We start from the raw sequence: 144,179 nt of genomic DNA, 5'->3' as shown, positions 1-144,179 counted from the left end.
GGAAAGGAAAACTAAGGAAATTATATAATTTTTTGAGGGGGGATTTCTTAAAGTTATCACTGATTCCAAGAGAACATTTTTTGTTAGATCATTCCTTCCCAAACTAGAATAGTTGTTCACATTACAATTACCTTCAAGAAAATTAGAATTTGATCATTTGGGGCAATAAAATTGATCCACGAATATATTTTGTATCAATATAAACATTGAGATATTTATTAGACAAAAGTAAACTATTTTCTAATTGTGACAAATCATTCTAGAACAACATTAACAACATTTATCCATCATTAATACTAAGGATAAGTACACTTATAAAGAAGCTAATCCTAAAGGAGCCCAGCCTCATAGATCCCAAACATTTCGAGTGTGGAGGTTCTCTTGCTCAAAATTCAAAGAAGAAATTTATGCTTAAGTTTCTGATTTCACCAAATGTCTCAACATGCATTTCTTCCAACATTTTATTTTCCTTCATCCTTGTCAAAGTATTTTACTTTACCATCTCAGTATGTCTTTCTACTCAACTGTACCTTTCTCCTTATTTTTATTAGAGTATCAAAATTCTCCTTGTTAGCATGTCTTCCACTGAAACCCCAACTCCCTAACTTTTGACGATTGGTTTGAGTCATGTAGTGTCTTCAATTCTCAAACTTTAACATTACCACCTATTTGTTCACTATTCACTCCAACTACCTCCCTACATGATCAAGTCATCAATAATTCTCAAATGGATGAGGCAACTTCCATAAGGTTTTCCACATGCACAAAGTATTATTTAATAATGAGGATGTGGTTACACATGTACACCCAATTGTGCAAACAAAGAAGACAAATTTTACTGCCATTAATGAGGTAGTTAGGCTTTCAACCAATAAGGGACCTGTCCCCATTGTTGCCTCCCAACCATATTTCTATACAAATAAGCATGTTCGAGGGGAAACAATGTTCAATAGGTGGGTAGTCCCTATCACATACCAACCTTGAGATGGGGGCTATTATTATAATTTTTATTACCTTTTTGGGTGTATTGATGATTTTTAGTCTTAACAAAAGAATAATTATAAAAATATTAAAAAATAACAACAAAAATCATTCTAAGTACTTGTGTTCAAACTCCTAGATTTGTTGATAATAAATCATGGATCTATTAGAGGTTGAAGGATTAAAATCCTAAAGATCCCATATGCCAAAGGATAAAAACCCTCTTGGTCAAAGTAATAATCTAACCTAAAGTTTGTATTGGACATTAATGGTGGTGGATATCAACAATATTGGTATTGCATGTACATCTTAGTTGTCATGGGTTCTAGCTTGTATTTGCAACTTGTGATTGCGACTATGTAGTCTTAATTTCTATTGAATTGATGTATACTATTTTTTTTATTGTTGTTGTTGTTGCTACAATAGCAACATTTATAATGTATTACAATGTCATCAATGGAAGAAAGACTTTGCAAGCTATTTTGCATCTTCACATGACCAATTTATATTTTGGGTAGTTTATGTTAACATATAAGATATGTTTTGTGATCTTTATTTGTGTTAGATTTGGCTAATTTATGGAAATTTGAAGATCTCCCTACTAGGTTATGTAAATGTGAAGCCATTTATTTGGTTGTTTTAGATTTAGATAAAATAGGTTTAGGGTTTGTATTGTATTTCAATCTATTATGGCTATTGTAGTATTGTCAATGTGTTTCAAACTAGTTTAATGTAATTTTAGTAGCATTAGGTTTGTGGCATTTGTTGTTTGCTCTGGGTTATGTGCATACCAATTCATACAATTATATCTAGTGATATACAACATGTTTTGTGATTAGTAATATTCCAGTTTCATGTATTTGTAAGCCAAATATATTTCAAACCCATTAACATAAAAAAGGGTTTTAGGATTTTACTTGTAATTTTGTTCATTTTATTTATAAATATAATACTTAAGCGTAATGTGAAGTTGTGAAAGAAAATATGGGATCTCATGAGTTGTGGGTTAAATATTTGACTCTATATTTTATTTCCCTAAAATAACCACTAGACTTATTATAGTGGTATTGGAGCCGGTTGATCAAATTAGTAACTACAAAGGGTTTTAAGGAATATGTTGCATTGACATTCGTTAGGAACATTATAAAAAATATAAGGTGGAGATGAAAAATTAAACAATTTTTAACCTTACAAATGTTTGCATAAGTGCGATTAAAACCCTTAACATTATTTAAGTCATGAGAGGCTTATCATGAATTTTAGTTAGATATTTAACTTATGTTGGATCTTGGTTTTTACAATTTTTACCTTATGTATCTCAATAACAATTACTACATTGACTAATCATTGTCTTAGTAATTTTGAATGATAGGTAAATTATAAAATTATATTTTTTGTAAAATCTTATATTGTTTATGTTTGTAACAAAATAAATTGCACTGCATAAATAAGCTAGGCTTAACAAAATATTTGAAATCAATTAGTGTGAATTAATTTGGGTTAATCAAATATGGGATATATAGTCACAATAAACACATAAACTAAATGTTATGGATAAGGTTACTTAGCTCCAAAACTAATGATGGAGGAATGTCATTGAAGTAGATATAATTAATTTGTCACAATTAGATAGTTAATTACCTTTTATCATCAATAAAATTTAATTATGTTTTTATCATCAATCTCAATTTTTGTGCTCTATCTTGAAAAAAATTACAAGATTCATTCTTGTGTTGTGAGTTTGAATTAGAGTGTCATAAACTTCATCTACCATGTATATTTGATTTGTGTTGTGTAGTATTGCTTTGATATAATAATCACTACAAATTGGTTTACCTTAATCTTCTAGATAGCTAGACTTGTCAAGGTGGTGTAAAAGGACACTATTTATAAGTTTCCAAACTGTAAAATGGAAACATTGTTTCCACCTCTCTCTCTCTTAGGGTTTTTACCCAAGGAAGGAGAGTTGGAAAATTTTTCACTTGGAGACTTTACATTGAAAAGAGGATGGGGAATTCACTAGATCTAGTCATGAATTAGATCAATACTAAATGCTAAGTGATTTTGGATTGATGGTAATTTCCTCTTTTATGAGTTGAAATGCTGAAATTCATAAAATGTTGAAAAATGAAGGTAAAATATCGAAAACAGTAAGCTACGGAAGCGATATTTTCACACGCACTTGGATGTGAGTAATGTAAGTTGACTCAGATCTGCTCCCCAAAACTACTAAAAAATTATCGGGACCATGGTGCATCACAACAGTCCTCCGAACTTTTTGCACACCAAAGGGAGATGATTCGTCACTGTGAATGAAACCTAATCTAAAGAGTATATCTCTATACATGTTTCCTGCATACAAAAAGAAAGGGAAATGTGTTGGGAATAGGGGTTTGCCTTAGGTCAAACCCCAATTTTGGAATTAACCATGAAATTGAGATAAATGTAATTGAAATGACTGAAAGGAAATGATCTCCTTTTGAGGGAGATGCTAAATTATAACTGAAAAATGAATTAAGTTACCTCCTTCTGAAGTTTTTCTTGCCTCCACATGGAATTAGGGTTTATGAAGTCTTCAACAAAATAGGATGAATAATGTCTCCTTCAATGCTTGAAACTTGACTTTAGTGATGCTCCTAAACTGAAAGAAGATTGATTGCTGCTCAATTGCTCTTGAATGCTTGAGTGCTTGATCTCATGTGTGCTTTCTTGATTATGGGTTTCATGTGATTGATAGATGTTCAAATGAGAAGGGAAAACCTCTTTATATACTTGCTTGTTGGTCAAATAGGCTATTTTTCGCGATATGAGCCGACGCAAAGAGGGAAATCCTGCTCAATTTTGAAATAGGACCAAGGGGTCAAATTGGGCCCAATATAGGGAGGACCATGGCGTGGCACCACCATAGTGCAGTGCCATGATCCTACCCTATTTTGGGGTAGGCACAAGGTGCTAGGTGAAGACCCAAATGCGGTTGAAATTGCAAAGGGTGCAATTTTAAGATGCTACATTTAGCCCCCACTTTAGTAGGAGTATGAGTCAATCTAACAGGATAAAAGGGACATTATGTGAGAGAGAGAGAGAGAGCCATGACTACAAAGTAGTAAGGTTCTCTTACTATGAGCCATGAAAAGAAAAATACAACAAATTACAAAGAAAAAGACAAAGTTCTCTAAGTAACTTAAGTATAAGAGAGAAATCCATTGAGCAGAGTGTATGCCCCCACCTTAAAGCGATTGCGCATGCCTTATCGGAAGCAATTGCTTTAAGGTAGGATACACCCTAAGAAGATAAGAACATTATCACAATGATTTAACCCCCGAGAAGGGACAAATCAAAGGATAACGATCACAACACATAAAACACGGGGTGGTTTCACATAAATCGGGGGTGAGTATGCATTTGTATGATAACCAATGTATATCATGTATATATATGCATAGAATTGTCCTCATTCCCTAAAGAAAGGAAATCACCTTCGAAGAAGGGCACATGTGTCTTTTGAGTCAACATAGGAGAGACCAAAAGAGATCTCAACGTTTTGCATCGTCCTCAAGTAGATAACACTAGGGACAACAAATAGAAGAAGGTCACAAACAAGCAAGATAGGAGAGGGAGAGAGAATATACGATGCTAATGAAGCTGATCAAGCACCTTATCTACCTCTCAATCTCACTCATCATTATTTCGGGAAGGTGGACAATATGCAAGAGAAGCCACATTAAGCACGGTAGATCGAGCTATCACAAGTTTGAAACAAGGACCATACTCTAATGATGGATCACTTTGTTTGTTACTAGGAGCTAAGATTAATGCTTGCAAGAATCTCTTAGATAAACCATTGTCAATATCAACATATTCATATTCATCATCTGAAATATTCGAATCAACATTCTCATCCATTTCTTCATCAAGATTAATAAAAATAGGAGCTTTAATAGGAATATAACTTAAACCATCAGTTGTCTTAATCATTTTGTGTCTTGGAGATTTAGGCTAAACATCTTGTTTAGGAGAAGGTTGATCAACCAGAATTATAGAAAGAGTTGGCGTCTTGGGAGAAGAAATGGTTTGGTAAGTAAGTTCACGAACTCTAGCACGATGTCTCTATTGAATCTCTCACACAATGATTTTATTTAGCTTTAGAGGAAGGTTGTGAAGGTGCAGGTTCAACTGGTGTAGGCTCTTTTTCTTCTTTTAAGGAAGGATGAATGGGCTGAGGTCTTTTAGGTTGAATAATAGGAGAAGTCAGGCACTTCTCTTTATAAGTTGTAGGAGGCAGAACAATACCATATAGAGGAGGAGTAGAAGGTGTAGGAAGGAGACCGGGTCCATCATGACGAGGAGGAATAGGTCCATCCTTATGAGGAATAATATGTTTATCCTTGGGAGAAGGAATAGATTTGGCTTTTAGAGGAAGAGAACTTCTATCCTTTGGAGGAATAATAGTCTCATGAGAAGGGATTGATTCCTCTTTGGGAAGAAGATTATTTATTTCCTTAGGAGGAAGTATAATCTTATCCTCAAGAAGAGGTAGATGAGTGGTCGAGGGAAGACTAAGTGTTGGATTTGTAGGTTTGCTCAAGGATAAAACTATCTCATTTTTTCAATTTTGATAAGATTTAAAAAGAGAATCACTTCTAGGTTGAAGAGGTTGGAATTGTTTGGACCAAAAATAATCAAGACAAACATGTCCATGTCTCATTGTAGGTTGATACATGCTATGATTAACAATTATGATTTTACCATCATGAGGAAATTTCACACACTTATGAATAGTAGAAGTGATCGCTTTCATGGAAGAGAGCCAAGGATGTCCCAACTTCACATGAAATTGACCAGATGTAGGAATGATATCAAAGACAACATTTAAGCATTTAGTGCTAACCTCAATAGGAAGTGTAATAGAACCAATAGTAGGACAAGAAAAACCATCAAATATTTTAACTATCACTGTAGAGGGGGAAAAATGAACCTCTTTGACAGGCACATAATAATCTCTCAAAGATTCACTAACTGACCTCTCCACTCAAGATGTAGTGTCTCTGTACATCCTTTGATAGCTTTTTGCATAAGGACGCGTGCACAAATTATGGACAAAAGCGCGACACGCTAGCGTCTTGTACGAACAGAATGTAGAGTTCACACAAAAGGGAACAATGTAATAGATATGCATTTTAGATTAACTTAAATACGTTAAATGTATATAAAAAAAGGTAAAAAATTATATAAATGGAATGAAAGCCATAAAGGAAAGGAAGAAGATAATCTCACAACCCGTCCATGATATGAAGCCTCTAGCCAAACAAATCTTCTCTAAAGCAATCTGCACACAAACTAGAAAGGAAAAATGTTTGGGGCTGCTTGGGGACTTGCCTTAGTCAAATCCCTGTTTTTGGTGTTTCCACCTCCACAAAAAACTAGATAGATAGATAGATAAATAAACTAAATGCAAGATGAGATAAATGATAAATGATAAATGATAAAAGATAAATGATAGAAGAGGGATGTGATAAATCCCAAGATGCCCAAAGACAAGATAAATAATTAGATATTACCAAAGAGGTTTGAGAAAGCCAAGAGAGTTGCAAAAGAATACTGTGAGAGCTTGAGAGTGTTGTAGCAAAATAGAGGCTATTGTAGCAAGCAAGAGAGATCCGGAGAAATATGTGAGAGCCCAAAGAATAAGAGAGATTGTGTCTAGAATCTAGAGAGCTTGAACAACTAAGAGAGCCAAGAACCAAGAGAAATTGCTTGGAGAAGCTAGAGAGCTTTAGTGGAGAGAAAAGATAGATTTAAAAGGAGAGAAGAGGAGGGAAAGAGAGGGTTGTGAGCCGTTTAGAAGATTCAGAGCTATTTCCACCGACATGTGTAGGTGACAAGTGAAGAGGCGCGCTCAGAACTGACATTTGAACATTGAGATTTTGTAGGACTAATGTGTGGCACGCAGACATCTACGTAGTGTGCTAGTGTTGAAATGAATCACACTCAACAATGACAGGAGACAAGGGAGACACGTGGCTAACAATAAACAAAAGTCGAAGGATAGCTACTAAAAGGTGTCTTGAGCATCCTGAGAGGGAAAAGGCTGATGCAAGAGATGAAGTGAGCCTACTCAAGTGCTAGGGGAATGGAGACCAAAGTGGTTACAAAAGATGTAGGTCAAATTACAAAGAGGTATGCAATTTTTGACACTACAATCACATCAGATTTATCATGTCACTTGATGTAATTGTAAAGTATAGAGAAATTATTTAGTGATAACATTAACTATACAAGTATGATCAATAAGAATCCCTCACGAGGGCATACCCTTGATTTTTGCAACAATATATAGAGGTCCATCTGATGCTTTAATAGCCTCACTAGGATCAAATGTAATGCACACATCCTTAGGTGATTCATTTTTATCAATGAGGTTCACAACATTATTAGATTCAATGCCAACATCATTAGGAGAATAAACGCATTGTTCAGTTTCAATCACATTAGCTGTTAGGGTTTCAAGCAGATCCGAAGCAAATATGAACTAACAATTATATGCAGATTTAAATACAAAAGATAAAGAAATAAAACAAGACATAGATAACACAAAGATTTAACGTGGTTCACCCAGAATGGGTTACGTCCACCATACACAGTCGTCCAATCTTTCTTATTATCCAACAAAAATAGTACATCAACCTTACAATGCCTTAAGCATCCCAACCACTTATAACATGTGTTTTTAGGGCAACAAACAAAGTCGACCATTTTAGGGTTTTATTACAATGTCGATTTTCATCAACGAAAAACGGCAAAATTTTTTTTTCTCGGGGGCTGCCGCCCCCGAACCCCTGCCCAAGACCCAGCCCGGCCCCAGACCCCGACGAGGATACATGCTGAGTGTACAATATTTTGCTGATCAGTCGCCACATTTCAACAATCTCCCAGTTGGAGATTGATACTACATGACACCACTGTACATGCAACATCTGCTAGATAAAACACTAGGACTTGACTAGTATAAATTCCACAATTATCAATCAAGAAGACCAACAGAAACTGATGAAGAAATCAGCTTCTCCAGTGGAACTGCCTTTGTGAACATATCGACAGGATTCTCACTTGTGTGAATCTTCTCAAGCCATAACTGACCCTCCTCCAAAACAGTCCAGATGAAGTGGTACCTGAGCTGAATGTGCTTTGTCCTTGAATGAAAAGCAGAGTTCTTTGCAAGATGAATGGCACTCTGGCTATCACTATACAATGGGCTATCCTCTTGTGTCTGACCCAATTCCTTCAGAAAACATTGCAACCAAATCATCTCCTTGCTAGCTTCTGTAGCAGCAGCATACTCAACTTCAGTGGTTGAAAGTGCAACAACCTTTTGCAACCTAGAAATCCAATTGATTGCAGTTCCCCCTATAGTAAAAACATACCCTGTAGTACTCCTCCGTGAATCAATATCACCCGCTAGATCAGAGTCAACAAATCCACTTAGAGCAGCATTAGATCCTTTGAAACATAATGCCTTCGTAGTAGTTCCTTTCAAATACCGAAGAATCCATTTCATAGCATTCCAATGTTCCATACCCGGATTACTCATAAACTTGCTCACAACTCCCACTACATGTGCAATATCTGGCCTTGTGCATACCATTGCATACATCAAACTGCCAACAACTGATGAATACAGGATGTTAGACATTTTATTAACCTCTTCCTGTGCCTTTGGGCACATCTCCTTAGTCAATTTGAAATGACTAGCCAAAGGTGTACTAACTGCTTTTGCATCCTGCATGTTAAATCTTTTAAACATGTTCTTTATATACTCACTTTGGGACAAATTCAAGGTTCTATTTTTCCTGTCCCGTGTAATCCTCATACTGAGAATTTGCTTAGCTGCACCCAAATCCTTCATAGCAAATGACCTAGCTAATTTCTGTTTAAGATCATTTATATGTTGCATGTTAGACCCAGCCACAAGCATGTCATCAACATAAAGCAACGGGATAATATAACTGCCATTATCAAATCTCTTAAAATATACACAATGATCAGAATGACATCTATGATAACCGTGTTCAGCCATGAAACTATCAAATTGTAAATACCATTGTCGGGGTGCTTGCTTTAGGCCATACAGACTTTTCTTCAACCTGCACACCAAGTTCTCCTTACCTTTGACCTCATATCCCTGTGGTTGCAACATGTAAATTTCCTCCTCCAAATCTCCATGGAGAAAAGTTGTTTTGACATCTAATTGTTCAAGATGTAAATCATCTGTAGCCACAAGACTAAGCACAGTTCTAATTGAAGTCATTTTTACAACTGGAGAAAATATTTCATCATAATCTATACCCTTTTTCTGTGCAAAACCTTTTACCACAAGTCTGGCCTTATATCTTTTCTGACCTCCTTCCTCCTCCTTCAGCTGATAAACCCATTTGTTAGGCAAGGCTCTTTTTTCTACAGGTAAAGGGACTAAGTCCCAAGTCTTATTTTTCATCAAGGAGTCCATCTCCTCTTTCATGCCTAGTTCCCACTATTGTTTGGCATCTACCTGCATTGCTTCTTCATATTCTTCTGGTTCACCAGAATCCGTTAATAAAATAGAATACAAAGAAGGAGAAAATCTTTCAGGGGGTCTACTTGTCCTCGTAGAATGTCTAACACTTGCAGGAGTTTGTGGGACAATCTGTTGTTGCTGAGCATCAGGTACCTGTGTCATTTCATTTTCAGGAATCTCATCCAACACCACATATTCTTGTTTGTCCTGTTCATGCTTCTTTTCCTACATCTATTCTTTATACATAACCTTCTCATTGAATATAACATCTCTACTTCTAATTATTTTCTTATTTTCAAAATCCCATAACCAATAGCCATATTCATCTATCCCATATCCAATGAAGGTACATTTTTGAGATTTAGCATCAAGCTTGGTTCTGTTTTCTTTATCAACATGGACAAAAGCTTCACAACCAAAAGTTTTTAGAAAAGAATAATTTACCTTTTTACCAGTCCATGCCTCCTCTGGAATACCACCATCCAAAGGGGTTGAAGGTCCTCTATTTATCAAATAGACAATAGTATGTACAACATCTGCCCAAAAATGTAAGGGCAATCTAGCATGCAATCTCATGCTCCTCGCACGTTCCATGATAGTCCTATTCATTCTCTCTGACACACCATTTTCCTATGGAGTTCCTGGAATTGTCTTCTGCTTTCGAATCCCATTTAAGGAGCAGTAATCTTCAAATGCTTTGCTGCAATACTCACCTCCATTATCCGATCTGAGACACTTCAACTTTTTTCCTGTCTCATTCTCAACGAAAGCTTTCCATTTCTTAAAAGTTTCAAAAACATCTGATTTTTGCTTTAGGAAATATACCCATGTTTTTCTAGTTGAGTCATCAATAAAAATAACATAATAACAAGAGCCACCAAGAGATGATACCTGAGTCGGTCCCCATACATCTGAATGTACAAGCTCTAACTTCTCACTCTTCTTCTCTTTCCCAACCTTGAGAAATCTGACTCTTTTCTGTTTACCATAAACACAGTTTTCACAGAACTCTAAATCAATCTTCTTTAGTCCTGGCAATAGATTTTTGGAGTGAAGGATTTTCATCCCTTTCTCACTCATGTGCCCAAGCCTATGGTGCCACATTATTGAATCTGTTCTTGCAACATTTATTGTTGTTGTCCCTGTAGTAACTTTATTTGTAGCAGCTAAGGTAGAGTAAGTGTTACCAGTACACAGATATAATGTGCCTACCTTCGCACCTTTAGCTACTATTAATGATCCTTTAGTGACCTTCCACATACTATTTGAGAAGGTAACTATGCAACCTTCACTACCTAGTTGCTCTACAGAAATTAAATTTCTTCTTAAATTAGGAACATGTCTTACCTCCTGCAAAAACCAGTCATTACCATTCTGCAACTTGATCTTTATCTTTCCTTTTCCAACAATTTGATAGGGCTCATCATCACCCAAATATACCTATCCAAAATCACCTTGAACATAATCTAGAAAATATTTTCTATGGGGTGTAGCATGAAATGAAGCCCCAAAATCTATTACCCAGGAATCATTAACATTATCCAAACATAAGATTAAAGCATCTTGTAAAGTATTACTTGCAATATTAGCTTCCTTACTGTCATTTTCATTTTTGTCTCCTTCTTTGTTTTTTCGAGACCAACAGTCTTTCTTTAGATGACTAGGCTTTCCGCAGTACCAGCAATCTTTCTTTCCTCTAGATTGAGAGCGTCCTTTCTTTGACTTCCCTCGTGACTTCTCATTCCCAGGGCCTTTTCCTCTTTCCTTTGATCTTCCTCTGTTCTCCACATTCAAAACACTACCTGATGATGTTGAAGTCTCACCTGTGCTTTTCCTTCGCATTTCCTCGCTTAGGATAACACCAACAATATCATCAAATACCAAAGTATTATTACCAGAGACAAAGTTACTTATAGCCATAACCAAGCTATTCCAGCTTTCTGGCAAAGAACATAAAATCAAGAGAGCCCTAACCTCTTCTGCAAAGGTAATTTTTACCGAAGACAATTGACTGGTAATTGTATTAAATTCATTTAAGTGCTCCGCTACAGATCCTCCCTCACTCATTTTTAAATTAAACAAACGCTTCATAAGAAATACCTTATTCGAAGCCGAGGGTTTCTCATACAACTTAGCCAATGTTGCCATCAAATCTACAGTCGTTTTTGCTTCTGTTATATTGAATGCTATAGACGACGCAAGGCACAATCGAATGGATCCCAGTGCCTTTCTATCTAAAATGTCCCACTCTTCATCTGATATTGTGGTTGGTTTCTTTGCCTTTCCTTCCAATGGCCGCCACAAATCATTTTGATACAGGTAATCCTCCATCTGCATTTTCCATAACTGATAATTTTGGCCGTTAAACTTTTCGACCTTGAATTTGGAATCCTCCATTGCTCCCACTTAAATCTGAAAGTCCTGCCAATTTACAGGAAAACCTCGCTCTGATACCAATTGTTAGGGTTTCAAGCAGATCCGAAGCAAATATGAACTAACAATTATATGCAGATTTAAATACAAAAGATAAAGAAATAAAACAGGACACAAATAACACAGAGATTTAACGTGGTTCACCCAGAATGGGTTACGTCCACCATACACAGTCATCCAATCTTTCTTATTATCCAACAAAAACAGTACATCAACCTTACAATGCCTTAAGCATCCCAACTGCTTATAACATGCATTTTTAGGGCAACAAACAAATTCGGCCTTTTTAGGGTTTTATTACAATGTCGATTTTCATCAACAAAAAACGGCAATTTTTTTTTTCTCGGGAGCTGCCGCCCTCGAACCCCCGCTTTTCTCAGGGGCTGCCGCCCCCGAACCCCTGCCTGGGGCCCAGCTCGGCCCCGGACCCCGGTGAGGATACATGCTGAGTGTACAGTACTTTGCTGATCAGTCGCCACATTTCAACATTAGCAAAATGAGAAGGTAAAGGATCAGTGGAGATTTGAAGATTTTGGTTAGGAGGAATGACAATTTTTTTCCTTTATCATTCACAATAGCCACAAAAATGGTATTATTATCAATCAAGTCATGTATCTTACTCCTTAAAGAATAACACTTTTTAGTATCATGACCAGGTTGATGATGATATTGGCAAAAGGTTTTGGAATCAAAGGAAGGTGACATAGGCTTAGTTGTATCAATTGGTTTAATAGGGGGAATTTTCAATACACCTTTGTAATAATTGAGACATAATACTATGCAAAGATTCATTAAGAGGAGTGAATTCTTTTCTAAAGTATTTGGATAAAGGAGGCACACCTGTTGTTGCAACTACTACATGATTATTATTGTTGTTGTCATTGAACTTGATGAATCCTTTATTTGGTTTGAATTTCACAAAAGGTTGTTGAGCACTTTCACTTTTATCACTCAGAGCCATTGAAGAGGATGATTGTTCCAATTGACTCATGGTAAGATGATAATTATGAAGTACTGCACACAACTGTGTAAAGGAAGTAAACTCAGAAAAGATAAATTTATCCCTAATATCTTTTTGCAAATTAGAAATAAAAATCTTTTGTATTTCTTGATTAGCACAAGAAAAGCAATTTGAGAATACAAATGTTTATATCTACCAATAAAATCAGTCACTTTTTCTTTAACACCTTGTTTACAATGCATCAAATCAGTCAAAGTAATTTTAGGACCAATATTATTGTGAAATTGTCGAATAAAAAGATTACTCAATTGTTGAAATGAAGTAATAGAATAAGGAGGAAAAGAAAAATAGCATTTTTTAAGCTTTATCCCTTAATGTTCGAGTAAACAATTTAGCCAAAAGTCTTTGATCATGAGAAAAGTCACTACACAAGGTTTAAAATATTTTCATATGAATCAAGGGATCACTTTTTCCATTATAAAGATCCAATTGAGGAACTTCCACATGTTTAGGAGGTACAACATGAACAATGTCACTAGATAATGGGATCACTACATCAAATGTGGGCACACTATACGTAGATTGGTTCTTGGTCCAAGCTTATTATTGTTGTAATGAAGACACTGTTTGGGGTAGACTATTGATGGTAGCTTCGGTAGAAGAGTTGAAATTGGATGTGTTAGATTGAGAAGGAGAGGTAATATTGTTGAATGAAGGAAGGGGTTGAGAACAAGGAGGGATATTGCTATATGAAGGTGGGGGTTGAGAATAAGGAGGTGGAACACTATTGTAGGTAGGAATGGGAGAGGATTGGGTAACAAATGGAAGACTTATAGTAGGAGGAATGGAAGAATTATGATTAGAGGAGTTTCCCCCATGACTAACATGTGTAGGTATGAAATTTTGGGTAAAAGTAGCCATGATATTGGATGTAAAGGTGAGAACACCAGCCATAGGAGTAGTCAAAGGAATGGATTGGTTGTTTTGACTAAGAGGTTGTGTATAACCAAGAACTTTGACACAACTCTTCATGGACATGATACTAGTGTCAACAATATGGGCAATACCACAAAAGACATCAACACCAAGTTTATCACTTTGAACCATTCTTTTTAATCCTTCAATCAATGGGAGAGCCTCACTTTCCAGGTATTTTTGACTCATCCATTGTTGAAGATCTTCAAATTGATTGTCAATCTTCGCCAATTGGTCAACGAAAACCCTAGTTAGTGATTCATCCAAATCATGAGAATTATGTAAAGAATGGGGATAAATAGGGTCATGTGAAGGATTGGAAGAACCACCAACATCCCCATGAAAGAAAGTTTCTAAATTAGGCTCCATATCCTCGTTAATTAAACCTTGGGAAGCCTTAATTCTACAAATTCTTCTCACGGGGATATTATAGGTTGGACTAATAGTAGTAAAACTCATGCACTAAGGGAGGGAAATTGGAAATTTGAAATTTGAATTTAACCTTGAAACTTGCAACAATAATTGAATAATGCAAAATTTTAGAAAAATACGATTACTCAATTAAATAAGAAAATTTATTGAAAAGATAGAAATAATTGTGAAAATCATGCAACCCACAAAATAGATTTGAATTTAAAATTAGGACCTTGTGAAAATAATCTCGTAATCTTAACAATTTATATTTAAAATTATGCACATGAGATTTAAATTTAAAATTAGGATCTTGTAAAAATAATCACTTAATTTTAAAATGTAATGTTGAAATTTGGAAATTAAAATAATTAATTTTAAATTTAAAAATTAGGGCTCTTTGAATTAACCACTTAATTTTAAAATTTAGATTTGAAATTGTCCACAAGAAATTAAATTTAAAATTAGGGTCTTGTAAAAAAAAACTCTTAATTTTCAAGTTTAAATTTAAAATTAGATCTAAGGTTGAAATTTTGAAACTTGAAATAATTAATGCAAAATTGGGAAATGCACAAGATTAATTTAAATTTAAAAATTAGGCTAATCTTAATCAATCACTTAATTTTAAAATTTAAATTTGAAATTAGATCCAAGATTGCAATTTTGAATTTGAAACAAATTTGGAATGTGAGATTAAAAAATTAGGCAACCCACAAGCTGAATTTTTTTTTAAATAAAAAATTAGGGTTTTGAAAATTAACCACTTAATTTTAAAATTTGACTTGCAAGTGAAAATTTGATTTTTAAAATTGAAAGATACTCAAATCTGAAATAATTTATCCAAATTCAACAAATCACAAGTTCAATTTTGAAATTAAAAATTAGGGTTTTAGTGAAATTAACCTCTAAATTTTCAAAATTTGCAAGGAAATCAAATTTGTAAATGAAAATTTGAATTGTAGATTGCATAAGTACTCAAATTTGAAAACAAAAATCAGAAGCAAGCATAGGACATGTCGGGTTCCCCAAAATGTAAAGTGGAAAACTTGTTTCCACTTCTCTCTCTCTTAGGGTTTTTACCCAAGGAAGGAGAATCAAAAAAATTTTCACGTAGAGACTTTACATTCAAAAGAGGATGGGTAATTCAATAGATCTAGTCATGAATCAAATCAAGACTAAATGCTAAGTGAATTTGGATTGATGGGAATTTCCTCTTTTGTGAGTTGAAATGCTGAAATTAGCTAAAATGTTGAAAAATGAAGGTAAAAGCTCGAAAATAGTAAGCTATGGATGCGGGATTTTTGCACACTCATGGATATAAGTAATGTAAGCTAAATCATATCTTCTCTCTGAAACTACTCAAAAATTCCCGGGACTGTGGTGCATCACAGCGGTCCTTCTAACTTTTCACACACTAAAGGGAGATGATTCGTCGTTAGGAATGAAGCTTAATCTAAAGTGTACAACTCCGTACCTATTTCTTGCACACAGAAAGAAAGGGAAATGTGTTGGTAATAGGGGTTTACCTTAGGTCGAGCCCCAGTTTTGGAATTAACCATGAAATTGAGATAAATGTAATTAAAATGACGGAGAGGAAATGATCTCCTTTTGAGGGAGATGTTAAATTATAATTGAAAATTGAATTATGATACCTCCATGTGAAGTTTGCTTGCCTCCACTTGGAATTAGGGTTTATGAAGTCTTCAACAAAATAGGATGAATAATGCCTCCTTCAATGCTTGAAACTTATCTTTACTGCTACTCCTAAGCTGTAAGAAGACTAATCGTTGCTCAATTGCTCTTGAATTATTGAATGCTTGATCTCATGTGTGCTTTCTTGATTGTGTCTTTCATGTGATTGATTGATGTTCAAATGAGAGGGGAAAACCTCTATATACTTGCCCATTGGTCAAATTGGCTAATTTTCTCGACATGAGCTGACACAGAGAGGGAAATCCCACTCAATTTTGAAATAGGACCAAGGGGTCAAATTGGGCCCAATCTAGCGAGGAGCATCGTGTGCCGCCATGGTCTTGCCCTATTTTGGGGCGAGCACAAGTTGCTAGGTGAGGTGCAATTTGAGTTTAGATGCCATTTGGGAATACGAACTTATACTCATGGTAAAGTAGAGAAATCAACTGAGAGTAAGACATAGAAGAAAGATGACACTAAGTTGAGAGAAGAAATCCGCCAAGCTTAGGATCCTATCAACTCACACAAGAAAATACAAGACACAAAAAACAAAAAAAAAATAAAAAAAATAAAAGGAAATAAAAAACTTGTAACCCCTATATTTCTAGTGGCTTTATTCTCGCTCCACTAAACTCTATAGTGCTATGAGTAGTATTGTGATGGTAAATTTGGTCAAATGATATGATTGTTTTGTAAATTCCAAACCTATAATTATGTGAATATGATTTCCATAGTTTTCTAAAGGCATCAATCCAACCTATATTTAGGACCTAATGTGGGACTATATAGGAACTAGGTTTTAGTAGAATAATTTTTGTAGGGTAGAAAATTCTAAATCTAACTAGAAACAAGGTATCTATAAGATAAACTAAAATTCTTGACTATCCTATGCTAGATGACACATCTCTAAGGATGGGTAGTTTGGTGAGATTTTTTTTAAGTCAAGAGGATGAGTTAAGTTGACTATGGTATCCATAAGCAAGGACTCTAATCATAATATAATCATTAGTAGATTGAGCTAAGAAAAATAGCTTGAATTAAATAACATGCATTTGAGATAGAACTCTTAGCTTAATATAGAACTCATGTATTCAAAGTTGGAGCATAAAAATCATCTTGATTAGTAACAATCAATGCTTAGTACATTTCACATGCATAACATGATGATGTAACATCATTAAAGATAATCATGTTGGTATGATCGAGTTGGACACTTTGCCTAAGAACATCTTGTGTGGTTCGAGATATTATTTACTTAATGACTAATATGCTTTGTCTATTAAATCTATAATGAACTGAAACTCTATTTATCAAATGCATACAAAAAGTTAGATAATTGATGTATTGGACACGTACAAGAGTGAGAGATCTTGCCTAATGAACGCATGCAAGAGAGATAATTTGTCTAGTGGTTACATACAAGAGTGAGACACTTAGTCTAGTGAACAAATGTAGGAGAAATGTTTTGTTTAATAAAAGCATGGAAGGGAGACACCTTGTTCATTACCTATATTAATTTTGGGTAGGTATGTTCTTTGATATGCTAATTGAGATCCTTAGATGATTAGGTTTAATTTTTGGGTGTATGCAAAATTTATATCTTAAGGATTGAATTATAGGCATGTCTAGTCTAGAGAGGTAAAAGTCTTGGAAATTCTAATACTATTTTGAGATGAAAGATTTAGTATAAATAAAATAAGTGATTAATATTTGTGATAAATAAGTGTAACAAAGGAATTGATATTTATGATTTTGTTGTTGCTCTGCTGACAGTTGGCTTGCCACTGTACCTGGGTCAGCCCCCTTGTTTTCGCTGCTTTTAATATAAAAAACAAAATAATAAATATAATTGTTAAAACTAGATATCAACTACTCTATACACTCATTTATACATTAAAATATATAACTATTTTCTATTTAGAAGAATTCTCTTACATTTAAAATAAATATATAAAAAATCATATCACTATAAAAAAATTCGTATAAATGATTGGCCTCTTAACATAATGGGATTTTTAATTCAATAATAAATAAGAAATTCCCATGATTAGAAATACATATAAATTATCACAATCAAATTTATGTTTTCATAAATCCCTAAGGTGAGTGGAATTTGAAGGATTCAAAAACCGGTCACATGTATTGAAAAGAAAAAAATAATATATTGGTTCAATGTCCATTATTGTGCCTAGTGGTAATGACCCCGCATTGACAACATCCCATATGAAGTGTTGTCTTTATGTTTGGAGGGAACAAAGTAGACAAAACTATGAGGTGTTATTCTTTGGTACAAGATAATAACATATCTTTTTTTTTATATAATTGTTTGGCACCCTCCCATATGTATCCTACAATAGAAAAAATCCATTTAACATTATTTTTAACCAAAGAAATAATAAATATTATATAAAATGTACGATGATTCAATTGATAGAAGGTTGTTGAATGTTATGTATGTAACTTCTAAGAGTTATTATAAAAGTGTAATTTAAGTAAGATTTATAATAAATAATTAAATAAATTAAAAATATATTTTTTTAATATATAATTTGATTTTTTCAAACGATTTCTATCAAATAGAAAAATGAAGTAGACCTCATACTATAATAATTGTGAGACAAGGAAGGTTTTTAAAATGTTATTGAATATTTTTTTAAATAAGATGAATTTTGAGATTTTAAAGTTTTATGCTTCACAATTATAAAGATAACTAAATATTTAATTAATAATCTTATATATTTGATATAATATAATTCTTATAAAAATGAGCGATTTCAAAATTATGCTTTTATACTACTAAGTTTTATAGTACAATTATTTATAAAGAGGAGAGGAATGTAGATAATAAAATCCAAATGCCTTGTACATATTGGATTGTACTAATCATAGTTAGAAGAATTGCCAAAGTACTTGCTTTTTTTTTTCAAAGTACTTGTGGATTAGAAGACCTAATTTTTTTAATGAGTTGCCATGGTCAAACTTGGCAAGTACTCTACAAAACTTAGGGAGTTTGTGCATACAATTTTTCAAACATAAAACAAGTAACCCAACACTAAAAAATGATAAAAAAATATGGCACAAACACTACAAACATGGTTTTCTAACATTTGTGTTTTCTTTACCCATAAAATTGAATAAATAGCTTTTTTTTATAATCTTTTTAAAATTATGAAAATAATTTGTGTCATGGAGATCTTTATGGTTTCAAAGGTCTTAATTTGAGCATGTCATTGGGCTTGGTGGGATGCACTTCATCTCTCAACCTCGTCCTATATTGTGACATGGAACATGTTACAAGTCTTGTAAATAGACCTCACAAGGAGCATGACCACCAAACTCTTACCAAATTCATTTGATATATTTATATTTTGATAAATTTATGTTTTTAGAAATGTGTACATTTTCAAGTTTTGAGTTATGTTGAGTACTTACAAAGTTTTATCCAAGTAAAAAAAATCAGCTTACAAAGTTTGAATTTGTGAACTAGCTATTAAATATAAAAGTGTCGTGAGACATAATATCTAGACATATTTCAACCAAAGTTTATGTAGAAAATGAATTTAGTGTATTATATAATATATTAAAAATCAAGGTTTCTTTATATATATATATATATATATATATATATATATATATATAGTTAGGCCCTTAGCTACATGCATTGACTTAATTCTTGGTAAATGCCACTACTTACTATAAGCTAAAATCTATGGACTTCACAATCACTATTGTAATTAAAAATTATATAAATATAGTTTTTAAAGTCACCTCTAAGACCCAAATTAAGTATAAGAGACTACCATATGCGAGCATTGTATAATGCCATGTAACTAGTATAAACATCTTAAATATGAGTATTAGAATGTGGAGCACTACGCAAGGTTATTTTTTGAAGTTGTATGTCATCAAAATCTAAGCGTTGTTGTATATTGATGTTTTATAATATAACATGGTGTGTAAGAAAAATAATTTTTTTATTTTAAGGTAAGACATATTTAATATTGCATTTTGTCATAAAGAGAATTGTTGGAAGCAAAGTTCTTCCTTCTTACATTAGTTGGTCTAATCATTGTGTTTTATTCTTGGATAGCAGTCAAAAGAAAATGAAAGAGCTATGTGAAGTTATTTAAAAGACTTGATTCTAGATATAGTTGCAAAGGTCATCTCCCACCTTTCAAATATTAGTTATATTTATCATAGGCATGTCTATGTAAGCACTTATAATTTAGAGAAAATAAAAATCTTCAATGGGGCACTTAGATACAAGGCATATCTCCCAGTACCAATGGTATTAATGCTTTTGTGGGTGAAGTAAAACACTTATTAAACTCCTAATGGGGTCGTCAATGGATAATCTCACCATGATGAGTATATGCATTTTTTATGCTGTTAAAACATACTTCAAATTGTAAAAATGTATTTTTATTATGTTCATATATTTTCTTAATATTTAGTGATGATATCGCTATTATTAGAGTAAAGTGGTTTGTAGGACTAACAAAGTATATTGTTAAATATAAATTACAAAATTTATCTTTAACTTGAATGGGCATTAATCATTCGAATGTAATTTGATTTTTTATTGCAATACTTTCTTCACTGTCTTTTCATTTGTCACAAATGTCTATTTATATTGTCAAACTGAAAATTTTCATTAGTGTAACAATATATCTTGTTAATTAAAAAGTGGATCGCTTTGCTAACGTTTTTCCAACCCAAGTGTGTTTGAATCCTTAGACCAATCCTGCTAAGGCTTTTGTGTTGGGTGGTTCGGTCCCCCCCTTCTCCCTTCTATGGGTGCTTCCATGGGTGTTGCCGTTTTTGCTGGTGTTGAAGCGAATGGGTAGGGTTCCCTTGCCCATGCCTTGCTTGTGGACGATGGTGCCCCTACCTCCACCATTGTTGTTGGTGATCTTGTTGTGCATGCTAAAGTATCTCCCAAACCTTCTTTTACTAGTCGATGCAACTTTTCTCTTGTGGCCAAATCTGCAGCACACCCTCCAAGGGGACCCAACCTCTTCCCAGTGCCAAGTCCTCCCTTGTGGTGGTTTGTGGGTAGGATGTTATGAATAATATTGGCTTCTACCAATGTTGTACCTTGGTGTACAAATTTGTTGGGATTTGGCCTTCTCTCCCAGACCTTCATCGTTGGGTAAGTAACTCCTGGAAGCCTTTGGTTGCGCATAGCATTGAGCTTTTTCCTTGTGTTAAGGGTTTTTTATTGTTTCCTTTTCTTCCTCTCATGACCGAGATTTGACCTTGGGCAAGTTGTGGGCTTGGGGGAACACTCTCTTTTTGTCAAGCCCTGGACAAATTCGTTCAATCCTCTTACTGAACCTCTTAATGTGCGTCCAGTTTGGGTTCACCTTCCTAATCTTCCCCTTCCTTTCTAGGAGAATTCTTGTTATGAGCCCATTAGTAATCCTATCAATTGTTTCTTGAAAGTTGATGATGTCACATCTTCTATGGGTCACTCCACCTTTTCTCGCATCCTAATTGATATTGATATCTCTTCACCTCTCCCTAGAGATGTGGTTCTGATGGTTGGGGACAAGGCTTGGACTCAACCGCTGGATTTTGATGGCCTCCCCTTTCACTACCAGAGATGCTTCTCAATGCTCATATACCTTCAAAGTGTTTGCTGCCATGACACAAGGATGCTGCTACTTGGTGGAAGGATGCTATCATTGACCTCTTGACGGTCAATGCTTTGGACTCTGACTCTATTGACTCCTCTCAAGATAATGATGTCCCCTCTCAGGATGATGCTACTGGTGAAGCTTTGATTGACCCTCTTGATACTTAGATTATGGCCTCCTATGTCCTTGAGACTCCTGATCCTGATCTGCAGATTTGTTCTCTGTCGGCTAACTCTGCTCATGATGATACTCTACTATAGCAACCTTATTATGTTTTGCAATCATTTCCTACTATTGTTGCTAACATGCTCTCTATGGATTCCTCCCCAGTCGACTCTTCTTTTTTTGGTCCTAATGATAGTATTTCTTGGACCATGGTTTGTCGCAGATGAAAGGGGAAATCTTCCCCCACCCCCCAAACCCATCTTGGCCATGGCTCAGATGTTCCCCCCCATTCTTGAGTTGGGTTTTGGGTTGTTGCTAGTTTGACAAGGTTTTTTGTTTGCCTGTTTGGACATGTTTTGTACCCATGTCTGTTGTCTTTTATTGCCCTTGGGTTGTTGTTTTAAGGGTAACACCCTTGCTTTGTTGCTTCTTTAATAAAAAATAATATATCTCATTCTCCATTATTTATTCATTCATTCTCTAATATCATGTTGGTATGTGCTTTTATTTAATTTATTAACTTATTATATATTTAGTATGTACCTAGGTTTGATTGACTTAGCCTTTTTTTTTGGAGTGAATCATATGGTTGAATTATTGACCTCTTTAATAGAAGGTACTATTTCCTCTTTTGGAGTCTTCCTGTTAGATGTATTTTCCACCACCTGCTTTCCTCTCATAATTATTAAAAATGTACTTGTTCACTTGCATTTAATGCATCTTGAACATTTTGATTAAAGGGACAACATTATTCTCCTATTATATTTTTTATCATTGCTAAGAAAAAGGTATTTATATGGCTAATAATATTATACTAGGTCTTGATTATTTTTTGTTTTTATAGAAAATTCAACATGTCAGCAGAGCCATAGTTTCTAGTTTAATTTTTTTCCTTATTTTTGAGAGCACTAGGTTCTATCTGTTTGTGAGATGATTTTTGGTGAATGGTGTATTATTTTAACCTCACCATTATGTCCAGAAGGATCAAAATAGTTGGATTGGGCTTTTTTTTCAATCAAAATAGATATCAAGAAGTGAACTAACTCTCATTTTGGGTGATTGATTTGCATTGTCTTTAGCAGATTGCATGATTTTCAAATGATTTTAGAATATTTTCATGCCTATTTTTGTGTCTAGAAGGGCCCAAAAACCTAAGCATGATCATCCAATTCTTGAAAATATACCACTCTAGCAAAGACCCCAAGAGAAAACTCTAGTCTAGTTGGTCAAGCAAGTTGAATGATTTGAGGTCGAACATTTGATTTTTTTTTACATTTGACAAGTTTACTTGTGTCTTGTATACAGTTGAGGTCACTTTTGCATTGTTGAGGACTATATATAAAATAATTGAGATTAATACCAAGGATGCATCATTTAGCACTGATCTACATACCTTACTTACCTCAACTAACACATACACTTAACTCCTCCATATGAGGAGTGCTACTCGAAGAGGTTTTTCATTGTTGTGCCTCCCACTAGCACAATTCACAATTCCAAACAAAATTAAAAATTTGTCAAATGGTTTTGTCAAGGTAAGATTTGGTGGTCAAGCTAAAACCACCCATGACTAAGTACTCTATTGATATCTTCTATATGTCTTGTCTATCCCCCTTTTTAAGTCCTTCGCATACAGGGTAAATTCAGGTTCATTACACACAATGATGCTCAAGTACCTATTTATTTTACATTTGACAATGCACCTTGGGGGTTTTCACACCAATTTGGAACCCTTCACATAGAACTTTAGTGCTTCACCACATGTCTTTCTGGTGACTAGAGTGCCACACTAACTAAGATTCCTCCACACACTAGCATGTGGACATGTTGACTAGGTGAGCTACATCACGTCTACATGTAATGATGATGTCATCAATTTTCTTTAAAAAAAATTCTTCATGATTGAAGTTTTGTGTTTTGCTAATAGACTTTGAAGGGCCATAAATTTACCATATGATGTCCAATTTTGGTGACTATATGTTTGTTATCTTGGTTTTTTTTCACCTACTCATTAATGAAATTGGTCTCTACATTTTATACATTATTTTTTTTTAAATATTTTTTCTTCAAATACTCCTTTGTACAATTCTCATTTTCATAGATTTTAAGGGCCATAACTTGTACATGTGGACTCCTTTTTAAGGTCCATTTTTAAAAAAATTGTATGTATTCCCACATACTTCTTTTTGGAACTATTTATTTTCTCTCATTCTATATTGATTACTGAACTATCTACAATTATTGTCACACTTTAAAATAAAATGTCAAACAATATGCATGTGTTGTTGAAAAACTTTAGAGGGTCATATCTTTACCATATGATGTCCAATTTCAATGAATATTTTTTAATCCTCACTCTTTTTCACCAACTCATTAATGAAGTTCATTTCTATATTCGATACATTATTTTCAAAAAAAATCTTAAAAGATTCCCTTGTGCAATTCTTATTTTAATAGCTTTTAAGACCCATAACTTGTGACTATTGTTTAGGCCCTATTTTTTTTTTGAGTGTGTGGTTTTCCATATACTTTTATTGGCACTATTTATTTTCTTTCATTCTATACTAAAATACTATTGAAATACTTACAATTATTTAACACAATTATATAAAGTGCCAAACATTTTACTTTACAAGGGTTTATTTTACCAAGTAATAATAGGGTCATATACTTGGGTGGCTACTTGATTTTTCTGTTCTCTAATTTATTTTTGTATCATGCATTCATGATCTATTTTTATTCTAACACCCTATAATCATTTTGAGTGGAAAATAGAAATGAACATGTTGTTGAGGGTTAAAGGATTGTATAAGATAACTTAGGATATTGAAATAGAAATAAAGAACGATGTTGAGGAGATTTTTTATTTATCTAAATGTATCTCTTGGTTTTTTATCTCACTTAGGAGCATTGAATATATTTAAGGAGTTGTGGAATACATTATCAACATTACTTATACAAGCATATGAAATTAAAGGGCCATCTCTTAGAGAATGAACTAACTAATCATAATCCTTATAATATTACAATCATATAGGACTTTTTTACATAATTAAACTCACTAGGAATATAGTTGAAGCAATGAAAAATTGAGAAAAAAACTATTTATTTAATATTAGTATGCTTTCTAAACTTCAACATGATATTTAGTGGTTGTTTCTACATTTTAGGCTATTAGGTTTTCTTTGTGCACCACATTTATGATGACTTGCTTTTATGTTTCCATGGTTGCACATATTGGAGAGGAGAATAAAACTATCCAAATTCATAATTTGAAGTCTTTAAAGTCTCATACCTTGGTTACAAACCAAGACACTAAAGACCAAAAGGATCATCACAACAAGGAGAATAAATAGAGCGATAAGCCCAAGATTGATAGAAATGCATAAAAATTAGAAAAAGAAATATTCTAATTTCAATGAAGAATATGTGACCTCTTCTAAATGTAACAATTAGGCAACCCAATGCTGAAATGATGGGGATTATATCTTGTAGAGCTAACAACCAAGGTTTAAACCTCACAAGATCACTCTGTATTGTGTCAACAATAGCGACTTATTTTTTCAATGTTAACACACCAAAAATAATTGGTGGGACCCCTTGGTGAAATCTTCGAGCCTCTTGCCTGTAGCGCCAACAACCAAGGTTCAAACCTCACATAGTCGCTCTCTACCATGTCAACAATGGAGAGTTGCTTACCTTGGTGTTAATACACCAAATGTTTTTAGGGGGAGACCCCTTGGTAAAATAGTGGGGCTTCTTGCCTATAGAGCCAACAAGCTAGGTTCAAACCTTATAGGGTGGCTCTCTACCATGTCAACAATGGAGGGTTCCTTATCCTGGTATTTAATAACCTACAATTCACCCAAAAAACATGTATTTTGAAATGGCTCCCACTCCTACAAAGGCTCTTTCTTTGTCAACTGATCCTACTCCATCTTGTTCCCACCTACATGCATTGAATCTATTTTTTGCTCACCCTTGTGAATGTCATCTTGGTATTAAAGAACTCAATTCACCCAAAAACATATATTTGAAATGGCTCCCACTCCTGCAAAGAAAAGACTCTTTCTTTGTCTTTCTCCCACCCACTATTGCCGGGAATAATCATTATGTTATGTTGTTATATTATGTTTATGTTGTTGTCGGTAATAATGAGTTACGGCGGTCAGTTAGTTAGCCGACGGGTAGGTAGTTGGAGTCGCGACGGTTGTGTCGCACCCCTTCGGGTATTATATATGGTGTACCTTTTCTTCGAAGTAGGATCATGTTAGTCGTGTCAGATGTAATGTTATAAGCACTTATTGTACATGGACTGTGGAATTAATATAGAGGCTGGTTATTTAATATATTTCCATTATGTTCTGTGCATTTACTTTCTGCATTTAACTGTTTACCCGAGAGGGCAAACATTTGGCGCCGTTGCCTAGACGTACTCGAGAATGGAAGACATGGATGGCGCATAGACACAATGGGCCTACCCGTTGGTGAAATAAACCCAGAGGCCGATGATGCCCGAACAAAACTTTACACAAGAGAAGACACGACAACGCGAGAATTTTCAATTTTGCTCCAGGTAGCCATTCAGACCTACGTCCGACGAGAGGCGGCGGAGGCATAAATCCCACCAAGTGCCGTGTGGATAGCACTGAAGGTTAGCCTGGCAGTAAACCGGTTGATGAACCACCTCCCTCAGTTTCTTGCACAGCCATCGCTGGCACAACAGGCCCGCCTGGAGGAGATTGCCCAAGAAGAGCGACGACAACAAATCCTGCAACGCTACGAAGAGAACAACCGACGGGAAATGGAACGAGATGGCACCAGGCCAGGAGGAAATTGAACCTTGTAATAATCCCGACACACTGCTGATATAAATTGTGGCCGAAAGGCAAAATAAAAATAAAAATAATAAAAGTTTTTTTGTGTACATGGCATGTGTTTGCTGTGTATGGAAGTGACTTATGCCCAATAGACTAAATAAGGACAAAAATAAAAAGATACAGAGTGACGAATGGGAAGTGGCACAAACCGCGTTGAATCTCAGACAACAGATAGAACGAAGGCGTAGGCTAAGGCAGCATGCTGAGGGACGACCGACCGAGGGGTTGCCCGAAGGGAACCCAGGAGGTGTCACGGAGGTTGTGGAGGCAGAGATAGACAGAGAGAACTACACTGTCTACACTGTTGTAGGGCTGCCAGAAGGAGTCACGGAGGGTGCCGAAGGAGAACTCTACAGTTCGCCAGAATACCACCGTAGGGTAAGAAGCCGCAAAGAGTTGGTGGAACAAACAAGGTGAAGTCTAAACCTGATCGACGCTACCAGAGACTTGCTAAAGAATTTGTCCATTTCAGAGGACAACCGGAGGGAGACAACGGAAGGTGACGATACGACCGAAGGTGCCGAGGGAGCACAAGGGTACTGTACGGGAGGCAATTTGTTTGGTTTGGTGTCAGCAACTCTTTCCGGAGGACCCATGAGTGGAGGTTCAGTTGCAGGAGGTGGAGGATTGCCAGGTACAAGCACACAAGGAATTAGAGGAGCGAGACCCAATGGTGGGATGGTGAGTAAACAAAAATTGCCAAAGTTCACAGGGGAGGACAAGGAAGACCCCTTACGGCACTGCCGTACATGTGAAACCATTTGGTCCGCCAACGGAGTAGCAGACCAGTATGACTGGGTACAGCAGTTCCCAGCCACGTTACGAGGAGTTGCCATAGATTGGTACTCTGATGTGGACAAGCAAAAAGTGGCCGCGTGGGCCAATCTACAGAAGGAATTCACGGGGGAGTTTCGGTTGCTCCGTGATGACAATGAAATTGTAACGGAGATATACAGTACCAAACAAGGTACCAGGGAGATAGTACGGGCATACAGTCGGAGGCTGAAAGAAGTCTTGGGTAAAATGAAAAGCCAACCCGCAGATGGATTGAAGAAACAATGGTAAGTTGAAGGGTTGAAATCCTCCCTACGGAGGAAGATGAAAATTGTACCCCCGACGTCATATGACGACGCTTATAATAGGGCGATGGACTTGGAGAGCGAACACAAAACATCAAAGAAGAAGAAAAGTAATAAATCCTCATCCGAGGATGATGACTCTTCATAGGAAAGCAGCAGCGATGACGAGGCTGACAAACGGGTGCAAGCGCTCCAGAAAGACATGGAGCGAATGAGAAAAGAATTCAAAATAATGAGAAGCACTGGTCAGAACGAAGGGGACATATGGTGCACTGAGTGCAAAGAGGAAGGGCACACAAAGGGTACTTGCCAAAAGAAGGCATTCTGCGAGATTTGCCAAGTGATGGGACACTCCACCAAGGAGTGCCCATACAACATGAAAACCTGAAGTACGCAAATGAACCAGGTGCTGTTCACGGAGCAAGCCACAACATCCGCACCAGCGGGTACCGGCCAACATACTAACACAACGGCATCATTTGGAGGATAACGGGACAACAGACGCGGCGGCGGAAGGAATAGCAACAATAACAATAACGGAAGCCGTATCCAGTATGACGCCAAGGGCCGGCCAATTATCCAATGTAGGGCCTGTAATCAGTGGGGGCACTTCGCCCGTGATTGCACGAAGGAAGCCACCCCTCAGCACCTCTGCCGTTGGTGTGGGCCAGGCGACCATGAGGACGCAAATTGCCTATAGGAAGGGGTTAATCTCCTCAACATTGAGAAGGCTGAGAAGACTGGTGAGAAAGAAGTACTGGCGATCACCCGCGCCCAGACGAAAAAAGCCACTTATCTCGACCCCCGTACGAAGAAGGAGAGATTACGGGAGGCAAAGGCCAATATTGAACGTGAGACAACGACTGAACGACGGGACAACGAGGTGGTGAGTACATCATTCTGTACGGAAGCGGAAAATAACATCATTGGGCAAATCTTGTAGATGGAGGTGCCGATAAAGGTAAAAGACCTTCTAGACTCTATGCCACAATTAAGGACTGCCATCCTCACCAATGTGCAAAGCACCGCATTATCGAGTACACCACAGGTAGGGGTTCCCGCCACCGCATTGTCAAGTGCACCACAGGTAGGGGTTATCGCCACCGCATTGTCAAGTGCACCACAGGTAGGGGTTCCTGCCACCACTTCGAAGAGTACACCACAAGTGGAGGTTTCCGTCAGCCCTTCAAATGACCCGATGTTACTAGCCGTGAGCAGTGGTAGACACCTAGCTATGGTAGAAATGGGTATCCGTGGGACCATTATGAAGGACACCATTGTGGATGGGGGATCTGGGGTGAATGTACTACCAGAAGAAACATGGAAGCGGCTGGGGAAGCCCACCCTGTGGCCACCCACATTCAACCTGGTGGGAGCGAACCAACACGACATTAAGCCACTCGGCCTGTTGATGGCTCAGCAAGTGACAATTGGTATGCAACCATTCTTGTTAGATTTCGTGGTTATTCCCTCGAAGAAGAAAGGCTATGATGTCATCCTGGGGAGAGCGTGGTTGATCAATGCGAGGGTAAACCACAACTGGAAGAAAAATACACTTTCCATGGAGAAGGGAGGGCAGAAATATACCATTGACCTACACACCCAAGATGTCGGCGAAGAGCTCGCCTCTTCCGACTCGGACTCAGAGGACTCTAATAAAGGGGAAGGGGGTCCCGATGAAAGCAAGGGCAAGAACGCGATGGAGCCGAACAGTGAAGGGGTGCTCGAATTGGAGGGATGTTCTGAAGATGAGGTATGCTCACTTAACGGGCTCTTCCACTGGCAAATGGAGGATTATGAAATGTTCCAAAGCTACAGGATCGAAGTAGAGGAACCAGAGCAACCAACAGAGGTGTACCTGCCGGAATACAAAGAATATTGGAAGGGAGACGCCCCAAACCCTAGTGATGTAGATAATCCGAAGAGTGTTGGCAACGATTGGAACCCTGTGTGGAAGGCCCCAGTCTTCAAAATCTTTATTATTCTTCTTCTTCTTATGTACGAGAAGGAGACTGTGGTCCCTATAGAATTTGTGGTTCCAGGTCTTCGGATGGCCATGGAAAATAAACTTGCCACCAATAGGTTCAAATTGAAACCCTACCACGAGAAGTGCGTAGGGGACTCGAGAGGCCGAAAGGACACCCGGGAGTCTGGAGGGGGAACCGAGAAGGATGAAGGGCAATCCCAGAGACAGGGGACCCGATTGTATGACAGGCGACCGTACGGTCAAAATATAAAAATGAAAAAACCATACGGTCATACGACAACAACCATACAGTCAATTTTTTTTTTTTAAAAAAAAAAAAAAAAGGAACGGACCACCGTACGACGGTGACCACCATGCGGTGGTAACACCGATGGTGACCACCGTGCGGTGGGCCACCCCGACGGCGACCACCGTGCGGTGGTAACATCGACGGTGACCACCGGCGGTGGTAACATTGTACGGTGGACACCGACGGTGGATGCCATCGTGCGGTGGTCAACCGCACACCCAACATAAATCCTCGCACAGCCGCACACAAAGCCGCACAACCGCTCTGTCGTCATGGTCCGCCGTACGGTGGAGGGGTGTAGGCCGCACGGGAAGGTGGCCGCACAATCGAAGGTGCCAATGCTGTTGTTGACCGTACAGGGAGGTTGTATGGCCGAGGTGCCATCGGGGACATTACAGTGCCAAAAAAAAAACAAAAAAAAACGACGAGGACCAGATTTAAAATGATTTGCTGGAGTTTAAAGCCAGGACACTAGAATTTCATAGTGGAAAAGAAGGGTTTTTGGCATCTAAATTATCACTGAAATGCTGTGCGCCATGGACTTTCGTATGGTTCTGAGGGTTGTAAATTGGTGTTGGCGGTGGGGGCACTGCCCCTCGACCTTGCCTTGTACTGTGAGAGGGAGCGCACCTAGGGCGCTGCCCCAGGACCCCGCGAGGGGCGCTGCCCCAGACCTTGCGAGGGGCACTGCCCCTCGACCCCGCTGGGGGCGTTGCCCCCAGACCCCCAGTTTATTTTGAGCTACAGAAGACCACGGGAAGTGTTGTGGTTTTCCGTATTGTGAGAAAGAAGCTTGCAGCTAAGCATTGGCGGGGAAGCCATAAGCCGTAGAGGGAGATGGATTTGGAGGTTGGGAACAAACAGAGTTTGAAGGAAGGCATTGCAGGTCCGCGCAGTTGTATGACACTAGGGAGTTATTCAGTTCAGTTTTTAGCCTTTGGGGAGTGTGATGGAGGATTTGAGGTGTCTCCTAGCATTTGTGCCAGTGGATTGTGGCCACCTCCAGGCATGACTGGTACGCTTTGAGGAACTCCTCGGAGTATGTCTCACCTGGACGTGAGGTTGCCTTGGTGGATGCACAGAGGGCTTGGGAGGAGCTGACCACCAGGTTGGAGGCAATAGTCGCATGAGACTTAGTTCAGCGTACCTAGGAGTTGGATGCCGAGAGAGCAGCACGGGTGGCTATCGAGGACAAATTGGCTAGGGAGATAGTATCAATTGAGTAGCAGTTGGTGGAAGCTGAGACTGAAAAATGTGTTTTGCAGACAAGTTTGGGTTAAGCACAGGAGGACTGTGATGGCAAAGGAAGCAATATTGGTGAAATCCACACTTGAGCATCGGATGGTAGCAGAAAAGGGTTTTCAGGCGAGGACGCAGCAAGTGTATAAGATCCAGGCCCGACTGGTGTCAGTAGTTCCTGCCGTTCATCTCTATTTTGTATTTAGTCGTCGGAGTCGACTTCTTTTCTTGGGGGGGATGATGTTGCCGGGAATAATCATTATGTTATGTTGTTATATTATGTTTATGTTGTCGTCGGTAATAATGAGTTACGGCGGTCAGTTAGTTAGCCGACGGGTAGGTAGTTGGATTCGCGACGGTTGTGTCGCACCCCTTCGGGTATTATATATGGTGTGCCTTTTCTTCGAAGTAGGATCATGTTAGTCGTGTCAGATGTAATGTTATAAGCACTTATTGTACATGGACTGTGGAATTAATATAGAGGCTGGTTATTTAATATATTTCCATTATGTTCTGTGCATTTACTTTCTGCATTTAACCGTTTACCCGAGAGGGCAAACACCCACATCCATTGGATGTGTCTTTGTTGCTCATCCTTATGAATGTCATATTAGTGCTTATGCCACTTGGTGTGGCTTTTGGAGGGAGAGCTCTTTTACCCTTTTAGGAGGTGTTGTGGTTTCTTCCTTCATTGTTGGCGATATGGGGAGTTGAAGATTAGCTATTTCTATAGGTCTTGATTCTCAAGTTTTTGCCATTCTTGTGTTTTTTTGTAAGGGTTCTCCAATGCTTAGAATTTATTGTTTCCCCTGGCTAGGAGCTGCCTATGGTTGGTGTTGGTGTTAACTCTACATTTGTCACCCCTACCCCTCCACTAGTTATTGGCTATTCTATGAGGACTCATAGCTTTGCTCAAGCAGTTAGGTCTTAGCCTTGTTCACCCTTTGTGAGTGTCTACCATCTCTTATGCTCTAAACCATCCATAATGATTTTTTATGGTGTGGATGTGGCTGGAAACAAGGATTTCTAGCAGTGTAGATCTTTGGTGTGCCATTGCTCCAATTTGTGGCCTTCTCTTCATGACTTGCACAACTCTAGGTTTTAAATTATTGGAGGCCCCTTGTGGCTGGTAAGATTGAGTTCTTCCCTTGTGCTAAAGGTTTTTTCATTGCTTCATTTGCCTCTTGCAAGGAGAGGAATTTGGTGTTGGGTCATTTATAGGCTTGGGGAGATCACTCCCTTTTGTTCAAACCTTGGACATCCTCCTTCAAACCCCTAATTGAACCACTTAATGTGTTCCTAGTGTAAGATAGACTTACTCATGTTTTCCTTCAAGTTTGGGAGGTTTCTTGTTATGAGGCCATTGGAAATTTTATCAGTCACTTCCTGAAGATGGATGGTTCTAGCTCCTTCATGGGACACTCTAGTTTTGGTTGCATTTTGGTAGATATTTACATATCCAAGCCTCTTCACAGGGATGTGGTTTTGATGGTTGGGATAGGTTGTAGACTTAACCACTTGATTACAAGGGCCTTCCTTTCCAATGTCACCATTACTTTTCATCAAGTCACTTAGCAATGAATTGTTCTCTCTTGTGCCACAAAGGTATTGCTACTTAGTGGAAGAATGCTAAAGGTAATCACTTGACTATCTAGTCTTTGATTTCTTCATTTTATGTATTCTCCTAGGATAAAGATAACTCCAAAGATAAAAATGAACATCTTTCTTTTGGGGCAATCTTATCGTTCCTTGTGAAATTGGATTTCCTCTTGCTCTGTGTGTGCAACCTGTTGTTCAGCTCTAACCTCGCGAGTTGGATTGTTTCCTTTCACCTCATTGTCCTTTTGCCCCCTCTTCATGTGTTGATAGAACCTTCATGGAGATTTCCTCTCTGGCTTCCCCTTGTAATGGGATTATGGATGATAGTATTGCTTGAACTATTTTTTATTGACAAAGGAAAGGTCTTTTTTCCTACTATTCCCAAACTCACACTAATGTTGTGGGTGGAAGTTCAACCCATTATTGAAGTGGATTGTTTCTAGTTATTCTCATGTGTTGTGAATGGTATGTTAATGGTTTGTGTAACTCTAACACTAAGGCTTTTGTTGTAAAGATTTCAACATTTTAGTTTGTTACTTAATCAAAAACAATTAGAAGAAAGGGAATACCAAATGTTCATATTTACACAATTTGTTAATGATGAACACAAGTGCATGAACATGTACACAAATAATCTAACAAACATTCTCTACAAGAACATTAGCCTCTCAAATTCCTTCTCTAATTTTGGATCCTTCTAAATCAAAGTCTAAGATTAAAGGCAAAGGTGATTATTATAGCTTTGAATCCTCCAAGGCGTGGATACATGACTCTGATGCTCAACACTACATTGCTTCATCTCAATGAGTTATCATCTTTGGAGTCTTGATGAATTCCATATATTTTGACAAATGATCTAATTCTTCAATTGTATGTATATGTGAGAAGGTGCATTTAGATGGATGAGGGAACATTCCATAATATTCTAGTTGTACCCTCCTTTTTAAATAATCTCTTATAAATGTATTAAATCACTCGCTAATATAAGTGAGTTGGTTTCTCTCGACATTAGTGGTGATACAAGAGTTTCCTAATGATACTATAGTGGTGGTTGGGAGGTTGATTACTAGTCTCAACTACATGCCCTCTCACATTTTCTTCTTGATAATACTTGACAACGCTTCTTACCTTATGTGAGAAGTTTGAGCACTTGAATTATAATTATCTATAATAGTTATGCTAGGAAGGTTTGCTATGGTTGTTTTTGAAAAAACACCCTAAAGAGTTTAGTTCAAAGGAAAAGCACAGAGATGTACAATTCTTGAGTTGGTTCATAGTGATCAATCTAGGCATTAAACATATGTCCCATTTAGTAGGCCAAACATGTCCTAACTTTTTATTGATGGATTTTGCAAGCACACATGGGTCTAATTCCTTTGACAAAAAGGTAGAGTGTTTGAGCAACTTTAGAACTTCAAAGAACATACTAAAAAATAATTGATGAAATCTATTAGAGTTATTTCCACTAATAATGGTGGTGGGTATGCCAAACATCATTTTAAGATGTTTTATAATACATAGGATATTGACTTGTGTCACATAGTTCTATACAATATGTTGGTGCTCAAAGTTGTAGGTTTCTAAATCCTTTTAGCAAGGTCATTCCTAAGTGATAAGGTGAGTAATATCTTCTTGAACTTTAGGCTCTACTAAGCCAAGGGGGAAATTACTTTAAGTGATATAATCAACAATAACTATGGAAAATTAAAATAAATCATGCAAAAAACATATCAATTGCAAATATTATTCCTATTTGTTTGTCACTAAGTGCATTATGTTGGTTTCACAACACAAGGATTTTGCACTTTCATAAAACAAATGAACAACAGTGTAAAGAATCTAAAGATGTTTCTTTGACAATCCTTGATGATATCACACACATCTAGACATGAAAGCAAAGATAAGGCCAATATAGTACAAAAAGAATTTTGGTTTTAGTTGTTCTAGATTTTCTGGTGAGATGGGAGTTTAAGCACAAAGTATATGGGTGCCTATGTCCAATAAGAAAAAATAATTTCAAGTTTTTATAAACCAAATGGAACATTGATCAAAACATGTTCTATAATTTCTTAATGAAGGTATCAACAAGGATTATACCTCTCAACTCCACAAGTGGATAGGATCTACATATCTAAACAAGCAGATAGATGAAGTTAAAGGAAATTATTGAACATACCTTTTTCATCCATAAAAAAATTCTATAATTCTTGTAATATTTTGATAAGGCATCTCGCAAAATATTTATAAGGAAAATTTTTATTGCCTTCCAATTTATAAACGAGACAAAACTTACACTCACATTAACATTTATATGACCAAGAAGATCAATAAATTCACCAAACTACATACAATATTTAAAAATATATTCAAAAGATGTCAAATATACACAAAAACATTTCTTTGGGATTATAATGTGGTATTATACCCTTTGTGAGAAATCCCAAATGTTACAATATAAAATTACCCTACACTCATTGTTAAAAGAAAACCTTCATAACTTGTAACCCTTTCTCTTTTGTTTGAACTCCAAAACATTTTTTCCATCCTGTTTATTTCATGTTTGCAAACCTACAAAGATATGTCTCTTAGTAGCATCAACCAATCTTGAGGAGAGAACCAAGGTCCTTTACGATTGCATTAATCACCCACATCTACTTGCATCATCTCCACAAGGCCATGCACTTTGAACTTTGTCTTTTACATCAACAACCAGCCTTTGTACACATATAATGTCTTTGAGAGGTCCAAAAGTACAAAAGAGGCATTTAAAATCCCCCCTCACTACATCCATGTAGGGACCATTAATGGTGTCATTCATTATGCAAGGAGGTAGGTTGTTGGGAGGAAATCTGACAATTCAATGTTTGATTAGAGGTCACACATATGGCATGCAAAACAAGTGGAATCACATGGAATCACATGGAATCAATAGAATTAGTGGCTTGGAGATCTCATGAAGTGAATTAACAAACTAGAGATGAACCCTTATATTTATGACCAATTGGACCTCTTCATCATCCACCATTGATAATACAAGAAAATTTGGGCCCTAGAGGTGGACAATTGTTTTTAGGTTGTAAAATTCTCTTGAGACTATTGGAGTCAAATCAAAGCATTTATAGCGTTTTGGGAAGATGTAGCAAGTGACGAAGGCAAAAAAGAGGAAATGCATAAATTTGGTGTAGGATAAGAAATTGTAATGGAAGATTTGAGATTCTATTGAAGGACTACAATTTAGGACTAAGCATGGGGATGCAAATCTTAACATCCATTGAAATTCCACAAATGGAAGAAAATGAGTGAGTTGAAGATGAAAAAAAACATGTAGGGATTAAGATGTAGAACCACAAGAGAATATCTTAAATCCAAACAAACTTTGTATGTGAAACGAACAAGAGAAACAAAGGCATTGGCTAATTCTACAATGATTATGGTATGGTACTAGATTTTAGAAAAGGTGTCTATATAGAATTTTCTAGCAATAGTAGGTAAGATGGAAACAACAAATGAGCACAAGTTGTAGGAAAATTAGAAGATTGATTGAGTGATTGATTTATTACATTAGGAGTGGATGTGTATATAAAGGAGAAATATCCTACTTTCCACCTAACCAACTTGCCACATAGACATAAGCACTTACCAAATAGGTGGTGATTAATTTACACCAACAACCCCCTTAAGTAGAGTTCACGGTGGGGTCCTATGTAGGGGGGTTTTTCTATAAAAAAATCAGTGGGTTCTATTGAGAGTTTTTAGGATTATTTTAAAGCGAATGGTCCCATGAATTTTGTAGTGTAGTTTAAGCTTAAAAGTTTGAGCTATAAAATTTATGGAAGATGGCGATCTCATGAATTTTATTATTAAGTAGATTCAATTCAACAAAGTACTAAATATAAGATAATAAATAAAATAATTGGTAAAAAATTAAAAACTTGAGATGATTAAAAAGTGGCAAAAAAGTCTAAGCTAGTTTGGCAATTTCTAACCCCCGATTTTTCCATATGCTCAAATCTACAATCCTAAAATGTAGGAGCTACTATTTTTTTAAAAAAGGTTCCAATTAATCATATAACAATTTTTTTTTTGGCTTCATGGGACCTCCTACTCCTAAAAAATAGATATTGAACCCCCCACAAGGGACCCCAACCTTAGGTGAGGAAAATAAGTAGGTCTCATCATCAAAACCTACTAAAGTTCCCAAGTACAATGCACTCGTAAATAAGAGGAAAAAACTCTAGGGAATAAACTCCATAAGTAAAATCAACAAACCATGTAGTAGCAACACATAACATCCAAACTACACAGGGAAACTCTTTCAGATAAAAATTCCACTAGAGAAAGAAAATGTGTGTTAATCTTCAATAAACAAGATATAATATCAACACACTTCACTTGACACTCTAGCAACATTCTAACAATATCTCTATACCTATATAAAATATGATCTTAAACTACTATCTCATTATTTCAATATACAGGCAAACAAGAGACAAAACCACAAATGAGTTGACCAAAATAATAGATACCAAAACCATGACATCATGCAAAACCCCATGCCCATCACAGAGAATATATTTCAAGGATAGTAAACACAATCATGACTTCATATGGCCATTAGTTGGGCTCCATCAATGTATCCTCAAACAACATATGTCATTGAAAAGACATATTTGACAAAATCCTCAATAACTCAAATCCTCATGTGTATTGGTCCATATGGAAAGCCAACTCATGTGAGTGTCATCTATTATAACAAGATTTTTCACTTAATCCTAATGCCTAGAATTGGAAATAGCATTTATTGTGTCTAAAGTCAAATGTAAATGTCAATGTAGTACTCTACCTCCCTCATTAATGCATATGAGACTACTTTTAAGATTTTAGGAGAATCTAAATTATAAACTATTTATTTAATTACACCCTAGGCATCCAAATACACCTCCAAAGAGTTTTAGAAGCACCAAGTATACATAGAATTTGCAATGTTAATGACACCTTAACCCTCACAAATTTTTATGTTAATTAAAATCTTTCCATGCAAGGTGTCACATCTCGTTTAATTAGTCTAGCTTAATCATTTGATTATTGTACTGATTATTTAAATGAAAAAATTAGGTAGACAATTTGATTATGTTAAGTATTGCTTTTTATTAAGAAAGAAGCAAGAACAAGGGTTTTGACCCTTAATACAACAGCCCGAAGGAAGAAAGAGAAAAAAAAATAGGGGGGCAAACCCCCAAAAATCACAGTTGGACAAGCCAAAGAAAACCTTGTCAAACCAAAAAAGCACTCAAAACCCCAATCAAGGAAGGGGAGAGATACCCCCTTTCGCCTACGACAAACCATAGTCTAAGCTATACTACCATTGGGAACATCAAAGGAGAGTCAAGTGGGAAGGACCCCATTCAAACACAAACAAAGGCGTTAGCAAAGTGTTGTTGTAGAACAACAACACGCTGCAGGAGAGGAACAACATGAGAAGCACATTTGGTAGGAGTGGAATGGAGCTACAAAATAGGAGCAACATGAATTAAATCCTTAGGGACAACAACAACAACATCATTGGCAGTGAGAGGCACAACTTCATTTTGGGGGGAGGACACATCCTCCTAAGAGGAGTCAACAAAGTCATAAGCATAGACAATCAAGTGATCAATAAAGGCATCCTTCCATGAATTAGTAGCACCATTGTGACATGGAAGGGAGCAATCTGACACTAAATGACCCCTAGCAAAGTGTTTTCAGGAGTGAAAGGGGAGACCCTCATAATCCAACGATTGAGTCGAAGGTCTATCCCCAACCATAAGAACCACATCCCCAAGGAGAGGCGAGGATATGTCAATATCAACTAAGATGTGGGCAAAGGTGTAGTGGCCCATGGAAGATGTGGCATCATCAACCTTCAAGAATCGACCAATAGATTTATCGATGGCCTCATAGCAAGAGTGCTCCCATAAATGAAGAGGAAGATTTGGAAGGAAAACCCAAACCAGATGCACATTAAGTGGTTCAATAAGGGGGTTAAAAGAAGTTGTCTAGGGCTTAACAGAGAGGGATTGAACTCCGTAAGCCCACAACTTGCCCAAAATCAGGTTACAATTAGACATTTAAGTGAAGAAAGCAATGAAAAATCCTTTACCACAAGGAAAAAGGTCAATACTATGAGCAACCAAAGGCTTCCATGAGTCACTCACCCAACAATGAAGGTCCCGTAGTGAAGGCCATAGCCCAGAGAATTTGCACACCCAAGCACAACATTGATAGAACCTAATGTTGTCAACACACCACCACAGGGGAGGACTTGGCACAGGGAAGAGGATGAAAACCCTTGGAGGGCTGGGCAACAGATCTAGCCACACGAGCAAAGCTACGCTTCCTAACAAAAGAAGGTCTAGGTAGGGCAATAGCACCCACAACAAGGTCACCATCAGCAGCACCATCACCAAACATAGGAGTAGCACCATTAGCCCCAGCTTCCACAACAACAACAAACTTAGGAAGGGAATCCATAGCCATGGCAGAAGCTCCAATGCCAGGACATCCATCCAGCGCAAAGAGTGTGGATGCAAGAGGAATGAAAACGTGAGCAGTGTTTGCACCCATACAGACTGCAAAACTTCCACCACTGACGACCATGACACACACAAGAGGGGGCATGCAAGAACCTTCGACAAAGGGAGCCAACACATTCAAACCAGTGAGGACGGGAGAAACATTGGAGAGAGTAGGACGAGCCATCAAAATGAAATATTATGTTTATTGTTGAAGAATGATAGTGTTGACAATTAACTATGCAAGTATGACTGAAATCATTTACATTATCTTACATTGAAAAGAGAGTATCATCAATGAATTGGTTCTAACTAGTGGAGGTAACTTGTTATGATGGAATCAACACACACATACACCTAGACTCACGTAATTAGATTGCGTGTGTGTGAATAAATTTAGGTATTTCATGTTTCAATATTTAAATAATTATATTTTTTTATGAATGATGCATAAATACGTGTATGTGAGGATAAAATATCTTTAAACAAATCTTGACTAATTAAGTAACCTAGAAAGCTTAGGTCAACATTAGTCATGAGCCTAACTTAGTACAAGGTTGTGCTTCTTGTTGATATATAGATACATTCTAACATTTCAATAAAAGAACTAAAACTAATAAAAGTTAACGTATTTTACATTTATTTAATATTATAATAAGATAATAGAATTAATACTAAATAAATAACAATATGTTATAATACTAAATATTATTATTGATAAGGTGCTAAAATTAATAATATTATGTTTTAACATTGTATGTTAGTGCTTTAATTTTGTTTAATTCAAATTATTTAAAAAGGAGTTAAAAGATCGCTTAAAAAAGAAAATAAAAATGCAAAGTAAACCCACATGCTTGGAAAATACTCCCACAATTTGCATGAGAAGTTAATGAGGAGCTGGTGAAATTTTATGGAATTTGGTTACACCTAACACTTGCTTTGGCTTAAAAGAAAAGTTTTGGAGGGCATTTTGGGGGAGATTAACAAAAAAATTTCCATATTTTTCTTTCATATCCTTGTGCTTGGTGTGTGGAGCTGAAGTGAGCATTGTATTAATAAGTGCTTCTTTAACTGAGTAAAGATAAGAAAGAGATGTTTTTTATTAAAGTAAAAGCAGGTTTTGAAGGGGGCCCCAAAACCCTTTACAAAAGGACCTTACAAGATAAAAGCATTAAGGAACCAGGAGGAACAAACATTAGGAAAACCAACAAAATAACTAGAAAAAACTAGCTAAAAGCCCCAAAAAACCAGCAAAAAACCAGCCAGACCCGACAAAAGGAACTAATTTATATTTTTTAGAGCATTAGCCAAGTTACTGCTAATCCTATACATGTCTTTGATATTATCCCTAAGATTGGGGATATCCTTAGCAGAAGCAGCAGCAACTTTCTTAACACTTGCTATAGTTCTCTTTGATGCTCCACCAGGGGTAGCTTCCCCACTTCCAATCTCGATTGCATCTTCCTCCATGTCGAGGTCCACCACTGGTTTGGGAGAGTTGGAGTTATCGAGGACCTTCGAAATATTCTCTAGGTTCTTTGTAACTGCAGACAGGATATTCGGGATAATACCCAACAGGTTTTTCATCGCCACTTTCCCTTCTTCCAGATGGTCAATCTGAGTTGCCATTTTTTTTAACATTTTCCTCCATTTCTTGCTTCCATTGCTTCTGATTCCTGTCATCTTCCTTCCTTTTCTCATCCATCTGTTTCCCATTTTTTTCCAAATTCTTCAAAAGTTCATATGTCCATCTGTCATAACCCAATCTAGCCTCAGTGAGTTTTTTAAGGTTATCTAGGAATAACCCTTCACCAACGCTTTCCTTATCCTCGCTTAAATTATCCTTAGCCATATCCTTCTCGGTTTCTTGTTCTACTCCCTCTTAGAATTCAAATCTTTTTCCTCATTATCCTTATCCTCCAAATCCACCATAGGTTGGTTGTCGTTGCCTAAGCTAGCACTGTGAATTGGGCTATCATTGTCGGACTCGTTATCACCTTCTTCATCCTCTGCACCCACATCCTCATCTTTCCAACTGTCCTCACCTTCTAATTTGTCTGTTTCCATTTCACTGACCTCTTTTCCAATTTCCTATGTTTCATTCTTTTCATCATAGGCTTTCATCCCAGTGGCACTCTTGCTTTTTTTTTTTCTAGAAGTAGCCTCCTCCTTGCTAGGTTCTCCTTCCTCCGGCTTTCTCTTGCATTTCCCTAGAGAAGCGGATAGCCTCTTGTTTTCCTGCATGGCAAGGATTTTACAGTGCTCATAAATGAGCAACAGGAGTCCACAATGGAGCATCGGATTCAAGGGAGTCTTGTTGTGTTTATTGAGTGACCTAGAAAGGGACCTGAAGAGATAGTAGGGTAGGGATACCCTTTTCTCATGCCTGAAGTGGTTTAATAACACAAAGTGATAAGTGTGGGCCCTGGAAAAGCGGCCCTCAACAGTTATGTATTCCATTAAGGCATTCAAAACCCAGCCCTAGATTTTCTTGATATTGGAGGCTTCATAATAACCCCCTTGTGGCTTTTCCGATTTTAGCCCTCTCCTTTTCCTTACGTGGGAACATATTTACCGCATTATTGGAAACTTTAAGATCTCTAAAAAAATTGAGCCCTGAGTGGGGCATACCTATCACAGTCGCGATGAGGCCCGCGTCCAATTTGAACCTAACACCATAGATTTTAAAGGACCCATTACTCCAATTTTCAAAAAATTTGGAGACTACGAGATTAACCCTACCTTTGTCGTAATCAACCAGCTTCTCCATGAAGCTCGTTAGGGATCCTTTTTCCAGCTTCGCCCAAAATTTTGACATTTCCTTCCATCTGGACGTATTGTCTGGTTCCTCCCTCCTTAAATCACCTCCCATATTCAATTTCAAACTTTCACCTCTATTCGTCTGCAAACTCAAAACTTTCTTCCCGTTGTCTCTTGAGATTTTGAAAAAGATGACCTACAAAGTGTGAGAAGTGATATTATATTTGATTGGGATTCTACCCCTTTTCCAAGTAATCATTACCTTTCTGTCAATGCATAAGTTACTCATATCAGCTATCATGATTATGCGATCCTTCTTTCCCCGTAAATCTATCCTTTTTGAGGAGCTCTTTAATACTCATATTAATGTCTTCCCCGTGCCAAATTGTTTGAGATTCGGAGTTAACGCCTAGGTTCACCAGACAATCCGCCACCATATTTTTCTCTCTAAAGGCATGATCTATTATTATTTCTTTAAAACTAGTAATGATTTCCCTAGCTTTCAAAATAATGTTTTCAATGGACCACGATGGCTCGGTTTCCCCCTTCAAACACTTAATAATATTAAGTGAGTCTCCCTCAAGCCGTAATTTATCATGATTTAGGTTCTTAGCAATAATTAGAGTATTCAGCACAGTTGAGGCTTCAGCGAAATGACTGGTTTGACTCCCCAAAGGACCAGCAACCGCCACTAGGCAACTTCCAGCAGAATTCCTGACAATGCCCCCATAACCAGCTATACCCATATTCCCCTTAGAAGCCCCATCAAAGTTGGTCTTTATCCATCCCTGAGGAGGAAAACACCAAGCAAAACCTTCTCTACCCTTCTCCTTACTAGATTTGGTGGTGGAAAGGTTCCACCTGTCATTGAAGTCTTCTTTAGCAACTAGTCCATCATCAATACCATTGATGCATTCAAAGATACTCCTGTAAATTTTATCCACCACTACTTCAGGGTTGGCACTTTTATCACTAAAAATCCCGTTGTTGCACTCTTTCCAGATATTCCAGATAACATTGGGGAAGGTAAGTTTCCAAAGTTCCACAATCTTTGGGTTGGAATTAGAGCAGTGTCGTTGCTGCCAAGATTCCCCAATAGTGTTCGGAAAAACCCAACTCAGCTTCCACCTACTTAAAATAATTTTTCAAAATTCCTGGCTGAAAGTACACTGATGGAGAATATGGCAAGCAGACTCTTCTTCCCTGCAACAAAGAGAACACCTATTAGGAAAAACAAATCCTCGCTTTTGAAGGTTGTCCATAGTTAATACCTTGTTTTGGATAAAGATCCATAAAAAGAAGACAGTCAATGATGCCGGCCGTGATTGGCATGTTCAATTGAATCCAGCGCTATGGGCATATCGAACTAGCATTCGGACCCCTACAGGTGCAACTCCTTATTCATTGGTCTATGGTGTTGAAGCTATCTTACCTATTGAGGTCGAGATACCATCCTTACGAGTTTCATTGCACAATCTCATCGATGATGAAGCATACAGAGTATCTCGTCTTCAGGACTTAGAGTTACTAGATGAGAAGCGACAAGCTGCATACAATCACCTCAAAGCCTATCAGCAATGCATGAGTAGAAGCTACAATCACCGAGTTAGATCTCGTACATTTGAGGTAGGTGATCTTGTTCTTCGAGAAAATCCTCGCAACCAACCAAACAGAGAACATCAAGGCAAGTTTGAATCAAACTGGTTGGGCCCATATGTTGTCACTGCTGTATTCGGGTCCGGGGCATATCAGTTGGCTACATCAGACGGAGAACCGCTCGCAGATCCAATCAATAGCATGCACCTCAAACGGTTTTACACATAAGCTGTACAGAGCATCAGGCTCCCCTGCCTATCAGAAAATACCAAAAAACATTCAGAAAAATGTCCTAAAGAAAATACCAAAAACATTCAGAAAAATGTCCTGAAGAAAATATAAAAACATTCAAAAAAGTAAAGAAAAATCATGCATCCAAACGGTGAACAACCACTCCGGTGGCACCTTGGGTAAGAACGATGGTGAAAATCTGGCAAACAGGCGCCACTCGTAAAGGCTATGGCTCCATTATCTTTCAGACTTGTGGCGATCACATCTACTTCATACATACATCCATCCATCCATCAACCATGGCTTGTTATTCCTCTGCAATTATGATAGTACTCCATACATCTTGCATCCCGCTTTTTCATAGTCATGTCTAAAACTGGGGGCAATGCCTTTAACCTATTGATGGAAGTGGATTCTACATTGTCTTATGATTCATTAAGTTCTTCATTCAAACAATCATCAAAAATCCAAAAACATTCAAAAATGACTCTCAAAATACCAAAAACATTCAAAATTGTTTCACAAAATCCAAAAAACATCAGAAAACCCATCAAAAATCACACAAAAACATGGCAACACCTTGTACATATTTATCCGATCAGATACAAAATAAACATTGACAAAATACTTACACAATGACCATTTACCAATCAAACCACACAATCGACATTAACAAATCCAAACTGTCTTAAACAAGGATGCATCCTTCCTTATCAAAACAAAGACAAGATGACGTTTTCTTTGACAAGAAAATTATGTTAAGCTATCAAATGCTTGGTTGATTCGTGAGTAATTCATTTGTTTATCTGTATCGGGATCTTTCAGCATTGTTTTGTATCGTTTGCGCATTACTTCCGATGAAGTTCTGGGGCATGTACTAATGGTGTCTACGTGGGAAGTTCACCAAGCTACGTGATCTTATGCAAAATGCAGTCATAGATCACTATGGCTTGCTGACTACAGCGTATACCTCGACCATATGGGCATGAACCATTACCAAGGATCCATATTCTTTATTCTTTATGTATATATTGTTTGTTTGCAGGTACAATTCTCTTTCTTTGGTTCCTCCTACCTCATCCAAACTGGATAAAGGTTTTATCTCTTATTACGGTATGCACTTGTCTCAGGATATGATCAGCCTAAGATCAAGGAGGACGATCCAAGTCATGCATGAACGGTGATAATCCTTGTCTGTTCCGCAAGCAATACTCAGGTCAACTTGATCCATTATATCAAGTTGCTTGTATTAACTTGCTATATAAAAATCCATGTAAGAAATACTCTGGTCATCTTGAATCTTTATGTCAAGTTGCTTGTATTTTCTTACAACATTTTAAAGCTCAATGATGAAAAATAAAGCACCATGGATCGTCATTCCATCTCATCTGTATATATTGCATTTCGTTGCATTCCATCCATCCATACATTCATAATAGCTGCATATCATGCATACGTAGTCATAATAATGCATACTCTATTTTACTCATCTTCTTCCATAGGACTCAATCCTAGTCCTCCATATCTTCTATCTAACATCGAATCCCCCCTCACCCTCCCTATCTTGATCATCACCATCATCCTAATCCCTTCATCGCTTCCCATCCTCACTCATCCACAAAATTAAGCCAGTTACTCTATCTGCACAGATACATCGACTCCCACACACCTAGACTATCAACAGATACTCTGATCAAGTATCTTCGGGTCTCAACAGGTAATCGATTATGGTAATCCTAGACTACATCAGGCATTTATCATAATGACCTAGTCTCAACGGGGCTGCTATGATTCACCACAATCATCCATCCCACGCACACACTATCAATTGATCAACCAATCAAACACAATCTAACAGACAATTATATCAATTGTCTACGTCTCAACGAGTATTTTGCTTCATATACCTTGACTTCATCGGGCAATTACATCAATTGTCTAAGTCACCATCAGGTCACTTTGATTCACTTACTCAGACTTTATCATGTCCAAGCGACCACCTGACATCAACTGTCACGCTTTGACTTGACCGGGGCAATTAAACCGATTGCACCAGATTGTCCAACCAATTTTGATCAATTATATAGCATCAATCAAAACCCCACACTACATCTGCTATGTATCTCTTGCATGACCTCAGGGTACTCGCTGGCTTGTTGTTTCTTCATATTCACTCCATTTTCTCCCATTCTTTCATCATTAGTTCTAATTTCTTCTATTTTACCTCCCCTCCACTTTTCATTCTTTTTCGAGAGATCGCCCGATTTTTCAAAAAAATTCGGCCCATCTCTCGAGGGGGCATACCACCCATTAAATTTACATTTTATGGGGCATTTCTTCACACCTATTTTTCTTTCTTTGAAACGACGCGATAAACCGCACCGTCTCAAAGAGGGGCAAATGTAGTCACATAAATCTGTCCACTTAATTAAATGAATACTTAGTATTTATTTGATTATTTAACCATCAATTAATAATTAATTAAATTAATATTTAATTAATTCATCTTAACCCTCTTCTCCTATTAATTAAATAAATTATTCAATTTATTTGATTTAATTCACTTAACCAAATTCAGACCATTAATTAAATAAATAAATCATATTTATTTAATTAAAATATTCTCTCACATTTAAATAAATTAATATTTATTTAAATCCCCCAAAATCCCACCTCTCACATTTAAATAAATAAATCATTTATTTAAAATCACCTTTATCCTCCACCCACTTGCATTTTCCTACAAATACAAGTTGCACAATTATTTTAAATAAATCATTTATTTAAAATCACCTTTATCCTCCACCCACTTGCATTTTCCTACAAATGCAAATTGCACAATTATTTTAAATAAATAGTTTATTTAAATCACCTTTATCCTCCACCCACTTGTATTTTCCTACAAAAGCAAGTTGCACAACTATTTTAAATAAATTATTTATTTAAAATCCTATTTATCCTCACCCACTTGAAACCTTTAATGGTTTCCCTTAAAGTAGTCAAACTTGATGGCTTTAAAGTCTTCAAACTTGATGGCTTCCTTCTATAGTCTTCTTAAGACTTTAATGGTTTTCCTTAAAGTCTTCAAGCCTTTAATGGTTTCCCTCAAAGTCTTCAAGCATTTTAATGCTTTATCTTCATTTTTCTCATTTAAATAAATTAATATTTATTTAAATATTTATCCAAATGCAACTTACACCATTTAATTGAAATAAATGATTTTATTTTAATTGAAAATACCAAAATTTCTCCCACTTGCATTTTCCTACAAAATCCACTTGTATGCCTAAACCCCTTTTAGATTCTTCTAAACCCTTCCTAATTAGCCTAAATCCATCCCCTAAATATTGTCACATTCCTAAGCAAATTGGAGTCACTTCTCAAAGACTCCAAAGTCTTTGAAAAGCAATTAATGCTTTGTGTGTTCAACAAATTAACCCTCAAAGTCTTGGATAACCTTTGAAAGCTTCCAACCTTCAACCACTAAATGGCTCAAAGTCTTGGATAACCTTTGAAAGCTTTCAACCTTCAACCACTTAATCCCCAAAGTCTCCAATAACCATTAATGGTTACCTCAAACCCTCCCACATGGTTAAAACATTTGTTTTGACTCAACCTCTACCCAACCCAAAGGTCTCATCAGGCCATTAATGCTTTGACCATGATTATCTCTTAAACATTTGCACAAAGGTTTATCCTTGGATTAACTCTTAATCCAATGGGTAATCTTAATTTAGACTTGACCCTTACCTTCTAGATAACCATGAGGTCTTCTCAGGCCTTTAATGCCTCCAACCTCTTCTCTCAACCCAATCCTATGTTGACACTTGTCACCATTTTATTGGTGCCAATTGTGCACATGGATCCCCAACTTTCAATCCTAACCCTTGTTAAGATTGCTCAATCTTAACCCTTCATTTCCCCATTTCTTCTATAAATAGAACCCTTCTCCTCAAGCAAAGGAGAAGCATTTTAGAGTATTGTTGTTATACTGGCATTAGCATAGAGCTTTTTCATAGCATCACTATCTACTCTAGCATAGTATTTAGCTTTTCATTTCATATTTGAAGTTTAGTATTAAATCTCAATCCTCCATAAGCATCCATAGTGCAAAAAGCTGCTGAGAGCTACACTCATTTGGGACTTGGAGAGGAGAGGAACAAGGGAGGAGCAACTATGAGCATCTTGATTAGCTATTTCATTTTATGTTTATATGCTTTCTATTTCATGCTTAATATCTCTCTTGATATGCCTGTTTAGGATAATCTTTTGTTGCTAACACTAACGTTTGTTTCTTGTGCTCTTGTGTGTGTTGCCATCAAACAGATTTTCTAATCCTTTTTGCAGAGCATCAAAAAGATATTAACTTTAGGAACTAACTTCTTATTCCAAACTTTAGCCCAAATCGGAATTTCTTCCACAACTTTATTTTGGATAGCCACAACCGAGGACACAGAATACTTCCCATCCGGGGTGTCCCTCCATATCAACCTATCCTCTTTATTGTCTCTTAGAATTTTAGAAGAAAGCACAATCTCAAGAAACTTTAACCCTGGACACTGCTGGCTAAACTCAATCCATTTCTCATTTCTCCAATAATCCATAATCCATTTGTCTTCCCAAAATCTTATACTTCTACCATTCCCCAGATTCCACATTCTTTCAGCTGCAGCCCAACTTTTGGCCGATTGAACTGCATTCCATATTGCAGAACCTTCAACAATGAAAGATTTATCTAAAAATTCTTCCTCAGAAGGTTGCATGTGAAGATATTTATTTCTCCAGATTAAAATCCACTCTTTCCTCCCCTTTCATTCTCCAAATTTCTTTAGCTAATAAGGCATTATTCATAGATCTTATATTCCTTAAACCCAACCCCCCAGAGGCCTTAGGAGAGCATATTTTATTCTAGGCAATAAGGGGAATTCTATTCTTGACTTCCACTCAAGAGATGTTAATATACTTTCTTCTATTTTTATATGAGAAATGAAGTAGGTAAAGTTAATTGTGAATGTAGTTGGTGGCCTGAGAAACAAAAGGGTGAAATGTTGAACCTTGTGTTTTTATCTATCACTTGAAGGAATTGGCATTTTATATCCCAATTTCGTTTGAATTCCACATAACAAGGGTGTCATCCAAAGAGTTAAAAGTTCTTGAAATTGTTTATGCTTCTCATTTCTCTCAATATGGTATACATGAGAAACATTGTGATTAACATGGAAAACTATATGCAAATCGAGGGAACCATGCAACACTATGCTATTGGATGGGAAAATATTCAACACATGCAAGAATATGGTTTTGTTGATGGGAGCAGATGGATCTCAAGATATATTATCATGATAGTACAACTAAATAGTAAAATAATTTAAGTTTGGGAAGCAAACCTTCCTCACACCTTACAATATTGAGGGACCAACACTTTTACACCCCATGAGATCATTGAATTATAGAAAATCAGCTTCAATTCTAATTATAACAAGCTACATTAGCATGTAAATGGTTATAGCACTCTCTCTGGGTTTCAAATGTGAATCATTGTCATGAAAAAGGTACCAACTTTATCATTAGTAGCTAAACCATGTCCCATTGGATATATTTCATTTGACATTTAATATTGCAAAATTGAACTTTAAAACATTTATAATTCTAGATTCAAATTGCAGTGACTTTGTGGAGAACAACAAAACTTATGAAGATCACTTTACATATATCACCTTCTCTAGGAGCATTGTTGAGAACCCATTTATGGGGATTTAATTGCCAACATATCAAATATGTTTGACATAGCTATTTGTTATGTTTATTGCTTCCTAGCATGCTGCCATATTATTATAGTAGAGGCATTTGATTGTTTAAAATACTCTTAACATGTTATGCACATGTCTTCCTACAATGGAAGAACCTCCACTTATGTGCTGAGAAAGGTTGTGTTGTGTATTAGAAAGACCTAAGTGATTACATCCACTCATTCATTCAAGAGTGTATGAGGTTTTAGTGGCTTGAAAAGTAAAAATTCTTGTTAAATAACCTTTTTATCCAGATTCCAATTCATACAACCTATTGCTTTGTAACTTTAAGGGTTGTTAAATTTAGCCATTCATAATGGAAACATATATTTTACCTTGATTTGTTCTATCTTTTCATGATTTGCATAATTATGGACATTCATGGATTTTTTTTTACTTTAATCTAAAATAGCTTTCTCATCTAATTGCCTTGGACTGAATTAAAAATATAATTAATATAACTACAACCTCAATCACAAAGTTGTATAACATCCATTACAATATTCACTAATATTCAATGTTTCTCCATTGATCGATTTTGACCAACAATAGTTATTTTAGTGTAAGAGGACATACACTATTAGTAAAAGGGTTTGCCACTCTGAATGCAATAAGTTCTTTTCACTTGAGAGAATAACTTAGATGAAGAAAACAAAGCTAACTTTGTAAGTTTAATTGATTAGGACTTGTAACCAAATTCAAGTCATGATGATGTGAATTATTAGTATGAAATAAGAGTACTTAAATGGTATTTGCGATTCAAAGGGCTTAAGTGGTATTTGGGATTTTGTAGGCCCATAAAGTTTCTTCAAGACATATTATGCTTTATATTCAATGCCAATATCTACATACACATTTTCTGCCTACTCAAATAGCTTAACCTCTAGAATGACTACTAAGAATCGGCACATACAAACATAGCTTGAAATTGGTTTGTTTCATTAACTACTGTTCTTATAGGAATCTAGTGAGATTCTTGCTAAACACTTTCTTAATTTTGTTGTCAGTTGTTTCTCTTTTGCAGAACATATTGAGTTTTAAAATGTATAAAAAGAATGCAACAGTTACCTTTTAAACGTTGCCCTATCTACTCCAAGTTGCAAATTAAAGTTGTGAATTGATTTATATGGTTCAAGTATACAAATTTAACAATCATTATCATCATTAATGAGTATACTATGATGAATATGGTGAATTCAATAACCTTTCATTGGATTCTAGAGAAGGTTTTGGATTCATGAATTAACAATAAATAAGGCCCTTATGGGGTAGCCTTCTTGGCATACTACTCAAATAAATGACATTACTTGAAATTATATTATTGAATTGATGCCAATATGGGCTTTGTCTTCTAGTTATTGTTTATCCATCTTATAGAATGTCAAGGCATCATTATGAGATATTAATATATACTATGCTATAAACATTGAATGTCATTGATTTCCATGAAAAAATACATTTGATTTGTTCCATATATCGTCAATTTGGTTTTAAGGTGTGAATACCTATATTTGTAGCATATAATGATTTGACTTTTGGCCCTAGGTTACATTTACTATACTCTTTAATAACCATTCATTGTTAGTGAGTAATGGGTGCATGTTATTGTTGTTAGAGATATATATATAACTAAAGTGTGTTTTTTTTGTGCACGTGTCATCAACATTTATGTAAGAAGCAATTGTCATTAACATTTCAATAAGGAGCAATAGAGTATTTGTTAGTCTTAGTTTGCTCTCTGTCTCTCTCTGTCTCTGTCTCTGTCTCTCTCTCTCTTGTTAGAGATATATATAACTAAAGTGTGTTTTTTTTGTGCACGTGTCATCAACATTTATGTAAGAAGCAATTGTCATTGACATTTCAATAAGGACCAATAGACTCTCTCTCTCTCTCTCTCTCTCTCTCTCTCTCTCTCTCTCTTAAAGTTATTTGCAATACTATGTCTATGTGAATGCACGTGCACTTGCGTGCGTGTGTGTATGCATTATGTTTTTCTATTTGAAAAGTTTGAGTGTTCAATATGTTCAGTGGTGAAGGACATTCATGAAGGAGGCAACATCTATAGTGAGATTGGAGCAATTATAAGTATTGCATATGTTTTGTACTATACTCAACCTTAGCCTACACTAAAAGTGGAAGTGGTAAGCCATGAACAACTCCATGTACCACTTGTAAGATTCGTTGATCTAGACTTGGCCAAGAACCCCCACACAAGCAATAGCCTATTCAAGCAAGAAATAGGCTTCGATGAGGTTCAAAAGATGATCAAAAAAACAAAATGAGATGGAGGCAAAACACAATCATCAATGTATGGAAAATCCAAATTAATTTTTTGCAAGAGCAAAGGCAAGAGGAGAGAGAAAGTTTTATTCATAGAGAACTTCTTGATGGGCGTGAAGAGCGATAGTAAAATAGAAATGTTTCTAGTAGTGGAGAAGTCAATGTAAAGCAGTTTGGAAAAGTTGACAAATTATCTACGGTGCTGAAAGAAAAAAACAAGTCAGACTAGAAAGTATGAGTAGGCACTTGCCTGAGTTGGAATCAATAATTGGTCTTGCAATGGCCGTGTTTAGGGTTTTTGATGTTGTTCATGGCTTTGAGAAGTCGTTACCGTCTTATTTGTGGTCATACACGTCTAGTTTTTGAATGTTGTGAATTGGCTAAAGGAGGCAAATGTCCTAATATGAAGAAGGCAACACTTTGAAGATATCAAAGAATGCAATAGAGAATAACTAGATATTCAATAGTCTAAGGTGCTTGTGAATTAATAAAACTATACCTCACTGGGATCATGAGACATACATGTGAGGATTGGTGTCCAATAGTTCAGAAGAGGGTCTGAAATTGGGAAGTTCAACATTATACCTTTATGAGGGTGATGAGATACTTCATGTAAAAATGGTGTCCAATAATGTTAGGAACTTGGATAATGACTAGTTGACTATACATACAAATAGGGAGCAACTTGAAGATCTCTTACTGGTCCAAGAATCATTTTCAAATAATAGCTTTTGCAGAATGTATTGTTTTTTGTTTTATGTTGTTAAGCAGTTTATATTATGTAGAGATATGTTAGGAGATCATAAATTTTCAGTTGTTCATAAAGGGGGCATGTTAGAGATTGATACGTAACTGAATTAATCTTGTGTTGTGTACGTGTCATCAACATTTCCATAAGGAACAGTAAACTGTTTGTTAGTCTTAGTTTGCTGTCACTAGTCTTCTCTAGTTTGTTGCCAATCATATACAGTTTGCTGTCAAATTCTGTAGCAAAATTATAGCATAATTGTTAAACTTATTTGTGTGTGTATATATATATGAGGCATCGAATGGGTTTGTTGCTCTGTATCAGTTCTTATTTTTTATAGTTGTTACACAAAGGTCCCTCTTTATTACAATTTAATCTACAAAAATTGGAGACTTTTATTTCAATTGGTGTTCATGCCATGAATAAGTTTGCACAAGATTTTACCTTCTCTTACAGAGTTTAAATGGTGTGCAAGTTCCCCAACATCAGCTTTAACTGGAAAGCAAGTATGATAATCTTTTGACACTTTTATAAACCTAGATAAGGGTGTTAATCTGTCCCAACATCCAGACAACTTAACTACAGTTACAGAGGTTTCAAATGTAGTTTACGTAATATGTCTACTAGTAATCCATGCATGGAATTAAAAAAACTATGTTTTTTTGCTATACAATTTTCAATCTGCATGTATATGTGAATCTGCATTATCATCAATGTATTCGCCGACTGCAAAAATTAAAGTGAAAAAGTTTATAACTTCTCATAAAAGTTATCTCACGTTCTTTTCAAAAAGCCACTTTCTTAGGTATTGCATTTACATTACTATTGCTTCAGCCATAAGCTAATATGTATTTTCTAGGCAAAAATAAAACATTCAAAAATAGGGCATTGCTTTACTGCTGAAATTTTCTACAAGTACAAGTAAATGGTGGTTGAAACACGAAAGTCTACAGTTTAAATTGTAAAAGTACATTCACAGCATAGAACATTAAAGGTAATGTTTGAAAATGAAAATCCATCATACAAGTTAAAAAACAGTAATATATTTGACAGTGACCATCGTAGTAGAAAGGAAACCTTCTAGAAATCCCATTCTCATAAAAACATTTGTAAATGCTGAAAATGCCTAAAAAATGTTGAACCTGGTATGTGTTCACACATCCAAAGCAAGTGATATATTTTAGATGTTACATTACTTCTTAACAATGTAAAATAAATTACAAAAAATTGTCCATTGTAATTGTTGTAGCAAATCTTAAGCGCAGCACAGGTGCACATTTTACTACTGCCAACTGTAGAGATGTTCAACCAAATATAATCATTTGTCATCTACACAGACCAATGGCATTATTGCATGAGTTACAGTCCCTTTAATGGAAATAAAAACCACTTTCCTAGGTCAAATAAAGTCTCATACTAACATATTCATATTGTGCTAGCTATATAGCCAAAAGCATTAGGTTAAAATAAATGTTAAGTAATTTGTTTGTGTTCCATGTCCTTGTACACATAAAGAGAGAAGAGGCAAAGACAGGAATAACAAAAATTGTGCAACATATCATCTCTTAATCAAAGGATAGTGAGTCTGTGTATCCATGCAACCTGTAAATGCTATAGTTGAGTCATTTAAGGCTTAAGCAAATGAATCAAAATTCATACGCAAATGATTCTAAATTGGAAATTTTTAAATGTTGAAAACCTTGTCAAGTTCATCAGTTTTCGTACGTGGAGCTTTCCCTAGAAAAAAATCAATATATATCACAGTTTTATTAAAGTCAGCTTCTGCTCAGGCTACAGAGATCACACATTGTTTGGTGACTTATTTCAATCTTCAAAAGCCTTAGTCAGATAGACAAATTGATTTCTTGGCATAACATATATAAAAATTTAGAACCATTGATGAAAAAGCACAAAAAAGTGTATGTTACATAGTTATTGATAGTTGTTGAACGGATTGTGAGAAAAAGCTTTTTAGGCTTACTGTGTGTTAAATCTTAACATAAATGGTAGCTATTGTTTCTTGGCATTCCATTCAACATTATTTAATTTGGTAAATGCATATATTCATTCATGTATGGTTGATCTCAGTATTGTAGAGGTCCAGACATGAAACTCTAGAAAGAGTACATCCACAGTTCCACCCTAAACATCAAGATTGACTCCATAAAAATATCGGAGATCAAATTGAATAAATTAAGGGCAATGCCACTACTCTAGAAACACAATTATGTTAACAGAATTTTTAATTCTTGAGCCTTCGTATTGTGCATACCTATCATATCAACGAATCAATACAAAAGATGGATCTGAAGCACTTCTACATGCAACCATGTTTGCAACTATGAGGAATGAGTACAAAAAGATGGTAGGTTGTAATTATTATATAACATGATCAGTAGGATTTAAATATGCCTAACTGACAAGGCCTTTGATCACCAGCTGATTAAGAAATGAAGTAGCATTTATCTGTTGAAACATTTGCCAAATTATGCAATATAACGAAAATACTGTATTACCATGGCCTTTGAAAAGCACGACACAATTCTGTCCAGATTTAACATGCTTGAGACCTACTACAAAGTGACTTCACAAACATACATGGTCAAATGAATCTGTGATGAAATGAATAAATGATGAGTGAGTGCCTGCACCCCGGTGTCACCATTTCCTGGAGAAATCAAAACACCTGCCATATAAGAGGCTATGCCAAATCTTGTAATAAAATTCAATACACGTGTTTCCTTCCTCTGTTTACTTTAGATAATCTCCTATTCTAGAAACTCTACAGTGAAGGAGGCATATTTAAAAATCAATTCAATTGTATTTTCATTTATAGCAAAAACTCTTCAATTACAACATTGCAAACTTTCTCTTCGTCATATTCCATACACAGGAAATCTCGGCCCTAATAACTATAAATTGAGAGCATATTCTAAGATGCATGGAACCATAGTTTCTTCTTAAATGTTTATATTATCTAATCCACTACTCTAGGATGGAGCTTACTCACGCCTCAGATATGTCAGCAACTAGCTTTGCAGGGTGCTTTTCTGATGATTTAGAACTAATAAATCCCTTACTAAAACTACATTAACTCAAATTATCTCTCAATTTGTTAAACATAATGATAAGGCTCAATAAAGTACATGATTGACAACTGACAGATAAAGGACACCACATTCTAAATCAAATGTCGCAAGATTTCTAACAAGGTGCCCAAGAATATCTGAAATTCACGAAGTTTAATATAGTTTACCTCTAGGAGACAAGTTTAGGTAAGATTCCTCACATAATGGTCCAATGTTGTGTTGAAAAGTTCGCACCTTTAGAGACCCAAAAAGGTAGTGTTAGACGTGTCAGGAAATAGGATCCCTTACAATCAATGCCAGCAACAAAAAGACCAAGATCTCACAAACGTGAGATAGATATATCATTTCATTATTTCAACATCTGCAGGTGATTGATGACAACCTGTCTAACATAACCAACTATTTCCGATTGCTATGTGGTTCTTATTAGAACTTCAGATGAGAAAAACAACAACATTGATAAAGAAATGAAATGCAAAGTAAAAGTATGTTGGACTCTTGGAAGAACAGACGCTTCTCTAAAATGACAAGCAAAGGACAGCTAAGAGCAGATAGAAAATGAAATTTGAAAGGATGATTATGAACGTGGCTAAAAACCTAATAAAACTAGGAACGGGACATATCACAGGACAAATAACTGTAACAGAGTTCAAGAGGTCCATGCACAATGAGAGATGGCATGAAGGACACTACAAGAAAGCAAATTCTTCACACAGACACCAAAGGCAACAACATAAGGATCAATTCAGAAGAGTGGACTTGCAAGAAGATTAATTTCATTGCATCCTGCCCATGCAACAATGGCTTCTTTAGTCATAAGGTTTACATTATAAATACAAAGGGGATGAGGACAAAAGTTGTTGGGAGCTTTGTGTATGGCTGCTTTACAACAGCAGAAAAGTTATATAAAAGAACAATTCTGCATTCAGACAGATAGGGGAACTAATAGATGTAGAATACAAAAGCCAAAGTGAATGAAAAATTTAAGTAACATTTGTAATTAAAAGAAGCAAAGTAAATATTCTGAGAGCATCAAATTAAGAAAGATTGGGAAAATAAAAAAATAATTGACACTATTTCTAATAGAGCAATTCACAAGGGCTCACGGAGCAGTTGCTAGTTTTTCAAGGTATTTGGAAAGGTGCATATAAAGGAGAAAACATCTAACTAATATTCACACATGCATATACCAACCTAAATGGTTGTCCTGGTGTGTACAGTGGATTCTTGACAACATACTCCACATAGATGTTGTAAATATCCTTTAAGGCCTCCTGAAGATCTCCTATTCTTGGATCTGTGACCAGGATTATCTGCAAAAATTTAAGTTATATTTCAGAATAAAGCAAACAATGGACAAAAAATTCATTGCGTAATGAAAAATAAAATAAAGCAAACAATGGACAAAAAATTCATTGCGTAATGAAAAATAAGAAGTTTGCTTTAAAGACACTTCTGCTTTCTATAAGAAGTTTGCTTTAAACTTTAAAGACACTTCTGCTTTCTCTCTAACCATAGTTCTCTTACAAAAGATATTACATGCATCTGACAAGGGAAGATGGTATAAAGGCGTGCCACTTTTTGGCCTAAGTGAGATGCACAAACCAACATTTTTTTTTAAATTTCATTTTCTCTCAAGCAATCTGTATAAAATTTGAAGATAACATAAACTATGATTTGTGATACTTCTTATGTAGATTCAATTTCTCATTTAAAAAAATTTAAAATTTAAAATAATTTATCCCATGTTTTAAATTTTTGTTAATAAAGTGTTTCTTACACTTCATAGTGTTTAAATTTTTTGTTAATAAACTGTTTCTTACACCTCACTTGACCTGGAAATAAAACCTCTTCATACCTTTTTAAGCAAAGATTATTTACACTGATATTGTGGGCACAAATTACATATCTTATTTATTATTAAATTTTTATATAAGAACAACTATTCACGTAGACACATTTTTTCTTGTATCGCATAAATCTTATCACATATTATCCAAATTAATTAAAAAAAAATATTGAAAGAAAAACATCAATATGAAGGGCACTCTCATTTTTCAGAATTTTTCCCTACTGTTTGTCATTTTTCCACGTATGTCAAATAGAGGTCTTTGATTTTTGTAACAAACTTATTTGATTAGAAAATAGACAATAAATATATTAAAATCTATATATTTTTGCAAAGCTTACTCTATGGGCAAAACTTATTTTTGCAAAGCTTACTTTTCGATATTTCATGTCATCTATCTAATGAAATCCTTGTATGTGGCTTAGATGGAAAAGGCAGCCACTAAGAATGTTTAAAAGAAACACATATACATGTTAAGAATGTCACCTATGATAAACTTAATCTAATTTGCCTTGTATACCAAGATTGGGGCAAACCATTTTGCATAAATTGTCAAATCAGCATGCGTCCCACAAATGGGATAGGTCTTTATGCTTCCACCCCGAGTACTAACAAGAAATTTGACAATCCAAGTAAATCAAACACAAACATGCCAGCTTTTTAGGGCCAAGTTTCTGCAATTCTGTGATGGAAATCCAACGAATACTCAGGGAGCCTGTAGTGGACACTCATGGGATGCAGACAGACTATGGAACACAGGAAGAATGCAGAAAAGCACAAGAAAATCATTGAAAATACACCCTTTTTTGGACATTTAAGGCAAATTTGACTACTGCCAACTGTAGAGATGTTCAACCATTGCAAATTTGTTTGAGTGAATTCAAACAAGTTTGAAATGGATTTGAGGAGCAGATCTTTGCAATTTCAGGTCAGATTTTTTTTCTTTTGTTTCTATAAAAGTATAATTTATTTTCCAAATATTAGATTTTTGTTGTAAAATGCATTTTGAAAGCACTGAATTCAATTCTCATAGATTTATACATTGATTTAAGTTTTTGTTTATAAAAAAAAAATTCTGAACTCTTTTCCTAAAAGTTTATCAAATCATGGTATAAAATGTTCTTTTGCCTAAATAATTAATGTTATTCATTCATTCAAAATGCAACCAATTTTATGTTTAGGCAAATACAATTTTAATAGTGTAGCCTATAGATTTATGTTCTAAGTTTAAATTACTATTCTTTAATTTTAAATGTGTTTTGGTTCTAAAAAATGCTGTATTAAAAATTATTTTTCTGGTTTCATGAATATTAAGTTTGCACTTAGCAAGTTAGTATACAACAGCATCAACATCAAGAAGTAGAAGTTTAACCACTACTAGAAGTCACAGGAATGCCACTTGGATACATGGCATGTCAAGAAAAACCTATGGCAATGTTATTTGCAACTACTGTGAGAAGAAAGTTTCTGAAGGCATCAACTACCTAAAGCACCACCTCACATGCATTCCTTGCCATGACATCAAAGTGTGTCTCAATGCCACAACTAAGGTAGAACAAAAGATGCAGGTAGCCCTTATATTGGCAGATTAAAAATACTAAGAGAGGATGAGGACAGATGTAGCCATAGCAGCTGTTATTAATTATTTAATATCGACTTGCCACAAACAATAGAAGTGCATATGACATAAATTGTGGGCTCTAAACATGGTCCACACATTCACAGCACATCTACCTCATCTAGCTGAAGCAAAAGCCCAATCACAAGGTTTATTTGTACCTCAAACACACCTTTCAAGGTATTGTGTGGAACAAGAAGATGCATGAGAAAATAGGTAAGGCTTGTGCTAATTTTTAATTCTACAACCTTCTTTTTAACCTAGCAAAGAGCCCACACTAAGAGTGGTCGATCATGACATTGACAATTACAAGGAAAGGGTACAAGGCACTCTCTCCACATTACTTGAGTGGGCAATTGCTCCAAAATACCGTCATAGATACAAAATCAATTTTGAAAGAAAAAAGGAAGCAATGGCACCAGTTTGAATGCATCATATTTTTAGATGGGTTGACAGATGTAAGAAACTACACTCTCATCAACTTTTAGTAGCTTTAAATGGTTAGATGGTGTTTTGGAAGTCCATAAACACCTCTAATAAGGCAAAGAATGAAAAAAATTGAATTTGATGCTAGAGGAGATCCGTTATGGTGGGCATTAAAAAATGTGTCGTGGGTTGTAAACAATAATAAAATGTAATGTCCCCTTCTCAATGAGGAGTGAGCAGTGGTCCATTGGCCTATGTCGAAGACCCGTAGGCTGATTGGAATGAGGAATTAGGGTTTCCTAATTTTGTGGAGTTCTGCATGATCCATTTGAAGACTGTCTGGTGGGAATTTCGCATTTTTGTTCGTGGATTCCTTCTGGGTTTTTCGAGAACTTCGTAGTGGTATGACATGCAATCCATTCAGGGGAGTTTGCATAATTTACTATTTTTAGTAAGTTGGTGGTAGTTGTTGGGATTTAGTGATTATTCGGAGTTCTCTGAGCTTCCTCTCACGGTTCGAAGAACAATCTTTTTGGAGTTGTTTATAGGACTTACTATTTTAAGTAAGTGTCATTTCAGGCAATTCTTTTAGCAATTTAGTCGTGAGTTCTAACCCAACTCAGTTTGATGGTTTTCAGCACTTCAATCCATCAGTTCAATTTGGCATAATCAGTGCTTGATTTTCAAAGATTTATTAAATATTATTACTTTATGCTAAAGTTAATATTTAATGTGTTTTGGACGACTTATGGGAAAATACTTTGCACCTAAAAATATTATATTTTCCTAAGTCAGTGGCATAAGAAAAAGGAGGCATATTTCATGTGTTTATAATGTTTTAAGTTGCAAGTTATTCACCAAGGAAAAAGTTTCGAACTTTTTGCCTAGGAGGGGACACCAAACACATGAGGGTGTGGTGAAATGAAATGCAACGCCATTTTGAAGTAAGATGAAATGTAATTTGATTTGGGGAGAATTTGGGAGCAATTGAATTTGAATTTGGAGGGAGTAAATGTTATAAATAAGACCCTTGGGCTCTCATTTTGGGCATCTGGACAATTTACACCGTTATGCTGCTGGAATGGTTAGTAATTGAACTTCGAAGTTGGAATAGCTTCCTAGTTGCTTCAGTTTCGTACTTGAGATACAGTACCTAGCTGGATTGTTGATTTTGGGTGACGTTTTTGAAGAGTTTGATTCAATTTCAGTGTGGTTTTGGAGTGTCTTGTTTGCTTCTGTGATTTTTGGTGTTGCTGGACGTGGTGGCTGAAGCAATCTTCTATTCAAATCTCCTTGCCTATTGATCATATCATTCTATGTATTGGCTCTATCCAATCGTACTCCCTAAGCAATAAAACTCACCAATTTGCAGATTGGGACATGGTGATTCTGATTTTTAGCTGCAAATCGAAATTTACAGCAAGGTCGTACCATTTGGGAGGTGCCTCGGTTTGCATGCATCATGTTTGAAGCTTCAAAGTTGCTGGTTTGAGGTTTGAGATTGATCACCTATGTTCTATATCTCATTTGCATTTGTTTTGGTGTGATTCCAGTTAGTTTTGAGTGAGTTGTGAGTGTTTTGTTGTTTCTGACAGTGTTGGATAGTGTGATTTTCTAGCTTGCAGAATTAGAATAGCAGCTTGCAGAATTAGAACAGCAGTAGTGTTCAAGTGTGGTTTGATTTTGATAGTGGATTGCTTGAGATCAGCATTAAACTCTTATCTTACCTCATATCTCTATTTTGTCAGATTGTTTCTGTAGTACTGATCAATCATTCTTGTTGCTTCTTATTTGTAATTCTCACTGTGCAAGTGGAAGAGGATGGCTTAGCTGCCTTCTATGTCCTCCTGCTGAAATACTGCGGTAGAGTTGATATGTTGTAATAAGTCCTCCAGCTGAAATATTGCGGTAGAGTTGATTTTGTTGTATTACGTCCTCTCGCTGAAATATTGCGGTTGAGTTGATTTCGTTCGTAATAAGTCCTCCCGGTGAAATATTGCGGTTGAGTTGATTTCGTTTGTAATAAGTCCTCCCGGTGAAATATTGCAGTAGAGTTGATTTGTTTTGTGTTACTATTTCTTCTTGGCTGGTTTACCGCCAAGTCTTCCGGTTATCTATCCCGTTGAAAATTGGAAGGGGCTGGCTTGCCGCCCATCTTGTAATCATTTTCAGTTTTCAAGCACCTAACGATCCCCTTAGCACTGTATGCTCTCACCCTCCCAGGTTGGGCTCTCGGTGATCAGAAAGTGGAGGGTTACTTTCAGCAGCATTGTGATTATCTTTCCTAACTTTAACGGGTGCAGTTTAGTGTTTGATGTGTTAGAAATCAAAAAAATTAAGGGGAATATTAAGTAAAAGTTTACATGGTAGTAGGAAAATTGCTTTAAAATAGACATCCTTCACTTTTTTGGACCCATTGCATTGCCTGTTACTTCAATATTCTTTTGGAGAAGATAAGAAAAATTGATTGGCTAAGAATGATTGTGGAGGATGCCAGGAACGTCACAAAATGTATCAACAAACACCATTAGGTTCTTAGCTTGATAAGCGATCATGCTAAGGGGAAATAACTTGTCTGAGCAATTGTAACACAGATTGCAACCAGCTTCCTCACGTTGCAAAACATTTGTAGTTTGTAAACACAATTGAAACTGATGTTTGTGAATCAAGCATGGCTAGGTTCATAATATTCAAATATTGCTGTTAGTGAGGGGATTAGAAAGACAATTTTGAATTTTTTATCATGTCTTTATAAAGAAAGCTACAAAGATCATCAAGGTAACTTCAAACTTCAATTTAATTTAAACTGAATACACTAATTATTTTTTTAAAGTATTTATTTTAACGTGTTGGAGCCTTTAGTGAAAGTTTTGCACTTAGTGGATAAGGAGCAAAACCCAATGCAATGTATTTATAAAGCCATGGACAAGATCAAGGAAACAATCCAAATCTACTACAAAAGAGATACAGCCAAATTTGATCTCATTTGGGAGACCATTGATTGAATGTAGAACAATCAATTCCACCAACAATTCATGCAATGGGATCTTGTCTCAACCCCAAGTTTTTCTTCTTAAATGACCTCACAAATATTAATAGGGAGGTTATGAAGAGCCACTCAACATGCATTGAGACGATGACACCTCAAGTTGAGGTGGAAGGCCAAATTATTATTTTGGAGTCTTCATTGTATTTTACAATTATTACTTACAAGTTACAATGATTTCCTACTTACAAACTTTTTAATATCTTTTTGCAATTTTTGGGTGGGAAGATCAAGGTGGAAATATCGCAAACTTAAAAAACCAGCCCTCTATATTTTATCTCAAACTGTAGTGCTTCTAGATGTGAACACAACCAGAATTTGTTTGAGGTCATTGACATGAAGAAGGGCTACAATTTGTCACAGCAATTGCTCAATAACGTAGTTTTTTCATTCAATACAACCTTCACAATTAGACAAGAAAGATGGACACAACGACTCAAGAGCCTATATACTTGGATGCACTTAATGACTAGAAAAGATAAGGACACCCTCATGTGTACAAAATGAGATTGTTGATTAACTATGGAAGGTGTTATCACTTGAAATTGCACCCTTTGTTAAACCCAGTTCAACACTTTAATGACACCAAAATTGAAGAAGACATGCCAGCCTAGAGAGAAACCCTAGCTGCCACCTCATCCGATGAAATGCAAACATGTGTACTCTTGATCTGATCATCTGAGGTGTGGAAAACATTCTTTCATTAATAACCAGTTAGAAGATCAAATCTGCTCAAGAAATCACCAAAATCGCAACCTAGGGAATAGTGTTCTAGAGAAGGGACATCTGTGACATTAAATGAAGAATGGATGTCGTTCCTTTCCTTGGATCCATGCCAAAATGTCTTTAAAGTGATTTCTAGTTGCCATCGAATCAAATTTGGTAGTTGTAGGCAATGCAAGAGCATTAATGGAATTACAAAGTGGTAGGTTGAAGAAAACACATCCTTTGGAGTAGCCTTACTAATATCGAGTAACTATCAAGTTGTCCCTAACCTTCATGCCCAATGGACTTGAGAAAAGAACATTAAATCCTCCAATGCCTCGACAAAACCTTAACCCTTACCTCGGTTGAGTCATCGGACCATCAAACTGTTAGGCTTGTGTGAACATTGTTGTCATTGATCTCAAACCAATCATCTGGTTCTAACTAGACGGTATATGAGTCTCAGATGTTTGTCCATATGTTATGGACGTCATGGATATTATGGATGATATAGTTATGCAAGGACTGTATGCGGTCAATATGTGCAGTTCAGGTGTTGCAGCTTTGGTTAGAAGTTTTATGCAGGATGGGCAGCTTTAGATGATGACCTTTTGAGGTCCCATTGAATTTTCATTGACCTCGGTATCCCGATGTTAGGAGTTCTCATTGATCCCAGTATCAGTTATGTATCCCAGAGTTTGTGCTTTTGATAATTATCAGAAGTATCTCTTCGAGTTTTGTGATTGCGGTTTCCTTGGTACATGTGGAATCTACATTTTGGAGATATTGGGCTTGATCTTGTGATAATGGGTCCGTTCTCTTGGGTCCGAATGACCCTGCCCTTTTTCTGATAATTTTGGTATATGCATTGGTAATCAGAAGTATGTAAAGGAATTGTGTAGAAGTGTTGCGGAGGCCAACATGAGCTTATTGATATCGTGTTGGGCTTGGCCGACACACCATTCTATATTTGTACCCTCCAGTATATATACACGTACATGAGTGGTGAAAGAAGATATTGATCAAGAGAGTGTGTGATAATTGGTAGCAAAGGAAGCAGTGTATGTGAGAGTTGCGGACAAAGAAGGTAATCAATGTTGTAACAGTGCAGTAGTCCTTTACTGGACCTATTGCAAAACAGTGGTACAAAGATCTCTAATTGGATCTTCTGTAAAGTCTGAGATTTGTAATTTGAGCTTAAACTTGGAACTGATCTCATGCATTTGGAGATGCAAACCTTCTCAATTCAACCATTTCAATTGCAGTGAGCATTTCAATAGTTAGCCATCCCTTTTTTGTATATCTACAATGAGCCGCTTTTGTAATCTGGCAGTGAGCCACCTGTTTGTAAACACAACTATAACTAGTTATATTCTCTTGAGAGTTAACACTCTCCGTGGTTTTTCCCATTTGGGTTTTCCACGTACAAAACCCGGTGTTTATCTTGTGGTTGTGTTGTTTATTTTGCATTAATTGCTTTTCTTTAGTCAAGTCTGTTTGATATTTTTGTGAACAACTACAATTGGTAAAAACTTTATTGTTTTAAATAAGTGGTAATACAAATTCACAATTGGTATCAAAACCTTGGTCCCTTGCTTGGAAAGCCTAGCCACTTGAGGGAGATCCGTGTTGGTTGAGTCATGGCACCTATATAATTAGATGAAGACTTTCAGATGGATGAAGATTTGAAGACAGCTCTTGAAGATTTAAAAAGCGTTGAATCAAAGCATAAAGAGTTGAAGGAAAATGTGAAGATAGCAAACGAATGTGTACAAAAGCTAAGAGAGCGAATCCGGAAATTCAAATTAAGACACAAGGAGGTTAACAATCGGTTGAAACAGGAGAATGAGACCATCAAAGATCTGATGCAGAAGATAGAGGAAAAGGACAAGACATAGCAGTTCCTGAAAGAGACATTAAAACTGAAATCTGAAGAATGTGAAAAGCTTGAACAAGAAGTGAAGAATCTGAAGGCAGAGAACAAGATCCTTAATAGTAGTAAGCTCTTGGAAGATTTGATCAACATGCAGCAAGTTAAGTCAGACAAAACCGAACTTGGTTTCCAAACCGGTGTGTGCCTAGATCAGAATGTTAAAGAAAGAAATAAGGAAGTCAAAGCTAATACAGAGAAGAAGTCAGAAGATGAGAAGAAATCCCGGAATCAAAAATCAAATGCAAGAAAACTACCGGTCTGACAGCCTAATGCACAAAGGTACCCATCTTTTAATGGCTATTGTTTTAAATACAATAAATTTGGACGCAAGGCAGTAAACTGTAGAAGCATTAAATGTTATGGTTGCAAAATGTTTGGACATATGGCAAGTCTTTGTAGGAATCATGTTGTGAATCAGAAATATAACCTGGTCATTGCAAACAAGAAGAGTTATAACTTTCAAGGATACTGTTACATTTGCAAGGCCAGTCAATGCAGAGACAGATCTTATCTGGTAAGATTTGAGAGGAAAATTGTTAGTTGATTCAAGTGCAATCAGCCCGGACATTATGCTAATCAATGCAGGAAAGGAAATGAGGAAAAATCCATTGAGAAGAATGCAACGAAAAATGGTGAATCAAAGAAGAAAGAAAATTTGGTTTGGAGAAAGAAGAATGAGAACAAAGGAAGTGAGCCTGAAGTACAGGAATCTGGTGCAGATACCCCTTCCTTCGAAAATTAAGCTTAGAGCTTCGAGTTAGGGGGATTTTTGATCTGAAAGAAAAATCTTCTATCCTCCTCGTCTGAATGGATCATGTCACTAATCCGGCATGACAGTGCTTGAGTGGTATTCAATAATCAGAGGAATCATAATGTCATCATCGAAAAGACAATTGTTAGCGGCAAAACCCTCATGAAGCATCTTTAGCAAGATAAGTATCAGTTCTTGAGTTCATTTCTTTCATATCAGCTATATTTGCTTGAGATCATTGTGAATAGTAGAGCATAAGCAAAGTAAGCAATTTTGTAAGGAAAGATGATTGTCAGAGAATCTAGCAGCGGAGAATTTCAAATTGTGGACAAAGTGCTCCTAGATGAGTTTAGCTTGGAGAAGATCAAAGTTGTTGAAGCAGGTTTGAAGGATGATGAATTGCAAAGGGTCAAAGAATTAGAAAGCAAAGGTCTAAATTTATGGACCAAATTCCCTTGGTTTGACAATGCAAAGGTAATCAAAGTAATTCTTAGCCGTGTGCAAGATAATTGCATCATGTTGGATAAACCCTATCCAATTACGAAGGAAATCATTTCTATGGTCACCAACTTGTGTGACAATAGAGAAGTTCTGGTAAAGAAGTCGATTTTGAACAAGGAAGTGGAAGCCCTAACCGGCGTGAAAGGTGATCAACGAGCTCTAATCATCAATACAATCGTCGACCCTATAGTGAAGTATGTTGCATATGGCATCTCTTACAAAATCTATTTCAAAAATAGGGAAGGAGCCACCTCGGCAATTGCGGTGTATATGGCATATATGCTTGTGATGGAGAATAGATCATTTGACTTGTGTGAATTGCTGAAAGAATTGTTATTAGGAAACATCAAGATGACAAGAGAGAAAAATTATGCTTTCCGGTATGGGTCATTGCTTGTGAGTTTGGTTATGTACTAATTAGAATCCCTTTCGGCAAAAGATAATGTCATTTGGGAATCTGGTGTGCCGATTGCAAGACAAATATTCAAATATCTGAATAGTTTGGCTAACAGAGAGGAAATTTGCAATGGTTATTTCAAATCATTTGTGGATATGTGGAGAGTTGGCTCAGTCTCTGTTTCTCTCTCTTCCGGTTCTGGAGATTTGTCCTTCGAAAAGAAGAAAAGGAGACATCCCGCTCCTGTTGGTGTTTCAGAACCAAAGAGAAACTAGGTGGAAAACGTCGTGATAATTGAAGATCCGAAATCCCCTACAGCTAGAGGAGTTTCAAAAGTTGATGAGCAGGAAGCTAGAGACTCAAATGATGAGTCTAATTTGTTAAAGTTGGTTGACAGTACAGATAGATTCAGAAGATTGATGTGAAATGGTTGACCTCTGTCGAGTCAAACAAAATTGAGAGCATTTTGATGAAATATCCGGAACAACATTAGTCCAGAAGATATCAGTAATCTGCTTCCAGAATCCTTGAATGAGATCCTGAAAGAAAGAATGTCTGAGCAGTCTGTTGAAGAAAAAACCCTGGATATGCAAAGTTAGTGAATGCACTATTGCTCAAAAGAACTTGTCAATCTGCATAGAGGAATTGAGAGATTGCATCCGCAGTGCTAGCAAAGTCTTTAGATATTGTATCTCTTGGCTGGCAACCACTGTGAAGCACAAAGGTAAAATTGATGCTATTGAAACTGAACTGACAAGTCTCGGTAAATCTTTTGATTTTCTAAATGATAAGGATGGTAAGCAGATGAAAAGAGTTAATTCTCTTCAGGTTGAGCTTCTTCTGTCGCAAAGGCAAAAAGAAGACTTTGTGAGCATGTTTTGGAAAGTTAGGGAAATTGTTGAAGCTAAGCTAGAACGCTTTTCAGTTTTGTTTGAGAACGCAGTGGAGTATGAGCAAAATCCAACTGCTCCGGATAACTTTTCAAATTCAGTTGATTTGTTGGTTGAGTGCAGAAGCCTTTCAGTAAGTATCAAATTGGCTATATGTTATCGAGAAGTTCTCCTTCCGGAAATGAAAGAAAAATACAAGCTTATATTTCCAAAGAAGAGCAGTTGAAAGTTTCTCTGTGTAAGATTCAGATACTTTTGACATTTTTTAGATATATATCTCTTCTTTCCTTTTTCATCAAAGGCATCCTTTGTCCTTGATGTCAAAAGGGGGAGAAAGGAACATGAGTTTAAGGAATGTGGTTTTGAGGAATTGCATGAGTAAGGGGAAGTTGTGCAGTTATGTTTTCCCATCAATGACAAAGGGGGAGATTGTTAGACTTGTGTGAACATTGTTGTCATTGATGTCAAACCAGTCATCCGGTTCTGTACCAGAAGGTGTATGAGTCTTGGATATTAGTTTGGATGTCATGGATTTTATGGATGTGTTATGGATGATATAGTTATGCAAGGACTGTATGTGGCAGTATGTGTAGTTCAGCTGTTGCAGTTTTGGTTAGAATTTATTATGCAGCATGGACAACTTTGGATGATGACTGTTTGACGTCCCATTGAGTTCTCATTGATCTCGGTATCAGTTATGTATCCCAGAGTTTGCGCTTTTGATAATTATCAGAAGTATCTCTTCAAGTTTTATGATTGCGATTTCCTTGGTACGTGTGGAATCTACATTTTGGAGATATTGGGCTTGAACTTGTGACAATGGGTTCATTCTCTTGGGTCCGGATGACCCTACCCTTTTCCGACAATTTCGGTATATGCATTAATAATTGGAAGTATGCAAAGGAATTATGTAGTATTGCGGAGGCTGACATGAGCTTATTGATAATGTGTTGGGCTTGGTCGACACACCATTCTACATTTGTACCCTCTGGTATATATACATGTACATGAGTGGTGAATGAAGATATGTGATGTGCAGAAGATAATTGGCAATAAAGGAAGCAGTGAATGTGAGAGTTGCGGACAACGAAGGTAATCAGTGTCGTAGTAGTGCAGTAGTCCTTTACCGGACCTGCTACAGAACAGTGGTACAAAGATCTCTAACCGGATCTTTTGTAAAGTCTGAGATTTGTAATTTGAGCTTAAATTTGGAACTGATCTCGTGCATTTGGAGATGCAAACCTTCTCAGTTCAACCATTTCAGTTGCAGTGAAGATTCCGGTAGTTAGCCGTCCCTTTTTTGTATATCTGCAGTGAGCAGTCTAATAGTGAGCCACTTGACAGTAAACACAACTATAACTAGTTATATTCTCCTAAGAGTTAACACTCTTTGTGGTTTTTCCCATTTGCGTTTTCCACATACAAAATCCGATGTTTATCTTGTTTATTCTGCATTAACTGCTTTACTTCAGTCAAGTCTGTTTGATATTTTTGTGGACAGCTACAATTGGTAAAAAGTTTATTGTTTTAAATAAGTGGGAATATTGATTCACCCCCCCCCCCTAGTATTCCAGTGCTTTCAACCTGATCAACACAAACTGCCATTGAATTGCATAACTATCAGGTTAAGGATGTGGGCATGCCCATCTCCAATATCCCAATGAACAATTGATCCATAGAACATTGAGGCATCGAGCAACAATCGAGAACTACCTTCCATAGAAAGGGGGAGGAGACATTTCAAAACTCCAAGGATACTCTATCATTTACCGACCATTATAATAAACTATCCAAGGATACTCTATCCTAACCTGAACAAAATCACTACGTGTGCCAAGATTGCAAAGAAAGACCATACGACGACTCCAAGGTCTATCTGTGCGAACAAGCGACTTTATGTGGATATCCTTTGCGGTGATATATACTCAACAACAAGTGATCACAAGCTAGGACTTAGATTGATTTAACAATATTAGCTCTCTTTTTTTTTTGGATTTTCAAATTATGGGTTTCAAAAAAGGGAAAAAGGATAAAGGTTCAAGAATTCTAACTACTCCTAATGAACTCGGGAGACAACAAAGACTAGGTGAAACTAATAACAATGCTTTGTTTCACCACACTTGGACAACTACACAAAGCAAGTGCAATCTTCTAAGGGTGTGCTTAAGATTTTCACACTTGAATAATACCATCAATTGAACAATATTTACTCAAAGCAGTAGTTAAGCATCCACATGATAAGCTTAGGCTAACTTTACACATTGAATGAAAATCATCCATTCAAAGAAAGTATGAGCAAGGTTTCACCAATCTATACTATCAAATCCTTCATTCATCTAACCAACTTTGAAAGAAAATTTATTCTAAGTAAACTATTCTATTGTTGAAGAAAGATATGCAACCATGCAACCACTTAATAACAAGAAGATTTCAAAGCAAACACTTGCAAATGAACTTTTATTATTCAAGTAGCTCTAAGCAACAATTTCAGAATTCTCCCCACAACAACAATGAAATGAGAGAGTGAGAGTTTATATAGAGTTTTTGAAAGCAAAATGAAAGGCTAAGATCAAGACAACACAACCCTAGATAGAGTTCCAAAAATAAAACTAGAAACAAATAGAAGCTAGACAAGTGGTGTAATTAGTCATCTCCTAAGAATCGGCATCCTTATCCTCACGGGCAGTGATGTGTTCAATGAATCTGGACAGTATTGAATCGATCTCTTCCATGGTGACATGTGGCAGCATACTAATCCTAAATTCTAACCCATCCAATCCATCTGCACATACAGCAAAAGTGATTTCCCAGTCCAATTCTTGTCTTTCGAAGGCATCTTGGATGGACAAGAGGTTCGATGCCTTAGTCAAATTCTGCTTCAGTATTGGCCTGGTGATAGGGAAGAATATCTCCTAAATTCTGAGCTTTAGACCTTCCAGCTGCATATCACTTTCTCTAATTGCTTCCTTCTCGAGCACATCTACAACTACAAGCAAGATCTTATCCTGAATTTATTTTATCCGCTCCTCAGTCTTAGCACAATCTGCCTTTACCTTTTCCAAGACTTCATTGCGTGCAACCAATGTCCAATACCATGTATTAAAATCATAGGCTACTTATGTGGCAATTATCCCTTTATCAATCAATTCCTGCTTATGCATGCCCTTCAATATTCTAAGGCATGGGATAATCATGTCCTGAATATCCTGGAGGTCAGCCCATTCGTCTACAATGTTTGCAATTCTAGAGAGTAGGGAAGAAGTTTGTCCATATGTCAGGCTTAGTTTGTCTGCAAATGAAACTGCTTCTTCTTTTCCACTTGCCCTTCATTCTTTAGTTTCTCTTGATGTGTCTTTTCTTCTTCAATATTTTCAGTTGCTTCTTGCGAGGGATTCAAAAGTAGGAGAATTGTCGCATTACCTTCGTTGAGTAGCTTGGTCAGGTGCTGAATGTATTTCCTCAGGTGTTCTACTTCCTTTTTGCATTCCTTCTTTTCTATCTCTTTGTCCAACTTTTCCTTCATGGAAGCAACTGAATTGTCCAAGTCCTCGTTTACTTGGCTCTTTGTGCTTGGTCCCAAGTCAAAAGTGGCAATCTCATACTCTGGAGAAGTAATATCTTTCTTTGACTTGTCCACTTTGGATACAACAATATGGACTATACGGTTGCTTGCTTCATCTCTCTAGATCGTGGAAAACTTCCTGTCAGGCTTCCTGACTGCAACCTTTCCTAGCCTGGCTAAGAAGTCAATTGTATCATCTTCTTCTTCTTCCACTAGTGCTTTTATTTTTAGTCTTTCCCTTAGCCAGTCAGGAACTGTGGGTTGCTCAATGCCTTCCACTTCCTGGTCATTTTCTTCACATGGCATATTCTGGCCTCCTCAAGAGCGGAAATCATTCCCTCTTGAAATTCATCACCCAAAATATCCAATTCATTATCTGATTCCAATATTTTCGTGCCTGTGGGAGATGGTGGTTCTTCATCCTCCTGATGGATCAACTCTTCATTTTCCCCATGAACCGGAGAAGGAATCTTTATCTCAGCCAATGATTCATCAATAGTTAATATATAGTCTTCATTTCTAGATGTGGCAGAATGAGACGGTTTTAGCCTCTACTTCTTCTGAACATGTCCTTCTATAACTGTCTTGTCTTTTGTCCTTGAAGAGCTTCCAACTTCTTCCTTCCTTTTCTTGGAGTTAGTGCCTTCAACTGGTTATGTATTTTGGGATGCCTCTACATTTGAAGGATAGGCTTCTATCTCACCCATCAAGTTATATGTAAGAGTTAAACCTCTTCGCTTCAGCATTTGGACTTGCTCTTTGACCCACCATCCCGAATATTTGACAACTTGTCGCATGAAAGTAGTTAAATCAGCTAGCTCTAGTTCAGACCACTTCATAGGAGAAAGAGGCCAAATCTCGTCATAGCGTGGCTGAGTGTACTCTTCATCATCTTCTAATTGATCAGGCACAAGGAAAAGTTTAAATGTCCTGATCAAGCTCACTAGCAGTCTAGACCATCGTCTTTTCCTAACTTCAAATTCATCTGTAGCATTCGCCCAAAAATCTTCCAGGTCTACTCTATGTCTGTATCTTTCTTTGTTCACTGATCCAATGTTATTATGAGGGTCAAAGTCAGCCCAGGATCGGTAGTGTGAATGGGTACCACTGCATTTCTAACCTGGCACTCTCAGCTGCCTGTGCTGTTGGACAAGACTCCAGCATATCCCCTATGAAAAATGGAAAACGGATAGCTCCTTTTGCTTTTGTTCTTTGGAAGGCCTGGTATGTCTCCAACTGTTTAAGGACTACAAGCAAGATCATCTTGTTTGTAGGATAAATTAGTAGTCAATAAGGGCAACCAGTAAAACTTTGAATTCTTATGTATGTAAATCTAGGAACCTGGATAAACCAGGATCCATACTTGCTTATCAAATTTTTAGCTTCTGGAGTCGGCCTCTGATGAATTCCTCCTTGCAGTATTCTGGTGATATACATCAAGAAGGCATCATTTGCTCGCCTGAAGTGGGCTTTCTCGCTTAGTTGCAGCTACGGATAGCAATCATAGGACTTGAACCCGTTTTCACCATTGCCAATTGTGCCTCTACAAGTCAGTCCTGAATATCTATAATTTTTGGCCAACAGGTAGACTATGTAGGAACTCATGTAAAATGATTGTGTCATTTCCAAGTTTCTTAGCTGTTCATGAAGATTATCATTAATTATTCTTGACCAATTGAACATCTTGACGCCTAAGGTGATCTCATCAATGAAGTAGTACATCCATGTTTCAAATGGTGCCCATTACTCTGTTCAACAATAGGATAAGATTGCCATAATCTTCTTTGAAGTATGGGCGCAGCAGCTTCTTTAATACTTTCTTGAGGGAAGCCCTAGGCTTTTCTAACCATGACTTGTTGACATTAGTTGCACAGAGGTCTGGCTGGTCATCATAAAGTTTTTGGGTGTCTTCTTTGGTTATATATGTGGTTTTATTATATTTTGGTATCTGAAATGCTTCCTGAATGGCTAATTCTGAAAGATTAGCTAATACCCTTCCATCAACTGCAATGATCGCTCTTTCTTGTGCATCATAGTGCATAGCACATTCAACCATCAACTCGGCACATTCTTTGGCAGGTGGAAATCTGGCTGCTTGGACGATGTCGATTCTCATCATCCGACAAGCAATAGGTGTTGGCAGGAAACCATCTAGTCCATACATCCTCTTTCTGAATTCTTTGAAATCAACATGCCTGGGGTTGTGTTGACGTGTATTTTGTACACAGCCTAACACAGAATAAAATACCTAAGGGTATCTTATCCTCTCTTGAGAAAAAGTCTCTAACTGCTGAAGATTCGCATAAAGGATCAGTTAGGAAGACTCCAAGGTTCTTTGATGTAGGGTCTCTACGTGTGGACAAGCTCCAGTGGTATGATGTGATTTGCTGGGATCACAAGGGGACTTACATGTGATGATTGAACTTCCGATCTGCTTTGCTGGACACAGGCTCTTACTAACTTAGATTTGGAAAAAATGAAAAAAGGACAAGGGCGAAGAGAGGATCTAATCCTAATACTAAGAATGTAGGAGCAATGATTTGATTTTTGATGAAACTCTAACTAGATCTTGTTTTGACATCAATGGAACATCTACACAAGGCTAGTGCGATCTTCTAAGGGGAGCTTTATGATGTTCAAATTATCACCGCAGGCATAGACACCATCCAAGTTGATGCATATCAATGAAGAAGCGACAAATTGAAATTGAGCTTAAGCTAAATGATTCCAGTTGACTACACAAGGCAAGTCTGCAATCAACAAACTGCTAGTAGTATGGATATACGAATTCCACCATCAATCAATCACATTTCCTCCATTCATCTAATCATCTACCATCTAAGATTGAAGACTCAACAAGAAACCATGCAAATTGCAAGAAAACGACATATTTCACCATTACTTCAATGAAAATGGAGTTTGTTTACAATCAATGGCAACAATTTCTTGCCTTGTCCTCCTATTCTACTCTAATTGCTTCCAACTATTCTCTAACTATTCTAACTATTTACATACTATCTCTAACAATTGCTAATTAGCCTTTACAAATGAAATGCCTGGGCTTATATAATGCCCACAATACAATTTGATGGCTTAGATCAATTCAAGATCAATGGCCAAGATTCAACAATGAAAACCCTAATTAGGGTTTGTTACAACCATTACATAACATTTAATGCTTGACCAATGATAAAATTGTATTGCTTGGACACATGTCCTCTCTGGAAAAATCGACCAATGGATAGCCGGGGTAGGTACATCGGAGTTTGCGCCACCTTCCATGAGTTAAGTACATTGAATCTGGACATGCTGAGATGGACCTCACTGATTGGAGACGTGATGACTAGGATGCCACCTCATCTGACACTTGTAACTTTGGTAAATATTCAACTTGATGTTGTTGAGAAGCTTGCTTTAATTAATTCATCTGGAATTATTTGCTTCTTCAACGAGCCCTTGTTCTAACTCCTTGTGTCCTTGATGTGCAGGATGATGATGTACCTCGCCTTGGAACGTTGGATTGAAAGAGGTTGCCCATGTCCTTACTTGATCGTCCTGGCGAAGACCGTCCTGGATCCGGCTTGATTTTCCTTGATGAGATCTCCATTTGATGCCTACACAACATTTCAAAATTAGTAACATGATTTTGCAATGAATAGCATAGATTAAATTAATTTTAGGAAACCTCATGATAAGTCCTTGAATTATCATTTCCTAAAAAACGATTGGGCTACTGGAATTCAAAATTCAAAATTCAAAATTTGAAGGCTATGACGATCAACAATCAAAATCAATAAAACAAATATCGCCATACCTCAGTTGAGAGCTAACTCTAGAATGCAAAACAAGGAATTTGCCTAGGCAAAATCAAAATTAGATGGCTTCAACGTGATCTCCTTCTTCAAAATATCAATTTCGCCACCCTCTTGTCCTTGACTTGATCCTCTAACACCTTGGCAAGTTCGCCCAATATAGATTCGCACCACCTTGGAAGTTACTAGCGCCTTCTAACTTGAAATGAAATTCGCTCCTTGAATACAACTTCGCACTTTCCTTTGTCTTCCTCAAGATCGCATGTAAGAAATGACAAATAATGATGTGAAAATAACAATTTTCACCCTCCCTTTATAGCGCTCACCTCTTATTCACCTTTAGGCCGACTTTTGTAAAAATATAGCAATTAAAAAACGATTTTTTTCATAAATAACAAGGCCGACTCTCCAAACCAAACACTCCATTTGATTTTTTTTTATTAATTAATTAATTAATTATTAAATGCCTTTCATTTTTAATTAATAAATTTCGATTTTTTACAAGGCAAAATAATTAATTGATACCAAGCGCAATATTTAAATGCCATTTTTAAATAAATATCGATTTTGCTAGCATTTAAAATAAATTTAAAGAAATGTGTTTGAGCGCCAAGTTTTTGAAAATGAAATAATACGTACCTCATCGCCCTGGTCCCTGACTGAGGGACAGGAGCGATCCATCAATTTGGCCTTGATCCTTGCATTTTTGACGTCCAAAATCTTGATCCTTACGTTCAAATCGGCATTTTAGCTGGGTCCTTCAAGTTTGATTGACTTGTTTGTGCGAAGGAATGTCTTTAAGATGTGATATCGCCCTGGTCCCTTGGAGAGGGACAAGAGCGATATAAGTTCCTTAGCTCAATTAATAGCATTTTGACGTTCAAAACTCTTGTACATCGTCTTCAAAAGACACCTTAGACCTTTTACCACTTTGCAAAACCTTGACTTAACGTGATTTATGCATGAATTGGCAAATATGGTGTATATCGCTCTGGTCCCTTCCTGAGGGACAGGAGCGAACTTCAACGTTTTGAGCTTGTCTTTGCCTTCTTCAACTTGTAATTGCTATCAACGCGTAAAATGAAGTCCCTTGATTCCTCTTGGTGGCTTGATGCTTGTTTAACTTTCGAAATCTATGCCTTTATGCAATTTTCGCTCTGGTCCCTTCCTGAGGGACAGGAGCGAATTAGGTGTCTTGATGCAAATCTTTCACTTTGGTGATCTTTGTAACTTTGTGCTTGATGGAGATGCCTCGAAACGTCCTTGGCACCTTGTTCTTCGCCTTGGAGTGATTTGAATTTGAAGAAGAGGCAATATAATCATCATATCGCCCTGGTCCCTTGGAGAGGGACAGGAGCGATTTTGCTCTTGTGGGCTTCATTTCACTTCGTCATCTTCAGAACTTATATTCAACGGATTCGCAATGTTCTATTCCATTCATCCATGCCTTGGGTTTGATTGTAACTTAGCCAGAAAATCATCTATAACAAAAATCGCTCTGGTCCCTGCCTGAGGGACAGGAGCGAACTTAGATTTTCAAGTTTTTTGATCAAGTCTGGATGCTCTATCATGCTCATTTCGTCCTTCACCATGCCTTTGATGTCTCGATTCGTCCAAACAAGGTCAGGAATGGCTCAACTAAGCATTTTCGCTCTGGACCCTTGGTGAGGGACACGAGCGATTCGCCTTGGTCCCTTGGAGAGGGACAGGAGCGCTTTTCGCTCTGGACCCTTGGAGAAGGACACGAGCGAAATTTGACTTTTCGCACTCTCTATCAGGATAATTTTTATGGAATATCTCTTATACTTTAAGTTATATTCCATATATACTTTCAGGATGTTTGAGAGTGGTTTCAGACCTCCAGGAGTTATATTGCAAAATCTAGTTTTTGGAGGTTTTTTCAGTTTCCAGACTTAGTCAAATTCAGGATCAAGACATTCCAGACTTAGCCGAATTTCAGGATCAGGACCTTACTCAAGCCGGACTTGCTATCCTATGTGATCCCCTGGGCAACGTTCAAAATGCAAAGGCTAGCTAACAAAACCCTAAAAAACCTAAAGAACAAACCCTAAAAAGCAAAAAACATGGGTCCCCATTTGCAATGGGGCGATGTGTGAAAACGTCACAACAGGTTGGTCTGTGACATTCTTCCACTTGGAATTGATCTTTGATTCCAGCTGCAACTCTTTATTGGCAAACTTCATCTGAGTTTTCCTGGAAGGTATCCCTTTGGTGGTGTCATTAAACTGCAAAACAACATGAAAATTTAACATTATATCTTGAGGAAATTTAAAGTTTTAATTCTGATTTTGGATGTTTGAACTCAGAAATTTCACTTTCAGCTTGTTAAGAAGCTAAATTTCTGCGAAAAAACAGACTGAAAGTGAACAATTTGGCCAAGAAATCGATAAATTTACAAGAAATAAGACAGAAAAGTGAAAGAATTCAGTCAAATTCAGATTTTCGATCTTCAAAATTGCTCGTGACAGAAATCTACCTTCAATTCTGAAAGTTCTGTCTTAAACTCGGAAAAAAGCACTTTGTTTTTGCTTCCAACACTAAGAAAATTTTATTCCTCCAAAAATTCTTCTTCAAAATTCAATTTTCCAAACTTCAAGAGAGAGAAAACTTCTCAATTGCACTCCAATCTTCCAACTTGATAATGAATTTGAAAGTGACTGGTTGAAAATATAAAGAGCTCGGGAAGTTTGATTTTAGGAGGTTAAGTGTTTTTTTGTTTTTTTTTATTATTATTATTTTTTGAGTTTTAATGTTTTAAATCTTTCCAAAATGGAAAGTTTTATTTCTCTCATCCAAGGCGATTTGGCATGGAAGCTTCTAGATGATTCTCTCAATTTCCAAAATTTCTCCTAAGTGTTGAAATTATTTTCCCTTCGAAAACAATTCGAAGTGTTGAAATTATTTTCCTTTTGAAAATAATTCTAAGTGTCAAGCTTTATTTTTCCTTTTGAAAATAATTCCAAGTGTCAAGCTTTATTTTTCCTTTTGAAAATAATTCTAAGTGTCAACCCCAATCAATTAATTGACCTTTGATTTCATGTGCTATTTTGTCAAATTTGTTTTTCCTCTAGCCATTTTTTTCTGTCATGGCAAGTTGACCATCTTCATGTCTAATCTTCAAATCATGGGTGAATTTTTCATCTTGTTCGGGCATCTTCACATATTCTATTTATGCTTAAGCAAACTCAGAATGTCTATGCCTATCCATATTGGTAAACTCTGTGCAATTCATCTTGCCAACTTGTGTTTTTTTCTAGCCTTGTCCAAAGAATCCTTTGCTTTTCTATGGCGGACTTGGAGGAAGTCTTGCCATGCCAAATTTCTAACATTTTGGGCAAATTTCACGTCTAGTCCTTGGACAATTCTTTTCCTTTCAACCTTTTTATGCTTTTTCCAAGCTAGGTGAACTTTAAATTGTGTTTGCCAAATTTCAAACTTGTTGGGCGGACTTGGAGGATATCATGCCAAGGCGGACTTAGCATGTTTTGTGCCATCTTTCAACTTGCCTTAATCTTTCTAACCATTGCCAACTTTGTTTAGCTTTATTCCATCATGGGCAGACTTCAAGGCTAACAAGCCAATATCAAATTCGGCATGCTTTATATCTCTTTGAGGGCGGACTTTGAATTGGATTAGACATGTTTTGTTTTTGCTTTATTTGCTTTAATCCTTCCCCTTTCAACCTTGTCTTCCTAGCGGACTTGGAGTCTTTATGTTTGGCAGACTTAGACATTAGCTTGAGCCACTTTTACTTTCAACCTCATCTTGCTTTATTCCTTGGCAGACTTTATGTCCACTTGGACATTTTCTTTGTTTCCTCTTTAACTGCGAGTAGGAGTTAGCTTAAGCTTTGCCATATCTCTTAACTGAAGATAGGAGTTTGTTACTTGTTTGCCAATTTGTGTTTGTGCATGGGCGGACTTGGAAGGTTATTGGGCAACTTTCTTTATTTTGCCTTTATCTTTCATGTCTTTGCCAACTTTGTTTTGCTTTTCTACATGGCGGACTTCATAAGAGTTTGGACATCCTTAATGGCTAGGTAGAGTTTGTGTTGCTTGTACCATGCATTTGGTAGGGCGGAGTTCAAGGAAGCTTGGACATGCTTCCTCATGTGCCTAGGCGGACTTCATGCCAGTCTTGCCAAGAGCGGACTTTGAATTAGATTGGACCTCTCTACATAGGGCGGACTTGAATGTTGATTAGCCAAGGTGGAGTTTGAGGTTGTGGTGCCATATTTGTATGTCCTAAGGTTGACTTTTCCTTGGTTTAGACATTCCAACCTTACATCTTCCTTGGTGGACTTTGAAGGTCTTTTGCCATACTCCCCTTGCTTGTGCCATCTTTCCTAGGCAGATTTTGCTTTGTCTTTGACATGTTTGCTCTTGCTTGGGCGGACTTCATGGTCCATTGGACATGTGTGTATGCAATCAGCCATGGCGGACTTGAAGGATGGTTTGCCATTCTTTCTCAGCCGTTTCCATTGCCATGTTGAAGTCTTGATCTGCCATGTTGAAAATTTGGACCTGCCATGTTCATACTTGATCTTCTAGAACAAAACCCTAGACTTGGGTTTTCATCTTGCTTTTTACACTTTGAGGCATAATTTGAATTTCTCAATTCTGACAACATGGGCACTCATCATATGACCTAAGAAACAAAACCCTAATTCTACTTTCGAAAAAAGCAGAAAAAAGCAAAAAGCAAGCAAAAAAAGCTGCTTCTCGGATTGGTCCCAAAGTGCCAAAAACAAAACTTTCTTAATTTAGAAAAGAAAAAAGCAAAATTTCTAAAAATAGAAAGGTGTTAGAATTGACTGAAAGCAATTGTGATCCTTGTCCTTTGTGCCTTTTGAGCACTTTGACAATGTCCTCATACTAATCTGAGCATGAACTCTCTACTTGGCTCGGGATGATTCCCAAAAACTCTTAACTCTTAAACTCCCTTAAAATAAAGATTATGAAACTGCAAAGATAATACAAAACCCTAAAAATCGAAAACAAGGGGTCCCCATTTGCACTGGGGCGATGTGTGAAATAGGTCACAACAGTCAGGAACCAAATGACATAAACATTATAGGAAATCAATGAATGGGTAACGTCATAGTTGGACTACTCGCGACTTGGCTCGACTCGCCAAGCCCCTGGGAAAAAAACTCGGAAAAACTCGGTGAAAAACTCGGCAACTTAAAAACACGCTTAAATTTAATAAAAAATACATTTTTTTTGCAAACTTTAATGAGAAGATGCATCCAACGAGTCAATAAATGATAACACAAAAGAAACAAGTTGATTCTAGATATATTTAAATGCAAAGTGTCTACAAAATTGCATCCTCGTGAGGAATGTTGAGGGCTGGAAGCCTAGAAGCAAAATAGTAAATAGTTTTTGTAAAACCAAAAGTAAATACATCATTACAAATTACAGTTACAACTTCCTCTTCCCAGCTCTAGCAAAAACTAGGGGAGAGGTAGAACTAGAGGGTCTAGTCTTAGAAGTCTGCAGTGGGCATGACTGTGCCTCCTCGCTTGGTATGGCTGGCTCATCCTCCATCCTGGATGAAGCTATGTCTCCACCTACTTGTGGCCCTGGCAACGACTCCTCATCCTCATCCTCTTCCTCCTCAATGTCATCCAACGTGAAACCAAATCCACCCCCCTCCTCCATAGCCTGCCTCTCCAAGTCAATGATGCCATCCTCGGAAAACAATGGAGGTTGCTCCTGTGATGTCCAATCACTGTAAGGATCTATATCATCCAAGTCAAGTGGACCACCTGCTACTTCCTCTACCTTCCTTACGCGGAATCAAAGATTATATTGCACAAAGACAAGGTCATTGAGGTGTTTTTGAGCTAACTTGCTCCTCTTCTTCGTGTCGATGGCTTCAAACAAGCTCTAATTGCGCTCACAACTAGATGAACTACAAGATTGACATAAGATTCTGAGGGCAAATTTTTTGAGATTTGGGGCATTTCCACCCCAACTTTGTCACCAAGCATCTGCAAATTAAAATTAGGTTGAGAGTAGCACCCCTCATCGGGGTCTGAGGGTGAAAAAAAGAGGGGTACAGATAGGTCTAGATCTTGGGAGAGAGAGGAGAGAGTGAGATGGAGTGTGGTAGAGAGGGGGATAGAGGAAGAGTGATAGGGAGATAGATAGGTCTAAAATTTGAGGCAGATAAAGTGAGTGAGATAGAGAGAGCGAGAGAATGTTGATAAATAGATAATTTTTTGACATGTTTGGGCCTCTTTTTTTAGTCTAGCCGAGTTTTTTATAGAAACTCGCCTCGGCGAGTTTTTTTGCAAAAATTCGGCGAGTTAGAGTGGGAAAAACTCGCAAAGCTCAAAAACTCGGCGAGTTTTTAAAACTCATCGAGTGCTCTGCGAGCGTTCCATCTATGGTTAACGTTATCAAAGGATAATGTCAACAAAGGGAATGAGGGGGACCTTCGAGGTATCAAGGAAGTAGGGGATCGTAGAAAGGTAAGAGAAAGTCTAAAACTCAAAAACAAATAAATAGTTAGGGAAATTTTAAGAATTTTGGTGGAGTTTCAAACCATTGTGGATACATGGAAGGGAGAACCAAAATAGCGGATGGCCAAAAATCTAAAGGACTTAAAAGAAATTTGGAATTGACTAAGAGAAATGTTAGAGAGTCAGACATTCAAGGGAAGCATGACTTAGGTGACAAGTGTAACAGAGATGAAGGGATAAAGAATTTCGACAAGCCAACGATCATGGCATGAAGGAATCCTTGATTGAAAGAAATGGGCATTAAAGGATGGATGGAAGAGGAAGTTCGAAAGTCCGACAAATAAAGGACATAAGCTTTTGAAGATTTCAAGCTTCAAGGATCAAGGGTGACAAGGAACGATATAAATGTAAGAGCAACACTAACAATAAAAAGGTCCAACAAACACATCACTTGGGCAAAATTATCCTTCGAACTTCAAAGATCGGAAAGACTAAGGAAAAGGTATGAGGGGATATGAATCTCCAAAAGTTTGATTGAACAACACTTAGGCTCTATTTAAATTTTAAACTTCAGACTTTGGGGATCGAGAATGTGAACGAATGGTATGAAAGCAAGGGAGATCTCAACAATCTAACAAGCCAACAAATACAACACTTAAGAAACTTCCCAAAGGCTTTTGGGTAGGGTTTCAAGATCAATAGGAAAGGCATGCTAGGACAGATTATGTTGAAACCTTGACAATCTAGCAAAACAATACTTAGTTGTTTTTTGAAGATTGGAGTGAGAAGTGGAGATCAATAAGGCATTCAGGCATGAACAACACTGAAACTTTGACAACTTCCACACTAAGCCATTTTTTGGTTTTTTCAACTTGGGCAATTGACTAAAACATGAAAGGGGACAAGCAACCTAACAAGTAGAGGCACATATTCAACATGATTGGCTCATTTAGATCTCTCAAATCGGTTATAACCAGTGGGCAATGCAAGGGAGCATAAAAATGATAACATTTTTGGCGACCTCTCAAGAGTGTTTTCCTACTAAACACTAGGATCCAATAGCCTCATCAACCCATTGGGCCTAGAGTTACAATGACCTTACAAAATATGAAAAAAATTCCTCAAGACCAAACAAAATAGGGACAACGTGCAAACTACATTTAAAGGACAATAGACAACACAAACCTAACCTAACCTAACCTATGCTAGACAATAAAATAAATTAAAAATGAAAATGATGAAACCAAAAAAAATGGAAAAAATGCCTTAGAACACAACAAAAAAGGGACAACAATTGTACAAACTGCACTTTGAAGAAAACAAACAACACAAATCTAACCTAATGTAAGCTAGACAACAAGGGGAAAAAATCACTCAAACAAAACCATTGACTAGTTTGTCAAAATAAATGCCTTTTTCCAGTTAGCTTAGGATGTTTCTCATACTTATGGATAACCAAACAAACCAGGGACAACAATTGTGCAAACTACATTTAAAGGAAAATAGACAACACAAACCTAACCTAACCTATGCTAGACAATAAAACAAATTAAAAACCAAAAAAAATGAAACCAAAAAAAATGGAAAAAATGCCTTAGAACACAACAAAAAAGGGTCAATAATTGTACAAACTGCACTTTGAGGAAAACAAACAACACAAATCTAACCTAATGTAAGCTAGACAACAAGGGGAAAAAATCACTCAAACAAAACCATTGACTAGTTTGTCAAAATAAATGCCTTTTCTGGTTAGCTTAGGATGTTTCTCATACTTATGGATAACCAACCAAAGATGGAGAGAGGATAAGTGCTTAATCAGCTATTGAAATGCTTCTCTAAGATGAAAGAAAACTCATTTACCCACTTGAATTGATTGTGAATGCAAGTGTCCAAAAACAGATAGGTAAGCTGACTCTGCCCCTCTTGATGCTCAACATCATGCTTAGGATTAAGCACAATGTGGTGTGTCCTTTTGGTCTCCAATTGAGCTAGATGCCTAATAGGACATCCTCGTGAAAAGGCAAAGTTCAAACAAATAGTGCTGTTTTCATGCTTGTGCTCTGCTTCCTTACCATCTTGCTAGTTGAAATAGTATGATCCCTGCGCCCCATCTAAAAACATGGCCACTTCCTCCTTATATTTATGTTGCTCATGATTTTTTAATTTAGGAGGTGCTTGCATATCAAAACCTGGACAAAAGTCTTCTAGCTCATCCCAAAAAAGGTCTTCATAGAGCTCATCCTAGCTTCATTGTAACTTTCCTAAAGGCTTGAAGAAACATCAAGCTCCTCTCCCTAGAGTATGGATTTTTTGTTTGACCCTCCTTTTGTTCTTCTTCACCCTCATACTTGTCTTCATGGACCATCAACTCATGAAGGTCATTATCCTCTTGCTACTTTAAATCATTTGCTAACATGGGCATTGGTACACTCTCCCCTTCTTCATCAACAAAGAAAGGAAGCTGATCAAACAAGACCACCAACTCCTCCCTTTCATCATTACCCACCTCCTTAGTGTCATGATGTTCCAGCTGATCATGATCGCCTTCCTCGTGCAACAGATCTGATCTTTCAATCTTTGTGACATACAAGGGTTTACAAACAGCAAATTGCTCTTCTTTTGTCTCTAACACCTCCTCCTCCTGCTTATCAAATTTCACCAAACATGTTCACCTTTAAAAAGTGAAATGGTACTAGAACAAGAAAACCAATTTATTAAGGAGCTTGAGGGGATTGAGGAGTTTCTTGAGGAAGAAAATGCCTCTGAGAGGGTTCTTCTTGTGGGAGAATAGACTGAGCTTGCACAGGTAAAAGATCTTGGAAGTGATGAGGGCCTTTAAGAATTCGGATACTGAAACGATGAATGGGAGAGGCTGAATGAACTTCTCGCCTTACATGTTTGTCTTCAGCTCCAATCTGCCTAGCAACACATTCTTCTTTGTACCTTCTTAGTGCCTCCATCTCTTGCTAGTGAGGATAAACTTGATAAGCAAGTTCTTTCTGCTGTAAGTTATACTCTCTTTCAATAGCATTTATCTACTCTTGAAAATATAGCAATATACCCTTGAAGCTGGTCAGTATTTCAGGGCTGACTAGAAGGAAAAGCATGCTGATTGTGCACAAAATAGGCTTCTCAAGGCTGGTTGTAAGTATGGGTAATCCACCAAGAAGACTGTGCAGGGTGGGAGGGAGGTAAGCACTAGGAAAATGCTGACAACCTGCTGAAGCAAGGCCATTTGGGATAAAACCAAGAGCATTCCCAGTTTTGTATGGGCCATGGCTGATATTGAGTCATAAAAGCTGCACTTTCACAAAATGTGTTAATTTTTATGATCAAAATTAAGAGCAATCAGAAAAACACATAAGACAATGAACACATCAGATTATCCTGGGAAAACCCTCGCACTTGAGGGAGAAAAACCCAGCAATGAATGTCTCCTTTATATATCAAATATGAATAGCAATAATGCTGTTACAATGGCCAAGAACAAAGGCCTATAAGGATCGCTTCACTCCTTGAAGCACAATAGATAAATTTGCCTCTTGCACAAAGTCAACTTGCTGTAGATAATCCACGATCTGCTCTTGACATGATCTGCTTGTCTTCAAATTATCCTTGCTTGTGTTCAATATGTTATGAGGAGAGAATCATCTTTTATTTATACAAGGTAGGCGCCCTTTCACCAAGGGTCGGCCTCCTTTTAATCAAGGCAACTTTACACAGGGTGGCGGACTATCACGAGTCTGCCCTATACAAATAAGTAAATATGATTTATATTTTATATTTACATTTAATGAAGCACCTCTTCATTAGGTCGGCCCAAACAAGGATTGCATATATTAAAAATGCTAAGTCGTAGACTACTAGCATATTTGTGAGTCATCCTTAGAAGGATCTGACCTCAGCTACAATCATCAATACTCCCTCTTAGCTAGGGAGGAATCCTTCTCAATATGTGTGTCATGAAATGACATCTACCATGGCTACTCCCATAGGGTGGATCCACTATTGTAACCATTTCACACATTGCCCCATCAAAATGGGGACCCCCTCTCTTTTTTGGGTCTTGCTTTCTCTTTGCTTAGCTTTTCTCTGCTTGTTGGGTGTTTTGAGTGAGTTAGTGGTGGCCTAGGTTTGGTAAGTTAGGGTTTCCTTCGTAGAGCTTGCCTAGGGTTTCTTTTAGGGCCAAATTTGACCTAAGCTTGGGGAAGTCATTTTTTTCTCTGCCTAGAACCTTGATGTAATTTTAGCAGGATCTTGCCTTAGAAAGTTGGAGAATGTATATTTTGCAAGGAGGTCTTGAGGAGTTTGAGTCAGGATGAGTCAAGGTTGTGAGTTGTTAGGCCAAAGTCTTGCCTTCTGTAGAGTCTGAGTTGATATGATGAAGCAAGTGATCAAAGTGTAGGCACGAATGATAGCATGAGCAAGCTTGGAAGGATGTAATTATAAGGAATTTGAGCCAAGAGGAGCAAATTCGCTCTTGACCCTTCCAAAGGGTCCAGAGTGAATTTCCTCATATCTATTTTCTTGGTCCTAGTTTGCATCACAAACCTTGCTCCCATGGCATCTTTGAAGGGGATAAATACACTTGGAACGAGAGGGGATGAAGAAATTGAGTCTAAACATCAATTTCACTCCTGACCCTTCCAAAGGGTCCAGAGCGAAATCCTTAAAGAAGACCTAATTTGTCATCAAAAGCATTGAATTGACATCACCTTGTAGGCAAATGGACTTCATTAAGATGAAGGAAGGACCTAAAAAGCCAAGTCTAAGAGCAAAATTGAGGGGAAAATGAGAAGATTGAGCCTAAGACCTCAATTTCGCTCTGGACCCTTCCAAAGGGTCCAGAGCGAATTTCCTAATATCTCCCTTCCTGGTCCTAATTTGCATAAAAACTTTGTCCTTATGGCATGATTAAGGAAGAATTGATGTGTTCAACAAAGCAAAGTGATGAAAAGGTCAAGAAATTGAGCATAATTGCAAATTTTGCTCCTAACCCTTCCAAAGGGTCCAGAGCGAAAATTCCCAAAGGACCTAATTCTTCACCTAAGTCATTGAATGGTTGGGCAAATTTGCAAGATTATGGAAGGAAAAGGATCAAAGACAAGTTTAGGACACAGCCAAGTGAAAAAGGATGTGAATTGAGCCTAGAAGAGCAATTTCACTCCTGACCCTTCCAAAGGATCCAGAGCGAATTTCTTCATAAAGCATTCTACCTTGCTCAAACCTATGAACGAATCCTTGTCCCATGTATTTTTTAAAGCAAAGCACTTGTTTTGATAGGGAAAGGTTGGAAATGAAGTCAATTTGAGCCTAAAACATCAATTTTGCTCCTGACCCTTGCAGAGGGTCCAGAGCGAAATCCTTAAGATAGCTTATTTCCTCACCAAAAACATTGAAAAGAACATCACCTTAGAGCAAGTTGGCTTGATTATGATGAGGTAAAAGTCAAAGGGACGAGTCCAAGGCAAGTTGAGTGTAAATTGAGTCAAGAAAGGAAAAATTCGCTCCTGACCCTTCCAAAGGGTCCAGAGTGAAATTCATCCAAGCTCCAAACACTCTCAAGGGGTCCAAAGCAAAATCCTTAGATGGGCTCCCAATTTCACCTAGTGCACTAAGGCAACCTTGTTTTGATGGCAAATTGACTTGATCATGGTAAGAGGAGACAAGTTTGAGGTGATTTAAGGGAAAAGGAAGTGTAAAAAGAGCCTAAGGAAGAATTTCGCTCCTGACCCTTCCAAAGGGTCCAGAGCAAAATTTCTTAAACCTCTCTTTTTTCCTTGTTTGAAGACCAGGATCTTGATTCCTAAGGCATTGTTGGGAAAAAATTGTTAAGTTCAAGGCTGAGAAATGATGAGAAAGTGGAAGCTTTGAGCAAAAGAGCAAAAATCGCTCCTGACGCTCTCAAAGGGTCCAGAGCGAAATTTATTTAAGCTCCTGACCCTTCCGAAGGGTCCAGAGCGAAATCCTAAGATAGCCTAATTTCCCACCAAATGCATTAAGTGGACATCACTTTGAAGGCATATGGGCTAGATTGAGATGGGGAGAGGACCCAAAAGCCAGGCCTAGAAGCAGAGTTGAAAGAAATGGTGAAGGTTTGGGTGCAAATAACTTTTTCGCTCCTGACCCTTCCAAAGGGTCCAGAGTGAAATTTCCCAATAGGGCTTGTCCTTCCAAGGATACACAAACAAGTTTGCTCATAGTTGCCTTTGAACATTAAGATTTGTGCAAGGAGATCTCCAAGATGTCTTCCTAACTAGCCTCAAGGGTGGAACAACATGGATGAAGGTGATGTAAAGTGTTTGATGCTTGTCCAAGCCTCATACCCCTAATTCGCTCTTGTCCCTTTCAAAGGTTCAAGAGTGAATTTCTTCAAAACACTCTATTCCTCACCCAAATCGCTCATCAAACCTTATTTTGAACAACTAAGGAAGCAAATTCGCCTAATTCAAGCACTTATTGAATTTGAAACTTCAAAAAATTTACCCTTGGCGCCAAAGCATTTTTTTTTTTTTAAAATTAATACAAAGTCGGCCAGCTCAAGAAGGTGAAATAATAAAAAAAATTATATAAGGAAGGTCGGCCTTTTGGAAGAAAGGTGAAAGCGCCTATAAAGGGAAGTGGATTTTAAAATCATTAATCATTCAATCAAACATTCTTCCTTAGCAAATTTAAAGAGCAGACTTGGAGAAGCGAATTCCAGCAGATGGTAGGCGAATTTCAAGACTTAAGAAGGTTGGTCAAGGTGAATCTATCAATCTCCAAACCTGGATTTAATTCTCCAAAGTGCAAATTCAAGGAGCAATGAATGAAATTTAAATTCAGGAAGGTGAATTAAGGGAATACCGATCCTTCTAAGGAGATTCTCACATATTTAGATTGCAGGTCTGAATCATTAAGGAGGCTATCTTGTGAAAGCATCACTTGGAAAGAAGGCGAATCCAACAGCAATTTACCCTTTTACCCATCTTTTTCAGGTTGATAGCTAAAAAATCAAGATTAAGGTATGTGCAATCTGATTTATTTGAAGGAGTTTTAATGAAGATCTGATTCAGTTCAATAAAGATTATTTTTGTAAAGATAGGTCTTCATGATTTAGCTTGATTCATATGTGATATCAATTTGAAAATTCATAATTTTAAAGGTTTATCATTATCATTTTCAAATTGAAGTTCAATTATTCTTTTTAAGGTCTTAAATCACATATCTTTGTGACTGTACCTAAAACCTAACTCAAACCCTTTTTATAGGTAACAAATGGCAGCCCCCAAGGCAAGTGGATCCTCTACCCGGCAAGCCCTCATTAAGGAAGATCAAAGGAATGATGACTTGGAGACAATGATCATATCCAATATTGGAGACACCAACTTAGGAAACTTCAATGTGAAGAAGTTTCGAGAAGCACCCCACATCGGCAAGCTATCACCCATAGCCAAGAAGATAATCAAAAGTGGGATCATCAAGGCGGCAGGTTTCCCTCCCGCAGTCAAATGTCATGAGCTAATGATTGAATGTGCCAGGCACTATGATTCACATTCAAGGGCAATTGTGGCTAAGGATGGAACTATCCTCGCCTATCTCTCAGAGGGAGCTATAAGTGAAGCTTTTCATCTTCCAAAGCAGAGCGATATGATCTACAAGAGCCTAGAAGGAGCCAGGTCTATCTACGAAGATGATCCTAATACTTGTCTAAATTTCATCAATAAGAATTGGTTGCTCTAGAGTAGGCCTCGCCTAAATAAGATACCTAATACCCCTCACGGTATTGATTTCCAAGAAGAATTCAGAGACTTGATAACCATGCTTAATCGAATTGTGGGTGCCTCTCAAGCCTTCTTTTTCGACAGGTGGATGTTCTTCTTTATATAAGTGATCGTTCAAGGGAAAGGGATGTTCAATTGGGCCAAGATTATCAGTAACAACGTAGATGTGTTGTTGAGGAGGTTAGTCCCTACTAAATCATTCCACATGAGCTCATATGTTATATATTCTCTAGCAAGATGTTTTGAGTATGTGGGACTACCACACAGAGGAGTTGCTGGGAGAGGGTCGGGAGAGATAAGAATATGTGATTCTTATGCCCAATTGCATCATCCACCTAAGAATTACTACAAGCTAGTCAACGATACTTTCACAATGCATATCACCAGGACACTACAAGGAGGGATTCACCAAAGATTGTCTCTAGAAGCACAAGAGCTTGTAAAGAAACATGGTGCGTGGTTCATTCAATTTCCTAAATTCACCTACATCGGGATCCATGGATGTCCTTCACCTCCTTATATGTTGCCAAGGTATCCTACGGATAGAATAGTACTACTTTAAGTGACTAGACAGTTGGCATCTTGTGCTAGGGCATCAAGACATAAGCATGGGAATGGTATCCCTATACCTATTTCAATTGGAAATTCAATTGAAGTGTGTCCTAATTCTCAAGCAGCTGAAGATGCAGAAAAGGAGCTATCTCTCTACTGATTCACATCTTTTGCCTCGAGAGAAAATTTTGATCCTAATGGTCATATGGAAGAAACAATTGGGAAGAAGTACAAGCATGTATTTCAAGTAGAGGAAATCTAGATGAATGTTCAGAATGATGTAGAGGTAAAAAGAAAGATGCACTCTAGATTGCCCTTGGATCTTATCAGGAAATGCAAAGTTTATAGAGTAGCAGATCAAGCACAAGACAGTGGTAGATATCTTCAATCTTCCTATGAGAAAGAAGACAAAAAAGTGAAGATAGATTGGGATGAGCAAGAAGTCGCAGACTTGAGAGCATTGATGGATCCACTCTTGAGTTGTACTCACAGATGGGTGGATGTCCAGCATCAAAAGTTGAAGGAACAAAACATAGCTATGACATTTAGCTTAGAAACAAGAACGGACGAAGGAGATGCGAGTGCAAGTGAGAACACTTCTTATTCTAAGGGGTCGAAGAGAAAGAAGAGACCTGAAAAGAGAGAATCGTCCAAGAAGAGACAAAAGGTGAATCCTGATCATCCCTCGAGTGCTTCTTCTAGACATGAAAAAGAGATAAGTCAAGAAGAGGATCAGAGAGAGAAGGTATATGAGATAGATGAGTCCATGGAGTCCACAGTACAAAATGATAAACAAGACAAAAGAAGGACACCTCAACACTCATCAAGTCAGTCTCTTCCTCTCCAAGTTGGTGTTAATGAGCAACAAGAGGAAAGAAATGATGATGAAGCGACATCTCCTTTTAGAGGTGAGCAGCCATTGCCCAAGGAAGTGCAAGTAAGAGAAGGAAAGTCTTCCATTCCAGATTGGCTTAGAGAAAGACTAACAAGGGTAGTTGTGGTTGAAGAAGAGGAACAAGTATTTGATTTGGAAAGTCTTCTAGACAAGTCTCAAGAGGAGATTGAAAAGGAAGAAAGCTACAAAGATGTCTAAGGTAATCAAAGATGATATAGGATCTAGAAAGATACAGATAGCTACACCAGCAGTGGACATGTACGATGATGAGATCATGGTAGAAGAATATGATTTAGAGACATTTGATCTTGGTTCGCTTACCTCCGAGCAAGCCATGGAAGATGCGACTGATTCAGTGAGGGCAGTCAATGATAAAATAAAAGAAGAAATAGAAAAGAATAAAAGGTTGGAAAAGGAGATTAATGCTTGGAGGAATTATTTTAACCACCTTAATGAGCCATTGGGGCGACAGGATCCAAAAGTCTCACCCTTGCAGGCACTCCCTCTTGAGTCAATAAATCAGGCAGAAAAGATGAAGAACTTAGACCGACTCATGGATACATGGATTGATAGATCCTACATGGTAGCCAAGGAATTTGTCAGAAGAATGATGAAAACAGTTCACAGGGCCATCCAAGTCCTTGAGATCATGCATAATCTAGTGGTAACTGTCGATGCATTCACTCACACTAGAGACATTACCATCCCAGTATTACAAGTGGTAAGGAGGACATCAAGACATGTTTTAGCACAAGAAAGGATAATGGATGGTGGAACCCATAATCTCCTACAATGGTCAACCTTGCTCCAAATGAAGGAGGATCTATTCAAGGACATCAATAATAGGTGCAGCCAAGTTGAGGACACTATCCATCCTATTCAGGATAAGGTGTTTGATGTATTATGTGCAATCCTTGATAGAAGGATAGAGATTGAAACAGATGTGGATGTCCAAGAATTGGAGGACATGATCAAGGTCATCTTTTGTAAAGAAGATAGCATAATCACGGAAGAGCAGCGAGATCAGATGAATACTACTATGTTCTTGATTGAGAAAACGAAAGAGCTGGAGCACGAATGGGAGATGACTCTTCTTGCGGCCTTTGATGAGATCCTTCACTTGGAAGAGAGAATGAAGAACTTGCCTGAGATTCCCATTGCAGAGATTGAAGGGAAGACGTCCAGATTCATTGAATATGCTAGAAAGGAACAAGGAAAAGGAAACAAAATTCTAGATGAAAAGTTGTTATGAAATGATGTGGCAATTCAGTCCCTATTGGACAATGCTTCCTCATTATTTGTGCCAATTTCTATTGGCTATGTTATGATAATGCTTATCTAAATAGGGTTATTTTTGTATCAAACCCTAATTAGGGTTTAGGTGTCAAAATCTCAGCCCTTGATCTTCTTTGAATCTGAGCCATTCATTGTATTTGAGAATGCTATATAAGCTCTCACTCATTTCATTTTGTAGGTTAACAAGAAAAGAATAAGTTTATTAGCAGCAGAGAAGAAGAGTAGTTATTACAAATTTGGTGAAGAGAGAAAGTTGAACAATTGTTGTTATATTTTGCTATGAGATCAATGAAATATTGAAGTTATGGTGTTTTATTGCAATCTTTGTGGCTTCTTACATGGTTGTTCATCTTCTTGAATCACTCTTATTGAAGATAGTATTTAGATGTTAGAGTTAGATTGAGTGATAAATGTTGTGTTTGATCTTTTAGTGAAGCTCATAGTCCAAACCACTAGCCTCTTACTGATTGTAAGTGTGCCTTGTGTGGTCAACTGGAGATATTGAAATTGTTTAGGGTTCAATCATTGCTTGAATACTGATATGTATCCTATTGATAGTATCTATGTTCATTAATGATTAGAAAATCTTTGAATTCCCTTAGAAGATCGCACCGATTCTAGTAGAGTTGTTGTTCTATGGCAATACTGAGATTGGTAGAGTTTCAATAAGATCGCCCTCCATTTAGTCATTCTTAGGCTTAGTTTAGCATAGCCCTCTCGAATCCCTTATCTTTTGCCTTTTTTTGAAACATCAGTTAGTATTAGGAAAATCCAGTTCCTCATTAGTAAAGTAGTTGCAAGAACCAGCTTTCATAGAAAGTACGTAAGGCCCCTTGATGAAACAGCTAACACAACGAACACTGGTGCTTATCCACAAGTAGAGAACCTTGGAGTTGCCTCGATTGATCCTTAGGCGAAATCTTCAACATTTCGGGAAGCTTTGTTCAAGAGAGGATAAGGTACCTTCGGGTATTTTATTCAGTGTTTGATCGTGTATAAAAGACACATCAACAGGTACTCAAGGTGATGGCATCCATCATGGCTACTCCCATGTATGGAAATGCATATGAACACAAGTGCCCATCACGGAGTCACTCAACGTGATGTCGTCATCTCATCATGACAATCACCATGGCTACTCCTAGAGGGTGAACAAACACAAGTGATGTTGTCTTGTAGTCTCTCAACATGACATCCACCATGGCTACTCCCAGAGGGTGGAACAAGGGCTTTCACCTCAAGTTTCTCTATCACAGAGAAAGATGCATTAGCAAGGGCTTGCACCTCAAACTTCTCTCTCACAGAGAAGAATGCATTAACAAGGGTTGCATCTCAAACTTCTCTCTCACAGAGAAGAATGCATTAACAACAAATCCTCATGATGATGTGGCTCCCTCTGAAGCTTCAAGTTCTTGCATTAACCTTCTGACCTCCTTGTCCAAGGTTGCCTTTGTTGGTTTGTCAGACTCCCTCTCAGTGTTATTTCCTTCTCTTCGAAGAAACTGATGACAATAAGTTCTTCCTCTTCGAGAGATGTCTTCAACCACTAACTTGGTCCCATGGCAGTGTTGACGTGTATTTTGTACACTATCAAACACAGAATAAAATACCTAAAGGTACCTTATCCTCTCTTGAGTAAAATCTCTAACTGCTGAAGATATCGCAAGAAGGATCAGTTAGGGTGACTTCAATGTTCTTTTAAGTAGGGTCTCTACGTGTGGATAAGCACCAGTGGTCGTTGTGATTGCTGTTTCATCAAGGGGTCTTACGTCAAATCCGAACTGCAGGAACAGGATCTCCTAATACTAACAAGCTCTCAAAAAGATCAAAAGAGTAGGGCTTGCAAGAGATAAAGTCTAATCTAATCCTAAGAATGACTCAATGTGGATGAGACTTGGCAAGATTCTACCAACTTCAATATTGCCATAAAGTAACAACTCAATTGAAATTGATGCGATCTTCTAAGGTAACAAATGATTTTTCAATTCATCAAGGATCATAAACACTACCACAAAGGCACATGTCCAAGATACAACAATAATTGAAAGTTTAAGTGATTCAAGTTGATCCAGTTGACCACGCAAGGCGTTCCTACAATCAGCAAGAAGCTAGTGGTTTGGAAAGTGAACCTCACCGACGATCAAGTCCAACACTTTGTCCTTCAAATTAAAACACTACTTTGATTGAGAATGATTCAAGAAAACGAACAACCATGAAGATAACCACAAGAATTGCAATAAAACACCATAACTTCAATATTTTATTGATCTCAAAGCCATCATGAACAACAATTGTTTGAAATTCCTTCTTCAAAGCTCAATCTTGCTACAAAATACTTGCTTCTATCAAATTGCTAATCTCTAATCACTAATTTCTTCTCTTTCTCTATCTATCTATATATCAAAATGAAAAGAAATGAGGGTATAAATAGCATCCTCAATTACAATGAACGGTCCAGATCAAAAAGAAGATCAATGGCCAAGATTATGACACCCAAACCCTAATTAGGGTTTATTACAAATAGTCCCCTTTTTACTGAACAATATTAAATGCATAGCCAAATATTAAATTTTGGCACAAAAATCTAGGAGACATAGACCAATGAAAATTAAGGTGCCATGTCATCTATAACAACCTTTCTTCTAGAATCTTATTCCCTTTCCAATGCTCCTTTTTAGCATATGCAATGAATCTTGATACGATTCCTTCGATCTCAGCAATTGGAATCTCGGGAAGATTCCTCATTCGTTCCTCCAAGTGGATGATCTGATCGAAAGCCTTGAGGAGAGCAGCGTCTCATTCAGGTTCAAGTTCTTTGGTCTTCTCAATTAGGAGCATGGTAGCAAACATCTGGTCCCGTTGCTCATCCGTAATAACATTTTCATCTTTGCAAAAGATGACCTTAACTCTTTCCTCCAATTCTTGCAAATCCACATCTATCTCAACTTCGATCCTCCTGCCAAGAATAGTACGTAGTACCTCAAACACTCTGTCCTGGATCGGGTGGATAACCTCCTCAACATGATTGCATCTAGTACTAATGTCCTCAAAGAGCACTTCCTTCATCTGGAGTAAAGTCGACCACTGAAGTAAACTATGAGGCCCACCATCCACTATCTTTTCTTGTGCTAGGACTTTTCTTGATGTTTGTCTGATTACTTGCAGGACAGGAATGATAACATCTTTAGTATGAGCAAAGGCGGCTACCGTTATCATCAAGTTGTGGATAATCTCAAGAACCTGAATAGCTCGGTGAATAGTCTGCATCATCCTTGTTGCAAATTCCATGGCGACTGTATGAGATTTGTCAATCCATGAGCTCATAAGCTGGACCAAACTCCTGACTCTCTCTGCCTCACCAATTGATTGAAGGGGAAGTGCCTGTACGGGTGATCTTGCTGGATCCTGACGTCCCAAAGGCTGATTGAGATGGCTGAAATATGTCCTCCATGCACCGACCTCTCTCTCAAGCTTTCTATTTTTCTCCATTTCTTCCCTAAGCTTATCTTTCAATGCCTCAAATGAATCGGTGGCATCATCTAGTGTCTGCTCGGCTGTGAGTGGACCGAGCTCAAATGTCTCTACATCATATTCCTCTGCAAGGATTTCACCTTCATACTTGTCCACTGCTGGTGTAGCTATCTGTAATTTCCTGGATCCCGTCTCATCCCTAATCATCTTGGACATCTTAGTGGCCTTCCTCCTTTCTGTCATTTCCTGAGAATTTCCGACAAGGCTCTCTAAATCAATCACATTATCTTCGTCCTCAACCACAATCACCCTTGTCAGTCTCTCCTTTAACCAATCTGGAATGGCGGATCTTGTTTCTCTAACTTGTATCTCCTTAAGCAATGTTTCTTCTTCTCTGAGAGGAGATGTCACTTCGTTATCATTCTTGTCTTCATGCAGCTCATTGACTTGGAGAGATTGGTTTGATGAGCGTTGAGTTGCCTGTCCTTCTTTATCGTTCTGTACCATTGATTCCATAGACTCCTCAATTTCAAGTGTCCTCTTCTCTTGTCGAGAAGACGTGCCGGATGAACGATCTCAGTTGGCTTCTTGCTTCTTCTTGGAGGATTCTCTTTTCTCGGGTCTCTCTTTTCTCTTTGAGCCTCTAGGATGGGGATTGCCTTCACTTACACTTCGGAGGTTGCCTTCACTTGCGCTCTTGGTATTAAGATTACCTTCACTTACACTTGCTCCACCTTCAGCTGGTTTTTCTTCCAAAGTAAAAGTCATGGATATGCCTTGTTCTCTCAACTTCTGATGCTGCACATCAACCCATCTGCGAGTACAAGACAAAATTGGAGCCATCAAAGCATCTAGATCCACAATCTCGGGTTCATTCCAATCTAGCCTCACTGATTTGCTTTCTCGATCATAAGATGATTGAAGATGTCTGCCACTGTCCTGAGCTTGGTCGGCCACTCTGTAAATTTTGCATTTCCTGATGAAATCCAAAGGCAATCTAGAATGCATTTTTCTTTTCACCTCAAGATCGTCTAAGAGATTCATCATAAAATCTTCTATCTGAAACTCATGCTTATATTTCCTACCGACTGTCTCCTCTATATATCCATGTTGATCAAAGCTCTCTCTCAAGGCAAAGAATGAAAATGAATACAAAGCCAACTCCTTCTCTGCGTCATCCATGGCTAGAGCATTAGGACATACCTCAACTGAATTGCCTAATATGATAGGTACAGGAACTCCATTCCCATGTCTGTGTCTGAATGCCTTCGCATAAGCTGCCAACTGTCTTGTTACCTCAAGTAACTCAATTCTGTCTGTCGGATATCTCGGCAACATGTATGGGGGTGAAGGACATCCATGAACTCTAATATATGTAAATTTCGGGAATTGGATAAACCAAGCACCGTACCTCTTTACTAGTTCTTGTGCATCCTGTGATAGCCTATTGTGAATTCCGCCTTGCAACGTCCTGGTGATGTTCATCGTGAAGGTATCATTAACTAACTTGTAGTTACTTCCTAGCGGATGATGCAAGTGAACATAGGAATCACAGACTCTGACCTCGCCGGGTCCTCTTCCAATCACTCCTCTGTGAGGTAGTCCTGCGTACTCAAAGCTCCTGACCAAGGCATATATGATGTATGAACTCATGTGGAAAGATTTGGTAGCCTTCAATCTCCTTAACTGTACGTCCAAGCAATGGCTAATCATTCTAGCCCAATGAATTGTTCCTTTTCCCTGAACTATCACTTGGATGAAGTAGAACATCCACTTCTCAAAATAGAAGGCTTGAGGGGCTCCTGTGACTCGGTTGAGCAGTGTTATCAAATCTCTGTACTCCTCCTGGAAGTCGATCCTGTGTGGTGTATTCGGAATCTTGCTCAGGCGAGGACGACTCTTGAGTAACCAGTTCTTATTGATGATGCTTAGGCAAGTGTCTGGATCATCTTCGTACATGGACCTGGCTCCTTCTATGCTTTTGTAGATCATATCTCTGTGCTCTGGCATATGAAAAGCCTCACTTATAGCCTCCTCTGAAAGGTAAGCCAAAGTGTTTCCCTCCTTGGACACGATCGATCGGGACTGTGGATCATAATGGCGAGCACACTCGATCATCAACTCATGGCACTGAATTGCTGGAGGGAAGCCGGCCGCCTTAATGATGCCACTTTCAATTATCCTCCTGGCGACAGGTGATGGCTTGCCAATGTAAGGGACCTCTCGAAACTTCTTCGTACTGAAGTTGCCCAAGTTGGTATCTCCGATGTTGCTCCATTTAGACACGATCTTGGTCTCCAGTTCTTCGTTCTTTTGATCTTCCTTCATGAGGGCTGGACGACTGGTGGATGCTCCCACCTTCGGGGTCGCCATCGTAACACCTACACAACATTTCATAATAAGAAATAGATTTTGCAATATAAAAATATAGATTAGAGATTAAATTTAGGAAACTTCATGATAAGTCTTTGAGTTATCATTTCCTAAAAACGATTAAGCTAATGGAATTTCAAATTTTCAAAATTCAAAATTTAAGATCAATATTGAAAATTCAAGACAAGGGAAGACTTTGCCATACCTCACTTGCGAGCTAACTCTAAAAATGCAAAATAAGGCGATTTGTCTAGACAAAAATTGGAGTTTGAAGTATTAATGCGATCCTCTTCTAGCAAAGGCGCCTTCCTTGTCAACTTCGCCAACTTGTGGGGTCTTCAACGTCTTGATGGCAAATTCGCTCCACTTCAAACCAAGTTCGCACTCCCCTTTGAATGGAATTTCGCACCTCTCCTTGATGAAATTCGCACCTTGTAATTGTCTTCTCCAAATCGCATGCAAAGGATGATTGAATGATGTTTTAAAATGCCATATCACACCCCCTTTATATAAGCGCTTACCTCCTTAATTGCCTCTAGGCCGACTTGGAAATAAAGCAAATAATAACAAAAATTAAATAAAGGGAGGCCAACTTTTGTATAAATATAAAAATAAAACCCAAGCGCTCACCTCCTTATTTAATTAATTAATTAAAATACCTTTGTAATTAATTGTTTCGATTTTTTAAAAGGCAAAATTAATTATTAAATGCCTTGTGCGCACCCATTAAATGCCAATTTTAATTAAAAATATCAAGGTTTATCGAAATTTAGCATTTAATGCAATTTAAAAATGATGTTGGCGCCTAGACATGGGAAGAAAAATGAACATTAACTTCATCGCTCTGGTCCCTGGGAGAGGGATAGGAGCGATTATGCATTTAGGTCCTCCATCTTTCATTTTTCACGTTTGAAACTTCATCCCCTACGTCCAAAATGAGGTTCTCGCTATGTATTTTGATTGTGACTTATTTCATCTTTGGAAAGAATGCCCTTTAGACCATTTTCGCCTTGGTCCCTTGGTGAGGGACCAAGGCGAACCTTGCATTTACTCCTTGGTCTTTGCCTTCTAAGTTGCCAATTTATATCACAAGGTAAGTAACCACTTTATTCTTTCATTCCACGCATAGTTTACTTGTCTTTTACAAGGCAAATTTGATATTTGAGTGTTTATCGCCCTGGTCCCTTGGTGAGGGACAGGAGCGAACTTTGAATCCTAGCTCAAATTTGTCATCTTTTAACCTCAACTCCTTGTTCATCACCTTTCAAATGACATTTCGGATCTTGTGTAACCTTGCTTTGATGTGATCTAGGAAGAAAAATGATTGATTTTATGAATATCGCCCTGGTCCTTGACTGAAGGACAGGAGCGATCTTGCTTCTTTGCTCAAGTTGATCACCTTTTGACGTTAACTTCCTTGCTTATCATCTTCCCAAAGACATCTTCGACCTTGTGTGACTTTGATTTGACCTTGCCTTGACGTGGTTTTTGAGAGAAATGGCCAACTTAGTGAATATCGCCCTGGTCCTTGCCTAAAGGACAGGAGCGATTTTTGGTGTCTTGGGCTCATTCTTGTTCCTATCAACTCGCAATTGCCTTCACAGTGTAAAATGAGGTCTTTTGATCCTTCTTGAACGTATGAAATGGGATTGATATGCAAAATTTAAGCACACCTAGAGATTTCGCTCTGGTCCCTGGGAGAGGGACAGGAGCGAACTTGGGAATTTCCATCACATTTTGCGGTCTTTGCAACTTCATTTCTCTTCGAGGCGTTCCAAACATCATTGCCGCCTTGCACCTTAATTTGGAGTGGTTTAAACTTGGAAGGGAATATTAAATAACCTTGATTTCGCCCTGGTCCCTTGATGAGGGACAGGAGCGAACTTTCACTTGTAGGCTCATTCGTGCTTTGCCAACGTTTAAAACTATCTTCAATTGATCCGACATGCTCCCCTTCACTCATCCTTGACATGGAATTCGTTTCAACTTGGCGAGAAATTTGCTTAAGGAAGAAATCGCTCTGGTCCCTTGGAGAGGGACAGGAGCGATTAGGACAATATGAGCTTCACTTGGCGTCTTGCAATCTTCAAATTATCTTCAATGGATTCGTTACGCCTCCTTTGCTTGCCTCAAACCTAACACTCACTTGATCTTCGCCCAAAGCTTGTCTTATAAGGAAAATCGCTCTGGTCCCTGAGAGAGGGACGGGAGCTATCACTAAAATTCGCCCTGGTCCCTGGCTGAGGGACAGGAGCGAACTTGCTTCTAGGGCCAATTTTCCTCATGATGGCACTTTCAAGTTATATTCAATCGATGGGACGTACCTCCTTTGTTCTTCTCAAATCGCGAAATCATTCAAATCTTTCAAAGACAAGGCAATTTTGGATTTCAAGCTCCGGTCCTTCAGTGAGGGACAGGAGCGATTTTTGTTCCTGGCACATTTCCTTGTTTGCAAATTTCTTCAAATTATATTCAATGGACAGAACATGCCTCCCTTTATCTCTTCCAATCCAAAAATCGTCTTGATCCTGCAAGGACAGTAAAATTTTGAGAAACAAGCTCCGGTCCTTCAGTGAGGGACAGGAGCGATTTTTGTCCTTGAGGGCAAATGTTCAACCTTTGTTGCAAATGACTAAGTCCTGGCGTTCCATCACGTTTATTCCATCTTTCATCACGTCCTTGACGTTTTAGCTTGATCAAAATGAAGTCAGAATGGTCTAGACAAGACATTTCGGCCTGGTCCCTGACTGAGGGACAGGAGCGATTTTGCTTCCCTAGGCCAAAATATCAAGATTTTAGAGTTTTAACCACTTGACAAGGCAAAATTAAGCTATTTCCAATGCCTGGGATCAATTATCAAAATTTCCAAAATTTGGTCAAAATCACAAAAAATTCACAATTCCATGATCAACACTTAGGCAAAATTTCGGATTTGCATTCAAAATCTGACTAAACTTAGACCAACTCACTTGACCCCTGACAATTCACCTTATTTCAAAAATTGCATCTACGCGAGGATGCTCAACAAGTCTCAAAATTGGACTGGACTCTGGCTTAAAATCATCAAAACGGAAACCCTAAGGCCTAACCCTAATCCAAACGACTCAAAACCCTAAAAGCAGAGAGAGAAACAGGCAAAACCGAGCAAAAAGAGGGGGTCCCCATTTTAATGGGGCGATGTGTGAAATGGTCACAACAGGCAGCAAGTTGTGTCTCCATTCTTCTGCCTGCATGTCTTCCTCACAGGATGCATCAAGCTCTTTCTCCCTTGAATGCAAACTCTTGTCATCCTTATGCTTCTTGGTCCGTCCTGAAAGCATTTTTAGAGAGTTTAATAATAGTTCATAGAACTAAATTATCTAGAAGAGACATACCAATGCCAGAAGCATACACTATCCTAATGTTATTGAATGAATTAATAACTACATATAAATTCATGAGCAAGATACTTATCTCTTTATTGATCTTGATAAATACAAATCACTGCATTCAATATAGCTTGCTGCTCTTGCGCTCAGATCAAACCACAACCTTCCTTCTGAAGTCTACGAAGATAAGATAATCTGATTGTCACCAAGCTCTTGAGCTTTCAGAGATTTTGTTTGTGTTGTACAAAAGGGGTTTATCGGGTCTCTCCTCTGTTGCTCTAGATCTCTGGTACTACTGAGAGTTTAGGACTGTCCTCCTTGACCTTATCCCAAATTACTCTATTCTGAATAGGTTTGCAGTCGAGAATACTCATCAAAGGATAGTTATTTCTTATTGCACGCTCATTCCTTTCATTGCTTTCAGTTGTTTGTTTAAGCTTTGAAGCAAACCTATTTCATTTATCCTATAGATTCTTAGTCAAAGTACTGGACTAAGGTCTAGTCCATCGTGTTCCAAATTGTGTCTTGAACTGAGCATCCTCTCTCGATTCCTTCTCCAACAACTCTTCAGTTTGGACGAGAAATTCTACTACTAGATGCATTAGAGCTGAATCTACTGTAATAGGTCTCCTCATCACAGGCACATGATTATCTCTGTCACACAAATGTACTTGTCTGATTCCATAGTAACATGAGTGAGTGTAATAAACTGTGGATTTATCTCAAGGCAAAGTTCTATCAAAATCACAGTTGGCACTCTGCAGAGACAAATAATGAAATCAAGCTAGAGACACACGCCCCGCATCTATCCAACCTAGCCCGATCTTGAATTCGCCTCAATGCCACGGGATGATCCATCTCTAACCAATCGCTTGACCTCGAGTCCAATAATCCGATTTTGTAGTACGCAGGTGCGTTCTCCAGTTCCTCTCTAGAAGCGATATGTGAGAGAGCAAATGTTGATCGCCGGTAATAATGGTGTGATGCCTTCAATAGCCGATATGCAATGTTTTCTAGTTATCGCATGTCCGATCAGGAATACGAGTTGAATGGTCTTCAACTATTCTTATGTGGTTATTGCTTTGTCTTGGCTTATGGATAAGGTGATTGATTATACAATGTTGGCACTAGAGTCAATACACACGCACTAACATTCTGATATATTCACCGTGGGTTGTTCTGAATAGTATCGCACCAATATTCAGATGTGTGATGGCAATGCATCTTCGTCGCTCCCACTAATCACACGTCTTCAATCATTGCCAAGAGTAGAGATGTGATCTATAAATGTCCAAACTTTAAAGTTTTAAGCCTCTAGCACAATTCTAGAGTCGTCGCTCCACCAAATATGGAATTCGACACCTCTCAGATTTCAGAACAAGACGACTACCATCTCATAAAGAGCCGCCTAGATTAATATCTAGAGTTGTCTTTCCTAAGAATCGCCTCATGCATTTAAGCAGGTGAATCAACCAAGTTGTTGACACTTTCTTGCCAACAACCAATGCACAGGCTCAGGATTGTATCCGCTTTAATACCATGTTGATTTTTATGATCAAAATTAAGAGCAATCAAAAAAACACATAAGACAATGAACACATCAGATTATCCTGGGAAAACCCTCCAACTTGAGGGAGAAAAACCCAGCAATGAATGTCTCCTTATATATCAAATATGAATAGCAATAATGTCGTTACAATGGCCAAGAACTAAGGCCTATAAGGATCACTTCACTCCTTGAAGCACAATAGATAAATTTGCCTCTTGCACAAAGTCGACTTGTTGTAGATAATCCACGATCTACTCTTAACATGATCTGCTTGTCTTGCTGCAAATTAACCCTGCTTGTGTTCAATATGTTATGAGGAGAGAATCATCCATTATTTATACAACAAGGTAGGCGCCCTTTCACCAAGGGTCGGCCTCCTTTTAATCAAGGCAACTTTACATAGGGTGGCAGACTTTCACAAGTCGGCCTTATACAAATAAGTAAATATGATTTATATTTTATATTTACATTTAATGAAACACCTTTTCATTAGGTCGGCCCAAACAAGGATCGCATATATTAAATATGCTAAGTCGTAGACTACTAGCATATTTGTGAGTCGGCCTTAGAAGGATCAAACCTCAGCTACAATCATCAACAAAATGGAGGGGGAGAAACATACTTTCTATGATATTCCGGCATTCCAGAGCATTCAAGGAAGCTAGAATTTATTCAAAAGGTTTTAAAACAAGAAAAATCAGACCTGCTCCCTGAGAACAAATACATGCTTGCAAAGTCATGAGGTGATTGAAACGCTTTCATAAGAAGGAAAAGATCAATAAAATCACCCAACTCCTGATCCTTGATAATCTTAAAGCATTTGGACTACTTAAACGATTAAACCAGTGTATTTGATCTGAAGTCACCTGAAATCACAGAGACACCAAGTGCTTGTTGTTATGTCCAATGACTGTAAGTGATAAGATCACACCAATCTTCTCAATAGAATGATCTTAAGCTCATTAAACTGGTCCCACCAGGTGTGCTAAAACTATTACCAATTGAAATTGCACCCTTTGCTATATACAATTTGACACTTCAGTGACACAATGGGAATGATCTCAAGGTGCGGAATCCTTGCAATTGAAATCAAACCTCCAAAGAAGGATAGTTCCCTTCTAAACCTAGATGCGTGTGTTGAATGAACCCAACATAGATTAAACCTACAAATTAATCTCATTCTATGGATTTACCAGGGAAAGGGAGAGAAAGGATTGGAAGAAAAGGAAGGGTGGTGATGCACCAAGATCTAATGACTTTCCTCGTTGCCCACAACAGCACAAAGGACCAATAAAATTGCTAAAACTCACACGGGTCTCCATATAGCAGCTCCTACAAGTAGGTATGGAGGTAAGGGATTTGGCAAATATCATGAGGGATGAAATCCACAGCTAATTCCTGAAAATAATTCATAAACAACATACATGTGCAAAAAGCAGTAAAATCATTCATGTATGAAGCTAAGAGAAAATTACATAACATACAGGAATTGAGAAGAGGTAAAAAACAAGGTAATTTTATTGATTCAACCTAACAACCAGAGGCACATATTCAGTATTACTGGCCCATTTAGAATAATCAAATCTGTTATAATCAGTGAGCAATGGAAGGGGGCCATAAAATGATAACATAATGGCAGTTGCACTACTAGGAGGAGACATTGAATTGGATGACATCACTGCATATGATGACGAAAATGAGGTAGAGGAGCCATTGCCATCCACTTCAAGAGTGGAGCTGCAGCCTTTTGATATGAATGTGGAAGCTGCAACCAGTTGCAAGGAGTCGGCACAATTTTTTCACTAGAACAAGAAGGAATTGTTAATTGTTGTAAATTGTGTGAATATGTAATTTATGGTATGATGATTTTCAACAACAATCATCAGAAATTCGTAACAAAGATCATATCTGTCAGGTGGCCATTGTTGCATTCACATGGTGATGTGATAGTGGACTCTTTCTGTATTCAAATCTAATAGAAAAATGTTTCCAACATTTTACAAATTAATTTGATACATTTTGTAACTATATTTGTGTAAATTTTATGTTTTTAAGGATAATAAAAAATTAAGTTGCCAAGTTTTTGTTAAGTTGCTGAGTCCAACTTAAATTTGGGTCTGTTGCATTTTTGCTGATTTTGAGTTTTTTAACTATGCATGAAATGATGCCCATACTAGACTATTGTACTACAACCATTCACAATTCCTTTTTAAGAAGCCAGTTGTAAAGATACTTAATTTCCACTTATATAAATTAAATTAACTTTATAATGACAGGATAAACATATTAAGAGCTACTGCCTGTTAACTATGGGAATGTCAGTTCCAAAAAAAGAGTAAATTAGAGGGTTACACTACAGGTATATATAAGGATATTGTATTGCAACCTTCCACAAATCCTTATTAAGAAACCAATTGTAAAGCTGGTTACTTTCAACTTCGTAAATGAAAGGATAAATGTATGATATAAAGATAACTGCTACTAACTGTTAACTATGGGAATTTGAATTGCAAAAAAGAATTAATTTGGAGGGCATTATTACAATTCAGGCCAAAATAGTGTCCACTATGGGCCAACTATGATAGCTATATATTTTAAAATGATCCGAAAAAAACCATGCAAAGTCAGAAGTTAGTGGAATCTGCAGACAGTGAGCATCAGAATTACAAGGATTTTGCTTAAAGCTTTGGATTTACCATACGGCAGAAGCTATGTTCTCATTAGAAAAAATGATTCTCATTCTAAGCTAAAGGAAAATTTTCATTGAAAGGGATTCATCGGTAGTCGTCAATCAAAAAGAACAGAAATATTCAGGAATAAAAACTTTAGAAACTTGAATATTTATCAGACATCAAAGTTTTTAGTAACATTAGTTGGCATGAGTTTTCTACAGCCCATTAAGTCGTGTGTACAATTGCTATTGAATTTAACTATGTATATCTTTGAATCATTCAAAAAGCAATCATACACACTTCTTAGTAACATGTTCAATATTATTCAATCTACTGATAATAGATGAGAATAAAGTACATTGGCATATTAGCAAAGAAGTTCAAAATGAATTGAAAATTGTGTTAGATAAAAAGAAAGTATATTTGACAGATTATTACCAAAGGAATATAGAAATGGCAATTCTGACATACTTGATGCCAGAAATGTATTTGAAAATAAAACGAATACCTTCTAATTTCCACAACATGGAAAGAAGATTATGTACTTATACATTAATTATGTTTCCCCTGAACTATTATAAAAACTTCCAAGCCCTCCAAGATTGAAATAATAACAAAAACACATTTTGCTGTAATGCAAACAACATATTGTTTTTATTTCTCTAGGGAACAAAACAAGGGTCCCACAAAACCATCACGGGAGTAGTGATATCATAGGTATTTGGATGCAAACAACATGTAAGATGTGTATAATCTCTGTTACTTCTGTAGATGAGTAATCATGTTTTGTTCTACACACCTTAATTCCTGATGGAGTCTCCATAAAACTCAATTTGTATGTGTTGGTACGGAAGCTATGAAAAGAGCATCCTTGGCCAGGAAGCTGAGGTACTCCAAGGTTACCTTTATTAGCACTGCATAGCACCAAATCAAGCAAAGGATGAGTACATATGAAGTTTGCAAAATAGGAAAAGGAATAAACAAATATAAGTTCCATTTCTGAAAGAAACAGTGGGAATTAATATAATAATGACTGACAATGTAGATGTGTCCAGCCACAAGTTGAGAGCTTGAAAATAGTGTCATAAAATGACAAAATATTGTGTACTTAGACAGTATTAGTTTCCTGACCGATGAAATGAGCTGTTTCATGGTAAATCTGCCCCAGATTCATATTCCTCTTACCCCAATAAGGTAACCCATTGATGCAGGAGCATCCCCGGTCGATGAGCAATCTTGCACAACCAAAAACATTTCCTTTCTTGTTTAGTTCTTTTTGCAGTTTCAGTATTCTTACCGGTATGTACCGGTAGTTGCTTGTTCTACGTGGCAGATCTTGCTTGCAGTTTCCTGGCAGTTTCATGTGTTTGATTCCAGATTTCTAGTTCATTTGGGTTCTTCTCCGGTCAATTATCGCTTCCGGTTGGCTGTTTCTGGGTCCCGGGACAGTTCTTGTACATACCGATTGATTTTCCTTCATTATCGGCGCAATTCTTGGCGTGTGGATCCATCTTGGGTCTTGTCCGATGTTTTTTGGCGAGTGGCCGACCTTCCTGCTAAACCGCATCACTTGGTTGTTATTTTCCGAAAGGATTTCTTAAATCTTAAGGCTGACCTAATTACACGTTTTCATTTTCCTGCATTTGTGAATGTAATCTTTTGAGGCCGACCCGGATATGTTCCGGTGGGTATAAATATGATGTTATGTGATCATTTGTAAGGGCAGAGGAAGTAGAACTGAGAATAAGGATTGAGATTCGCATGTTGTGATCCAGTTGATTCTTAGAGTCCCGGTTGGATTGTATCTAGCTTGAAGCTTGTATGTAACTGGTTAACTACCGGATGTTCTTTGATGATAATCTAATGATTGCCGGATGATTGCCGGACGTTCTATGACTTGAATATGATCTGTTTATATGAATTTGTTATGTTTTCTTACTGCTTTCGTTGTGTCTCTCTTGCTGCATAAGCCGGTTGACTCTTTTTAGGGTTCTTACCAGTTATGGCTGCATCAATTGGTATTAGAGTTGGTTGTGGACCGACTGGTGGAAGAATCGTCTGAGGCATTCCTTGAGGTGGACAGATCGCCGATTGGAGGCAAGCTGCGTGGGTGTTCAATAGATCGCCGAGGGGAGGCAATTGAAACCGGTAGTCAAATCGTCGAGTTGAGGCAGTTCGCCTGAGTGGAAGAAGAGATGCCGCCGAGGAGAACAAACCCTTGAAGGGTAGAGAAGATGATGGAAGACTTCAAGAATGAAGTGAGGAATGAAATCTGGAATGCTTTGGCTGGTTTGTGAAGAAACCCTAACTCTAAGGATGACTATGAGGAAGTCGGTGAAGAGCTTGAGGAAGCTGAAGGACCGAAAGATGAGAGAGAGTTAAGATTCCCAAGAGCAATGGCGCAAGCAAGTAAAGTGCATAAAGTTGAGGTTTCTAACTTTTCCGAAACGCTGAACCCAGAGGATCTGATCAATTGGATCGGAGAGTTGGAAGACTACTTTGAGTTTGAGGATGTCAAGGACCCGCAGAGAGTCCGATTGGCACAGACCAAGTTGAAAGGGCATGCTGCCTTGTGGTGGAAAGAGTTGCAGAAAGATAGAGTGGAGAATGGTGAATTGAAGATCACCCGGTGGAGACAGATGGTTGCAAGGTTGAAGGCCAAGTTCATACCGGGAGACTATGAACTGGAGTTGTTCAAGAAACTGCAGAACTTGAAACATAGAAAAATGATTGTGAAGGTATATACTGAGGAATTCTACAAGGTGGTAATCAAATCTGGACATAGAGAGATGGACAGAGAAAAGGTGGCGAGGTACATCAATGGGCTTGCTTTTAACATTCAAGATGAGATGAGTATGTTGAAGGTTTCAACAGTTGAAGAAGCTTACCAGTATGCTTTGAAGGCTGAGGAGAAGGTGAGAAGAAGACAACCGAATAGGGGAAAAGAGAAATTCAAGATGAATGATAGTATGAAGAAATTGGTTGAATAAGAGGAGTAAAAACCTAAGTGGAGTAAAGAACCAGAACAGAAGACACCAAGGAAGGGTAGCAACAGTACTGGTAGAGAATTTCTTGGCAAATGTTTCAAGTGTGGAGAAACCGAACATAGATCCTATGAATGTAAGCAAGGAATGGCAAGAAGTTGTGTGGCAAGTGAAGAACCGAATGGTACCGGATCTGACTGTGCATCGGAGCAAGGAGAATCCCTTGTGTTCAGAAGAAAGGATATCGGATCTACTCAGAGGAGTCGTCTTTTCCAAACTGTATGCAAATCAGGTGGTAAGTGTTGCAAGGTCATTGTAGATAGTGGAAGTATTGATAATTTAGTATCTGAGGAGATGGTTGAGAAGCTTGGGTTGAAGAAGCTTGAGCATCCTTGTCCTTATGAGGTGAGTTGGTTACAAAATGATCTAAAGGTATAGATAAAGGAGCAGTGTTGGGTGAGTTTCAATATTGGGCCTTTCAGAGATGAAGTTTTATGTGATATTGTGTCAATGAATGTTTGTCATGTCTTGTTGGGAAAACCTTGGCAGTATGACAAAGGAGCTATTTATGACTGTAGAAAAAACCTAGTTACTATTGAAAAGGATGAGCAAAAGTTCACATTGATTTCTTTAAAGGAAAAAGAGGAGGTAAAGAATCTGAGTCCTGAGAAAAGTTGCAGGAAATCGGTGGCAGAGGTCATACCAGAAGGTTTGAAAGAACCGGTGGCAAAGGTTATACCGAAAGGTTTGATAGAACCAATTGCAGAGATTATACTGGAGGTTTTGAAGAAAGATTTGATAGAACCAATTGCAAAGATTATACCGAAGGGTGACATGAGTTGGCAGAAGGATCTGACAAATGAGTCTGATGGACAGATGGAACCGATCAACAGAGAGCTCATGGTGACAAACCAGATGAAGTCTTGTGGCAGAAGAAATCCCGAGTTGCAGAGGAAAGAAGGTAGTACACAGGGAGAATGTGCAGATTTGAAGCAAAGAAGCCGGTTGAGACACCGGAGGAGCCAAAGCAGAGATTGGCAGATAAAGAAGATATTTGGATTAGAAATGAGCATGGGATCTTCATTTCGAATCCTTTTAGATGTTCATGAGTTGCCTCTCATGGAACATCTTTTTCTACCTGGGTTGTCTGATGCAGGAGCATCCCCGGTCGATGAGCAATCTTGCATCAACCAAAAACATTTCCTTTCTAGTTTAGTTCTTTTTGCAGTTTCAGTATTCTTATCGATAGTTGCTTGTTCTTCGTGGCAAATCTTGTTTGCAGTTTCCTAGCGGTTTCATGTGGTTGATTCCAGATTTCTAGTTCATTTGGGTTCTTCTCCGGTCAGTTATCACTTCCAGTTGGCTGTTTCTGGGTTCCTGGGACAGTTCTTGTGCTTACCGGTTGGTTTTCCTTAATTACCAGCGCGATTCTTGGCGTGTGGATCCATCTTGGGTCTTGTCCGATGTTTTTTGGCATGTGGCTGACCTTCCTGCTAAACCGCATCACTTGGTTGTTATTTTCCAGAAGGATTTCTTAAATCTTAGGGCCGACCTAATTACACGTTTTCATTTTCCTACATTGGTGAATGTAATCTTTTGAGGCCAACCCGGATATGTTCCGGTGGGTATAAATATGATGTTATGTGATCATTTGTAAGGGCAAAGGAAGTAGAACTGAGAATAAGGATTGAGATTCGCATGTTGTGATCCGGTTGATTCTTAGAGTCCCGGTTGGATTGTATCTGGCTTGAAGCCTGTATGTAACCGGTTAACTACCGGATGTTCTTTGATGATAATTTGATGATTACCAGATGATTGTCGGAAGTTCTATGACTTGAATATGATTTGTTTATATGAATTTGTTATGTTTTCTTACTGCTTTCGTTGTGCCTCTCTTGCTGCATAAGCCGGTTGACTCTTTTCAGGGCTCTTACCGGTTATGGCTGCATCACCCATAAAGCTCAATATCCCATATAGTGAGATTGCGAAGCAATGAATATGAAGTGCATTTGAGCCTAACCAAATTTTGAAACTTAAGAATGTGACCCAAGCTAAACCTCACACAGCCCACAACCTCACCCAACATTTACCAAGAACAATGGACAGACAAAACATAATGTTTTGTTTAATTCTTCAATTGTTTAAACCCAAACAAACAAACAAAAACTTTTTTTAAAAAGAACATTTCTATATTTTGGGTGATAGGCCATTATTCAGTGAACTTTTCAATTTTTTTATAACTGAAAAAAAAATGTTGAATAACTAAAAAAGGTAGTTTTCTCTGAAAAATAATTTTTTTAACCTAAGTTTTATATATGTTAACTGTGTAGAGAGAAATACACTGTGACGGGGCTTCTTCCTCTACATTTAAGTAATAAACTATTAATTACACAACATATTCATGACTATTATTAAATTCCAACCTAAACAGAGATTTTGGGGGAGGCCTGCATGTTTGGATGCTTCCTTAGTGCCTAGACAGGCTTCAAGCACCTCATCTCCTCTGTTCAATTTCTGTTGAGATTATGATATAATTTGTATTCTATTCACACAATTGTCGACACTGACTTGTTTATGGTTATGACTTGAATGGAATTCCATATTAAATTAAATGCAGGGATTTTCACTTACTAGATTAATAAGTAGGATCTCTCCTTATGTTCAGCGAATAGCCTGTTGTTTTAAATTAAGTTCTTTTGGTTGCACGAATGATTTAAAAGGTTTTCTCTAGTTGGAGATTGAACAACTGTCATTTCCATTGTTGGAGCAACTAGCACTTACATAAAGCTCCTTGAAATTTAAATAATTTGAATTCTTTGTTTCTTATGTTAAATATCCACAACACCATGAGTACTGTGACTAAGTAATAAACTTTGTTAGCTAGAATTGTAAATTAAGGATTGTACAAAATAGATACTTCATTAAATGAGAACTTTTCTGCTTGAAAACAGAAAATATTATCCATACCGCAAGTTTAGGCATTTTTCACTGGAGAAGAAGTTTTATGCCAAATTAAATATTTCAAAGTAAGACAGTATCTGAAGTGCTCAGCAAGGTCCATCTGCTCCAGATTCCAAGCAGATTTAGCTGCCAATGGGCAGTAGTGGTGTTTAAGGATTTTGGACTTTCACTGTGGTTTCCCAATTTGAAGATAGGTCAGCTACCAGTATTTTAAATAAATTGAATAAAAATTAATAATAAATGAAGTTATTATTTAATTTGTTTAAGGGGCCGACATTGATGAATATTATTAAATAATGTTTAACTGTTTAAGCCAACCTGACTGGGAATTTGTGTGGGTCAGTTTCCTTGTGCCAAAGCTGACTTTGTGGCAGTTTAGAAGGATTAGTATATATGAAAGTGCCAGTTGAAGAATAAGTATCGAAGAAATTTGTCAACCTTTTCATTAAACAAGTGCAGAAGGAGTTTTACCAGACGCAAACCTGGAAAACTCTCCCTGGTCTGGGAGGCGATTATAGTGAAGGCATGGAGCGCATTCTTTCTGGGCACAAGTTCACATCCTAACTGTGAGCCGATACCATACAGTAAGCAAGGAATAGTGGAACTGAATATTACCATCATGCCATATCACAGGAGAGTTGGGAGAAGGATCGGTGCCCCTTAAAGGCACCATTATCGTGTTTGCTAACTCAAAGTCATTACAGGCAGTCACCACTGGAAAAAGTTCGTTTAAGACTGATTCTCCTCCACTCCAGCTTACCACACCCTCATCTGGCACTGTCTTTCTTCTTTTCCTTCTATCACTTGCAAACTGGTCATTGTTTTCATAAGATATTTGCACTCAACTCTCTCTTCTTCTTTACCAATACTTCTTCTACACATTTTGCCTTTTCTTTATTTCAATATTTGGCCAGCACCTATTAAGCTTCCTATGTGCCCTTTCCAATCACAGCAATTTGTTCAAAAATCTAAGCAAATTCCTCTGTTGTTTGGCCTTTCTACCAGGTCAGAACATTAGGTAAATACAGATTTGTATGAAATTGACTCTAATTGCCTTGAATGATCATTTTTTTCTGATAAACTGCAAACTCATAAAAATTGATGCAAAATTTGGAATTTCTCTGCAGCTGCTCCTAGATCAGACATGTCGGGTAGAAACAGAGTTGAGTGGTGGAACCACTATTCCAAGTTGCAAACAACTTGCAGTATACTCCCATGCTTAAACCGGTACCTACAAATTATTCCTTTTTCCTCTTTATCCAGCACCTTGCCAGAATGTTTGCCATATTCCTCGGCCAAATCTGGCATTTGCTCATTCTGCCTCTCATGGGATTCAACCCACCACAAACCATCCACCTCCACCTAACACTTCCTTCCTTCTCTCTACCTGTGGGATTTTTCCCACCATAGTCTGACCACCTCCACCAAATTCCATATTCATCTTCCTTCTTTGTCGGAATTAACCCACCATAATCCACCCTCCTCCTCCAAGAGCATTTATCCAATGTTCATCCACTAGACTTGTGCCTGCAGTGATACCCGACTTACAGAAATTAAAGATTTCCATCACTCTGTTTTCTGCACCTATGCCTGCTTCTTCTCCTCTTGCCATACCAATGTAATGTCTTTTTCAGGGATGCACCTCAACGCTCAACACCTTTGTGCTTTCTTCATTTTCTAACTCATATGAATGCAAATCAGCATACACCTTATAATTATAAAAATTGAAAGCTCCCTCTGCTGCTGCATTTTTTCTTCTTTCATGTTCAGCTGCAACAATTTCATCTTTGTCACCCGTTGTCATTACCATCTTCATGTCCTCCAAAGGACTCATCATTGCTGCAACTCGTTCCTTGAATTCAAAATAAAAAACCAAAATAATTGCCTATGGGCCACTCTATCTCTAAGCTACTTGCCTTTGATTATCAGTTTTTTTCTCAGGATGTCGAATGCTCTGTTTCCTCTGATAGTGACTACCTTTGAGTAAAACTCTGAGTTGATTCTTGTTGAGTCTTTATTCTAAAGTTTGTCCTTCAACTAATGGACCACAGCATGATCACAATTTTTCTTGCAGTGAATACTATTAAATACAATTAGTTAGGAACTTTTCAAAAAAATAGCAATCGTGTCATTGCTTAGGTAAAACTGAATGGTACCTCCCGTCTGTTGTTAAGATACTGCTCAGGATTTCTGAGAATGACTATTTTGTAAGTTAATTTTGTTCATTTATTTTTGTATATGCAAATTGCAGGGATTGGCAATGCAACATTGTTAAGCAGCAACATCTGGGCAAAATTTAAATTGATGTTCGAGCACATGATTATTGGACATACTCATTAATTGGAGTACCAACTGCTCGCCATTTCAAAAATCTATGATTGCATATACTGAATGTTAATGATAGAACCAGAAAGGTAAGACACAAAAATCTGAAACTTAGAAAAATCTCACAAGAACAAGATACACAGAATTTTATCCTAGGAAAACCCTCCACTTGAGGGTGAAAAACCCAGCCACACCAAAAATATCAACCTTTATTAAAGGCACAAATCTGATACAAAGCTTCACAAGCTTAAACACTTGACAATTAACAGAATAAGTCAATAATGTCTCAGACAGCTGATAGCAGCTACAATATGGCTTGAACATAGGCTTTATATATATGTCGAACCCTTAAACTTCATGCATCCCCCAAAATACAATCCGCAACAACCGTGAGATGACAAAGCAAGCTCAAATATGAATATAGTGAAGGTAGATAAAGAGCCAACACTTCATGCGCCCAATATCCAAAGCGGCAATTACATTGAATTACGTTTCATAAACCGCCACCAACAGGAGCAGCAAATACATTGACACCATTGCACTTCTTATCGGATGTAATACGATAAGACGCTTCCACCGAGTGCGAAATTCCCATGAAGCCAAAGGCAATATAAAATGGTCGACAAGTAACAAGAAACCGGAAACACTTCCAGCTAAGAAGGAACTCGTAAATGCAGAGATCAATATCTTCGAATAGAGACGAACTGATAAAAGTAAGGCACGATATCAACAAAAAGGTTATACAACCATCGCAGGAAAAATAAAATCTCCTACAGCGTATGCAAACATTAACACTCCCTCTTAGCAAAGGAGATATTATTTTCTGATTTTCAAGTCATGGAGTCTCTCAACATGACAAACACAATGGCTACACCCATATGTGTAAAAAGCAACATTTTATCACGGATTCTCTCAACGTGATAGCATCATGAATTCACTCAACATGATGTTCACCATGGCTACGCCCATGAAGGAAATAAACACAAGCTCTCATCACGGAGTCACTCAACGTGATGTTGTCATGGAGTCTCTCAACATGACATTAATCATGGCTACTTCCAAAAGGTGGAACAAGGGCTTTCACCTCAAACTTCTCTAGCAGAGAAGAATGAATTAACAAGGGCTTGCACCCCAAATTTCTCCATCACAGAGAAAAATGCATTGCAAGGGCTTTCACCTCAAATTTCTCCATCACAGAGAAAAATGCATTAACAAAATCTTCATGATGATGTGGCTCCCTCTTAACCTGATATCAACCTTCTGACGTCCTCGTCCAAGGTTGCCTCTAATGAAATGACAGGCTCTTTCTGAAGCCAGATGTCAGGCTCCCTCTGAAGCTGAAAAGACCACGATCCTAGGACCCCAATTCCAAATCTCCCATCAGTAGAGTGACCAACATTTCCAGCAGTATGTAACATAATGATAGCCCAGGCGATGCTCAGATATAGCATTCAGTTGGAAGTTCACAAACACATGCTACGCACCTAGAACATGTGTAGCCTCCACCTCTTTATTGTCGGTTCCCATTGAGTTAGTCTTGTAGCTGAGTCTTATCTTCTCATAAGACTCCTCTAGCACTGTTCTTTATATCAAGAATCTTTTGGTATGCATTAAGGTCTACTCAAATACACCACATACTGAGTGTTCTCTCCTTTGAATGAGACAGAGATTGCAGATTGTAGCAATGACAACAATGTGATAAATGATCACAGCAAATACAAGCTCATAGGATGCAAATGCCAGATAAGAGCAACAACACAAAGAAGTTGTGATCTTGTCCTTCCAAAACAATAAAGTGGACTTCACACAATGCGATACCCTCAAATCAGTCGCATTACAGAGATCCCGTCGTGTTTTGTAGGGCCGCTCAAGAAATCCGAAATAGGAAGAAATGAAGTCACAGCTTAGAGAATGGCGTTGTCTTCAGAAAACATAGATCGAATAACACCAAACAATAAACAAGCAACCCTCCCAGAATCTTGAGGCCTCTTGTGAGGTACACGGCCTCAGACTTGCTCTGACACCATGTTAATGATAGAACCAGAAAGGTAAGACACAAAAATCTGTGAAACTTAGAAAAATCTCACAAGAACAAAATACACAAAATTTTATCCTAGGAAAACCCTCCACCCGAGGGTGAAAAACCCAACGACGCCAAAAAAATCAACCTTTATTAAAGGCACAAATCTGATACAAAGCTTCACAAGCTTAATCACTTGACAATTAACAGAATAAGTCGATAATGTCTCAGACAGCTGATAGCAGCTACAATATGGCTTGAACATAGGCTTTATATATATGTCGATCCCTTAAACTTCATGCATCCCCCAAAATACAATCCGCAACAACCATGAGATGACAAAGCAAGCTCGAATATGAATATAGTGAAGGTAGACGAAGAGTCAACACTTCACGCACCCAATATCCAAAGTGGCGGTTACATTTAATTATGTTTCATAAACCACCATCGACGGGAGCAACAAATACATTGACACCATTGCACTTCGCTGAATGTCAAGAGGGGAGAAGGTTTCCCACAAATCACATTCAGAAATAAATTAACACAGCATGTATGAGAGAAGAGCCACAAAACATACACCTATGATGAAGGTAAGGAAACATACACATCATACATAAGTTGAAAGAAGGCAAGAATGGTGATTTCAATTCATTATAAGGCCAATGGCCAAACTTATAGTTGCAAAAATGCAAGATAAATACAAGAGAAGTGAAAGAGCATAGAATAGCTCAAGCCAACAGGGAGAGAACCCTTTACAATGAGGCTTAACAGCCTTTATATAGAAAATTAGTTACAAGAGTGATCATGACCCCTATGTGTGCTGGAAAATGTAAGTCTGGGAGTGCAGGGAAGTGCATGCCCCTGACTTTTTGTACATGCAAGCAACCTAGCCATACCCCAAAAGGCAACCCTGAGAAGGGTGGATTGACTGACATTCCAAAGTCAAAGCATGCAGGCATGACATAAGTAACCACAATAAGCATGGCCTTGTACCTCCCTTGATGGAAATCCTGCAAAATCATTAGATGCACCCCAGTAGCTCCACAAAAGGTGTACAAGTCACAAAAGTCGTCGGAGCATTTAAAGCTTTGAGTGTTGATCACGCCATTCGGAAGTGTTGCCAACCGGAAAGAAATCTGAGGACTCCGGAAACTCGAGTTCCCGGAGTGGGGAAGACAAGGAAGGAACTTCGGAACCTCGGGGTTCCAGAGTTCCGGGGAAGGGGAAGGAGACCTTGAGGTTCCGGAGTTCCAGAGAAGAGAGAAAGGCAGCAAGGAAGGGACTTCAAATCCTCGGGGTTCCGGAGTTCCGGATAATAGAGAAAAGGCAAGGAGGGAAGGAACTTTGGAAGCTCGGGGTTCCGAAGTTCCGCGAAAGAGAAAGGAGAGGCAGCAAAGGGAAGGAACTTCGGAACCTCAAGGTTCCGGAGTTCCAGGGAAGGGAAGAAGACGAGGAGGGAGCTTCGGAACCTCGGGGTTTCGGAGTTCCGAAGAAGAAAAGAAGAGAAGACAAAGAGAAGGAACTTCGGAACCTCGGGGTTTCGGAGTTCCGGGGAAGAAAGAAAAGGGAAGCAAGGGGAAGGGACTTCCTCCAAACAAGTCAACACTTCACACTTCATAACTCCATTGCTTTTCTCTTTGATCAACTGGGGCAACGCTGGTCCATGGAACATATCTCTAATCGGTTCTCACTGATGGACCAAGGGTGTCATAAAATGACAACACTTACCAAAATTTGAAAGTTAAAGAATATTCTTCAACGATGTGTTGATGTGTTTTTTATGCAAATGCGAACACAGGATAAAATACCAAGGTATCTTATCCTCTCTTGAACAAATTTTCCTCGAATGCTGAAGATTTCGCCTAAGGATCAATCAAGGCAACTCCAAGGTTCTTATATGTAGGGTCTCTACTTGTGGATAAGCTCTTGCGGTATGATGTGATTTTGTTGGAATCACAAGGGGACTTACATTCGATGACCTGAGCATCTGATTTACTTTGGATATCACTGGAACATGGGTCTTTACTGATCCTTGATTTTAAAAAAAAAAAAGGATAAGGGTTAGTAGCAATGGATGTAGGAGCAATGGATGACCTTTGATGAAACTCTATGATCATCTCCACGAGGTTAGTGCGATCTTCTAAGGATAGCTTTATGATGTTCAGATCACCACTATAAGCATAGACACCATCAGGTTGATGCATATCAATGAAGAAGCAATAATTGAAGTTGACTACGCAAAGCAAGTTTGCAATCAACAAACCACTAGTAGTATGGATATACAAATTTCACCATTGATCATACAAATTTCTTCCATTCATCTAATAACATGAAATTAAACTTGAGAAGTATAGAGACCATGCAAATTGTAGAATTGACACATAGAATTCACCATTCCTTCAATGAAGTTTACATGTCTTTTGCAACAATATCTTGACAACAATCTTTGCCTCCTCTTTGTACTCTACTCTAAAATGCTATCTACTATCAAGCTACTAATTATTGACTATCTCTCTAACTATTTCCTATTCTCTGACTATTATATCTTACAAATGAGGTGCCAGGGCTTTATATAGAGAGCCCTTTACAAATTGACAGCTCTGATTGACTTAGAATCAATGGCTAGGATTAAAGGATAGAAACCCTAATTAGGGTTTGTTATAACAAACTTTCCTCAGCCAATGAAAAAATTACATTTCATGAGTGTGGACCAATAGATGTCAGGGGTAGGTGCCTCGAAGTTTGTGCCATCACTGGTGAGTCAGGTACATTGAATCTAGACAAGCTGATGTGGACCTATCTTGACTGGAGGAATAGTGACTGGGACGCCACCTTGTTTGGTACTTGCCTTGGTTGATCTTCCTCTGTCCTTGATGTACTTGATGAATGATGTACCTCCTTGACTCCCATGTGTTTGATGAGGCCTCCTTTATGCATTTGGAATGTCCTTGATGATGACGGGCTTGGAATAGGTCGTCCTTGTCCTGACCTGATTTTCTTCCACCTGCAAAACAAACCAAAAGATGATTAAGTACACATGATATATTTATCTTAACATGGCATTTCTCATCAACCAGAAGACATTAAAATGAAACTTGCTTTAGGATCTTCCCTAGGGACAGGCCCTATAAGAATTTCGCTTTGGACCCTTTCGAAGGGTCAGGAGCAATTTTTATGATTAGGTTCTAAATTCCATCATTTCCTTACTCCAAATTGCTTCCCAAGGCAAGTATATACTAGTCTTCTCTCCACCAAGGCCTAGGAATTCATATTTTAGCCTTCATTATGAGCAAATTAGGTGATTTTGAGAATTTCGCTCTCGACCCTTTGGAAGGGTCAGGAGCGAAATTCAAGTTTTGCTTGTTTTCCTTCACCTAGATTCATTCTTCATACCTTGTTTTCCTTTGACACTCAACTTTGGATCCCTCTCTCATGAAGGCAACACTTGTTTGACCCCCAAGAAGTCCTGAAAGGAGAAATTCGCTCAAAACCATGGCCAAGGACAGGACCTATAGAGAATTTTGCTCTGGACCCTTTGGAAGGGTCAGGAGCAAAATTCAAGTTTTAGCTCAATTCCTTCACATTTGGTGATCACAAGCTACTCAAAGGCATGCTTAGGGACATCTTCAATCTTAATTCACCCTGATCCACACTTGGCTTGACACAAAATTGAGAGAAAGAGGAGATTTGGGGAATTTCGCTCTAGACCCTTTGGATGGGTCAGGAGCGAAATTCATATTCTAGGCTTGACTATTCATCTCTTGAAGTCCAATCTCTATTGCAAAGGCAAGAATACATTACTCCCCCTCAACCACACCATAAGAACCAAGGTTTTGACCTCATCTAAGCAGAAAATAGGTGCTTTGAGGAATTTCGCTCTAGACCCTTTGGAAGGGTTGGGAGCGAAATTCAAGTTTTAGGACAAATTCCTTCACTCCTTCACTTCTAATCACTTCAAAAGGCAAAGACATGTTAATCCACTTCCAAATATGCCCAAGGAACTAAAATATTGGCCTAAACAAGGAAGAAAATGAGGTTTATGGAGAATTTCACTCTGGACCCTTTGGAAGGGTCAGAAGCGAAATTCCCAATCTTGGACAAAATCCTCACTTTTCAATGCTTTCATTCACTTCCTAAGGCAAGAACATGTACATTTACCCCCACTATGTCCAAGGAACAAGGCTTTTAGTCTAAACAAGGAAGAAAATAGTGTTTATGGGGAATTTCGCTCTGGACCCTTTGGAAGGGTCAAGAGCGAAAATCCTATTCTAGGTTGATTTCACACTTCTTCCATTCAATTCACCCTCAAACTTGATCAAACCCATCTCTCCTCACCATAATCAAGTGAATTTGCCATCCACTTAGCTCAAAACAAGGTCCTTTCAATGTCTTAGGCAAAATAGAGGGTTAAGTTGAGGATTTCGCTCTAGACCCTTTGGAAGGGTCAGGAGCAAAATTCCTATTTTGGGTTGATTTTGACTACTCCATCGCCTCAATCCAATTTTCAAAGGCAAGAACACATCAAAGTTTTTCCAAACATGCCTTAGAAGTCAAAAACTTGGCTATAACAAGTAGCAACATAGAGATTATGTGAATTTCGCTCTGGACCCTTTGGAAGGGTCAGGAGCAAAATTCCTCCTTGACCTCATTTCACACTTATTTCCTCCTTTCTTTGCTTTGGACATAACTTCTTAGGCCTCCTCCTATCATCATCAAGTCAGCTTGCTCCCCAAATTGGCTTTTAGTTCAAGATTTTGTGAAGAAATAGGGTCCTAGAAGAATTTCGCTCTGGACCCTTTGGAAGGGTCAGGAGCGGAATTCATCCTTGGGCTCAAATCCTAACTTCATTTCCAACATTTCTTCATTCAAACAAGTGAATTGCCTTCAATAATACCTGGGACATGGATTAGATCATGGCTTTGAGCAATGTAGAGTGTCTTATGGAGAAATTCACTCTAGACCCTTTGGAAGGGTCAGGAGCGAAATTGCTCTTCTAGGCTCAATTTACCTTCTCTTCCACTTGGCTTTGCCTTAGACTTGGTCCTTGATCCATTTCCTTCCATGTTCTTGCAAATTTGCCCAACCATTCAATGACTTAGGTGAAATCTTAGGTCCTTGAGAAATTTCGCTCTGGACCCTTTGGAAGGGTCAGGAGTGAAATTTATCCTTTTAGCCTCTCCATCAGGATTCATATATGGAATATAACATTTAAGTATAAGTGATATTGTCAGGATGTTTGAGAGTGGTTTCGAACCTCCAAGAGTTATAATGCAAAATCTAGTTTTTGGAGAATTCTTCAATTTTCTAGACTTAGTCAAATTTCAAGATCAGGACGACATTCCAAACTTAGCCAAATTTCAGGATATTTGAGGATCAGGATGACATTCCAGACTTCTCAAAGCAAATTCGCTTTGTCCTTGATGTAAGGGATGAGACCTAGGAGAACATTATGCATCAACCAAGGTTTGATTTAGCAACTTGAAGTGCGACCAGATAGTACACAAAAACACCCTAGGAATGATCTAAATCATAGAAACAATAATCGTTTGGGGAATTAATCGGCAAAACAAAAGTATAAGATTTTTTCAAAAAATCGGGAAAAAATCAGATATACAAAAAAACATAAAAAATTGCAGAAAAACAATCAAAAACTACTTTTTTAATATATTTTATTAGGGTATTTCCATGGCATAGAGATATTGTAGGCAAATAAAATAGACACTTGAAAACATGAATTGCAGGAAATAGATTTTCGTTGCTTATATTCATATCACTGATTACGTTCCACAAAATATACTACACCATAAATAATATCTAGATGGTGATAGATGTCAAAATGTCAATTACAATATAGTTTGTGACTTTGAACAAAGTCAACCTGTAAATTAAGTACAAAATTCCAAAATCTCAAATGTAGGCAATGACATGCTAGAGGGCAGGAGGCCCTGATGATGAAGCTCCTAGGCAAGAGATTGTCCTAATTCCTTCAACCCATTCAAGACGAAAGTTGGCTTGCCTCATGATATCAAAATCTTCAGACACAAGCGGACGATCAGCAACAACATAATCATCATCAACATCATCATCATCATCATCAGCATCATCAGCAGCAATCAACTCGCACTCTGGATATATCTCATCGAGGTCAATTGGCAAGCATTCCTCAATAGTTCCTGATTTTGCCTATGTAGAAATTAGTGTTTCCCTTACAAATGAAAAATCAATGAATAGTGAATACAATTCAAAAAACTGCAACTATATATTAATATTCTCACCTTGAGCTTTCCTTATCTTCAAGCGGAGGTTGTGATGAACAAATACCAAGTCATTCAGCCGTTGTTGTGATAGGCAGTTGCGTTTCTTAGAATGTATGTGTTCAAACACACTCCAATTACGCTCACAAGCTGATGAGCTACATGGTTGGCTCAAAATACGCACCGCCATCCACCTTAAATTTGGTATTTCATCTCCAAAAGAAGCCCACCATGCAGCTGAAAAACACATTATATGGAGATGATATTGTAAGACTAAGAATATCTTATAATCTTAACAAACTTAGTGGTTGGCAAAATAAAGAGATTGTCAAAAGTTTATAGAGTCTACCTGGTTGAATTGTCTTTCTGCTTTGTATAGCAGCCCTAGAAGAGAGAAAGCCCTTAGCATGCTTGTACATTTCCAGCTCTATCGTAGCCGCATCAAATTTTTCCAAGTCAGGAAACATTTTTTCCATGCACTTGAAGAAGCCTTGTTTGATCTCAGCATCAATTTCTAGGAAGTCAGTCTTATAGAATAACAGAGGATTGAGAAAATATCCTGCAGCATGGAGAGGAGTGTGCATTTGTCCATCCCATCTCCTATCAATTATGTCCCACAACGGCATATACTTATCCCTGTTATTTTCCAGCTTACTCTTTATCACCTCCTTGGCCCTATCCATGGCCTCATACACATATCCCATGGGGGGTTTATCTCCATCCACTAGTCTCAAGACTTTTACTAAAGGCTCTGAAAATTCTACAATTTGTTCAATAGATTCCCAAAATGTGGTAGAATACATATACTCTGCCACTGCTATGCCATTTGCTTGAGTTGTGAAACCAGACTCCATCCACTCAGCTGAAACAAACATTCGCCTCAAATTACCTTTTTGTTCACATAATGTTTGTAATGCAAGGAAATATGTTGCAAATCTTGTCACTCCTGGTCGAACTAGCTCCTTGCCTCCTGTGAAAGAGCGCATTATAGCCAAAACCCTTGTGTGATTATAAATAAATTTGGTAACCTTGTGAGCTTTCTGAAATGCCGCCTTAACCCATTCAATTTTTCCAATGTCCTCTAGGGTTAGATCAAGGCAATGTGCTGCACATGGTGTAAAAAACATGGAAGGATATTTACCTGTCAGAAGTCTCCCTGCAGCAACACAAGCAGCAACACTGTCTGTGATAAATTGAACCACATTTTGTGGCCCTACATCTATAACTACCACGTCATACATCTCAAACAATGCATTTGTGGATTTCATCATATTAGATGCATCCACAGATTTCAAAAAAACAGTGCCAATCTCACAAGAGACAAGGAAGTTAATGAGAGTTCGGTTCCTTCTATCTGTCCAACCATCTGACATGATGCTGCAACCAGTTCTAGCCCACTGCAATCGATGTTGTTTAACAACATCTTGAACATCCTCTACTGCATCTTTCAGCATACCAACCCTTAATGATTCACAAGATGGGGCTTGAAACCCAGGACCTACAGCTGCAATAGCATCTATCATGGGTTGCCAATATGGATTTCTGGAAGCATGGAATGCCGTGTGAGAGGAGTACCAATAATTAGCAATTGCCTTCTTTGCTTGTTCAGTGATAGTTTTCCTCCATCCTGTACTCTCCAAAGTGGTTTGTGATCCTGCTGTGGTACGAGGTTGGAAGAAAGCATTAGTGTTTCCTCCACCTGTGTTTGGTCCACGTGCTATAGAATTATGTGTCGACCCAGATTCCCTGAAACTCCCATCTTCACCATCCTCCTCACCCAAATGGTTTGTCCTGGGATCTGCAGAACTAGAACCTAGTTCAACCCCAATTCTTGCCTTTTTGGCCTTACTCTCAGCAATCCCGTCAAGAGATTGCTTTGCCTAATACGAGACATCTGCAGGGCATGCCTTGCATATCACGGTGTTATTTCCTCGTTCTTTGGACAAATGCCATTTGAAACGATAAATTCCACCACTGATCTCTTCTAGACACCAATTGCACTTGACCTTCGTGCTACCCAGAACTGCTGTGCAATGTGTCCATGCAAAGTCTTTTTGACGCGGCATTATCAAGAATCAAATCTGTAAAAACATTACACTCAATCTTAAACTTTTGAGGGATCTATGGTTGAGCTTGTGTAGAATAATTGCATTTTAATTACATTGACATGGGAAATTGGAAACCTAAATGTAATTGAATTTCAAGTTTACACCAATGGTATACTTCAATTATTGCTCAATACATGGGAAATTAAGCCATTGAAGAAGAATTTCAGACCCACTAGAAACAGCAATACATTCTTCTTAACCTTATATACAGTTAAATTATACTTTTTGGGAAGACAAATTTCTGTCCAACAGTAAAATATATACAGTATATATTTTATATTCAGTATATCTTTCTGAGTACTTATATATTTTATATTCAGTAATGTTCAAATTAGTTATACTAGTAAATTTAAGTTAATTAGTTAAATAAGTAATTTTATTTGAACATGTGCTTAGGCTAGGGGTTGATTAGTTAACCTGTTATATTAAAGTTAACTGTTATATTAAACTTAACCTGTTCTATATGTAACTATATACTAACATATTGTTAAATTAAGCTGTTAAATTTATTAGTATATATTTTCAGTATATTAAATTTAAGCGTATATATTTAACATTATATTAAATTTAACTGTATATAAATATATACAGTTAAATTTAATATACTGTTAAATATATACTAAATTTAACTGTATATATTTAACAGTATATTAAATTTAACTGTATATAAATATATACAGTTAAATTTAATATACTGCTAAATATATACAGTTACTAAATTTAATATACTGAAAATTTATACTAATAAATTTATACAGTATATTAAATTTAACTGTATATATTTAACAGTATATTAAATTTAATATACTGTTAAATATATACAATTAAATTTAAAATACTGTTAAATATATACTAAATTTAACTGTATATATTTAACAGTATATTAAATTTAACTGTATATATTTATATACAGTTAAATTTAATATACTGTTAAATATATACAGTAAATAAATTTAATATACTGAAAATATATACTAATAAATTTATACAGTATATTAAATTTAACTGTATATATTTAACAGTATATTAAATTTAATATACTGTTAAATATATACAGTTAAATTTGATATACTGTTAAATATATACTAATAAATTTAACAGTTAAATTTTAACAGCATGTTAGTATATATGTAACAGTTAAGTTTAATGTAACAGTATATTAAATTTAAAAGTTAAATTTATTAGTATATATTTAACTGTTAAATTTAATATACTGTTAAATATAATTCTATAAAACAAACTAATAAATTAAATTAAACTATATTTATTATATAGTTTAACTGTTAAATTTATTATACAATATACAGTATATTTAATAGTTAATATTTAACTATTAAATATACTGTATATTGTATAATAAATTTAACAGTTAAATTATTAAACAGTATATTTAAATTTTAATATATTGTTAAATATATTTAACTGTTAAATTTAATATAACAGTATATTAAATTTAACTGTTAAATTTAACAGTATATTTAACAGTTAAATTTAATATACTGTTAAAACAAACTAAGAAATTAAATAAAACAAACTAAGAAATTAAATAAAACGAACATAATATTAAATAAAATCTATAAAAACAAAATTTGTAAAACAAAAATTTAACTGTAAATACCTGGAAGGCTCGATGAATGCAGTGATGGCTTGTGGCTTGGTGATCCCTCTGCGCTAAACTGTAAGAAACAGTCCGGCTTGGTGATCTTCTTCAATCACCGTAATAGACAATCAATCTCGGAAAATCGGAAGCCCGATTAATGACGAACATGGACTTCAAATTTCCCACCTGCAAACTTTGGACGAAAAACAATAGGGAGGCGACGTCCATTTGTAGATTTTTCTCCGAAACTTTGGCACCTTTTTCGTGTTTTTAGGGTTTTCGTGCAAATAATTGCGATTTTTATTTTTCCCGATTAATCGGCAGATATTAATCGGGCTTAATCGTGTTTAAACGGGAAAAAATCGTTGACCCACGGTCAACGCGTATTTCGCGATTTTTTCGAGGAAAAAATCGCGACCCTCTGCGATTCCCGATTAATCGCGATCGATCGCGATTTTTTCCCGATCATTGCTTCACTGATCTAAATAACCCCTAATCACTCAATTGACCTAACCTCTTGAGGAGATCCACCTGACTCAATCAGAGCCTGCTATCCTAATGAGCCACATGGCGACCCTTCAAATGCAAAGACTAATAGCCAAGACTAGGCAACCAAGCAAACTAAACTAACCCTAGAAAGCAAAAAAAGGGGTCCCCATTTGTAATGGGGCGATGTGTGAATACGTCACAACACAATGTCAGCAAGATCTTCATGAAGTTACTAAAAGAGAAGTAGAAAGTTTTTGAAAGGAGAATATTGCATATTTAGTCTAAATTATGAACTAAAAATCGATTTAGAAACTTGCACTCAGTAAACCAAGAAGAAGAATTCGAACTAAAACCAAAATAGAAAGTTTTTGGATTTGAAGATTTGAGGATCAAGTTCGAATTATAGACTGAAACTGGATTTAGAAACTTTCATCTTGAACTGAAAATTGAAAGATTAACTTGCCAAAGAAATGACAGTTCACTAAGGTCCGATTTGGAAACTTTCTTTGAAAGATTAAAAACTGGATGTCCAAGTTCGATGAATGAATAGCAAATTAGAAATAAATTTTGAAGATCTTTTATGTTTCCAAATATGAAATTCGAACTCTTATACAAATACCTTGTCCATTCTCTCATTTTTACACATAAAGTTCGAATTTTCTGAGCAAGTTGAGAGTGAATTTGAAAGGTTTCAGCAGGCTGAGAGTAAATTTTGAAGGAATTTTTGCACGTTGGAAGTGTTTTGAAGAAGATTTCAAGTATATTTCAGAGTTATCAACCATTTTTCAACAAATTTCAACTTAGATTGTTGAAGAGTTTTGACAGTTGGGAGAATAAAACCATTGATTTTCTGTGATTAACTTCTGGTTTTCTCATTCTTCGAAGGTGAAAATTGATTTCATAGGCAGAATATTAAGGTTTCAACTTGATTTTCTTCAAAGTTCTAGAAAGAAGGAATAAAAGAAACAGATTTTCCTTCTTCTCCTTCTTATTTTCTGCTTTTCAAAAGAGTTTGAATGGATTTATTGAAATATTCTTGGACTTAAATCTTCCGAAGTTCTGATTTATCAGACGAAGTGTTGTGATTTTCGAGATAATCAAGTATGGAAAATCCCATTTTGTGACTAAGTGTTGAAAAGAAAGTGAAAACCACAGATTACTTAGCCACCAAACTCACAAACTACGCCTAAAAGTATAGAATTTAACTTGAGTTTGTTTGATTGTTTTGCAGATATCACACAGCCAGGATGAAGTTTCAGGTGGATAAAGATTCCCCTCCGGAATCCAAGATGAGGTCTAAGTGGAAGCTGGTCGGAGACACAAACTTGGGACATATCAACCTGAGGGAATTCAAGAAGCGAATGTATGGCCTAGACAACTTGATGCCTACAGCAACCACCAGAAAGATGATGAGGAATGGAATTGTACAAGCTGTTGGGTTCCTTCCAGCAATGCAGTGTACTGAGTTGATGGTAGAGTGCTCTAAACACTATAATCCTATAAGCCGAGAGATGATAGCACCTGACGGGAGAGTCCTGGTGAACATTAGTGATGTTGCTATCAGGGAAGCTTTATGCATCCCCAAATATCCTAACCCTATTTACATGACCAAGGAGGAAGCAACATGGTTGTATCAAGATAATATTGAAGACTATGAGGCCAACATCAACCATCAATGGTTGGAAAAGCCAATGAAGGGTGCTTCCAAGTTACCCAAGGATCTTGTGAGAGCCTATTTCAAGGAAGATATTGGAGACATGATAGTTTTGTTAAACAGAGTCATGGGTAGTCCACAAGGTGCATCATTTGAGCCTTGGATGTACTACTTCATCAATGAGATTACCAGAACAAAGATGATTGATTGGGCAAAGATTATAAGTGATAATCTTGATGACCGGTTGAAGAACTTAGAGAAGAACAGAACATTTTATATGAGTTCCTATTTGGTGTACTCTCTTGCTCGAACCTACAGATGTAAAGGACTCACTTGTAGAGGAGAAGTGGGAAATAAGGAGAATCAGTTTGCAGTTTATGATTGCTACCCACATCTGCACTTGGAAGAAAAATTTCACTTCAAGAGAGTCAACGATACATTCTTGATGCACATTACAAGGACGCTCCAAGGTGGTCTTCATCAAAGGCTCTCTCAGGAATCTAAAGGTTTCATCAGCAGATTCAAGCATTGGTACATCCAATTTCCTAGATTTACTTATCTGAGAATTCAAGGATTCTCTGGACCTCCTTATAAGTTACCTATGTATCCCACCAACAGGGTAGTGTTGCTTGAAGTTGTTAGGCAGCTTGAAAATTATATGATTGTTTAGAGAGAGAAACAAAAGAAGGTAGGAACATCTTCTCTCACTATTGGAAATGGATTGGAGACATGTCCATCATCACAAACTGCCGCTAGTGTTGCAAAGGAGCTTGCTTGGTACCCATTCTTCCAGTATAAGGCCAGAAAGCATTGACCCTTTTCACCAGATGAAAAAGGTTGATGGAGAGATATTCGAGCATAGACTTGATCTCGAAGACTACTGGGCTAATGCAACTGATAGTTTTGAAATCAGAAGGAGATTGTAGTCCAGACTTCCCCTGAATTTGATTAGAGTAACAGAAGTGTTTCGAGTAGCATATCAGCTTGAAGATGATCCCGAGCTTAAGCAGCCTCACTTTGATAAGCTAATAAATGAGCCCCTTGCCTTGGTCAATTGGTCAGATTCTAAGAGGTCTGATTTAAGCGACCTCATGAGACCAATAATTGAATATTCAAAATGGTGGGCAACGGAGAAGACAAAGGGTCTTAGATCCAAAGGTATCAATCTCACATATGATCTTATGGGAGCCAACGAATCAATGTCTTCAAACCATGGTGTTTCGTCAAGTGTTGGATCCAGAAAAAGGAAAGAACCCACTGAAAGTTCTTTGAGGGGTAAAGGAAAGAAAATAGTTGGAGATGCAAGCAGAAAGTATAAGTCTGATGAGGGTCATTTGACCTTAAGTGTTGCAACCACTGCTTCAGTCAGAGCTACAGCTGATGAACAGAGGATGAATGCTGATATAGAGGGTAATGAAGTAATAGCTCCTTGCCTTTGAGTAGAAGAGATAATGGAAGAACCAGCTCAAAAACCAAATTCTGCTAGGAATGTAGAAGTTGAAGAACCTGAGTTGCCAAGGGAATTCCTAGATAGTATAGTTACAGGACCAAAAGGAATAGAGGATAAGTTTGATGAAAGTGGCATGGAGCAATCAGCCATTCCAAATTGGTTGAGGGAAAGAATAAAGGCTAAGGCTCCTACAGAAGCTCATTCAGAAGAGAACACAGCGGCATTCCTGCCCATGGTGAGTAAACCGGTTGAGATAAGACCGCCCAAATTAGCCAAGAGATTCTCTTTAATTCAAAGAGAGAGTGCAAGATTTAGATCAGTGCAAGTAGCTGTACCCAAAGAAGGTAAAAATCGGGATAACATTGCTCCAGAAGATTATGAGATCACTACAGTAGATTTAGATAGGACTACTCAAGCCCAAGAGATCCAAGATTTTGATGATTCTTGCAACGCCCTCAAGGCAAGACTAGCCAAGGAAAAAGAAAAAAGAAAGAAGGTTGAGGAAGAGAATCAGCAATGGAAGAGATATGTTCAACATTTGACAAAACCTATAGATCGGGAGGATGTACCTGTTACTCCACCCATACCTCTTCCACAAGAATCATTAAAGGATTATGAAGACATGAAGACAACTTTCAAAGAAGTAAAAGAATGGTCTGCAGATGTCTCAGAACGTGCTGACATACTGTTGATGTGTTTTTTATGCACATGCGAACACAGAATAAAATACCAAGGTATCTTATCCTCTCTTGAACAAAGTCTCTCATATGCTATGCTTTTACATCACTTTCACCACACAAGCAATGTGGGATAAAACACTTGCTTAAATACTTGCTTGGTAAAAACCTAACTTGCTTCTAGAAGGTTCAAATATTAAATGTTTATTGCAAGTTATTAAATTTTGCTTTCAAAATTTTAAATAATCATTAATAATTATTTAAAAGCAATTAAATGGGGCTTATTTATTAAAATATTGCAATTTAAATCAAAATTAAGCCTCCAGAGAAAAATCGACTTGGGTTGGGATTGAAAAATCCCTTCAAAAATCATTAAAATTGTCAAAAATTCCCCATAAGGGAAAATTGATCCTAGCTTGGATAAAAATCCATGCATAACTTCATCAAAAATGCGCACAAAACTCCCCAGGGGAAAATCGATGGCAGTCTAGATTGAAAAATCCACACTCCAAACTCGCTTAACTTGGAAAAATACTCCCTGGTGGAAAATCGACCTCTGTCTGGATGAAAATCCGGACTCAAAACTCTTCAAAATACTCCCAGTGGAAAATCGACCTCTGTTCGGATGAAAATCCGGACAAAAATCCGCATTCACTTGTCACAAAACATCCTGGTGGAAAATCGACCCAAGCATGGAATTATCCTTAACTTTGTCCACACTACTAGTGGAAAATCGACCCAGGCATGGAATTATCCTTAACTTTGTCCGCACTCCTGGTGGAAAATCGATGGCAGTCTGGATAAATCCTGACACTTAGCCAAATTTTAGCACTTCCAGGGAAAATCGATTCAAGTATGGATAAACAGTGGGGGAAAATAGTAGCCAGTATGGATTTCAGGGGAAACCCATGTGTAGTGTGGATTTTGAGTGGGGGAATGGGTTAGGTAGTCTCGAATGTGAGGGGAAAGCACCTCTAACATGGAATTTGACCCTCTAACCCTTGGAATATAAATTTCCCTTAGGATTTTAGCATTTTAACCACTCAAAATCACTTAGAAACATTAAATTTAAACTTGACTTAGGCTAATTTTCCAAAAATATGAGCAAAACGCTAGGAAAATATTGGAATAAAGTGCGAAATCAATTTAAATAATACCTTAGGAGCGAGAAAACAACTCCAAAAGGTCTGTGAATACCTTGGCACTTTAAAATCATTGATGTGCGTGTTTAAAAACACGTTAACGCTCAAAAGGTCAACACTTAGACAAAATTTAGGATCATTAAAATATCAACGTTTGCAACTTGATCCTATTCAAAATTCAAAAAACCCTCTCATCGGCAAAGGCAAACACTAGGAAACTAGGCAAAACTTCCACTCTAAAAAGCGAAAAGTGAGGGTCCCCATTTGCAATGGGGCAATGTGTGAAGACGTCACAACACATACTCATTGAGAACCTAATATAAGCACATGATTCCACATCTTCCTTATTGAGCAGAATTCAATACATGGTCGAAGCCTAAGAAGATATTGAGGATATTTAGAGAAGAATCATTCCATATCTGAAAGTAATCAAAGGACTTTCTCAGCAGGATCTTGTAGACAGAAAAGTCATCCAGCCCGATGACCTATATGATTTCAATACTTGGTACTTTGCCTTGGTTACAAGGGATGAATTTTTGGGAAAATTCAAGACTAAGTGTTCACAAATTGAAAAGACCATTAGAGACAGTCAAGACAAGGTCTTCTTTGTGGCAGCTGAGATATTGCAACAGGATGAGGTACGAGAGAAGCATTTGCGTCAAAAAAATTTGAGGGACAAAGTTCAAGGAAACTTCTTCAAAGTTTCAGGGCCAATTCTCAGATAGGATCTCTCCAGAGTTTCGAGCTTCATGCACATAGATGAAAATTTCCTTACACAAGCAATTGCTGGGAAGACACTCTCGCCACCTATTTTGATGATGTGGATATGGTCGACTTCCAAATTAGCAACTTGCCAAGTGTCACCATAGAGGAGGTGCGACTTCTTGTGTCCAGGTACATCGAATCTACAAAAAAAAAAAACTAGACACTCACCTCCGTGAGAATAGCAGCTGCGCCACTTGTCTTCTTGTCTTCTTGTTTTCTAGGTCTTTTGGGGTTTTGTCTGTTAGCCTTTGCATGATGAGTGTTGTCAGGGGGATCACTGGATAGCAAGCTTTGCTTAAGTCAAGGTGAGTCCACGATGCTCCAAAATTAGGGTTTCCCTTAAGCTTAGTTTCTACTCTTGTTGCTTATGGTGTCAGGAGATCATTGAATCTTGATGAGGGAATTGTCTTTTGAGGGTCTGAGTTGGGCAAATTTGGCTAGGACATGGAAGGAAATGGATCAAGGATCTAGCCTAGGGCAAAGTCAAGTGGAAAAAGAGGTGAATTAAGCCTAAAAAGAGGAATTTCGCTCCTGACCCTTCCAAAGGGTCCAGGGCGAATTTCTCCACAAGACACTCCACCTCCACCCGGGCTCTGAGCTAATCCTTTCCTAAGTTTGGGTGAAGGAAAAGGCACTTGTTTGAATGAAGAAATGTGAAAATGAAGTCAGGATTTGAGCCCAAAAATGATTTTCGCTCCTAACCCTTCCAAAGGGTCCAAAGCAAAATTCATATAAAACCCTATTTTCCATCAAATTCTTGGGCTAGATGTCAATTTGAAGAGCAAATTCATGTGATCATGATGGAAGGAAGCCTAATGAAGTTTGTCCAAGGTATGAAGAGGAGAAAATAAGTGAGAAATTAGCTCAGAAGGTGAATTTCGCTCCTGACCCTTCCAGAGGGTCCAGAGCGAAATTCCAAGAAGACACCTATTCTTCACCTTGTTTGCTCAAGAAGTCTTGTGGTCAAGTTTTTTTTCTTGCCTAAGAAGTGATTGAAAGCATTAAATGATGAATATTTTTGACCTAAGGCATGATTTTCACTCCTGACCCTTCCAAAGGGTCCAAACGAAATCTACCTTTTCCCCACTTTGCTCTTGATGTGATCAAGTTTTTTTTACTTTTGCGGCATAGATGAAAGAGTTTGATGCATGTTTGCCTTAGGGAGGAGGTTTTAGACCTTGGGAGAATGAAAATCAACCTAAAAGAAGAATTTCGCTCCTGACCCTTCCAAAGGGTCCAGAGCGAAATCTTCCTTTTTTGCCTTCCTTTGGCCTTAAAACCTAGTTTGACCTTGCCTAGACCCAGTTGGATGGAGGTTTGTTTTGATTGCGATGAAAGGAAGTTGAATTGACCAAGTTTGTATGAGAATGAGTTGAAAGGAAGATGAAAATCAACCTGGGAAGTGATTTTCGCTCCTGACCCTTCCAAAGGGTCCAAAGCGAAAATCCTTGGAGACCTCAATTTCTTCCTTGTTTAGGCCAAGTTCTTAGTTTCTAAGGCATGTTTGGAGGTGTTTTTGAATGTTCTAGCCTTAGGAAGTGAGTAAAGGTGGAAAAAATGAAGGATTCTAGCCTACAGGGTGAATTTCGCTCCTGACCCTTCCAAAGGGTCCAGAGCGAAAATCCTTGTAGCTCTTATTTTCTTCCCTATTTTGGCTAGGCGTTGGCATGATGGAGGATAAATTGGTGTGTCCTTGCCTTGAGAGGGAGTTAGACGTTTTGAAAGATGAGGATTTTGCCCAAAAGGTGAATTTTGCTCCTAACCCTTCCAAAGGGTCCAGAGCGAAATTCATTATATACTTCATTTGCTCCCTTGTTTGGGCTTGAAACCTTGCCCCTTAGGTGAAGAATGATCTATGTTTGCTCCCAAAATAAGATTGAAAGTTTGAAAATTGAACAAACAAGCCCAAATCATGATTTTTGCTCCTGACCCTTCCAGAGGATCCAGAGCGAAAATCTGCCTAGACCTCATTCCCTTCCTTGTTTGACCAAATTTTAATATCCAAGGCATGATGAGAGGAAGAATGGACATGTTTTTTGCCTTTGAAAATGTTTGAAGCATTGTAGAGTGAGGATTGTAGCCTAGAGGGTGAATTTCGCTCCTGACCCTTCCAAAGGGTCCAGAGCGAAATTCCTTGCAAACCTATTTTTTTAACCTTGCTTGGGCTTAAAACCTTGTTCCTTGGGTGAAGAGGGATGAAATTTTGCTTGGCAATGAAGATTGGGATTGAAAGGATGAAGAATCAAGTCTAGAAAGGGAAATTCGCTCCTGACCCTTCCAAAGGGTCCAGGGCGAAATTTCACAAAACCACCTTTTTTCCCAATTTTATGCTAAGTCAAATGTGGGCTAGAGTATTGTCAAGTTGGGAGATGTTTTGAGGCATGACTTTGACTTATTGGTGATCATCAAGCTTGAAGGAATTGAGCCAAATCAAGAATTTCGCTCCTGACCCTTCCAGAGGGTCTAGAGCAAAATTCCTATAATCACCTATTTTCCCTTCAAAATAAGTTAAATCCTTGTCTTTCATGGCATACATAGAAGGGAGGTGGCTTGACCTTGCCTTTGAAGGAGAATTAAAGTTGAAAAGATGGAGGAGTAAGCCCAAATCATGAATTTCGCTCTTGACCCTTCCAAAGGGTCCAGAGCAAAATTCTTCAACGCACCTATTTTCTCCTTGGATGAGGTCAAAACTTTGGTTCCTATGGCATATATGGAAGTGGAGTGATGTATTTTTGCTTGGCAATGTAGATTGGAGTTCAAGAAATGAAATGTCAAGCCTAGAGAGTGAAATTCGCTCCTGACCCTTCCAAAGGGTCCAAAGCGAATTTTCTCAAAACCACCTTTTTCCCAATATTGTGCCAAGCCTAGTGCAGACTAAGGTGAAGTGTGATAGGAGAGGTCCTTAGGAATGACTTCTAATTGCCAATGATTATCAAGTTTGAAGGAATTGAGCCAAATAGTGAATTTCGCTCCTGACCCTTCCAGAGGGTCCAAAGCGAAATTCCTAATATCACCCACTTTCTTGGCAAGGCAAGTCAAACTTTGTGTTTTTATAGCTTGGATGAGTGAGAAGTGTTTTCTTGCCCTTTGAAGATGATTCAAGTTGAAAGGATGGAGGATGAAGACTAAAAAGTAATTTTCGCTCCTAACCCTTCCAAAGGGTCCAGAAAGAAAATCCTAAAACCCATCCTATCCTCCAAAATTTGTGCCAAGCAATGCCTAGACCAAGGTGAGGGATGCCCTTGAGATTGCCCTTGAATTGATTGCCCTTGAATTTGGGCTAGAGGAAGAAATTCACTCCTGACCCTTCCAAAGGGTCCAAGGTGAAATTCATTATAGGTCCTGTCCCTGGCCATGATTTCTAGCAAAATTCTCTTTTCTAGTCATTTTGAGGTCAAACAAAATGTTGCAAGCATGGGAGAGGGATCCAAGGATGAGATTCCAAGTATAGAAAGTGAAAAAGGTGGACCTTGGTGAAGGAAAACAAGCAAAGAGAGAAATTCGCTCTTGACCCTTCCAAAGGGTCCAGGGCGAAATTTCTCCAAATCAACCATTTTCCCCTTGAGTGAAGCTAAAACTTTGATACCTATGGCATGGTTGAAGGTGGAGTGAGGTATTCTTGCCTTTTAGGGTGAATTGAGGTAAAGGAAGTGTAAGATCAAGCCTAAAACTTGAATTTCGCTGCAGACCCTTCCAAAGGGTCCAGAGCGAAATTCTTAAAACCTCTCTTTTGCCCCAAATTTACATCAAACTTGGTATTGGTTGAGAATATAGGGATCCTTAGGCATGCATCTAAGCAAGCGTAGTCGCAAAGTGAGGTCTAAATGAGCCAGGAATGCAAAATTAGCTTCTGACCCTTCCAAAGGGTCCAAGGCAAAATTCTTATAGGGCTTGTCCCTGGGGAGAATCTTGAGCAAGCTTCAGTTTTATATCTTCTTGTTGATGATTTAAGGTAGAAAATGCTATGTTGAAATGAATTCGTTATATGACCTCAATCATCTTTTGGTTTGTCTTGCAAATGAAAGAAGACCAGGCCAGGGCAAGGACGACCTCCTCCAGTCCAGCATCATCAAGGACGACCTCCTCCAGTCCAGCATCATCAAGGACGGCCAATTCGCCAGCTACCTCCAGAACCTTCACTTTGCCACACTAAAGAACCACAAGATGACAATGAAGGGCGTTACCAGCATTTCAAGGAAAGGTACATCACCCATCCATCACGTCAAGGACAGAGGAGAATCAAACAAGGTCAGTGCAAGGGTCCATTGAAGAAGCAGATAGTTTCAAAAGAGTTAATTAAAGTTAGCTTCTCAGCATCATCAAATTGAACACCTACCAAATTACAAGTGTCAGACAAGGTGGCATCCCAGTCATCACTTCTCCAGTCGGATTGGTCCAACTCAGCGAGTTCAGATTCAATGTACCCAACTCATCAAAGATGACACTAACTTCGATGTACCTACCCCGGTTATCCATTGGTCGAATATTCCAGAGAAGACACGTGTCCAAATAATGCAATTATTTCATTGGCCAGAATTGAGTTTGTTGTAACAAACCCTAATTAGGGTTTTCATTGTAAAATCTCGGCCATTGATCTCAAATTGATCTGAGCCATTGAATTGTATTGAGAGTATTATAAAAGGCTCGAGCTCTTCATTTTGTAGAGGTGAATAGTTGGTCAATAGTTAGTTCATAGAGGTTAGAATAGCTAAGGATCAATAGTAAATAGAATAGAAATTAGATTAAAGTAGGAAGTGAAGGCAAGAAATTGTTGCCTTGCGTAAATGAACCCCCTTTTCATTGAAGATATGGTGAAATGTGTCGTTTCTTTGCAATACACATGGTCTCTTGTTGAATCTTCATTGTAGATGATAAATGATTAGATTGAATGAAAGAATTTATTGAATGTACTCGTGTGGAATCTACCTAGTCCAAACCACTAGCCTTTTGCTGACTGTAAGAGCGCCTTGCGTGGTCAACTGGCATAGAACGAGCTTAATCCCGAGTCATAACACCTCTGTTGTTCACACATTATCTTGAATGGTGATCAGTATCTAAAGGTGTACGATTTGGATATATTTGAAGCATCCCTTAGAAGATCGCACTGAGTTGGTGTTGAATTGTTCAACCTGATGGTGAGACCCAGCCCAATAGGATTCCACCTAGTCATTCATCCATCTTCTCGCATTCTAGGTCTTAGAGTAGACTTCTTGAACCCTGTATCTTTTGCCATTTGTTTGTCTTCCAGTTAGTAAATAGGACTTGTGATTCCAGCAAATCAGACGTTTAGGTCATCAAATGTAAGTCCCCTTGTGATTCCAACAAAATCACATCGTACCGCGAAGAGCTTGTCCACGAGTAGAGATCCTACATAATAGAACCTTGAAGCTTCTCCGATCGAACAATTCTTATAGGGCTGAGATCGAACAATTATCTTCAGCATTCAGGAGTTTTATTCAAGAGAGGATAAGTTCCCTTTGGGTATTTTATTCTGTGTTTGGTCGTGTACAAAAGACACGTCAACAAAACCCTAATTAGGGTTTTGAACTTTCAATCTGGGCCCTTGATCATTGTTCGATCTCAGCCGTTCAAAATTTTGGACTCCTATATAAGGTTGCCTCCTCTCATTTGGAGAGTGTGTGAGGAGGCTCTTTGAAATATTGTTGCATGAAGGTCATTTCCAAATAATATATTACTTGTGTGCTTTCTCTTAAGGCCTTGTAATCCCTTTTATTTGAATTATTAGCAAGGTTTTCAGTTTCCTCAACACAGTACTTAAAATTTATTTCATGTTGTTAGATTGAATGAAAGATCTGATAAGTATTGGTTTATGGTGTATCTCCACTCATACTTTTGGTGAATGGATAATTTTCATTCACTGTGCAAAGTTAGTCTGAGCTTTCCTTTGTGCATGTTTAACTTCCAAATCATAAGCACGTCCTTTGAAGATTGCACCCACTTTGTGTAGTTGTCATGAATGAGGCGAAGCAAAGTGTGGTTTATTGAGGTCATCAAATCAATACCATCTCTAGAATTCATTGGATTAGAGTAGATCTCTCAACCCTTATCCCTTTTTCTCTTTTTTGAGGTCTTAAATCCTGAAAATCCAAAAAAAGATAGAGAGAGCTTTAATTGACAAATCCATCTAAATGCCAAAATTGTTGACAATTCGTCCAATCGTAAGTCCCTTTGTGTATTACCAGCAAATCACAACGCCCATTGAGTTTATCCACATGTCAAGACCTGAAAAAAGAAACCTTGAAATCGCCATATGATCTTCTCGCAATCTTAGCATACGTGGTGATTTTTCAAGAGAGGATAAATTATCTTTGGGTATTTTATTCTAATGTTTGGTAGATGATAAAACAGACACCAACAAGAGTCACGATCCTAGACTCAGTGGATTCACAGATTCAAATTGGGCAGGTTCAGTTGAATACAGGAAATCAACGTCCAGGTATGTGTTCAGTTTGGGATCTGGTGCAGTCACATGGACTAGTAAAAGGCAGCAGGTAGTGGCTCTCTCCTCGACAGAAGCAGAGTGGTGCGTTAAAAATCAGCAGGTAGTGGCATTCTTTTGGCGGCTAAGATCTTGGTGGTGAGTTAAAAATATTAGTTGACACCTGCAAGTTTTTTTTTTAATTCATTTTTCTGATTAGAAGTCGTTGGCTGTATGTGCATATTTTTGGCATCAAGGCGTGAATATTGTATGGTTGTGTCTGGACAGAAGTGTGATATAAAAAATCTGGGCGTGGTGATATACAAAATCTGGTTGGCCCTGTGCTGTTGTAATTTTTTTTTCAGGGTGTGGATGGAGAAATCAGTTCGAGTAGTCTCTGTGCATATTGAGTTGTGTTTCTATGTGTGAGGGTGCTGCAAAGTAAATCTGATATAGGCGATTTAAAAAATCTGGGCGTGGTGATATACAAAATCTGGTTGGCCCTGTGCTGTTGTAATTTTTTTTCAGGGTGTGGATGGAGAATTCAGTTCGAGTAGTCTCTGTGCATATTGAGTTGTGTTTCTATGTGTGAGGGTGCTGCAAAGTAAATCTGATATAGAAGAAGCTAAGTGTGATTCGAGTTTTGTATTGTGACATCATCACCTTAGGAAGGTATTGTAAACTGTGTGTAAGGCTCAGCTTGGTTTAGAGAAAAAGAACAAGAGCTGGATGATGTTGTTTGTGTTTCTGAGTAATGCATTCTCAAAGCTGAATGTACACAGCAGATTAGAAGTTGTAGCCTCTGTAGTTTATTAAGTTGGTGTTCAATTTGAGTTCTGTGCTTTTGTTATCTGAAGTTGGTGCTTCAGTCATCCTGAGTTGGTGCTCAGTTTGTTCACAGGGTTGGTGCCCTTTTTATCTAATAGGAGAAAATTTTATGCTGTGGTTTTTTTACCCGAATGGGTTTTCCACGAGAAAAAATTTGTGTTGTTGTTTATGAGTCTTACTTGCATCTATACATCTTTGATTCAGTTTGTTTAAAGTGTCATTTGTTGGTATTGAAAATTACAATACTGGTTCACCCCCTCCCCTCTTAGTATTGCTTGTGTGATCTTCAGATACATATATATCAAAAATTGCTTGTACTTCCGGGGCTATCTTTGTTACACATGCCAAGGTATTCAAGTACTCAAGTCATTGAGTGAATAAAGTATAATAGGGTTCATTGGGGGTTGGAGGCAATGGAGGAAGGAGGTTTTTTATCATCCCAAGCAAGCTTCTCACCTAGGGGTGATTCTTTGCATGAGAAACACCACATTTGTATCCCTACAGAAAAGAGGGGACTTGGCATTATATGTCCTTTCAAGGAGCAATGGGGGCCAAGATTTCTTGTGGGTGCACTTGGTGTATTCTTGTTTTATTGCTGATTTGTACAGCACTTAAGAAGACATTAGACACACTCGGAGAGGTGGACTTTCGAAAGAAAGGTGTCTCATGTGCAAATGTTTGGTTGGTAATTTGTGCAGCAAAGGAGGGATTGTTTCCACAGCACTTGAGGAGGTATTAGACACACTCAAAGGAGATGGGGACTTCCGAAGGAAAGGCGTCTCATGTGCAGCACTAGAGGAGGGCAGTAGACACACTCAAAGGAGATGTGGAATTTCGGAGGAAATGTGTCTCATTGTGCATTTAAGATGGGTACACTTTTATGTTCTCTCATGTTGTGCAGATAGTTACAAGCTCTACACTCGAGATCCACTGATGTAGTCAATTAGGTGTTTCTTGGGTGAGCGAGGAGGATTGGTGAAGGCACTTCATCAAAGTCTCCATAATGGTTAGGTTCAAAATCATTGCAACGTTCCACTCTTTTTCGAATTAATATAATAAGGGGGAGAATGTTGGCGTATTACATTATCAATGGTTAGTTTTAGGTTAGTTTACATTAATAAATAAATTACTAGTTACATGGTTAGTTGGGAAGTTACATTCCCGTAGATGGTTTTCATAAGGGAAATAATGGCTTTAAATAGCCAATCTGCTGCAATGTAAGTTCATCAAGTTGAATCAGATTGAAATCAATGAATATATTTTGTTCTGCAATCATGTTTTGATTTCTTATGCGAATAAGTGTTTTGCTCTTTCAATTTGAAGGAAAGAATACCTTCAAACATAAATGCCCTTTCAATCAATTTAAATGTTTCCTTCAGACATACCCAAAAAAAAGTAAAAAATTAATACGAACAATACCCTTGATCGAAACTTATAAATGCCCTAAAATTCCTGAACTTGGTCTGCTACAAAATCATTTCACTTGCAATAAATCATAATTGCTAATGTATTTGAGATGTGGATATTGATGAATATTAATACCTGCTTGGATCCATTTTTGCAGTGAAGGATTTGAGGGAAAAGAGAAGTCCAAACATAAGCTTGAGGTCCTGCTGAGGGCTGAGAGTTGTATGGGGGCGCATCCAATCTTTGTAATAAAGGCATACTCCGTTCCTGTTAAACACATACATGTACCTCATTTTATTGCTGCTAGGTGGTGTTGCACTTGGCAGCTCTGATCCTCCAAAAAACTGCATTTTGAAAGCCTCAAACGCGTACGCAGACACTTATTGTTCTGCTACAGTCACGTCTGACAAATATCGTGCTCAGCGTAATTTTTTTAATTTATAAATATGGCTCTTGGAAACACTGAACTCCGTGAAAACGCCCAGTTTGATCTTCTTTCGGTAATGGAAGTGTTTCGAAGAGACGACATATGAACACGAAAGCTTAAATAACATCACTTTTGCCCAAATGACCGCTTCTGTTTTAAGCTTGTCTATTTTAATTGCATTTAAGTTTGTAATGGGTATGCTGAAGAACTGTGAGAGGTTACACGTGTGGTTGAGGGAATGATGGTTGTATTGTATGAAAATATGTTTTTTTAGATGATTAGTTTTTTTATTTTGTGCTTATATTAAAAGATACATGAGATCAATCAAATATTATTTTCAAATACAATTATTTTAAGAATTAAAATATTTATAAATTATTTATATTTTAGAAAATGCAAAGTTTGCAAGTGAAGAAAAATGATTTTCAAAGACTATTTTTTTAATCATAATAGTAAAATAATATAGAAAACATTAGATCTAAAATATAGTTTAAGGAAATTTTATTTTCAAATATAATTATTTAAAGAATTAAAATATTTATAAATTACTTATATTTTAGAAAATGCAAAGTTTGCAAGGGAAGAAAAATGATTTTCAAAGACTATTTTTTTAATCATAATAGTAAAATAATATAGAAAATATTAGATCTAAAATATAGTTTAAGGAACTTTTGTTAAGGTCTAACAATAATTGTTTGTCAGTTGTAAATAAAAAAACATAGAAGGCTCTCTCTTGATTTCTTGAACTTTTGTGAACTATGTTGGAGACAAGGATTCAATGGAAGAAAACATCCTTGGCATGCTAGACAAAGTTGTTGCAACGTTTTCACAATATTGCCCCATTGCAAATGGGGACCCCGCTTTTTTTGCTTTGGGTGTCTTAGTTGGGTCATTTTATTAGTTGTTTTGTTAGCTTGGCAATGGTTTCTTTTGTGCCATTAGCCTTTGTGTGTGAGAGAGATGTGTCTTGTCATTTGTGTAAGTTATGATTTGGGTCGGGAATTCGAGTTTAGGCATCACAACTATGGGTTAATGTTGGAATTATTGGAAAGTTGCTCAATGTTGTAAAACTTATCAAAGTTGTCAAAGTTGGTGTCAAAATTGACACAAATGCAAGAAAGGCTACAAAATGTTGAAGTAGAAATTTCACTTGTGATTCCATCAGGAATTGCAAGTGTCTCATGCAGATCTTACTTTACAATGTTGAGTTTGTCAAGGTTGAAACATTGCATTTTGTCTAAATGTTGAGCAACCTAGAGATTTTTGCACTAAGGCGGTGGGGGCAAATGTTAATCAAATGCTAATCATGAAAAAAATCTAAGTCTTTCTTATCAATTCAAGTGGAGAATGATGGAGACATCTTCTATGCTTGATAGAGTTACCACAAGAAGGAAGGTGGGGACGCTAGATCGTCAATTGGACTTACAAAAAGAAGGTGAGCAATTCACATTCAAATCAAGCATAGATTGGAACCAATTTGAGTTTTCAAGCTAAATTTAAGATTTGCTAGATCTCTCTTATTTCAAAAATTCCAAAAAAAAAAAGTGAAAAGTCTAAAAAGCATGTTGGTGTAATTATTTATTCATCTTGGATATAATTACACTTTACTTCAGTTTACTTAGGTACATGCATAACATAGTAGTTTGCATATGAGATAGTTAGGGAGATGGGCATACATTAGGAGTGTGTATGTAGGAGAATTTTCATCTTTTATGGTGTGATCTTGTTGTTACTTTATCATATCCACTTATTGTGGAGTGATAATTCCACCTTCGGTGGGTGGTCCACCTCATGTGGAATATTTTACTATTTCTCCTACCTACCTCTACCTACCCTTGCATCTCATTAAGCCACATGTCATCATTGTGTGTTCTCTTGTCTCTTAGCCTTGCCTTTATAAGCAGGCTCATCTACATTGTATGTAACAACTTTTGATGATCCAATTGGTCAGTATTCGCTCTTGATTAGAATACAGCTTATTCTAATCAATCTATTTTGTCTCTCTATTGTGCTATTCATTGTGCCCTAGATATTGGCTATTTTCAACAAATTCTCACAAAGCCAATATATATATATATATATATATATATATATATATATATATATATATATATATATATATATATATATATATATATATATATATATATATATATATATATATATATATATATATATATATAATAGAAAATCAAAAAAGAAAGATTTCTCTATGGATGGGCAACATATTCATCATTCGCATGACCAGGGTGATTAACAAGATGATATTCTTCATCTTTGGTGGACTTTGAATATGCAACTTCATCCACACAACTTGTTTGAGTTTGTAATACTAGGGCAATGCAAAATCCATGCAAGGAATGAACATGATGAGTTACATTGTTTGACATTTTTGTCAAGGGTTGAGTTAGCATTACAAGAAAAAATCTTCTTCTGGGATATCCCCAAACCAGAAGTGTTGGTAGAACCTGACACTTCCAATGCTCCATAATGTAATGATGAATTCATGAGGTTTAGAGGGTTGATTGAAAATCATTTGAGTCTCGATGAGGCATTGTGCTTGGAGAATATGTTGCTACATTGGTGGTGTAGGATATTGTAGAGCCCCTCCTTGATCAAACTCTGGTTAACCTAGTCAGACCATGGTTGACCTTATTAATAGTTTGCATGGATGATTGGTACACTATGTAAAGATGTTATAATTCAATAGGATGGGCTATGTTAGACAATTAATTAGTGAGAAAATTAATTGAACCATGTTATGGAATCATTTTACCTTGCAGTACACATTTTGATGCAATTATG

General features: G+C 37.5%; 1 protein-coding gene across 2 annotated transcripts; it reads right to left on the bottom strand.

The window, feature by feature from the left end:
* Nucleotides 1–55,008: 55,008 nt before the first annotated feature.
* LOC131073734 (uncharacterized) lies at nucleotides 55,009–141,497 on the bottom strand. Of its 2 annotated transcripts, XM_058010234.2 has the most exons (5): nucleotides 141,083–141,495; nucleotides 106,644–106,758; nucleotides 57,120–57,238; nucleotides 56,093–56,159; nucleotides 55,062–55,504 (listed from the first exon to the last, which is right to left on the bottom strand). In XM_058010234.2, exons 1-4 carry the CDS (start codon nucleotides 141,295–141,297, stop codon nucleotides 56,108–56,110), a joined length of 501 nt encoding a protein of 166 aa, XP_057866217.2. In that variant the 5' UTR covers nucleotides 141,298–141,495; the 3' UTR covers nucleotides 55,062–55,504; nucleotides 56,093–56,107. The 2 variants fall into 2 exon arrangements, with proteins under 2 accessions (XP_057866218.2, XP_057866217.2); XM_058010235.2 differs by lacking the exon at nucleotides 56,093–56,159 and having other exon boundaries at nucleotides 55,009–55,504; nucleotides 141,083–141,497.
* Between the last annotated feature and the right edge of the window lie 2,682 nt (nucleotides 141,498–144,179).

The sequence above is a fragment of the Cryptomeria japonica genome, chromosome 1, assembly GCF_030272615.1.
Source record: "Cryptomeria japonica chromosome 1, Sugi_1.0, whole genome shotgun sequence".
NCBI lineage: Eukaryota > Viridiplantae > Streptophyta > Pinopsida > Cupressales > Cupressaceae > Cryptomeria > Cryptomeria japonica.
Note: the sequence above shows the minus strand (reverse complement) of the source record. Positions and strands in the feature narration are given on the sequence as shown.

Bases quoted from the DNA above. Each gene is read 5' to 3' on its own strand.
- LOC131073734 (XM_058010234.2), bottom strand. From the start codon at position 141,297: ATGCAGTTTTTTGGAGGATCAGAGCTGCCAAGTGCAACACCACCTAGC. The intron at 106,759-141,082 runs GTATTAATATTC...GGTGCTATGCAG, and splicing joins GCAAAAATGGATCCAAGCAG to TGCTAATAAAGGTAACCTTG. The intron at 57,239-106,643 runs GTGTGTAGAACA...AAATTTTTGCAG, and splicing joins AGACTCCATCAGGAATTAAG to ATAATCCTGGTCACAGATCC.